This window comes from Phyllostomus hastatus, unplaced genomic scaffold, assembly GCF_019186645.2.
Source record: "Phyllostomus hastatus isolate PE091 unplaced genomic scaffold, TTU_PhHast_1.1 phas_scaffold_1674, whole genome shotgun sequence".
Lineage (NCBI taxonomy): Eukaryota > Metazoa > Chordata > Mammalia > Chiroptera > Phyllostomidae > Phyllostomus > Phyllostomus hastatus.
The window spans coordinates 141,051-253,956 of NW_025334011.1; the positions used below are offsets into that span (position 1 = coordinate 141,051).

At 34.9% G+C, this 112,906-nt stretch overlaps 2 protein-coding genes across 2 annotated transcripts in view; both read right to left on the minus strand.

The window, feature by feature from the left end:
- Positions 1-3,456: 3,456 nt before the first annotated feature.
- Positions 3,457-84,273, minus strand: LOC123831049 (beta-casein-like). The gene is made up of 4 exons (XM_045857697.1): positions 84,223-84,273; positions 83,377-83,403; positions 80,334-80,852; positions 3,457-3,693 (listed from the first exon to the last, which is right to left on the minus strand). The coding sequence occupies exons 1-4, from the start codon at positions 84,271-84,273 to the stop codon at positions 3,457-3,459; spliced, it is 834 nt and encodes a 277-aa protein (XP_045713653.1).
- A 22,145-nt stretch (positions 84,274-106,418) lies between these two features.
- The window catches only part of LOC123831050 (beta-casein-like), a 7,160-nt gene continuing 672 nt past the window's right edge, over positions 106,419-112,906 (minus strand). The window contains exons 2-7 of the mRNA XM_045857698.1: positions 112,534-112,560; positions 111,331-111,354; positions 110,933-110,974; positions 109,050-109,574; positions 106,970-107,055; positions 106,419-106,545 (exon numbers count right to left, since the gene is read on the minus strand). Of these exons, the coding sequence (XP_045713654.1) occupies positions 106,419-106,545; positions 106,970-107,055; positions 109,050-109,574; positions 110,933-110,974; positions 111,331-111,354; positions 112,534-112,560 (831 nt within the window). The remainder of the gene's footprint in view (positions 106,546-106,969; positions 107,056-109,049; positions 109,575-110,932; positions 110,975-111,330; positions 111,355-112,533; positions 112,561-112,906) is intronic.

A 112,906-nucleotide genomic window follows, 5' to 3' on the forward strand; every position in this document is an offset into this window, starting at 1 on the left:
TGTATTTTTCACCTTAAGAAATATTAAGAAAGAAAATTTTATATATGATTAAACTAAATAATAAATATAAATAAGTGAATTAATTTAAATATCAAAAGTAAGCTCTAGGAAAACCAGAATTTAGTTCTTTTTCAGTTTGTTAAAAGGAAAAAGTTTTTCTGTATTTTTCTCCAAATGAGGTATTATGAAAAATCATCTAGCCATAAAGCAAAGATTCTATGTTTTATTAAGATAATTCTGTCATATTTTCTTAATCAGATCCTTGACTACTTAAAAAAAAACCTTCTCAATCCTAAGAACAAAAGTTTTGCTAGTCTGTATTTGTTTGACAACTTTTATTGTCACTTTGTATAAATAAATAATTTAATATTGTTTTACAATGGGGTATGCTCTTTGGTCAAATAATTTGACAGACTTCTTAAGCTTTACATTTTAAAAGGAGACTTTTTTCTTAACCTGGAGATGGCATTAGGTTATTCCACAGGGCACTTGGAATACTTCAAAATTTTGGTGTTTTTTTCCTCCTCATAAAAGAAAAATTAACTAATTAGCATATTAAATATACTTGGATTAAATGAGTAGTTTTGTCAAATAAAAATATAGTAGCATGTTATATTTGTATACATATCTAGAGACTGTATAAAAATCTCCAATAGTCTACATAGTTCTGATATAATTTCATTTATAATTTAATTTTTATCTTAGCATGTTATGTTTCAGAAAAGCTAAGTTCTCTGTCAGTTAGAGATTTATATGCCTGTCACTTTAAGTTTTGTCATTTACAGAAAGTCACTATCTGACTGATGCCTTTACAAACATGTCTTCCTCTTCATAAGATTCGTGAAAAGGGCTCTGACTCACTCTCAGATAGAAGGTCTTGAGAATAGATGTTCACATTATACCTTTGAACTACACGAAAAATTTATAGCATTCTAAGAAATAACTGGATTCATGAAAATATTGGCAAATGATCAGTATAAACACACATCCATTAGATAAGACTGAGTGAACTGAGGGTATTTATCATTTTTAATATATTTGTTCAAAATATTGCTGATTCTCATTTTTTTTGTTTTCCAGATGTAAGAAATCTTTTTGTTTGTTTGTTTGTTTGTTTCTTAGAGCAGTTTGGTAAATTATACCTTTGTTACCAATAATGAAACATTGATATTTTTCTCTCTACTTTATCCATTCAGAATTTGGAAACTTAATAAATGATTATTATTATTTTATGGCAATAAAATTGTTCACATAAATTTAATAAGGATTAATTCTCTTTATAATAGCATACTATTGGTTTTATTAACCAAGACTTTGACTGGAATGGCAGGTTTAGGGAGATATGCATAGACTTTGGATATCACCAGAAAGATTTAAGGAATTAACACTTACTTTAAAGGCAGATAAAAGCCCCCTGGGAAGACAACCTGGTACCTTGCTTATATGGTTCACAGCAGCCTTTTTAGGTTATGAACAAAGGTTGCCATCCTGGTGTAACTGAGTACAGAGCGTGGGTCCCTTGAAAGTAAGGGAACTCCACCATCCCCCCTCAATCCTACAAAAACACATAGTGGGGAGTGCCCACAGAGTGATGAGTACAGCTTTTGAGGTACATTGCATAACAAAATCAGATTAACACCCTGTGCCTTCCTGATGGGAGGAGCTGCAGAAGGAGGATACTGCTGCATGGGGCAAATTGTGTATGTGACTATTGCACTGGCAGAGCGACTCATGACATAGCCAGAGTTGGGGAAGATCATATAGCACCTGTGTGAGCTGCAGGGGCTGATGCTCACCCTGTATGTCTGTCCATGGCAGGGAACTCTTGCCCTGACTAAATATGGCAGCCAAAAGAATGTCTAAGACTGGCAAACTGATAAAAATGGTGGACACTAACTCACCATAGGAAGAGCTGGATGTTCTGAGCCAAGCATTTAAAATTGGAGCAGACTGAGAGAAAAGAGAGGAGATTTGGATCTGCCTGGAGGTATGCCAGGAGGTTTGCCATGAGGTCTGGAGGTCAGCCTAGAGGTCTGCCTGGAGAAGACTGCAACAGAGCTGGCAGAGCTTCAGGGGACCCGCCTGGCTAAGCACAGACACACTAGTGAGCTGATGGTTGGGGTAAAGGCAGCTCCAGAGGAGGGAAATAGATATTGGGAGAAGGACTCAGGCTGGTACACCCAGACTTGTGAGAGATGCTTAGAGCTAAACTGGGACTAGGAATGAAGACAGTACTTCTGAGTGACATATTCTTAAACTGGTCTGGCTTAGCAGAGGGATGCAGGACTATTCATTTTTGGGTGTTTTTAAAGAGAGAAAGACTTAATAGAAGAAGGTTCACACCATCTCTGTCACACATACCTGGTATGGAGAAGTCACTCCTTTGGACAGGATCTCTTACAGCATGGAGGCTCTCTCTCTGGGTTTTTGACATTTGGACATTCTGGGCCTCTGGCCTTGCTTCCCACATGGACAGGAATGCTTGTGGGACCAGGACATGTGGGGCCCACCAGGGGTTTAGATCTTCATGGTTTTGGAGTTATGTAGCAAGAATTTCCTGCCAACTTGAGAAAGTTCAGATCTTTCTCAACTACCAGTAAATTACTCAATCTCACTTCTGAAATCTAATACCTCATCCTCTAACCCTTTCTCCTTTGTTCAAAATGTCTTATATACCCAATATTCCCTCATTGTCTTTGGAATTTTTATGAAATATCATGCCTATGTAAATAACCCATGTGGTTGTATTAAACTTTATTGTTCTCCTGTTAATCTGTATCTTTTAATTGTTTATTAGCTTAGCCCAGAAGAACTTAAAGGTGGGAGAAAAAGTATTAACATTTTCTTTAACCCCAACAATAACATTGATCATAAATAGTATAATAGGATTAATTTGGTTATGATTTAGGTATTGCTGTTTTTTAACTCTTAAGTCAAATTATTATCTATATTTCCCCCCAGCTTTTGATCTTAATTTATACCAAATTATTCTGAGCACTTCAGAAAGAAATGCTTTGGTCCCTTGCATGTATATTGTCCTTCCAATATAAACAGGATTTCAGAGTCTCTGAAGACCCAATACATGAAAAACCAGCATTTCTCAACAAATCAGCCTGCAAGGCCAAGGTTTTTTCATAGGGTAGCAGCACCGTTATGTAAATGGAAGTCTATCATACCCTGAAGTCTATCAGTGCATACCCTGAATGTACTGATCAATCAGTATTCCTAAATGTGATAGAACCAGGCAATGTTGGTATTCTGATGTGATACAACTTTGTATATAATTATTTATGGAGTGTTCTTAAAAATAATAATAAACTTTAATTTAACTTAATGTTTAGATCAGAATTCCAGTCATAAGAAGTATATGAGAAAAAAGAACAAGTTAACATCACAAGACAGCCACCTGAAAAAATTAGAATGCAGGACTTCTAAATTCAGACAGACCTGGTTTCTTCAGCAAGTTAAAGACACGGGAGAATAGCAAGGAGCATCATCAATAGGGGCTGCACCAGGTCCGAGGGTGTTAGGTGGTAGGTACTCTGTAACTTTGGCCATGGGCTGTACCTTGGCAATTGCTACTCCCTGTTGGCAGCAGCCCAGGAAGCTGCCAAACTCCTTCTGTGATGCCACAAGAAGTTGTACTCCTTGATGGCATGTTTTGCAACGTTCCTTAAAAGTTAGGACATAAGACTGTGTAAAGAAAATGATGCAATTATAATTCAAAATCTTTCCCTATATTTTCAATCCATTTTATGGAGTTTGAGCATTATAAAATGGTCATGTGTACAGATTAATAACTGGTTCCACCATAGATATTACAGGAGTTTTCTTCACTTAACTTACTGCTACAATTAAGTTACCTAGTAGTCCACGTAAAAGGTGAACACCCCCCTATAGAAATTGTTTACTGTAGTGTTGCTGAAACCATGGGAAAATACAATTAGAAACTGTTTTTGCACAATCTGAAATGGCTTATTATGATGGAAGCAAATGAACTATGTCTAGGACACCTTAGAATTCCAAAAAAAATTAATCCTGGTTTATCTCTTAATTACATGCACAACTTTCCCTCATAAGCCTATCTTTTACAACATATAAACTTATAAAGCAGTTTTTCACCATGACTGGAAAGAAAATCCTGCCCTCCCATCCACTCCCTTTAATAAGCTGTCAGAGAAAGAAGTAAGATGTTACTATAATATTTGGATGGAGCATTTTGTTGGATATTTACCAAGTCACAGAAACCACTGATATTCTAGTTCTTTCTTTTTCCTTCTTTCTTCCTTTTTCACCCTTCCATTCTTCCTTTTTTGATTACAGAAGTTATAGTTCAGAATATTGAGACTTCCGGCCAAGATGGAGGCCACACTGTGCCTTCTTGCACAACCAAAAGAAGGAAAACAAAAATTTAGAAACAAAAAAAAACAACCAGTACTGACAGAAAATTGGACTGTATGGAAGTCCAACAACCAAGGAGTTAAAATAGACATATCCATCCAGAGCAGTAGGAGGGGCAGAGTTGGGTGGCCGGGTGAAGAGGGGTTATGGCAAAAAAAGCGGTGGCTGGCGGACCCCAGCACAAGGTGGCAGCAGGTGAACCCAGCGAGGTAACGAATTATGGACAGGCACGGTGTGCAAGGCAGCTGGTAGAGCTGGTTGTCCCACATTCACACGCAGATAAACCAGGCGAAACTGGGGAGTGAGACAGACTGTATAACCCATGGTACCAGTGCAGGGAAATAAGGCCTGGAAACACCAATTGAAAACACCTGTGGGGGTTGAGGTGCCGGGAGAAACTCGCAGCCTCACAGGACAGTTCCTTGGAGAGACCCACAGGGTCCTAGAAGGTACACAAGCCCACCCACATGGAAATCAGCACCAGAAGGGCCCAGTTTGCTTGGGGAAAGTGGGGGAAGTGACTGAAATGAAGCAGAGAGTGGAGCAAGCACCATTGTTCCCTCTTGGACCCCTTCCCCACAAACAGCATCACAATGTAGTGACGTGGGTTGCCCCGCCCTGGTGAATATATAAAGCTCCTCCCCTCACTCCATAACAGGAGCATCAAGACAAAAAGACCCAAACAAAAGAACAGATCAAAGCACCAGAACAAATACAACTAAGTAACTAAGAGATAGCCAACCTATCAGATGCACAGTTCAAAGCACTGGTGATCCGGATGTTAACAGAATTGGTTGAATTTGGTTGCAAATTTGATGAAAAATGAAGGCTATGCTAAGTGAAATAAATGGAAATGCACAGGGAACCAGTGATGATGGGAAGGAAACTGGGACTCAAATCAATGGAGTGGACCAGAAGGAAGAAACAAACAACCAAACAGAAAAGAATGAAGAAACAAGAATTCAAAAAAATGAGGAGAGGCTTAGGAACCTCCAGGACATCTTTAAACGTCCCAACATCCAAATTATAGGGGTGCCAGAAGGAGAAGAGGAAGAGCAAAAAGTGGAAAACTTATTTGAATAAATAATAAAGGAGAACTTCCCCATTCTGGCTAAGGAAATCGACTTCCAGGAAGTCCAGGAAGTTCAGAGAGTCCCAAAGAAGTTGGACCCAAAGAGGAACACCAAGGTGCATCATAATTACATTACCCAAGATTAAGATGAAGTAGAGAATCCTAGAAGCAGCAAGAGATAAGGAGACAGTTACCTACAAAGGAGTTCCCATCAGACTGTCAGCTGATTTCTCAAAAGAGACCTTACAGGCAAGAAGGGGCTGGAAAGAAGTATTCCAAGTCATGAAAGGCAAGGACCTACATCCAAGATTGCTCTTTCCAGCAAAGCTTTCGTATAAAATAGAAGAGCAGATAAAATGCTTCTCAGATAAGGTCAAGTTAAAGGAGTTCATCATCACCAAGCCTTTATTATATGAAATGTGAAAGGGACTTATCTAAGAAAAAGAAGATAAAAAACATGTATAGTAAAATGACAGCAAACTCACAATTATTAACAACCACATCTAAAGCAAAAACAAACTAAGCAAACAACTAAAACAGGAACAGAACCACAGAAAGAGAGATCACATGGGGGGTTAGCAATAGGAGAGTGGGAGGAAGAGAGGGGAGAAAAATGTACAGAGAATAAGTAGCATAGATGGTAGGTAGAAAATAGAAAGGGGAAGGCAAGAATAGTATGAGAAATGTAGAAGCTAAAGAACTTATGACACATGGGCATGAACTAAAGGTGGGTAATGTGGGTGGGAGAGGGTGTGCAGGGTGGAGGGGCGTGAAGGGGGGAAATGGGACAACTTTAATAGCATAATCAATAAAATATATTTTAAAAAAGAATATTGAAAAAATTTTAAGCTGATTCCGGATAATTTGTGTGTTATTTTTTAAAAGAATTTTAGTGTTATTTGGAAATAGAATTAATTTCAAGGTGTTGACTTTAGCTTGATGGTGTTGTTCCAAGCTTTTCATTAAAGTCCTTACTAATATAAAGAAATCATTAAATAAATGATGAGTGAATGAATGGATGAATGCATGAATAAATAAATGGAGAAGAGAGAAACCTCCCATGCAAACAAATTTCAAGTAGTTGTGTAGTGCTTTGTCTTTAAGAAGACAGAGCATAACTCCCTTCTCCTTAAGTGTGGGTGCACATAATAGCTTCCTTCTGTAACTGGAGGTAGTAACTAGTTATTATAAGAAAGAGAACAAAGGTAATCAGACATTGTTGAGCCTAATGGGCTGGGGAGGATAGATTTGTTTGCTTCACCAGAAAGCTACAACCTCACACACTGCAGAGGATCAGAACAACTCCCTACAGCCCTCCCTTCTCCTCTGCAGTACTGGATTGTTGCAGGGAGCAGGACACGGTAAGCACATGTGCAATACAAGTGAAAATGGCACAGAGGATAGGTACTTGACCACAGAGACTATCAATCTAGCTTGGGGAAATAATACAGTTGTTAGGGAGATGGACCCCGTGCAAGACTGGGAAAGCTTGGGAAGTTGAATGATTACTTTGAAAATGCTCCTGATCTTTCCCAAGACAGATGATGTAATTCCAGGAGAACAAAGCCCACTCCCCACCTCCCTGGAAGTCATGCTTACCCCATGAACCTGTGTGTTCATTCTCTACAACCATGTGGCCCTAGCAGACTCCAAGCACAGCCCCCAGCTGGGAGCCTGGATATAATGGTATAGCCTGGAACACAAGCTAAGCCATGAGAATGGGGACTGACACTGCTACTAAGGACTGAGCTTTAATATGGCACAGAAACTCTGGACACTTTCTTTGTTTTTTGCCTTGCTGAAAACATGATTGAACTTTCTGCACAGCAGGACAGAGATGGGACACAGGGGCCACCTTCCACCTGAACAAACCTTACCACAAGACCACACCTCCCATACAGGTCCCTGGGGTGCTTTTCTTTCAATCCAGTGGAAGAGCCCACTTCCACTGGCAATACTTTTGTGGGAGATAAAAAACTATTACTATTTCCCTTCCACTTTCTAAGTTTTTTTCTGGCTGAGCTAATAATCAAATTAACAGAGACAAATTAAAAGGAGAAAATCTAAGGTTTTTAAAAAATATTTTATTTTTCTATTTTTTAGACAGAGGGGAAGGGAGGAAGAAAGAGAGGGAGAGCAACATCAATGTGAGATTGCCTCTTGCTCTCCCCCTACTGGGGACCTGGCCCTCAACGAGGCATGTGCCCTGACAGGGAATGGAATTGGCGACCCTTTGTTTTGCAGGCCAGCACTCAATCCACTGAGCCACACCAGACAGAGCAGGAAATGTAAGTTTTAATACATGCACATGGGGAATTCACATGGGCATAAAATTTCCAAAAGCCATGAGGCAACACTGGATATATAAAACATTTTGAACAAAGAAGAAAGAGGCTATAGTTCTCAGGAGCAAGTGTCCTTAAAATGTGCCACCCTGGCATGCAGATTATTTCCAACTAAAATCAATTAAAGCCTAACAAACTCAGTAATAATTTTGTACTTCCCCTTTTTCTTAAAAAAAAAAAACTCATATAGAAAATCCTGCTTCAGAGCAAGAGTTATAATTTAATCACCTTAAGAATTTTATATTCCACCGCTAGGAAGATTCCCAGTCTGTTGAGCTAGAATAATCTAGCTCCCCAATCTCACCCACCCCTTCCAATAGTGAGTTTCCCAGCTGCCTAGAAGAGTTTTCCTGCCATGTATATTCCTCTCTTTCTCAAATACCTGTAAGTCACTCATTTTCACTTTTAAAATCTGATACCATCTGCCCCTTTTATCTCCTTTGTCCAAATTGTCTTATATGCCCAATGTTGCCTCACTGTCTTTGAAATTTTTATACTTATGCAAATGCCCTGTGCATATGTATTAAGCCTTTGATTTTCTCCTGTTAATCTGCTGTGTAATGTTTGAATTATTCAGCCATCTAAAGAACCAAAAAGATAAGGGGACTGTTTTTCTCATCCCAAACAGGTAGAAATGGGGAATTAGGTTTCCAAAGTGAGAATGCACAATTTAAAGGTAGTTGGGGATGAAGGGAACAGACAAATTCTTGCTGGGCAACTCGGAAACATTGAGACCCATGGTCTATCTGGCTGAGAGACTTGGAGTCCTCCTGACCCAGTGCCCTTTTGTTTATCATACTTAATTCAAATTAGACTGAGGACACCATAAACTCTCATGCCTGAAGAAATTTTCTCTGTCTGAATCTCCTGGGCAAGAGAGAGGGGAGGGTCAAAATGTCTTTATGAGTTGTTGTTTCTTAATAAACAATTTAAAATCAATCCCAAAAAGCAGCTTTAGGGTGACAGATTTTTGGTTCCCTTCACTTCCAAAGAGTATGGTAGAAAAGGAGGGTAAGAAGACCAGTAGAGAAGAAAAAACTGAGAAACATTACTTCAGCCAGTGGTCAAAATCAAGGCAAACATCAACAATGATAAATCATGTTGATAGAATATACACTTACTATGCTGAAATGAAATGGCACTTTACATCTGCACTCTTCCTCCCCAAAACCATGATTTCAGTCTAATGATGAGAACATCAGACAAATCCCAGTTGAGAGACTTTTCACAAAATATTTAAGAATTACTGCTCAAAATTATCAAGATCACGAAAAACAAAACTACACACACACACACAGTCCTAAGAGTAGCCTAGGGCACAACAAGGACAAAATAGAGTAGCGTAGACAGAATTCTGGAACAGAAAGAGGACATTAAGTAAAATTAAGGAAATCTAATGGGAACAAAAAGGGGCTTCATACTAAACCCAACAAGCTCAGGGGAGGCCTATATAGGATGGTCTGAAATTAAAACTTTTTACTAAAAGCAGTTCACGGTGAGCAGTCACGTCTTAGGCTAGAATCTTCCCTGGAAGTCAATCTTATCTTAATTGGGCGTGTATATTGTCTTTTTGAATCTACAATAGCATTCCTTTGAAAGGTCAAAGTAACTTCCCTTTTTCCTTTTTTTTTTTTTTTTTTTTTATTAATCATTGGTCATATACAGTTTTCTCCTTTTTACTCCCAATCCAGTCCCCCCTCCCACCCTCCCCACTTTCCTCCCATTACCACCCTCCCCTTAGTCTATGACCATGTGTCTTTTAAGTTTGTTCCTGTGAACCCTTCCCACTGTCCCCTTAAATTCCCACTTCTCTCCCCTCCGGTCATCATCAGCCTGTCCTCTATTTCAGTGTCTTTGGTTACATTTTGCTTGTTTCTTTGTTTTGTTATTTAGGTTCCTGTTAAAGGTGAGATCATATGGTATTTGTCTTTCCCTGCCTGGCTTGTTTCGCTTAGCATAATGTTTTCCAGCTCCATCCACGCTGTTGCAAAGGGTAGGAGCTCCTTCTTTTTTTCTGCTGCATAGAATTCCATCGTGTAAATGTACCATAGTTTTTGATCCATTCATAAACTTCCCTTTTTCCAGACCCCTCTGGCAACAACCACCACACCCCAGAAGGGACCATAAATCCCCTCATTGTTATTGTTAACATGTTATTTGTTAATGGCTAACTATCCTGTACCCACCATGCAAAAGAAGTATGTGTCTATCATTTCACTTTTTATTCAGTCCCAGAGGTTTCCCTCCTTTCTTTTCTTCCACTCCCTAATCTACCACCAATGGATTTCATGTAACCCACTTACACCCATATTTTGATTGTAATGTATAAACTAAGGTATAAAACTAACATTCTCCAAAGTGTTTTCTCAACTCATTAAAATTTTGCTTCCTGGAAATTGTCATAACTTTGTCCCAAATAAACTCATAAAAATTCTCAATAGGTTTGAACATTTCTTATGTTTACATTAATTAAGTATGGACTTTAATTAGTAATATCCTCAGTACTCGTTCATTCACTGTGACAAACGCATGGAGCAAATATAAGATGTTAATACTAGAGAAAATTGGGTGTGTGGTATATGGAAACTCTACTCTTTATAATTTTTCTGTAAAAACAGAAATATGATAAAGTTATAGGAATTAAAATTAGCCCTGGCTGGTGTAGTTCAGTGGATTGAGTGCCAGCTTGCAAACCAAAGGGTTGCCAGTTCAATTCCCAGTCAGGATACAAGCCTGGATTGTAGGCCAGGTCCCCACTGGGGTCCACGTGAGAGGCAACAACACATTGATGTTTCTCTCCCTCTCTTTCTCCTTCCCTTCCCCTCTCTCTAAAAAATAAATAAATAAATCTTTAAAAAAAGAATTAAAATTAAAATAAACAATGAGATAATAATTCAACTTCCACTAGAAAAATATATCAGATTAAACTCAAAGTACACAGCATTCAATATCACAAATGCTACCAAACCAAAAAGAGAAATTGGTCTGCCTGCCACCACAAAAGCCAAACTTGTGAAGCGTGTGCTGAGAAAAGGAAAATTGGTTTTATTTGCACACTACATGATCTGGGAGAATGAGGGAGTGCCCAGCTCATAGTTCATCTCCTCTGCAAAACCCAGACAAAGCCCAGCTGTCCTCAGCAAGACCAGAACAAAAGGTAAGGCCCAGTGTTCCCACTGTATTTTAAAGTACCATCTTTGGGGCCTGCTGGTGACTGCTGAGTGGTCATTCAGTTAACCTAGCTTGTTCCCAGCTACTGTCTGGCTTCATGTTCATGCTCCCTCCTGAAGGCTGCATGTAGACCTGGCATGGCCATGGCCATGGCCATGGGGCTGGTAAGGCCACAGGTTTGCATGCTCCCAGATGACAGAACATGTGAATGCACTGACAAATGCTTCACCAGATCAGGGGAGGGGGGCGAGAGACAGACCCTCCTAGAGGCATGGGCTATACTGCTACTAAAGCCACAATGGCCCTGAAGAAGACAGGCCAGTGTACCATCTGAGTGCAGGTCCCAGGCTGTGAGTGATGAACAAGAGTTTCTTTTTCCCCCTAGGACTATATCGGTTTTGGGCGTGAAACAGGACAGGTGTTTTCCCAAGATGACCATAACTGGGAAACTTTCCCAAACTTTCGTGTGCTTCAGGTTGGGCCCATCTCCCAACTAATCCCTCCTTTCCCCAGGCCAGACTCACAGGCCTCTCTGGTCCAGCACCTCCCCCTGCCACCATCTTGACATCTATGGCACTGTGCTTGCCTTCCCCTGGTCCCACTGCCCAATCTGGTACCGGAGGAGCAGGGAAAAAGGACATTTTGCCTTGTCCAGTTATCTTGCTAGCCTTTTGCACACTAAGTGTATGAACCTAACCCTGCCACCATAGTGGCCAATGGGGGAGACTACTATGATGTTCAGTCAGCTCCATGCCAGGAGAGGAAGACCAGAAGGCATGTACTCAACTACCCAACAACATGGCCTCATAGTCCCTTGGTAGTGCAGCCTGGCACTCTACTGTGAAATTCAATGATCTTGCTGTGGTCCTTAGAAGAGACAGTTTACAAAGGTATTCTTTGGCTGCACACCATGCCTCTCAAACTTCTGACCTCCATCTCTGAGGAGTGTGGCTCAGTGGGTGCACAAGCGGCTCCCCACTCCTATTCCCATGGCCTACCTCTATCTCCCCTGGCAGCCCCTCTTGTTCCTGCCCTCAGGCCACTCCCAAGGGTCCAGAAAGGCTATCAGTATCACAAATAAGATCAGAAAAATGAAAGAATGCTTAGAGGAGAAAAACAAAGTCAAACAATTTTTGTAATTTTACATAAATAATAAAATAGAAACAATGCAGGCAAAACAGAGTAAGTGAAAATATCACACATATAAAAATAGTGGAAACAAGAACAAATGATTTATAAAATGAAAGTGATGACATCTATGAATACACTCACACTTATTTGCCAATAAATTACAGATGAAATGGGGACAGTCTTGATAACGTATGACTTTAATCAATAATAAATACAAAGAACAAATTAAAACATAATTTTGATTATATTTCTTTAGTTGTTATTGGAAACTATACTACTACAATCATGAATAAATTTAATAATTTAATAAACAGTTAAATAGTAGTATAGCCTTTAAAGAAATATAATAATCAATGGAATATTATACAGAAAACAAATATGAGAGTAGATAGTTTTACAGGAAAAGTCTGTTAAATATTTTTTAAAATGATGTTTTTAATTTGATGGTGTTAAAAGTGATATTCTTTTTCACTCCAGTAGGAGGAGGTAAAACCTAAGGAATTTTTTAAAGAGCAACAGAGAAGAAACATGGAAAGTTAAGCAGAAATCCAAAGTTTAAGATGGATTTTAACTTTAAACACCCTTGTGAGACATACTCAAAGTCTTGAAGAAGTCAGAAGTTTTATTTTCTAGGTTAGGTGTTTTCTGACCATTTCAAATGAAAATGGTTGAATTTTCTGTCCAGAAAAGAGTTGTGGAGGACATGCAATATTAAATAAATGGACTAAGAGAAACTACAAAGCGTGACTTCTTCCCCCCACCCCTCTGTTTCTCTCACACACATATATACACATGCACAACCTAGGGAGAATTACCCTGATTTGAAAAGGAACAGTAGATCTATTTTAATTTTGCTCCTTTTTTTTTTTTGAGAAATCAAGTACCACCGTTGGTCTTTAGGTGGCATCAAAGAGCAATATAATATACTCAGATGAAAAAAAATGCAAAAGTAGAGCAAACTAAATAGGTTCTGCAATAAATCATCTTTGTTTAATTAGGCAGGTGGACACTATGTATATGTATTGAAATAACCTTTAACAGAGTTTTAAATTTTTCCTGAAAGATGACCTGTTATTTAAAATCTTTAAAAAATACTTGTTATAAATTCTACGATTAAATGTATAGATTTATGATATGAATTCTTTTATCTTTGCTAAAAAACAAGCATTACCAATTTCATTTGTCTAGACATTTCTAATATTAATTTGTCAGGTCTTGGACATTGAATTCATTAATACATTTATGTGCTGGACATCAAAATGCACAAATTTGTTGTGTACTTCATGTCCTTATTTGTTCTATGTCAAGGCTATAAGGGTAGGGATGAATAAAAAATTCAATAAAAACTATCAATTTATGGCCAAGTTTATTTCAAGTGCTACAGGTTGTTGATGATACAGTGATGTCTTTCTTGCTCTCAAAGAATTCACAATTGAGAGAGGGATGACACAAAGGTACATAGACAATTAAAATACAGTGCTGATAAAATACAATGTTCATCATTGCAGTGCTTGTGTTCAAGTAACTTTCATTTTACTTAATGGCACCCAAGCAGAAGAGTAGTGATGCTGGTATTTCAGATGTGCCAAAAAGAAGCCATAAAGTGCTTCTATTAAATGAAAAAGGGAGTACAGCGCAATAAGATATTTTGAGAAAAGAGTGGGAGAGAGAGAAGGAGGGAGGGCACCCTCACTTAACTTTAATTACAGCATGTTGTTATAACTGTTCTATTTTATTTTTAGTTATTGTTGATATCTTCTTCATATCATAGTGTGCCTAATTTTTAAATTAAACTTTGTCATGGTTGTGTACGTATAGGAAGACGGACACTTGTTCTACTGAAAGGGGAGAGATAGAGCAATGGAAATTGTAGAGGAATGGATTTGCAGGTGTCACAAGTGTGTGTGAGTGATATAATCTTTCCTGTAAGTCAGCCAGGCAACTGCTGGCCTAGCTGCCTGCTGAGCAACCTGGCACCAAGGAACTGATAAGAGTCACACACAGTAACTATGCTATTCACTGAGCTTTTACTGAATGCAGGTTCAATCAACATAGAATGTCAACATACATTAATATTTTACTCACACTCTAACAGTTTAAGAGAATTATAACACATACACACAGAACAATCAATGGGTGATAACAAACCAAGTCCCAGAGTCTCAGTCTGTAAGCCTGGGAGGCAGACCGATGTGCAAGGGACTTGTCAGCACCTTGCTAGGAAGAATCTCTGGAGCCAGGTGGGCAGTGGGGCAGGCGAAGTCTTCAGTCCAGCAGGGCAGAGCCTCTGGTGGCCGATGCCAAGGGAGATCAGTGTGGCACAGAGCAGTGCTCTGGTGTGTGGAGCTCAGCTCTCTCAGCAGTGGTCTGGAACCTGCCTCAGTTATACTTTGAAACTGGTGTACTCCACTCTTCTAGGTCTTTTCGATAAATGTCTTGGCACCCTGATGCCAAGTGTGGAAATTTCCCGGGAGCCTATAGGTGGTACATGGCTGTTCTGCTTGATATCCCTGATGGCAAGTGTGGAATCTCCCCCAGAGCCTATCTATGTGTGGTCCCACTCTGCAGGCACAGCTATCCTGATCACATGTGCAGATATCTTAGGTCTGTCTCCTCACCGGGTGTGTCTGCTCTGACTTAGGTAGTTTTCTTCTTGAATCAAAGTGTCATGGCTGACTGACAGCAATCTTGGCTGACATGAGTGACTCCATTTTGTTTTATATACTTTGTGCTATCTTGACTGGATGAATGCCATTTTATTAACCTTGCTCTTCTCAGCAGGTTTTTTGTCAGGAAAAATGAATGCAGATTTGATGCAGTTAGGTTTATGTTGAGTAAAGTGCATTTGAAATAGCAGAGTCGAAAATAGGAAATATATTCATTTCTGTGAGAAGCATTCACAGTCCAGATAATTTCGTGATGAGGAAACTCAAGGATAGGAAAGTTTTAGCTTTATTAATTTTTATTCTTTAAAGATTTTATTTACTTATTTTTAGAGAGAGGGTAAGGGAGACAAAACGAAAGGGAAAGAAACATCAATGTGTGGTTGCCTCCCATGTACCCCCCCAACAGGAACCTAGCCCTCAACCCAGTCATGTGCCCTGATGGGGAATCGAACCAGTGACCCTTTGGTTCACAGGCCCGCATCCACTGAGCTACATGGCCAGGGCAGAAACTTTTCATTTTGAATAATAGCTAATAGCTTAGTAGTTAATGAATATAAAAAGCTATTGTTTCAGGAATTGATGATATGATCCACCCTGACTGCAAGGGACCACAAACAATTTCACCCTTTTGCTACAGGAAAAGGGCAAGCAATTGAGATGGTATCTGAGCCATTTGTTCCAGGGAGAGACATCTCACTGACCAAGACACAGAACACATGACAGAGATAAAGAACTACCAGTCAATGGATGAAAGGATGCTAGGGAAATTGGCAGGCTGTGCAGCTTTTTTTTAAACTTTTTTTTTAAATATTTTATTTATTTATTTTTAGAGAGGGAAGGGAGGGAGATAGAGAGAGAGAGAGAGACAGAGAAACTTCAATGTGCGGTTGCTGGGGGTTATGGCCTGCAACCCAGGGATGTACCCTGGCTGGGAATCGAACCTGGGACACTTTGGTTCCCAGCCCGTGCTCAATCCACTGAGCTATGCCAGCCAGGGCTAAAACTTTTTTTATTGTTCTTCAAGTACAGTTTTCTGCTTTCCCCCCCCACCCTTCCCACCACCCCAGCCTTTCCCACCTCCCTCACCTGTTTCCAACCCCTTTGTTATTGCCCATGTGTCCTTTATAATTGTTCTTGCACACCCTTCACACTTTTCTCCTACAATCGCCCCACTCCACTCTGGTCACTGTCAGTCTGTTCTCTATTTCAGTGTTTTTGGTTATATTTTGCTTGCTTGTTTGTTTTTTTTATTAGGTTCCTGTTAAAGGTGAGATCATATGGTATTTGTCTTTTACCACCTGGCTTATTTCACTTAGCATAATGCTTTCTAGTTCCATCCATGTTGTCACAAAGGGTAAGATCTCTTTCTTTCTTTTTGCTGCATAGAATTCCATTGTGTAAAGGAACCACAATTTTTTGATCCATTCATTTACTGATGGGCATTTAGGTTGCTTCCAGCACTTGGCTATTCATAGTAGCATGATGTGCAGCTTTTATCTGACTAACCTCTTTCTTGAATTCCAAATCCCTTACCTACACTCTTTTCACCCTGAATTCCAAATCCCTTGTCTACATTTTTACCCTCCATATTAAAAGCCTGGCTTGAGCCCTGGCTGGCGTAGCTCAGTGGATTGAGCGCGGGCTGGGAACCAAAGTGTCCCAGGTTCGATTCCCAGCCAGGGTACATTCCTGGGTTGCAGGCCAGAACCCCCAGCAACCGCACATTGATGTCTCTCTCTCTCTCTATCTCCCTCCCTTCCCTTTCTAAAAATAAACAAATAAAATCTTTGAAAAAAAAAAAAAGCCTGGCTTGAAAGGAAATATGAAACAGTCTTTTAGGGTACATAACACATTGTCTTCTCAGATTACAGGTCATCTGAATTAAGCACACATAGTCAATCCCTATCTCTGCTTATTGGATCTGGAGGTGACAGGCACCATGAACACCAACTTTTCCAGCTTTATTTGGAGCACAGAGATATACCATGGCATCGAAGTGCATGATTTTGGGGTTTTCTTCTGTAGGGTTCATTAGCACAGTGTTGGAATAGATAACTCAGGCCAGGGATGTCTAATAAAACATTTAACAATGATGAAAATGGTCTATTCTGTGCCATTCAATTCAGCAGCCATGAGTTACACATGGCTTTTAGCACTTGAAATGTAGCTAGTGTAACAGAGGAACCAAATTTTCTGTAGTAGACCGTTCTGCATGGGGTGGGCCCAGCTCCCACTCAGAGATGCACAGGACCCACACCCACAGATGCCATCTGTGGGTAAGGGGTAGACTTTCCCATTTCAAATGGGGTAAGTTTCAGAGGGTCAGACATTTTACACTGAATGGAGAATTCAAAGCTTGTAAAAAATTTAGAATATGAGGGAAGATGTATTTCTGGACTACATATGAAAAAATTAACTATACTCCCTTATGTGAGTTTCAGGGGAAACAAGTACCTCGGGGTAAAATCCTGATTTCATTTAAAATAGTTGAGTACATTAATTTAAGAGGCTGACAATAAAGAAAATTTAACATGAAATTATAATGCATTGAACAACATTCTTTACTCTTGTCTAAACTTTTGCACTCAGAACAGGTGGTAGAGGTACCACACGGGTCCTCTTTTCTCATCAACTCTTCCACATTAACCATCTCATCGCTTAAAGGAAAGTGAAGGCACACTCCACTCAATCTAAATCTAACCATGGTACATTTCCCTAAAATGGAAAAAAGCCCCCAAACTTTGGAGTGCTAAACAAAGGATTAACTCAAGCTATAGGTGTTAGCAAAACCTTCTTTAACCAAGGCACCATAAAACTTACCATCCTTATCATTGTTTTATCAATTATATAAAAATAACTCCAATTATAGTTATATTTTAATGCTTCAAAAAGCATTTATGGTCACAGAAAATTCTTTAAAAATGCTAAATTTCAATGTATAAATATAATTCTTTTGTATTCTAGAAAAGGTATGGAACAAACAGTTGTCCTCTTACACAGATGAAAGTATGTCATCAAGATAAAGATAGACCTGAAAATCCAGCACAAAACAGAAGAGGATTTTTTCTGAATTAATTAATCTTTCTTCAGAGAATTCCATAGACACTAGACAGAGAAAAGGAAAGAAACTTAAAAGTAATGAAAGATAACACCCTTTCTTTAGGTAAATTCTCATATTTACAGGAGATTAATTAAATAATGCATTATTTATTTTATTTTTATTGACTTTTGGGGTAATATTGGTCAATAAAATTATATAGGTTTCAGGCATACAATATTACAATGCATCAACTGTATGTTATGTCATGTGTTTACCAACCCTAGCTAATCCTCCTTCTCCTTCCACCACCATTTTTTGCCCCTTTACTTTCTCCCACCCTCCCACTCTCTTCACTCTGGGAATCACCATAATGTTGTCTGTGTTTATGAGTCTTTGTTGGTTTTTTTGTTTACTTTGTTTAATTCCATCATACTTCTCACCTAGCCCCAACCCTCTCCCCTCTGATAAGTATAGTTTGTTTTCTGTATCCATTAGTCTGCCTCCACTTTGTTAGTTAATTTTTTTCATTACATCCCACATGTAATATAAGACATGAAATCATATAGTACATGTCTTTCTCTAACTGGCTTTTTTCACTTATCATAATACTCTCAAGGTCCATGCATACTCTCCCAAAAAGTAAGATTTCCCTCTTTTTTCTTTTTAACATCACAGTAGTATTTCATAGTGTTAATGTACCATGCCATTTTTATTCATTCATCTACTGATGGGCCCTTGAATTGTTTCCAAATTGGCTCTTGTAAGTAATGCTGCAGTAAAAATAGGTATGAACATATTCTTTCAAATTAGTGTTTCAGATTTCTTTGGATATATTCCCAGGAGGGGAACTGTCGAGGCATAAGGCAGTTTCATTTTTAATTTTTTATAAGGAAACTCCATACTGCTTTCCACAGTGGCTGTACCAATCTGCATTTCCACCAACATTACAAAAGTGTTCCCTTTTCTCCATATCCTCGCCCACACTTATTTGTTGGTTTATTGATGACGGCCATTCTGACAGGTATGAGGTGATATCTCATTGTGGTCTTATTTTACATTTCTCTGATGATTAGCGATGTTGAGCATCTTTTCATATGTCTATTGGCCATCTGTATGTCCTTTTTGTAGAAGCATCTATTCAAACCCTTTGCCCATTTCTGAGTTGGATTGTTTATTCTTTCTCTGTTGAGTTTTATAAGTTCCTTATAAATTTTGGATATTAAGTCTTTAGAGATGAATCAAATAATTTAGAAACTCTCCCAAAATGAGATTCCATGGACTAATGAAAATGTAATTTTATAATTTTAATATTTAGAATTTCAATATTCTTCTTTGGAAACTCTTTCTTACAGATAATTCAATCCTGATTAATTAAATGTACATATTTTTCTGCCTTTGTCACTCTCCTTTATAACTAATTTGGTCTTCTGGAATCAATCTTTCCTAAATAAATACTTAAGGCAATAAATTATTCTGAGCTGTCTCAGAATTTGAATCCTCGGAGCTTTCAACAGAATGTGTCCTGCTCAGAAACACAGGACTCTTCCTCCATCAGATCTGTGGTTTCCCAAGGTTCATTTTCCGTCTGTCTATAGACATCCTTGTCAACAGATAATTTTCTTAGAGTAATTATTTGTTCTTTCCTATTTTACAGGACATATCACATATTAAACAGCACAGGTTTTGAATAAGTGAATTTTCTTTTACAGAAGAAATATACAAAATAGTGAATAATTTGATTATAACACTTTACATATCATTTAAACCTACATTTTTTATTCCATTTCATAATACAATAGCCTGATATAAGGCATATTGAGATCAGGAGCCATAAGACTACATCCCACACTGAGGTAAGTCACTTTAACTGTAAGGTTAATGGCAAAATAGGAAGAAGTATGAAAGTGATAATATTGTTGGGTCATATCTCCAAAGCCCTTAAATTTTTCTTTTTATAGACATATAATTAAATAGATACCAGGAAGGAAGTAATATTGTAATGTGGAAATTGTATGCATCTACATTACAATGTTTATTTGAAAGAAAATTATTCTGACCTACTGCACAATATGTAGGAATTTGCTGCAATACAGATGATTTGTAGAGAAATTGTCATATAGCCTTATTGAAGATGAAAATACACAAGCTGAATGACAAAGTATCATGCTCAGGAGGATATGTACAGGGCTTCTAGACCAATCTTTTGTATGCCTAGGATGCTTCCTCAACATCTCCTCTGAGAGAGGACTAATGTAGGTTTGAATACATCATTGGAGGGATCTTACCTAAACATAAAGTATTTCAAAATACCAGTGTCAAAAATAATTTATAAGCATTAAAATGTATTTAATTGAATCAAAATGAAATAAAATAATATGTATACTTTTATATACTTAAACATACTACATAATTATAGGGTGTTCATTTAAGTATGTTCTATTTTTTTAAAATTGAGCACTTAGTGTGATGTAAGGAAATCAAGGAATAAAAAACAGTTTGTGGATTTCGAGGTCAATTTTTAAAAAAATGAATCTCAAGTTACAATTAGATTCTAATCAGTTAAGATACTCTCTTTTATTAGGTATTACTTCATACTTTTCTTTAGAACTTGTTTACCCTTTTCCAACTGTGATACAATGAGAATTATAATGTATTACAAAGGAAACAAATTTCATTCCTTGGAGTCATATTTAGAGCATGTGATAAATGGAATTTTAAAAACTGAGTGAGATAACACATGTACTTTCTTATCTCTTTTAAAATTTTAACATAATGTTTTAAATGTCAGTTTTCAACTTTTACCTTTTATTTATGTATTTATTCAACAATTATTTACTGCTAATTATGTTAGGCAGGTACAGTTTCTCCCTATCAGAAATTTTAGGTCCAAGAAAAAACAAATAAAAGATCAACATAGCAAGATAAATGTTGAGATAAGATCAGGCATGAGGGGTTTAGAATCTAGAGGTGCAACACCTAACAAATCTTAGGGATGATGTAAGGTTTATCTGTTTAGGAGGGGGGTGACATTTTCATATTTAAACTTTAGAAACATCATTGAAACTGCACTATGTAAAAGTAAAATCTGATGAGAAGGTTACTCCAACAAATGGGGAGAGATGGAGAAGGGAATGGAGAAGTGGTTGATTTCAAATGACTAAAAGGGTAGATTTGATAGAACTTGCATTTAATCAAAGGTAGTGAATACTGAAAAGTGTCAAATCAAAGATGACACATTGGCTTAGACCCCTGATTGCTGGTGACACTTATTCTTAAGAATAGTTATAAAGGATACAGTTTTGTTAACCCAACTGATAAAAAAAAACATTTTCTTCCTAAAATTTCCATTTATTTAACAGGCCATATTGTGTTGTATTAAGATACAATTCCTCTTATTTAAAATAAGTAATTTAATACTTGATAGAATAGGTTCCAAAACACCTCAGTCTTTGTTGTATGTTTTTCTGCACAGTTACTAAGAATTCAGAAGGGGAAGGGCTGCTATTCATTTCTCAAAAGAAGATATAGAGAAATAAACAAACCAAATGACTAAAATATGTCTTTGCCCAGTGTAGTTATGATGACTCTGATTAAAAGAAAAAGTTGCTATAGCAAATGCACTCATTGTTTATCATAGTAATGCTAACTCTGAGGCTGTATATCTGGGTTCAAATCCTGGTTCTGAAAGTTTCTGTCTTGCCATGGACAAATTTTTAACCTACTCTAGGCTCAGACTCCATATCTGTAAACTAGAAATGACTTTACAGGGTGTTCGTAAAGATTAATAGGCATAATATATATAAAGTATTTAGAAGTTTATAATTATTTTAAAAAGTCATTATTATTATAATAAAAAATTTAATGTTGTTTGTGGGGGGTGCATGAAAGGGTACAAAACAATATAAAATCTTGGAGATTTTAAAAATAAAATTTCTGATGGAATTTATATATGCAAAAGGACAGTGATGAATATCAATATAATCTCTATGTTTGTATAAATCATAAAGATGTCATATAAATATAATATACACATGTACACTATATACATCTGCATATACATAGATATTATATACATTTAGGTACAAATAACCCTAAATTACACAAATCCAATGCCTAATACTGACAGTCTTATAGTGAGATAAGATTGACCTCCTCAGCATAACTCCATAAATATTTATCTACCTACCCAGGTAACTATCTACCAAGTTTCTGTTCTTAATTATACTCCATCTTTCAAGTTTCCTTGATATTCTAACTGGAGATATGTTCCCTGCTTCCTATACACTGATAACATCTCTTGGAATGCTAGTCCTTTTCTACTGTTATTACAGCTGATGTTGTGCTCATCCATCTGCCTTTCTATACTATATTCTCCCTAAAGTCAATGCCTATATTTTAAGTGTCTTTTTTTATAATCTGTATCATCCAGTACAATATTTTACACATTCTAGATTATTAACACATATTTTCAAATAGGAGAGTAAATACCCTGGGTTTAGTGCAGCCTCAAATTCCTATGGGGCCAGGCAATTAACAGCAAAACAAAGGAATGAAGTAGGCTAAGTGTACACTAAAAGAATCTTGTGGTAAGTGTTAAGTGAAGGTGTATACCTTGTCTAAAGCACATGCACCTCAATCCTGCCAGTATAGCCCTATAGTATTGAAATAGTAGTGCAGGACCAGTTTTGTTAAGTTATCTGATTTATCAAGAGAAGCTAGAATTCCTGACATAGATTAAACAATTTTAATGTTGCAAACATTGGACTGTTTCAGACCAAATAAAATATTCAGCTGTTGGGACACCATTTGGCCATTTTAGATACTCTAACGTGTGCCAAGTAAGACAGATACTCTGAAGTTTATTGTTCTTATTGCCCCTTCTTCACTTCTTCCATATGACTCCTACTCCTGATGATTTTTTCTTCAAAGTTCCTACATTCTCTCACTTATTTAATTCCCTCCTACTCCAATCTATCATATTTTGGGGTTTGGGCCCAAAGCATAGAAAACCTATTTAGGAATGTCATCACTATTCCTAATACCTGGTTTGCTAACTAGTGGTCACAGAGGGAACTTGAGAATGAGGGCTCAAGGGATCAAGGAGGAATAGGGATCATTGGTTGAAGTGGGAGACAAAGCATGGTACAGATTTCATCTGGTTAGTAAAGGGATAGGGTAGGTTTCAAGTCCATGGTCCCCATGATGAGATCAGGACAAAAATACATTTTAAGATGTAATAAATGAATCTAAAAACAAAGAGTTGGTGAAACTAATTTCTTTTTTTATAATTAAAAAAATATCTCAGCCCTGGCTGGCATAGCTCAGTGGATTGAGCGCAGGCTGCAAACCAAAGTATTGCAGGTTCGATTCCCAGTCAGGGCACATGCCAGGGTTGCAGGCCACGGCCCCCAGCAACCGCACATTGATGTTTCTCTCTGTCTCTCTTTTTCCCTGCCTTCCCTCTCTAAAAATAAATAAATAAAATCTTTTTAAAAACTTCCTTTAAAAATATCTCATTTATTTATTTTTAGATAGAGGGAAAGGGAAGGAGAAAAAGAGAGGAAAAAAATATAGATGTGCCAGGGAAATGTTGAAACGTTCTCTCACATGACCCAAGTGGGGGTGTGGTTCACAGCCCAGTCATGTGTCCTGACTGGGAATTGAACAACTGACCTTTGGATCACAGGCCTGCACTCAATCCAATTAGCCACACCAGCCAGAGCAGTGAAACTAATTTCTGAGTTAGATTGCCAGAGTCCTTAACAGCTGCTGGGTGTCTGTGTCAGACATTTAGTGGTTATTGGTTAGATATGATCTGTGGTTACCAGTTAAACATTTCCATCATATTTATCACTGTATTTGTTTTATCAATGTTACATTTGGATATCACTTTTAGAATTACATTTTTAAAATGCAAGTGTCTGTTTTTCTGCTCTTAAACAATTAGTTCATGTCATATAATGGGACATATTATCATTTTTCTTTATAATAATTATCTTTCTGTACCTCTGTATCTTTACCATATATTAAGGAATTAAATATAATTTCTTCCTTATCTTAGTTTGGCCTCAAGTCCTGAAAGGATAAGCATTGATGACATTTGCCAAATTATATTCTTAACTGTACGAGTTGGTTTAACAATATTAGATTAGTAGGAGAATTGAATTCTATTAAGACATACAACTTGATTAGATCATTTTCTAGTTCTTTTTTATCCAATATTTTGAGGTTTCAAATTTAAAGAGCACATGTGAACTAATAATTACAATTTGCATTTAGGTTAAAATATGGTTCAAGTATAAAATATTGGTTAAAAGAATACTTGATTCTTTTTCACGTAAACAGTTAATTTTGGCTAAGGAAAGATACAGGCACTGGAAACCTGTGTCACTAAAAAATGCTTATGAAAGAATTTCTTGGTTCCAAGTCTACCTTTAAATAATTGCCAGTGAGTTCAGAACATTTCTAGGAAGTGCATTGTATTTATTTTCTGAGCACTTTATCTGTGCATCTTTATTTCCCAATGCATCATTTTAACTGTTTTTATTATTTCAAGTTTATGAATGATCATGCCAAGAACATAAACCACTGAACCATTATTTATGTTTTAATATTTTAAAACCTACATAATTTTTAAAAAATATTCATAAACTTAACACATCTAGAGATCTTTAAGTAATCAATTTACTCCTGAACTGTGCACATCCAAAAACTAACTTTAAATAAGTCAAGGTAGCAAAAGTCAGGAAGACTTATTCAAATAAGATAGCTCCATAAAGTACAGCCTGTCAATGTAATACATAACTTTTATATTATTTAAGAATCTCCAAATTACTATTTGGTAACTATGTTTTATTTGAGTATTCAAAATCTATTTGTTGGTTAAATACTGTCCATCAGGCACTTTTTAAAAGTACTCAGGTTACATGAGTGAACAACACTGTCAAAGACACCTGTCCTGTGGTCCTTACATTCCACAGTAGGCTAAGATGGCCAAGGAAGGAGAGGGCTCTGAAAAGCCTCATTGTGAAGGTAAGGTGCATGCCACATAGTAGCCATTAATCAAATGGCACATAGAATTAGTTCTATTTTTTACCAATTTATTTATGATTTTAGTTAACAAATTATTTCTATAAAATTAGGCCTATTTACCCTAATGTAAACAGTGTTCTCTAAAAGAAAATATTTGGTCACTACAATGATTATCACATTTACTTATTTCCAAGTTCTGGAATAAAGTACATGCACATGAACTACTACTTGTTTGGTTTTAGATAAATGGAAAAGGGCTATTTCTGTGTCCATGCCACACTAAAATAGTTTAAAATTTGATCTTGAGTGGCAAAGTTTTTGGTAAAGAGCTCATTTTCAATTGTCATTTTTATAGCATCATTTGAGTCGATCTATGGAGTTCAACTTTTTATAACAGATTAGTCAAATGGTTTTCATACATAGCTGTCTGGAACTTTAAAAGTTACTGTTTTTCTGCTTTTACTTCACTGGCCAGCACACACACCAAGTTGCAGTTTGTTCATCTTTGAATGATTGAATCATTGAATGATTCTGGCTGTAGAAATGACATGCACTGAAACAATAAAAATATATGAATAGGTACTGTTTGCACAGAACTATCATATTTGCTTCCAGTTTATAAGTTCCATTTTTAAGGATAGTAGATTGCATCTCTGGTGCAGAAAATCATGGTATATCTAAATCCAAGAAATGTAATGCTTCCATGTTTTTAATGTATTTTTCCATATCTGTTTAAAAATATTGTATCTTTGCTAGATGCAACACAACTTCAGGATTATAATAATAAATAAAAATGTTTAGCCTATCAAGAGAACAAATGGGGAGAAAGGCAGGTAGGAATGAAGGGAAAGAGGGAGGGTGGGAGGAAGAAAGGATAAAGAGAGCTGGCCTACTCAAAATTCATCATTAATACATTAAATCCAATAATATTAAACATCCTCATAGAAGTCCAACTGAAGCAAGCATGGAGGGTTTTGTGGAAGAGGACACAGCTTTCTCCAAGGGGAGAGGAAGAGCAAAAAATAATTAATTTGAAGTTATTATATACCTTTATATTCCAGACATATTTCTAAGTCTTCTCAGAGTTTTCCTTTTACATTTATCATAACTGTAGGTGCCATCATTATTTTCATTTCCATATTTCAGGTAAAAGAAACAAAATTCATAAAATCTAACTCTCCTAAGTCATACAATGAGTTCTTTTTTCTACAGAGCCTATTATTTTCTGAGAATATCTTAATGAAAAACCACAAAATTATAGCCTGTGTGACCACAGAACATTGAGATCCCTCCAAAATATTGCTCATGGTTTTTCTAAAGATTGTTAATCCTGCCTCTGAACAGTTGGTCCTGGCATAAATCTTGGGATGGCATCAAAAGTTCATGTTGAATTCTTTCTTACTGTACTATTTTCTTCCAAGATGTTTTCTCTGCTCCCCACAATATCATTGACACTAGCCTGTTCAGTTTTTCATCTTTCCTTGTCCCTAATAATGTCAGATGAGGACAAAAGAATAAAAATAAAAAACACTGAATCCAAATTATTATGAGTCTTGAATGTTTATTAGCTAAAATCTAACAAAGGATCTTCCAGGAAACACAACTTTCTGTCATGTGCTGTAGTTTTTCTCTTTTAAAATCAGAATTACTCATGTATAGTCATCTCTAGCTAGATGCAAGACCCTGGTACTCTCATCTCAAAGTTCCTAATGGAAGCCAAAAATCAACTAGTGTGTTAGTTTCTTTTCACCCTTATCAGGTATACTTTTACATCATTTTGAAAAATAGTTCAACACCTCTTTAACCTAAACTTTACCAGTTGAGATTTTATAAAACTAAACACATTTTTAGCAGTGATAAAGAAAGAAGAAATGTCCCTATTTTATTTCATATTAAGGACAACTTTCCTGTCTTGGCTAAATATTGAACATGATGTGAACTGAGGTATATTTTATCTCAGATCTTATATTTTTATTATGTTATTTCTCTTACATGATGGTAAGCATATTCAATAGTTTAGGAAAGAGAACGTCAAAGGCAGAAGGGAGAGAAAATGAAGGTAAGTTTGAGAAATAGCAACAGGCAAATTGAATGAAGTAAAAGTTTTGTTAAGGGTGGTATTGTGAAAATTTGTTGGAAAGATAATTTTAGTTTTACTTTATAATATGACTAATTAATACTAAGATGTTTTGATATAATTCACCAGGTGCCATATAGCCAACAAAGTAGAAACTTAGGAAGATAAAAGAAGCAAAATGTAAAAGTTCCAGTGCCTAGTGGAACAGTTGAAGTTGTAGCAACCATGTCCAAACCATTAATCCAGAATAATTATCTGTTCATCTACAACATTCCATATAACAGTGCACTCATTCTATTCCCTCACTTCCAACTTTTAAATATTCTGTATATTGTCAAGACACTACTGCAATATTCTCTCTTTGTATTTAGTACCTTTTTATCTTAGTCCTAGTAGTTTGGAGGATTCAGACTGTCACTTGCTTTCCAATATTGCCAGCTACCCTAATTACCTTGGATAAAAAATGGAATAATGAATGAAACAGTATGCTTTAACTTCAGAAAAAATATTTGAAATTAGTGTGCTTACATGTATACTTAACGTGTTCTCTCTCACCACATGCTCTTTTTCCCCCCTCACAGATTTTCAGGAAGGCATCAAAGATGAGAGTGTTTTTGGTTTTTCTGTTACTGCTTCTCAGCATGGCTTCTAGTTTCCTTCAGAATGGTTCTGTGTGCCCTACTGACTCATTATATAGCGTACCCAGTTGTTTAACCTACTTTAACCACAGAGTGAACTGGTCGCAGGCACAGGTATATATCCATGTTTTCACTTAGAATTTTAAGTTTCCCCTCTCATTGCTCAGGTTCTTTAAGACCACTTAACTTATAACACTAAATTTTGGAAACAGATTTTTAAAAATTCTGCATGATGTGCATAATAATACAAAAAGTCAGGATTACTTTTCTTTCATTTCCTTTCCCAGGGTATGTGCCAACAACATGGACTCCATCTTCTCACCATCCAAAACTTGAATGAGGCCTCTGCCATTGCCACTTTGGTAAAAAAATACCAAAAGAGTGAAAACATCTGGATTAAATTAGAAAATCCTGGTCAGGTATTGCTAAAATTATTTTTCTAAAGTAGAGGATATATATATACATATACATATATGCTGGTATATATGCATATATATACATACATACATACATATATATATATGTGTGTGTGTGTGTGTGTGTGTGTGTGTGTGTGTGTGTGTATGCTGGTATTAGGGGCCTGCTAATCAATGTAGACACATATCCTCTTGGTCTCTTGGTTCTCACAAGATTGTTTAATTTCCAGAGGTTGAAAAATTATTAACTAAATTTCACATTTAAAAAATCAATGAAAGGAGATCCAAGATGGCAGAATAAGTGGAACCTACACTAACCTCCTCCCAGGACCAATATGAAATTACAACTAGATTGCAAAGAAAACATTCTGAATAACTAGAGAGAAGCCATATAACCACAGGCAGACAGAAGAAACCACTTCACCACAGTGACACTGGTAAGGAGTGTGGAGGCAGTGCAAGAGGTCTGCCTGGGCTCTAGAAGGAATGAACAGTAGGTTACATGAAGCGCAGGATCAAATCAAGACAAGGTAGAAAGGTAGACAAGGTAGAAAAAAGCACCCAGGCAGAGCAGCAAAAAGAATTTTTTAAAAATGAGGATAGCTTAAGAAATATTGTTGCAGTAAAACAATTTTACCATTTGTGACAGTATGGATGGACCTGGAGAACATTATGCTAAGTGAAATAAGCCAGGCTGTGAAGGACAAATACTATAAAATTTCACTCATACATGGAATCTAGTGAACAAACTGAACTAACAAGGAGAATGGGGACAGGTTCATAGATGAAGAGAAAGCTGACAGCTGGTGGGGGAGATTAGGGAGTGGAGGGATCAAGTAAAATGGTCAAAGGACTCATGGACATGGACAACAGTGTGGTGATTGCTGGAGAAAGTGGGGTAAAAGGGGGCTAAGTGGTAATGGAAAAAATACAATAAAAGTTAAATTTAAAAATTAATAGACTTATAATCTACGGAGTCTGAGTTTCCTAATGGTGTGAAACTTGGCATCTCAGGCGCATCTGGTAGGTCACAGAGTTTTTTCTAAGAAAGGTATGATCAATGTACAATGTTTTGTATTGTGTGAGTTTGTGGATACTACTTCTGTAAGGAGAATCAGTATCTTTTCTGCAATATTTGCCAGAAAACTTTGTTTTAAAAGTTAAAGAATACAGAGACAACTGTAATTGAACAATAAAAAAGAATATTCTATAAACTGCATTAATAAACTCTAATCTCCTTTTGCCTCTAAAACATATTTTTATTGTATATTATATAAATATAATATACAATAATTCTATTGCTCTGATATTATATAAAATTTTTGTTATTATAATATTATGGCCCGAATATTTTTCTGAATATTCAACTTCAGGGATCCAATATGAGTATTGGGACATTAAATCTCCATAAGCAGCCAATGTTATCATAAATACATTTTTTGACCATTTCTTTTTAGGGAGTATGATTTCAGTATTTTACCTGGTCTTCTAGTCACATGTCCATTCAAAAATAACATTTTAGTTGAATCAATCCACATAGTAGTAACTGACATCTATTGCCCAGTTACTATATTTTTTAAATAGACTTTTTAAAAAAGATTTTATTTATTCATTTTTAGAGAGGGGGAAGACAAGGAGAAATAGAGGGGAATATCAATGTGTGGTTGCCTCTCACATGCCCCGTACTGGGGACCTGACCTGCAACCCAGGCACGTGCCCTGACTGAGAACTGAACTGGCAAACCGTTGGTTCACAACCCACACTCAATCCACTGAACTATACCAGTTAGGGCCAGTTACTAATTTTTTTTTATTATCAGAATTAAATTTTCTCTAAGCTGTGAGTTAATATAATCTATGGACCACACTTCACCCTGGAAAGGTAAAGTTCCATATTATGACTTACAAATTCTAAAAACCCTTGCTCTGCAGTCTATACCACATTTGTATTATAACATAGCCAAGGAATACTCTATGTTTTGCTAACTCTTACCTTGTTAACTAAAGCTATTTTTCTACTTGGGATTCATCGTTTTATTTCAGAATAGCCAATGGAAAATAATTGATCAACTGCAAAATGGCCAGGATGGCCAGGAAGTCATTATAAAACAAAAAGTATGTGTGGAACTTATAGCAACAGAAGGTGAGAATATGTGATAATCAATGTAAATATATTTTTAAAAAATCTAAGATGAACCAATAAAGTCTCTTCCTAATTATTTTCACTGCTTTTTCTCAAACTTTCCAAGAAGATATAATGAGTAGGGCAAAAAAGAAGGGCTCCTTTATCAAATATGTTTTGAAAATACTATATTCTATAAACTTCCTCTTGGAAATATGTAAAAGAGATTACTGGATTAAAGGCTCTGAAAACTTTTTATTTTAAGAGGGAGAGAGGGTTTAGAAAGAGGGAAGAGAGGGAGAAAAAGAGGGAGAGAAACATGAATGTGAGAGTGAAAAGTCAATTGACTGCCTTTTGCACATGCCCCCACTAGGGACAGAACATGCATCCTAGGGTGGGAATTGAACTCATGACCCTTCAGTGTGCAGGACAATGCCTAGCCAACTGAGCCACAACAGCCAGGGTTAGGCTCTGAAAACTCTGGCATTAAAATAAAAAAAAGCTTTGAATAACACCAAATGTATTTGATCATAGATATATTTTTCCCTCGCCTGGTAACATTTTGCAAAGTGATATTTTGTTTGCAAAATGCAGATTCAGTTTTACCAATTTAGTGCATGAAAAATATAAATAACTTCCTCAAAATGGTTAAAAAATCACTGATTATCATACATCTTTAATCTATTTTATGCAGGATTCTTAAAGTGGAACAACACTGACTGTCAAGAAAGAAGGCCCTTCTTGTGTCAAGCCTTGTAAGGATTTCATTCAACCTTCTTGGAATTTGGAGAAAACTCCATCGTAAATTAATTATTCTCACAGTTATAAGAATAAGAATACCTTTCATGATGAATGCAGTATATAACATTGTTTCAGTCATTTCTTTTCATATATTTATGAGGCCACATTTTTCAAACCAAAGCATGTCCTAAGCAATGTTTCGTATGAGATTAAAAGCCAGACAATCAGAAAAGCAAGTGTGACACCAGCACACTTCAACTTTCACATTAAATGAGCTAATATAGTAAAATTACTATTGTATAATATAGAACCCAATAAATGAAATTCAAAGCACTTATTATTCTATTCCTGCATGTGTAAGAAGATACACAGACCTCTGTATCTGGCACATGTACTTCCAAGCATAGTGCTGGGCATATTAAATTAAGACAAAAATTATTCCAGCTCAGTCTAATGGAGAAACCAGAAAATGAACAAGTAAATTAATATACACTACAATTACCAGATTATAAATAGCATGTAATATGTATTATCTACATTAAAATTATGTCTGGGCTAATTACCCCCATTACCAATAAATGAAATTCTAGTCATAATGTATGCATCCTTGTTTGCTACAGTTCATCACATATAAATGAACTTTCAGATTATCCAGCTATTGATTATTTGATTTATCAGCACATTTCATTGAGACAATTTGCATCTGTGCTTGAGTAGGATTTACACTGTATAAATCCTCCAATGTCTACTTTTAAAAAGCTCTCTGAATTCCTGTTGAAAATATCCCTTTCCTCCATTGTGTGTGGTCTTAGTGTGATGGCCCATGTACATACCTGATTTCCCACTTTGGAAGCTCAAAGAACCAGATACAAATTCCCCGAGCTTTGTTGTAATCCACATGACCTGAGTTTGACAAATAGATGATCACTCCTGGAATTGTGAATCTCAATTAACACCAAAATGAAGACAAATTTAGATATTTTGGCCTACTTGCTGCAGGGGGTTCAGAGTATTTCAGCTACATGCCCTTGCTGTTCTGTCTTTGGCCCTTCAAAGCTACCTTGATTACATAATATTAATTATTCCTTTAATTCTGAATTGTCCTCTCTAGTAAGTTTTTCCTCAGGGTAGCCAGAGCTGATTTTAGGGGTATGCAACCAAGAACCAAAGTCCTCTGGTATTGAAAAATCCCTGATTCCCAAATCCTATAACAAATGTAGGGAAATTTATATGCAAAGAGAGAAATGATGACCTTGGATCTGTAACGAAATAAAATGATGAATTTGCAAGTTAGGTATTTATCTAGTTTTTCTCTGACTACACTGGTTGTATTAATTCACCAGTATCACCAAGTTCTAAATAACCTTATTTAGGATCTCCCGCAAATCCACACAATTTACAGATGTACATAATCCAGCCATTTTCCTCTGCTCCTAACCTTTCAGAATCTCCTCTTGTCCACCAAATTCTAGGTGTCCTATTTCTCTCTCCAGCAATATCCTAATCTCTTCTAGGTAACCTAATCTAAAAAACAAGAACAAAGCAAAGCTTGTTGAGTATAGAATATCAGTTTACATTTTGGTAAGGGATTAAAATTCTCTAGCAAAATTCAGGCTATAAAACAGGTAAATTGCAATTTTTGGTGAAGCCCATTATTATACCACATGAGCATAGCTACCTAAGGTTTGGTTACTTATATATCTCTTTTTCTTATATAATAAATTTGGGTGTTTTACATATTTTTAGTAGTAGTTCAAATATTTATATGTTTATAGGTCCTTTCATTCAGAATTGTCTACAAAAGAGAGTAAACTCAAAGAATTAAGCAAAGTAACTGAAAATGATGAAAAAAACAAGGACTATAAATTAACCAAATATGATGATGAAAGAAGAGAAAAATGCATAATTAAGGAAGATAAAAACACAAAGGAAAACTTTTTCACAAATGTAAGTTCATAGCCCATTTCATTAATTCTTTTATTCTCCTTTGTATATTTCTTTCTCTCTTTTCTCTCATTGCTTTTCCTGGCCTTCATTTTAGGATTTATTCTTTCTAATTTCTGTTAATAATGGTATACAAAATTATCAAACCCAAAGGGCATATGGTCCCCAAAACCTTAATTTCTGATTAAAATGTGGTGTAATTATAAATAAAACTGAAGTCTGGAATCACTACTTTTTGAAAGTTTTGATTATGTTTTTGATTACTATAAAGTGCTTTCATATTTTAAAATCTCTTTAAATTGTCATATTCACCATTTAGTTTTTAGATGCCAAGAGATTAGCAATTTCTTGTCATATTTATTTTGAAAATCCTTTTATGCAAATTTATGATTTGGTGGTGTAATGTCGATAACATTCAAACACACTTAAGGAATTTATTTCTTTGATAATTATTATTCTCCAAAGGAAAATTATTTTAGTCAATGAAAAAGAGCTTTGGCATTCTATTCAAATGGTGTCTTTAGTCATTTTACTATTTCTCTTATGTTTATTTTAATTTTTTTCCAGAGTCATTCATCAGAGAAAAGCTTGTCACCATTTCTGATGGTTTCCCTGGTATTCATCTCCTTCCTTATTTCCTTGTTTCCCAAAATCAAGAACCCCAAACAAGATCTGCAGTCTTAGTTCACTTAAAAAGATTCTTGGAAGCACTCTAAAATGTTTCAGGACCTTACTTTCAGAAACTTTAAAGAGTCTGTGATTTTATCCTACTTGTAAGATAATGAGATAGCCTCTGATAGCTTCAGGGGTAAGACAGAAGACAGGAGACTCCTGAACACAAGACAAAGGACTTTTATTTCCCACATCAGTCATAGCAAAGTATCGGTATTTGCATTGGTTGCCCAGTCTCAATCTTTACAAGGCTATGCAAAGGGGGCCAGGGGACATCTGCACATGCAGGAGGTGGTTTTACAGTGGAGGAACTCCAAATGTAGGGAACTCAATTTTTTATGATCAGGAAGTTAACTTAATCTTTACCCTGGAGAGAGCCAAAATCTTTATTATAACTGTATGGTAAACACGCTTGTCTTTATTCTGAAAGGAGATTACCTCTATCTTCCTAGAACATCCACTATAAAAAACACCTTTGAAAGGATAGTTCAGAACCAGGGGATCCAATTCCTCTACTTACAAGATCTCCAGGAAAGCAAGAGACCCATGAGGTGACTGTCTCTCAATATCTGGTGAAGACCCAGAGTGGGTGTTCAAGTGCTTCTGAAAACATTTCTAAACCAAACATTTCTCATTATTCCTCAATTTTAATTAGTCCTGATTTTTAACTTTATATTCCTCTGTCAAAATGAAATCTGGATTTTAATAGTGGTTGATAAAGATATTTAGAGATAGTTGTTTGTTAGACATATAGCACCGGTTCTCACCCCTTATTGATTTTTAAAAGCTTTATACAAATTTAAATGATTACTTAATCTAAACTTAATCTACAACTGTTCTGCAATAAGGAAAAGCTTGTGACTAAAACCCTATAACTCACTTTATAAGTTAAATATCAGAGACTAATAAAGCTGATTTCAATCCTTTAATAATCTACTTGATTATGAAAATATAATAATAAAACAGAAATGTAATAAAGCTATGTTTTGTATTTTATATAGGACATAGAAAGTCTTTTTGGGTATATTACAAAAAATAAAGCACAGTGATTAAGTGCTGGGTCTCTTGAATAAAACAGCCTGGTCAAATTCCAGCTTAGCTGACTTATGTACTAACCTGAGAAAATTGTTTAATTATTGTAAGTCTTAGTTTCTTCATCCTCAACATTGAAATAAAAATAATATTTACTTGGGTAGTCATGAGAAGAATCCTTATAATGAGAAAATCCTTAAAAAGTGCTAACATAGGGTTTGAGTATCCAGCTTATTTAAAGTCTTCAACAAATGGCAGCTCTTAGTACTCTTGGAAAAATCTGAAGGCCTTAGGTGTTTGACACAATAAACAGTGCGTTGTAGTGAATGCCCTTCCCTGTCTCCTCTGATGAGTGCATAGAAACAAGGGAACCTGGAGACCCAGAAGCATAGAAAGTGAACTGTCGAATCAGGGAAGGATCTAACTGCTGTATCCTCCTTGGAGAGCTTCTGGGCACAGGAGGAAGGTCCTGGAGGTACCTGAAATAATCTATGGCCATCTTGATTTGAATCAAGTGAAAGTCATAACATCCAGAAAGAGCTGGGTGGGAGAAAGCTGGGGCAGAGGTGAAGAGCACTGCAGAGCTTTACTTCAAGGCCCAAGGCAAAAGTATCAGCCCTTCAGGATTCTGCCTTCCTCAGAAGAATTTCCAACTCTGAAGTTCAAGTCCGAGTTCCTTTTTGTACTTCATGGTCTTCTGTGTTCTGCTTTCTACTTTCCTTTTCAATTACATCGCTTCCCATTCCCTTATTAGCACTATGGCATGGTCAATTCAAACCATTGACATTCAGGCACCCCAACACCTTGATGTGAACATCCACTCCTCTCTTTATACACTTGTTCAGCTCACACTTTTCTATTCATCTCGCAAAACTTCTTTTCTAATCTTTTCATGTTGAGAATAACATATTCTATTTTGTGCCTTCAAAATTCTTGTACTCCTCAACAACTGTAGCACATTTCAAAATATAAAATTTACTAACTTCCTGATTCATTTCCCAAACACAGTTACTTTGGAGTTTTAATTTCATGCCTACACATACTTGCCATTAGCACTTCTTTCATCTGTGAACCTCTCCTTTCTTTCTCAAGTTTTTAAAACCTACCCAAATATTAATAGTCATTTCAAATTCCTGGCCACCTCATCTCATCATATGCTGTCTTCTGGACATCATTTGTTCTTCAGTTATTATATTAATCATTTGGAAATTAAATCCTGAAATAACTTCTACTAGTTAATTTTTTATGTGACTTTTCATATGACTCTATGAAAACTTTTCTAATGTACTACATCCATCATTGCTTTTGATCACCAGCCACATTCAAAAGATTTCCAGCTACTATCTCCTCTTTGACATTTAGTTCAGTGCTGTCTTCTGAAACACTCTAGCTACACAGCTTCCTCATAGTCCCTTTTGCTATGTCTATAAACATTTAGTGATATTACAAATAACCTTTTCATCTCCTTTACTTCCAAGGATGTCAGAATTTGAAACTGAACCTCCACAGATAAAACTACCCTAGAAAAAGAAATTGTCATTCAACTTCTAGTTCCACTTCCACTTTAACCCGAATGCCTTCTTACCTTGAAGATTCTGTTATTCGAGAATCTGGCCCTCTTCTTTGTTGCACTGATATCTCTTGTCCAAACAGAATAGTTCATGATATAGCTTCTTCTTTAAGTCATCCCTCGACCCCCATTCAGTTCATCTGAAAATGTCAGACCACCTATACAGCCAGCAGCCCTGTAGGTAATGTCAACACCAAGGAATAACAGTGAGTTGACACAGGTGATTATGCTATTCATTCAGCTTTTATTAATGCAGATTCAACCCAAATCTGTAATAACTTAATGACAATAATAATCACTCAAACAATTAGCATTAACATCACACAAATGTTTTGGGGATAACAAACCTGAATTCCAAGAATAGTCAGGGTCTAAGAGGCAGCCAGTCAGTGTCTTGCAAGGGAGAATATGCAGTGCTTCAGGCTCAGCTAAAGCAGAGTTGAACAGAGCAGCCTGATGTTGCTCTTTCCCTCTCCGCTGGCTCAGCAGTATGTCCCAATGCCTCTTCTTTTATGCTCATTTCTGTTGCAAAGTCATGTTGTTTTTTAACAGTCTCTTTAAACATATTTTTCTCAGTCTCCATAACCACATGTTGTTTTCTTCAGTCCCCTGAGAAGCACATGTTGTTTACGTCAGCCCTGACAGATGCATGTTCTTTAAGTCCTTCTACTGTTTATATGCCCTGACCAGGAATCGAACCCACAACATTTTGGCTTAGGGGATGACACTCCAATCAACTGAGCCACACCAGCCAAGGCATGAAGTTTTTTGTTTGTTTGTTTTGTTTTAAATCATGTTCTTATAAGGGACAACCTTAAATGAGCATTTACTTTGTTTCAGGCACTCCTCTAAGTGTGCAATTTTATTTTTGCTTTCAATCACAAGGAAGTAGATGTTCCTGAACTGATGGAAACATAGAGGCATAGTGATTTACTCAAATAACAAAGTGGGCTACTGAGAGTCAGGATTTAAACTTATAATTTGACAACAAAGCCTTGATTTGAAATCACTACATTATATTGCCTTACTTATAATATGTTTCATTTTAGATCTCCAGTGACCTAAGGACAGACCAAAGAATTAAAAAGGACATTTAAAAAAATACAAACACAAAACTAAACATAGGTTCCATATTTCCAGGGTTATCATGCATTCACTCTAGGCACAACTTCCTGAAAAATAATTCTCTTTTAGTTCTGGATGCCAAGGGACATATTTCAAAGCAGTTACTAAGCATCCATTGTAAATGTTTTCATAGCTTTCAAATGATGTGTGGGTTTCTAGAGAAAAATAAAACAATCATTTACATTTATCAATGTTTCCTTCCAGAAGGTTAGCTGTTTCTTAAATAAATAAAGGACACTTTCCTGGAAGACTCAAAAGTCATAAACCCCAAAGTTCCTGGGAGAACTATGATAAACTAGCTTTGAATCTTCATTTTCAGAATTATTGACTGCCTCACACAAATACGTCTTCCAAAAAAGGTTTGAGTCTGGACCAAAATACGTAGCAACAATGAATATAACCTTGAAGAATAAAGTTTATCTTATAATTCAGTAATTTATCTTATAAATTTATAAGTTTTAAACTTATTTAAACTTATAAAGTTTATCTTATAATTCAGCAATTTTCAAAATCTATTGTGAATGATATTTCCTTTCATTTTTGTGCTAATTAATTATCTAACAAGTATAAATCCAATTTTTTCTAAATATTGGAAGTGCTGCAAAACAAGGAAGCTTTCTACTTAGTTTTTCTTTTTTTTTTTTTTTTTGGTCTCACCTATCTTCACTTTCATTTGTTTAGGAACTCTGTTGGATTTTAAAACTGTGATATCACTAGAGCAGCCATACCTTGGTGTACTTAAAAAATTATCCTGATTTATTTCCATTGTTATTTTATAATTATGAATAGCAGACCCTTTGATTACAATAAATGTCTATTGTTGGATGATCAATTATATGTGCATTATACATATGACTCTATTGCATCAGAAAATTGATATCAAGTAATAATCTTATTTTTTCAATACTCGTTGGGTAAAGACACATCTGACTATAAATGGTCTAAATATGTGTTTCTAATTTGATTTTTGTTTTAATGGTTAGAACTGATCAGGCTTTAACTGATAAAAGCTAATGAAAAATACCAAGGTAAAGCAAATACACTTAGGATAAAATTTTTCAGGACTTGTCATCGTACAAATCTACAAGGAACACATAGAACGTGTTTCTTAAATTATGGTGGACAGTTGTATTTTACAATGATAAAATTATGAATTAAAAAATACATACCTAATTATTTTCAATAACTAATTCATACAAAGTGAAGATAGATCCTTATCTATAGGGGATTATAGAAAGAAAAATATAGATTTTGAGTTTATGAGAATTGCCACACTAGATACAAATTCTTTAAGATGTAGTTTGTCTTATGATACAAAGTAGACACATTAAAATATTGTTTTCTTCCCCTTTTTAAAAAATCATATCTACCTAAGAAGACTTTTCTAGTATGGTCCCCAGTCTCAACTGTTCATAGGTACTCCAGAGCCCTAAATATTTGGACTATCAAAAATGTCAGAATTACCCTGGCTTGTGTATCTCAGTGGATTGAATGCTGGCCTGCAAAGCAAAAGGTCACAGGTTCAGTTCCCAGTCAGGGCACATGCCAGAGTTGCGGGCAAGGTCCCCAGCAATGGGTATTTGAGAGGCGACCACACATTGATGTTCCTCTCCCTCCATTCCCCTCTCTAAAAATAAAAAAATAAAACCTTTTTAAAAGAGTCAAAATTAAACATATTAAAATTATTTGTTTTTTGTGTGTTAATTGCCCACCATAGTATTAGGCTAGGGATTTGGCCTTGCTCTACAATTATTTATTGACTTATTGCTCTACTTTAATATCATCAGTACCTAGTTCAGTTACTTCTGTGAAAAAATAAGTAAATAAAAGAATGAGAAAAAAGCAACTTCTACTTTCCTCCTCCCAGGACCAAACTGGAAATACTAGTAAATTGGGGAACAATCATCCTGAATAACTAAAGATTAGCTGAAGATGTTTTATAACCAAGGATTTTCAGAAGAAGCCTCATCAAAACTGGTAAGAAAGGCAAAGATGCAAAAGGGGCTGTCCTTGCTCCCACAGACAATGGCTCAGGTTCCAGAGAGATATCTCAGGTGCAGGAAGTTCTCCCTGAGAGGCATGAGGCTTAACCTTAGGCAGGGCTCCCCAGCCCAAAGCACCAGACATGGAATGAGGTGCCCACAGAGCATCTGGCTTTGAAAAGCAGCTGTTTTTCTGTCCACCATGGAGACATGGAGTCCACTGAAGACACAGGCAACCTCTTAAAGAGACAACATACAAAATTTTGTTCATAGCCACTTATCCTGGGCCCCAGCAGAGGGACAGCAGTGTGTTTTGAAATCACCTGAGGAGAGTTTGGGTTTGAGGCTCTGGAAAGATAACTGGAAGGACAACCACCAGGATCCCAGTACTGAGACATTCTTGGATACCAGAGTAGTCATTTTCCCTGGGGAATCCCTTCTGAGCAACATCAGCCTGGAGGAAAGCAATTACCTCACCCTCTGGAATACCCCTTGCTTCATCTGGCAAATCTTAAGCCTGCCTGAGGAGTCAGCAGCACAGACCAGTGTGAGGAGGTCTGGGCAGACTCAGAGGGTATCAGTGACTGACTCTGGGGTAGGGCCATTGTCCCTACTTTCCCAGACATGACTGGCACTTCCCCCTCATAGAAGATCTGATAGAAACAACCTCCCAACTTCCAGCACACCCAACCTCTGGGCTGTGGAGGCCCCACCCACCTGACTACTAGGGGCTCTGTTATACTGAGGTCACCACAAAATCCAGGACAAATTCAGTCATGTAGTTCTGGGGCATCCAACACCTTCCCTGAAGTCTGAACAATAGCCCCCCCTCACAGAAGATTCTTTAGTCCCATCCCTCAGATTCTGCCAGAAGCTCTCTCAGTGATTGTGCTTGCCAGGCAGCTGGTGGGTGAAGGCAGGTACAGGTGGATACTGGGGTGCCTTGGAATGTTTGCTGGCCTACCCCTGGGCCCAGAGCTGGTCAATGCTGACCTTGGAGCACAGCTTGGCATTGGGCACAGCCATGTCCAACAGAGGCAACCACAAACTATGGATCATTTGTATCTTCAAGCAGGTTGCAAAATGCCAGGCACAGACAGCATCTGACATTGGTCTGCTCTGAAATCCTCCCAAGGGGCCCAGAACCAACACTGGAGCAGGATGCAACAAACTTCACAAACAACATATCCTATGGGAGACTGCAGGAGTGCCTGAATAGCAGTGTGTGCACCATTGTCAGAGGTGAGCCTCACCGTCAACCAGCCTGAGGGTTGATCCCACATATGAATGAGTCACCAGCAATCAAGACTCAATTACAACAGGATGGCCAGCATAAACCACAAAAAGGACATTCCTACACTACCCAGCTCAGGAGATCAAAGAGACTGTACCACTGGGTACCACTGGAAACCTACTACATAAGGCCACCCCACTGAAGCTGAGTCATAGCACAACTATCTAATACATAGAAACAAATACAAAGCAACAGCCAAAATGGAGAGACAAAGGTACAGGCCCCAAATAAAAGAATGAAAGTTTCTCCAGAAAAGAAGTTAAATAAAATAGAGGCAAGCAATCTATTAGATATAAAGTTCAAAATAATGCTTATAAGGGTGCTCAAGGAACTTATTGAGAACTACAACAGCATGAATAAGGACATAAAACCATGAAAAATAACTGATCAGAATTGAATAATACCATATATGACATCAAGAATACACTGGAAGGAAAAAAAGTAGGTTGGATGAAGCAGAGGATCAAGTCAACTTTTGGAAAACAAGATAGTAAAAAACACCCAATCAAAGCAAGAATAAGTAAAAAGAATAAAATAATTTTGAGAATAATTTAAAGAAACTTTGGGACCACATGAATTAACATAGTGTTCATAGTGGTACCAAAAGGAGAAGAGAGAGAACAAGGGATAAAAAACCAATTTGAAAAAGTAATGACTGAAAACTTCCCTACCCTGGTGAAGAAAAAAAGACATACAAGCCCAGGAAGCACACAGAGCCCCAAACAAGATGAGCCCAAAGAGACCCACATCAAGATATCATAATTAAAAGGGCAAAGCTTAGAGGCAAGAAGACAATCTTATGAATGACCCATGGACATGGAAAACAGAGTGGGGATGGACTGCAGGAGTCAGGGGTGGGCTGGGCAGATGAGGACAGAAGAGGAAAAAAATGGTACAATTGTAATAGAATAAGCAAACAAAACAAAAGCAGCAAGAGAAAAGCAGATAATTACCTACAGTGGAGTTTCCATAAAACTGTAAGCTGATTTCCAACAAAAACATTTCAGACAAGTGGGGATTTGCATGAAATATTCAAAGTAATGAAAAGCATGGACCTAACCAAAACTATTTTGCTCAGCACTATCATTTAAAATAAAGGAGAAACAAAGAGCTTCCCAAACTAGATAAAGCTAAAGAAGTTTGTTACCACCAAACCAGTGTTACAAGAAATGTTAAGTGGCCTGTTATAAGAAGTAGAATAAGAAACATAAACAAAACAAAAAAAGTTAAAAAGTAAAACAGCAATAAACACCTATCAAAAATCACTAAAAATGTAAATGGCTTAAATTCTCCAATGAAAAAAATAGAGGGTAACTAAATGGATAAGAAAGCAAGATACTATGTGTGTGTGTATATTTTACAAGAGACCCACCTCAGAATGAAAGATACACACAGACTAAAAGTAAAGGGATAAAGAAAGGTATTTCATGAAAATACAATGAAAAAGAAAAACTAGGGTTGCAATACTTATATCTAACAAAATAGACTTTAAAAGAAAGGCTATAATAAAAAACAAAGAAGGACACTACATAATAGTAATAGGACCAATCCAACAAGAAATAACTCTGATAAACATTTATGCACCCAGCATGGAAACAGCTAAATATGTAAGGCAAATCTTGATAGAGATAAAGAGAGAGATTGACAATAATAGTAATAGTAGGGGATTTTAACACCTCATTGACAGCAATGTATAGATCTTCAAAACAGAAAATCCACAAGGAAATAGTGGGCTTAAATGACACACTAGATCTGATGGATTTAATTAATGTCCCCAGAGCATTTATCCCAAAGCAACAGAATATACATTCTTTTTAAGCACACATAGAACATTTTCTAGGATAGACCATATGTTAGGATATGGGACAAGTTAATAAATTTAAGAAGACTGAAATAATATCAAGCATCTTCTATGACTAAAATTGTATGAAATTAAAAATCATCCACAGGGGGAAAAAACCTGAAAAACACACCAAGTCATAGAGGCTAAATAACATGTTACTAAACAATGAATGGGTTACAATGAGATCAAGGAAAAAGAAATCAAATGTTACCTTAAAACAAATAAAAATGAGAATTTGTACAACAACCCAAAATCTTTGAGACACAGCAAAAGCAGTACTAAGAAAGAAATTCATAGCATTACAGGCCTACCTCAAGAAACAAGAAAAAACTCAAATAAACAATCTAACTTTTCACTTGAAAAAAACAAACTGGAAAAATTAAAGCCCCAAGTGAGTAGGAGGTAGGAAAAAATAAAGATCAGAGCAGAAATAAACAAAATAGAGTCTAAAAAAGCAATACAAAAGATCAGTGAAACCAGGAGCTGGTTCTTTGGAAAGATAAACAAGATTGACAAACTTTTAACCAAACTCATTGAGAGAAAGAGAGATAGAGAGAGAACCCAAATAAATAAAATTAGAAATGAAAGAGAAGTAAAAACTGACACCAAGAAATTGAAATGATTGTAAGAAAATATTATAAGCAAACAAATATTAAATGCCAACAAATTGACAATCTGGAAGAAATGCAAAAATTCCTAAAAGTATACAAGCTTCCAAAAATGAATCAGGAAGAATCAGAGAATCTGAAAAGACAGATTACAGCTAGTGAAATTGCAGCAATAATAAAAAAAATAAAAATAAATAAAAGTCCTGGACCAGATGGCTTCACAGGTGAATTTTACCAAACATCCAAAAACTAACACTTATCCTTCTTAAGCTATTCCAAAAAAATTCAAAAGGAGGGAAAACTCCCAAGCTCATTTTATGAGGCCAGCATTATCCTAATTCCAAAACCAAATAAAGACACTATAAAGAATGAAAATTATAGGTTAATATCCCTGATGAATATAAGTGCTAAAATCCCTAACAAAATATTGGCAAACTGAATACAGCGATGTATCAAAAAGATCATACCCATGATTAGGTGGGATTTATTTCATGGATGCCCACAATACCCACAAATCAATAAACATGAAACAACACATAAACAAAATGAAGGGTGAAAACCACATGATCATACCAATAAATGTAGAAAAAGCATTTGACAAAATCCAGCACCATTTATGATAAAAACTCTCCGAAAAGTGGGATTAGAGGGAACATACCTCAATGTAAAAAATGCCATATATGACAAACCCACAGCCAGCATCATACTTAATAGGCAAAAACTAAAAGTGTTTTTTTTTTAATGATCAGGAACAAGATAGAGATGTCTGCTCTTACCACTGTTATTCAACATAATACTGGAAGTCTTAGCCACAGCAATTAGACAAGAAGAAGAAATGAAAGACATCCAAATTGAAACATAGTAAAACTATTATTATTCACAGATGACATAATATTGTACATAGAAAACCCTAAAGTCTTCATAAAAAATCTACTAGAACTAATACATAAATTTGGCAAAATAGTAGGATGCAATATTAATATTCAGAAATTGGCGGCATTCCTCTACACCAATAAATGCACTATCAGAAAAATAAATTAACAATTCTATTTTCTATTACAACAAAAAATAAGGTACCCTGGAATATATTTAACCAAGGATGTAAAAGATCTGTACTTGGAAAACTATAGGACATTGAAGAAACAAATTGACGAATTTACAAACAAGTGGAAGCATATACTGTGTTTATGAACTGGAAGAATTAACATCATAAAATGTCCATACTACACAAATCTACAGACTTAAAGGAATTTCTATTAAAACATCAATGGTATATTTCACAGATGTAGAACAAATATTCTGCAAATTTATATGGAGCCTAAAAGACTGCAAATAGAATCAGCAATCTTGAGAAAGAAAAGCAAAGATGAATTACAATGCCTGATATCAGACTACACTACAAGGCCACTGTAATCAAAGATGACTGGTACAGGCATATAGATCAATGGAACAGAAGAGAGGCCAGACAGAAATCAGCTCACACCTATATGATCAATTAATATTTGACAAAGGAGGCAAGAATATGCAATGAAATAAAGACAGTCTCATCAAATGATATTGATAAAATTGAACAAATAGATGCAAAAAAATGAAACTAGACAATCAATTTACACTATACAAAAGAAAATCTCAAAATGAATTAAAAGCTTAAGTGTAAATTGTGAAACCATAAAACTCCTAGAAGAAAACATAGGCAGTAAAATCTCAGGCATCTCTCATAGCAATATTGTTGCCAATATGTCTCCTAGGGCAAGGGAACTAAAGGAAAAAATAAACAAATGAGACTACATCAAACTAAAAAGCTTCTACACAGCAAAATAAACCATCAAAAAATAAAAAACTCACTGTACGGGAGAACATATTCACCAATGATACCACTGATAAGGAATGAATTTTCAAAATATATAAAGAACTTAAACAACTCAAAATCAGGAAACTAAACAATCCAATTTAAAAATAGGCAAAGGACCTAAATGGATACTTCTCTAAAGAAGACAGATATATGGCCATTGACATATGAAAACATGTTCAGTGTCATTCATTATCAATGAGGTGCAAATTAAAACAACAATGAGATATCACTTCACACTTTTGAGAATGGCTACCATCAATAAATTAACAAACAACAAGTGCCGCCGGCAAGGATATAGAGGAAAGGAAACCCTCATGCACTATTGGTGGGAATGCAGACTGGTGTAGCCACTGTGAAAAACAGTATGGAGTTTCCTCAAAAAATTTAAAATGGTACTGCCATTCAATCAGCAATTCCACTGCTGGGAATATACCTAAAGAATCCCAAAACACAAATTCAAAAGAATATATGCTCCCCTATTTCATAACAGTGTTATTTACAATAGCCAAGATCCAGAAACAGCCTAAGTGCCCATCAGTAGATTAGTGGATTTAAAAAAAAAGCTGAGGTACATTTACACAATGGAATACTACACAGCCATAAAAAGAAAAATCTTACCCTGGTTGGTGTAGCTCAGTGGATTGAGTGAGGGCTGTGAACCAAAGGGTCACCAGTTTGATTTCCAGTCAGGGCACATGCCTGGATTGTGGTCCAGGTCCCCAGTGGGTGGTGCAAGAGAGACAACCACACATTGATGTTTCTCTCCCCCTCTTTGTTTCCCTCCCCCGTTCTCTAAAAATAAATAACTAAATATCTTTTAAAAATTAAAAGAAAATCTTAATTTTGTGACAGCATGGATAGGCTTGGAGATTATTATGCTAAGTGAAATAAGCCAGTCAGAAAAAGACAAATACCATATCATCTTACTTGTACATGGAATCTAAGGAACAAAATAAACTGACAAACAAAATAGAAACAGAAGTATGGACACATGGAACAGACTACCAGCAGTCAGAAGGGAGGGAGAGAGAGAGCCTGGATGAAAGACATGAAGAGATTATTCAAAGAATATACATGCTCATATAACCATAACTCATAGACACTGACATCAATGTGGTGATGGCCAGAGAGAAGGGGAGGTGGAGGCTGGGTAGAGGCAGGAAAAAGGCTGGGAGGGGTGGAATGGAGACAATTGTAATTGTGTTAATAATAAAAAGGAAGGAAAAAATAAAAATTAAAAACCTTAACACTATATAAAATTAAAGAAACAAAAGAGCATACATAAGCTTTTCAAAAATTATGGAAATTTTTATATATAGTGTGATTCTTTTTTTTTTTTTTTAGTTTACTTGGGGTGACACAGGTTAACAAATTTATACAGATTTTAGTTGCACGATTCTACAACACATCGTCTGAACACTGTACTATGTATTCCCCACCTCTAGTCCAGCCTCTGTCCATCATATTTTATCTGTCTTACATCCTCCTCTGCCTCCCCTACCTGCCTCTCCCTAGCAATACCACACTGCTGCCCCTGTCCATGAGGTGTCTTTGTTTTTGCTTTCTTTTGTTTGGGGTTTTTTTTGGGGGGAGGGGGCAAGCTCCATCCTCCCACTCAACCCTTCCCCCAACCCTGACAGCTGTCAGCCTGACCTCTGAGAACTATCCTTGTTAGTTCATTAGATTCCACAAAGAAGTGAAATCATATGGTACTTGTCTTCTCTGACTGGCCTTATTTCACTTAGCATAATGTTCTCTGGTCCATACACACTGTCACAAAGCACAAGATTTCCTTCTTTTTTTACAGCCCAGTAGTACTTTATTATGTAAATGTGCCACAGCTTTCTTTCTACTAATTTACTGATGGACACTTGGGCTGATTCCAAATCTTGGCTGTCATAAATAATACTGCAATGAACATAAGGGTGCATGTATTCATTTGAATTCCTTTCTTATTAAAAAAAAGCAGTCACAATCAACAAAATTTTTTAAACTTCATATATAGATATTCTTTGGCATATATGAGGTTTTCTACAACATGTACAATGACATTTAATTCTAAGAGTAGAACTGCGAATGGGGAGAGGGATGTTTCTTTTTTCCTTTTATTTACTTTAAAAGGTAGAACATCAGAGAAAGGTATAGCTGATTTTTGTCACACTTTAAAATTGCAATTCTTGAATAATGATTACTTTTCATTAAACAATCTATAGCCATATCAATGAATGCTTTTACAACTAGTATACCCACAACAAAGCAAACAAAAAATAACCTGGTTTAGTTAAAATACTGCCAAAATTTATAGGAAACTACAAGATATTTCTTTTTTCAAACCAAGAGATCAGAGCACATATAACATGAGATATCATATAAAGTAAATAATTAAAATAAATAGTAGAAGACATATTAAGGTTAAGAAGTGAAATAAAAGATGAATTCTTCTTTTGGTCTTATGTGTTAATAAAAATTGAAACATTTTGAAGACCCCATTTTTTATCAAGAAATTCCTCCAAAGGTACTAAGTTTTTCAAAAGATATAAAAGGAATTTTATTGATATGTTAGTTTTTCCCACTGCTATTTAACATAAAATGATGTCCCCATAGTAACTATAAATCTAGAAAATTTTTAATTTTAAATATGCCATTTCATTTCCTGTATCATTTGTTTTAGTATGAATCACTCTTTCATTGAAAATTCTCCTCAGTAATTCCTGGGAGGCAATTGAAAAGAAAACTAATTTCCTCTTCTGGAAAGTTCTCAGAATTTAAATCAACCTATTGATCACACTGAAACCACAAAATCAGCATTGTACTAACCACTAGGTTTAAATAGCTGTGGAGCAAAGAGATCTGCCATCACTTTGATTGTCAACTGGGTTTGCTTCTTCCCAGTCTTGGGTTCAAGGTGCTGTATTTACATAAGGCAAAATTACTATAATTTCACGTTGTCTAATCTTTTTTACTCTTTACTAATATGTATTTGTAACTTTTCTATCTGTTTTTAAGTTGTGATATATTTTTATAATATACTGATAGCTTAAAAATTATTTGCAAAGTTTAATACCATATCAAAGCTTTAAGTGGAAAAGTAATATAGTTTTATAGAGACCAACTCATTTTTTGATAATTTGGCAACTGAAATCTACCTCATGCATTGGAAAAATCGGTATATAATTTCAGTAGAGACTTGTGCAAAAGTAATTTTAATTATTCTTGCCTAATTCTATGGAAAGATGTTATACAAATAATTTTCAATCTTTTTTCCCCCTTCTTTTTTTGTTTTTTTTTTCCTTTTTCTTTATTTCTTTATCTTCTTTCTCTATTTTTCTTTTTTCGTTTCTTTGTAATTTCCAATCTTTTTAATTACCATAGAAAGACCATTTCTGGTGGAATATTTTAAGGCCTTTTTTATTCCTTGTCATTTAGCCAAAAATTTAATTCCATAAAGGGTAAGTCAATGATAGACAATTATATATGATTACATTTGTGAAGATGGTTAAGTTTGGATATTTAGAAGGATACAAATAGATGGTAAATTCATTTTAGGTTTATAAGTAAACCTTTTCTACTACGGCATTAAGATTCTACAGTTTGTAAGTTGATTCAGTATCTATATAATATGTCAGTATTAGTTTGAGTAAAGTATGGACAAATTGCATGTATAAACTGATTGTTTTCTAATTGTTTTGGAAACCAATTTATTTATATATATAAACCAGTATGTATGTATGTATGTATATGTGTGTGTATATATATATATACATATACATATATATATACATATACATACATACTAGTATTTCTAGGTTCTCGCAAATTGATGCAACTCTAGGAATCCAACATGATAAGACATTTGAATTTTATGATTCTGTCTGATTTAATCATCTTCATAAAGTCATGTCATAGATATATCAAATGTAACAAAAAAATTGAGCTACATTCTTTTAAAAATTAATTCATGGAGGTTAAAAGTTTCTACATAATGTACCAACAGCATTTTTCATGAAGACTCTGAAAAAGCAGGATGTTTTCAAATGGATTTACAGGAGGAAGACAATTTCAAATAAAAATAAATGCCAGTTCTCAGTGGATTTTATTTTATTACTTCCTTTTAAAAATATGATCAACCAAGAGAAAATTTGTTTTTTAATTATATTTGAATATTGATGTTTCTCTGTCTCACTGACAGAACCATATTAAATCATATTACTATTTCAAGGATCAACTGTCTTATTTTAGCATGTTGGTGACTGAAAATATTGGTAAGAAACTGGTATTTCTAAATACTATAAACATTAAGCAAGATAACTAGAATGATAAGCACTTATATTGAGTAGCAAAATAGAAAGTCATAGTTTAATAAAAATACTACATCTCAAATAAAGCTATTTTATCAAATATTGCTTATTTGTTGGAAAATCAATTATTTTTTATAATACAAATTTTATTATAAAACCTAACTTCTTTTATTTTGTCCTCTTACCTAGGCCTTGACAACCATGAAGCTTCTCATCTTTACCTGCCTCATGGCAGTTGCTCTTGCCAGGCCTGTGAGTACCGTAAACATTTCAAAGGTTCTAGATTCTTTTTAAAAATGACCTGATATCCCATCAAACACAAGCTGCTGAGAATATAATAATCTTAAAGCAGTGTGTGATCCCTGATATATTGAAGTCTTGATATTAAAAGTATGGTAATATTTCACATTTTTAACATACATAGTCCACAGTCTTAATTCCAATTAAAATATCTGTCTTGAAATATAAACATCTTGTAATAAGAATTTAAAAAAAGAAGTAAGAAAAGGAGAAATAAGGTAGTATACAATATGGTAAATAGCATATAAGATTCTATTTGAGTTTTTCCCTATATCCATTATAGAAGAGCATGTCTGTAGACATAGAACAGGTGTCTGATATTTTCTTACCAAATACAACTTTAAAGCACATGTTCCAGTGTGTCCTGCTTTTGGAACCAAAGTCAAATTCATGTCACTTGAGATAGCTTGTGTCAACCAATTTTTTCCCAAAGTAGAGAAAACAGGGCTGATTCTGCTGATTCAGAGATCAAGTCATTGTAGTCACTACAGAATGCTACCAGATAATGAAAATTAAATAACCTTTACTCTCCAAACAAACAAACAAACAAACATTGAGACAATCATATGAAGCACAAAAGTTAATCTGTTCCCTTGTGTGTGTGGTTAATGAAGGTGAGAGGAATATATAAACAGGGACCACCTGACTAGAAAGCAATTCAGGTAAAATAATGATCTGAGATATTTGGATATTGAAACCGCCTCATACAGAAACAAAGTTTTCTGAAATGCTGATATTCTATATTCTATTCTAGATTCAATTCTGGATAATACAGAATCACAGATAACTCAATTTCTTACCCAATAGCATTTAGTTTATGCTACACCCTAACTACCAATAGAAAGAAATCTCTTACTTCAAGTTACAAAAAAATGATTCAGGTTCCTCAGAAATGTGGCATTGGAGTCATTCTTATCTTGTCCTTTTACAAATGAAATAGATAAAGTCTCCCCAGAAAACAGATTCTGCACCTCTATCCTAAATGAAATATCAGTTTCTTTAATGACATTGTTTAACAAATCTATGTCTTGTCTTTAAAGTCACAATTCAGACTGAGATAAATTAATTGATGATAAAAATAAAATCTGAACATTTAATTAGGAAAGTATAATTGACTCCAAAAATGTATAATAGTTTAAAGTTGCCATTGGAACTATCACATAATATAAATAGTTCAGAATACCAGATAATTTCTTTGTCATTCTGTATTAAATTAAAGTAACTAAAAAATGTTTAGTCTTTTTACAATTTTCTCAATTCTCAACCATATTCTAAAAAGAGGACATATTTAATCTATTTTCCTTTGATATTTGTGAATAGAACAAATCTCTCTCTCTTTCATTCTTTTGTTTTTGTTCCCAAAGAAACTTGGTATCAAATATAGCTATTAAGATACATATATTTTTCTTAAATATTAATGTTAAAATTCATAGGTTATATGTGTATTGTGGTATTATTATTGTATTTTATTTTATTTTAAAAATAATTTTTGCATTGTTTTTCACAGAAATTTTCTCCAAGATACCCAGAACTCATTCAAGTGAGTATTTTATTCTATGTTCCAAAAAGTGGCTCTCTGTGCATCTTGAGTGATGATGTATTAATGACACAGATGCTACACCTTTTCAGCCCTTTTCTGTAAAATAGCCAGTTTCACATTCACTGAGGTATAATTTCTTCAGTTCAGGTACTGACAGATATTAATTTGTTCTCACAAACCTTCTTAGGAGGGCACATACATTTCCATAAATATGGTTAATCAAAACCATATAATTCAAGATAAATAGTTAATAAAACAATATAACCTGGTTTATTTGAATGCATTCTTTTTTCTCTCTTTTACTTACATTTGAATGCCTGATTTACAATTTGATCTCATTTTACACACTTAAACTTGAATTAGATAACTTTACCCCATCTTTCTTCAACAGCCTTAATCCTCTAGTCTGTTCAGTAATTAAACTAATACCTCTTTTTTAAAAAAATTGTTCTTTGCAGAATGAGCCAGACAGCACTGAGGTAAGGTTCCTTCTTACCTCCCGTCACCCTCAACTAAAATTACCCTTTCTTTTCACTTATTGTGAATGCTGAAAGTATTTTATATTCCAATTTTTATTTACCTTTACTTGGATTACTATTTCAATTACCTGTTTTTTATTAAATCTCTATTCAATTCCCCCTTTGTCTTGGTATACTTAAAGTTCTAGAACTGGTTAGAAAGAAGCCAAATAGGGTGTCTTCTTGAGATTTTAGATCACAAAGCTAAAACTAATTATATTTTATTTTACTTAACAAATATGCTGGTTTACCTAATTAAATGAAGAACTTGCATGTAAGTGGAAAATGTGCTCAATTTGGGGGTATGCTTTTCATGTTTATAATTTACAATTTAATTTCTACAGGAAGTCCTCAATGAAAGAAAGTTTTTCAAGTTTGCTCTAGTAAGTGCAATCCACTCACTCTTTTTGTCTGGGAAAATTAATTAAATTTTAATTTACAAATATGTTTTTATTTGACTTAATCAAATCTTTTCTTCAGTCACCAAGTAACCATAAAGAATACTAAAACCAGATATGCAAATATTAAAGAGCTGCTTTAAATTTTAATTTGTACCTGCACATTTGCCTCTTTGCAAAACAGTTATGATTTCCTTTGTGTAACCTGTGTAAAACTTTACAAGTTCCATGCTAATAATCATGATGGAATGTTTTCTTTCTTTAAATAATCCCCTGCATATATTGTATTTTCTATAATCTTGTGACTTAATTGTCAAACAGAACACAAATAGAAACTTTACTTTAAGACCACCATTTAAAAAGTTTAATTGACAAACCAATTTTATCTTAATAATTTTTAATATAACTTTTTTTTGTAGCCTCTACCAAGGGAGTTAAGGAAGGTAAGAAAGTCTTCACAAGATATACTGTAGAATTAATAGAGAGAAGAACATTTTGTTCTGTCTAGTAAGTGTTGTGCTAATTCTTTATTGCCTTTTTATGGAAATAAACATTAGATTTATTGAACCAGACAGGTGGTTTCAACTAAAACAAGCTGAAAGATAGTAACAACAAATTCAGTAAAACAAAATTGTAAAATATTTTAAAGTGAACATTTATATACTGACAGCTTAGGCAAAGAAAGTCTAGCAAAGAGACAATGTTAGAAATTATACAACAAGAAATGTTAATTCATTCATGAAAAGTATATTTATTTTTTAATAATTTATAGCAGCACAAGGTAAGGTATACTTTCTCATAGATTTTCATTCATTTGTGCCTCTCTCCACTGATGTTTTTGCTTTCTTTTCTACTTCTAAGGAATACATCAACGAACTGAACAGGGTAAGAAACATTGATGATATTTAAACTTTTAAAAAAGTTTGTCCATTTACAGATATATTTTACAGACTATACTTTATTGGTTTCAATAGAGAGAACTTCTGAGAGAAAAACAGAGTGATGACATTAAGGTACCAATTTTTTTCTTAAAATAGCAAAAAAAATGTATTTTTACAGTAGGAAAAGTGCTTTAATTTAGAACAAAATATTTTCCCATGGCATTTATACCTTCCTTGAACTTTCCAGTCACATATTCAAAATGTCTAATGAATTATGTTGATAATTCTAAAGAATGCTGATTTTATTGATGTAACTATGAAGAGACAAAACATTAGGATGGGTGGATGGGTGGGTGGGTGGACGGATGGATGGGTGAATGAATGAGTCAATGCATAAATACATGCAGTTATGCACTGGTTAGTCATTTGCCCTTATCACCAAGCTGAAAAATACTTAATAAGAGCATAAATAAAGCAACGTATCTGCTCTAATAATGTTTTACATAGACACAGTTGACTATTCACTTTATTAAACATAACTTTTTGGATCAGATTTGCCTATTACATTTTTAATAGTTTTGGTATTAAGGAACTACACGGGTACTCAAAATTCATGAGATAAAATTATATATCCTTAACTGTCCTTATTTCCTAAATAGTCCTTTTCTTAACAGGATATTAAGAATTAATAAACTGAAGTAAGATACTTGTTTTAAAATGAGTAAATCCAGGATAATAAAAAGAAAGAACTAAAGGCATTTTCTTTAAATAGCCTCCCCAAACTGAAAAAAATAATTTTCTTAAAGATAAAACATAGCATATGTCGGCCAGAATTAGTTGAATAATCAACATTAATATTTTAAGCTTAAATTTTATGGTCATAAAAACTCAACACCACATACTAGACAAAGAAAATCCATTTTGCTTAAATATTTATATGCCATTGAATCAATGCTTTGAATATTTTTATTTACCACTGGATTGATTTTTAACCCAATATCTTGTTTAATATTTAAAAGTCAGATTAAAGATAAAAAGAAGTCAGGATAGTTAAAGAAAAATTTAAGAGGATTTACACTGACTTAACACAATGTATAGGAATAAAAATGGTTTTTATTAAACTCTGAGTTGCAGATTAAGGAAGTAGACCCTTAGGCTAGCTCAGGCCAAAGGAGTCAGGCTTTTGGTTTTTCTTACCACTTTGCCTCAATATTTGGCATCTATTTTATTTGTTATTTATTATTTTGTATTTGGATATTTGTTGTGAAAAATAAAATCAATTGTCTTTTCTCTCCCTAAGGAATATGTCATGAATGACTCTGAGGTAAGATAACTTTACTTTAATACACTCTACGTTTATGTATCATACATGGTATAAGTTGCACACTTTATTTTAAGGAAGCTACCTTCTCAAGTTGAGCTTTTATTTTACACAAGAAATGTACAGTGTTGTGCCAGAAATGTAAAAATTACAGAAGGAAATTTGTTATTTAAAAATGATAATTAATGAAAACATTATTTATTAAAATAAAGAGTAAATAAATGTGCATGAATATTTGAAACTCCAACAATACCTAGCTTTTGCCATCCCAGGGTACGAGGTCACTTTCTTCCATGTTCAGGACAGACCCTGGTCAGAAAAGAGTCTATTCCAGCAATTACCTAAGATCAGTGGGCTGCGGCATCTAATCTAAAAATGTGAAAAAAAATCTGTTAACCCATAATATCTGTTTAGTCAACTCTCCCAAGAGATGAATAGTCTGTTGAATATTACAATCAGCCTTTTCAAATATATACTTGGGAACAAAAATTGTATTAATATATAATTATAAGCATACCTGATTTGGAAAGAAAATGGAATATTTCAAAGGGTAGCTGGTTTAAAAGCAATGTAATTTTAGTTTCATACTGAAATTAGTTGTTGTATTTTATGTGTGTCCAGTTTATTCACATCAAGTGGTAGATGAAAATAAACACTTAACCCAGGTTTCTGGGTAGCCCAGTTCAATAGGGCTCTTCCTTAGAGATTTCATTTTTGTTACAAAAAATCCATAGACACTCTGTATTCTACTCAATCGTATATCTGTGTTCCTTTAATAAAAATGTTTTTGTAAGTTATAACTCCCCCTTTAATATATTTTAAATAAAATTGACATTGCAAGAAAATACATTATATTGGCTCTGAATCTTCTCATACCACTTCTTTTGATCCTGAATCCAAGAGCCAGCAAACCAGTATGAAAAGTGTGAAACCAGTTTACTTCAATCCTAAAAGTCCCAGTGTCAGTAACAATGTTGTTTTGTTTGGTTTTGGTTTTGGTTTGTCTTGTTTTCCTTTTAGCAAAATATACCTGGGAGCGGTTCATCAAGTGAGGTAAATAATTTTTATGTTAATTCAATGTTCCAATGACTTAGAAAATATTTATGGAAGCTTGTTCTACCATTATATAAGATACAATGTATGTAGTTCTATCTCAGTTTTAACACACATGAATATTGAATCAGTAGATACAAAAAAGCAACTATTCATCAGAGACAAAAATTATGGAATTGTTTCTGGGAACACCATCCTATCTGGTCTCTGGGAATATCATCTTATGAGGCCATATTTGTTATGACCAACCATTTGGTTCTTCCTAATTATTTTGCTCTTCCCAGATTATGGTGGAATTCAATCTTGTCATTAAAATTATAATAATGTCTCTGTTTCTAAATCATTGATGTAAATATATTACATACTGTGCAGAAATCAGTCAGTTCTGGGTTAATCAGACTCTGGAATCCTTTGCACTTACCAACTTAAAGGAAAAAGAAAGAGAAAATGAGTTTAGAAGGTGATGGGGTCCTTCCTAACTTTGGGAGTGACTCTCATCCAAGTTACAAAGTCAAATCATATCAATTGTGTGGAATTTCTATGAATTAAGTAGAAGTGAATATTTTACATCCACTTCTAATATTCTAAATAACTTCCCTGATGAAAGCATTGAGAAGAAAAAAGGCAACCTTAAATACAGCATGTATCTCAAATTATTCACCTTGTCTCAAGTATCTAAGAATTTGTTGCTAAAATCAGTTTCTCACAGTTATTTAGCAATAGAGTTTGCTTATCTAATATTCTTACATTAATGTACATTAAAAAGTCATAACATTAAAATTGTGCATTTTTAAATTTTTAAGGAAATTGTTCACAGCAGCACTGAGGTAAGATATATTTGCCAAATTTAAAATATATTAATGATATCCAGGATATGTTGTTATAATTTACTTAAATATATATATATGTAAATATATGTATATATTTTCTTTTTAGCAGAAGCATATTCCAAAGGAAGATGTGCTCAACCAACGCTCTCTGGTAAAATTTCATTAAGACTTTATCAAAGGCAAATGTACCAATAAATAAATTAAAATGTTGTATTAATATATTATTTCTTTCTTTCAATATCTATTAAACTTTAATCCATAGTAAGCAGCCTAGTAGATTCTAGCTGTTTAGTGATTCTCCTCTGAAAATAAAAGTAATACTTTTTATTACAAGCATTTAATTTATGCTTTCAGTTGAATATTTGTATTTTATAATCTGCTTTTGGATCTGAATAGCATTGTATTTAAATGTCAGTCTACAGATTTCAGCAGATTTGAATTTGACTCTAAGTTCTACCTTTTAGCAGAATTTGGTGGTAGACCATTTACTTATCTACTATGTCAATTACTTAAATTCTAAAATTACAATATAATAAATATTAAGTGATTTAAAAATAATTAATATAATTCATAGCACAAATTATAATCTCAATAAATATGGCTAGTAGCAGAATTCACTATTTTTTGTTGAATTCATCTAACATTCTGATTTAATTTGACCAAAGTTAAGTCTTCATAGTTAGAAACCAAAACCTATTTTTCACTTTCTCAGTAATTTTGACATAAGATACACTGTAAGTAAAATTACCTGAATATTCATTTGTACCTGCATTTCAAGTTTAAAAAGTTATTTTTCCAGTATTTTGAAAAATAATTGAATCATTCCAAATTATCTGTAGTGTTAATAACACTGAAGTAATATTGATAGTTTCTAATTCTTTACTCTCAAGAAATGACATTGTAGGATTCTAGCATCAACACCTGAACATGATGAGGTTGGGCTGGCTGGTTCCAAGCAATTGAGAATATTTTTCCTTTTTAATAGGAACAGCTGAACAAATACAAGCAACTCCAGCTGGTAATATTTTATTTATTATAATACAACATCATATTCTGCAGAATTAAAATACATTGTTTTAAATTGGGTTCACTTCTAAGTATGTTTTCACTTTTCGCAAGAAAAATGCCTTGACCATTAACAATAATTGAAAATTATTTATATGATTGCCTACCTATATCTTCTGTCAGAGCTATGTCTAGTCATGGGTAGACTACTACTGTGAAATAAAAATATCATTATACTCACTTCCTGGTGTTATTTTGAATACTGAATAAGGAATCTGCTACTCAGCTAGCCCTAAATCTGGCTAGTTACAAATCCAATAAAATGTTCTTTCTTCCTTTTACTTTCCCCACTTACCTGTCTCTATAAAATTTGCTATGTTCATGAGACTTCTAACAACATTTTGAAGGTCCTTCAACAGTATATGCATCTAAAATATTTAAATTCTTAAGATGTTGAGGATATAAATAGAACAAAAACATACCAATCAGCACAATCTTATCACTAGTTTTGATCCTTTTGAGTCTCATAAAGTGTTTCACTTCAGAGAATGAAACTAAACTTTTTTTTTGTTATAGTAAATAAACTTGACTTAATTAGAACTTTAAGGACAAGGCCTGTCCTAATTTAGCAAAATTACATTTTCACATTTTCTTTGGTTAGCAATGTGGGAAGAGTAAAGTCAATAATTTAATTTGGATCTCAATTGTTACTCTTGTTTTTGTTTCTAAGTTGCATGTGGTTAAAGTCCAAATAAATTTGAATATATCAGTAAATGCATCATTACTCATCTGGAAGTTACCTGAATAATATATTTTATTACCTTAGCAAGTGTCAGAATGGTGTTGGTCTTGCTCACAGTGTTCATCATATTTCACAGTTGTGTTCCCAGGATGTAGCATAGACGTGAATGGATGAAAGCACTTAGTAAAGGTTTGTTATTCATAAGTGAATAAAATCAATATACTAAAGCTAAATGTTTTCCTTAGGAAGCTGTCCAGAGTCCAGTAAGATTCAATTAAATAATGTTGAATATTTTATTATTTTCTATATGTTATGTGTTTATAACATGTTTTCCTCTTCTTTTTTATACAGAAACGTATTCCAACACAGAAATTGTTGTACTACCCATATCTGGTAATATTTCATTTAAAAGTTACCCAAGATAAAAGTTAAATAAATAATTAATTAATAGCCATAAACAAAAAATACATAGTCCTAGAGAATTGGTAGTTGTTATTTTCCCTCAGAGCATGAAACTTACAAAATCTTTTTCCCCAAAATTATGCTAAGTTTAGCCTTTAGTTGAATATTTTTTCTAAAGTTAGAATATAGAAAAGTTTTTGGATATTTCTCCATAATTTGGCATAGAATACAGTTTATTCTAAACCTCATGGATGGTGATACACTCTTTGTCCTTCTCAAATGAATTTGCTACACCAGAAGGTAAATAATTAAGGATGTTTTTCCTTTTGTACAGGAACAGCTTCCCAGAATTAATGAAAACAACCGTATTCAGTTGGTAATATTTTGCTTAATAAATTACACAATGATACTATACTTGAAGTTTAAATATATTTGTTTTTAAATAGCCTCACTCATTTGAAGAGATTTCTTTCTCTCAAGGGGCTATTTCTCCTCCCAACTCTCTGAAATGATTTCTGTTCATCCATCAGTCTGAAAGATGAGAACTACTTGTCACTATTCTTTGGAATTGATGTTTTTCTATTCTGTCTGCTTCAACTGATGTGGGCATCACATTTATAATCATAAGCACTAATGATGTGTTAATATCTCTGGTTACATTAATTTCTCTTTTAACATTTTCTTAATTTTATATATTTATATGCAAGATTTGATTCTCAGATTCTATTTATATTTAGGCACCTCAAAATTTCTACAGGTATACTCCCTTAATCAAGGCATGTTAGAGATTTGATACAGTTTTATTTTCAAGAAACCATTTGGAAAGTTACTAAATGTCTTTGTCAAAACATTCTTTTGGTCTTCTGTGATCCTCTCACCTGTAAGATGAGTTTTTCAGTAATACAAGACAGGTACTGCCCCACATTTTATTGATTTTGTATTATTTCTGAGGCTTTGATATTTTAAGGCAATCAAGTTACTATGAAAGGTATGCTGCCAAAAGAATTCTGGTTATTTTGAATAGTGAGGCCAATTCTGTACCAGTCATGGAGCCCTACAACCACTACTAGTGAACCATTCATTTAGGGAATCTTGTAAAGATTGTTGAGATTGCTCTATATGTCTTAGAAGAAATTGTCTCTAGGTAATACAGTGGGCTAAAGTAGTGTCAGTTCCCAAGTCTCTAACATGAAAAGTAATTTAAATAGGTTGCCTCTTCTGTCCTTGAAGTTTTAAAAGGTAATTCTGATTCTCCTTTTCTTTCCAGAGAGAGCCTACAATGAATCAGGTAAATCTGTGTGTGCATGCATGTGAGTATGTGCATGCATGTATGTATCTGTGTTTTAATACTGCTCCAAAATAGCAGTAATTTTTGAGGGGGGAGCTATTGTATTAGTTGCATGCTGTGCTAGTGCTGTGCTGATATTTCTTAGCTGTTGCCAAGTATTGGGCTCTGCAGTGCTAATTAAAATGCTGCTGTGAAAGATCAAATCTAAGTTGCCAAAAGAAAATGAAAGAAGAATTCTTGCCTATCCCTGAGAAAAGATAGTTTCAGGTCAACTTTTGAAATGAGACCATCCAAACTGTCTACTCTATTGTCCAAATTTGACCTTTTATTATTCTGTAGTACTGTGTAGTGGAAATAATCTGAGTTTTAAATTGAAGCCTGACAACTTCTAATCATATGACCTTAAGCAATTTGTGTATTATCTTTGAGCTATGCTTTCTAATTTGTGAAAAATTAATATGTACCTATCAATTTATTTTCTCCCCATACTTCCATATCCTGATTTTTGCAATACTTTTTTGTGTATTTTTTTAAAGTTTTTTTATTTATTTATTTTTAGAGAGGGAAGGGAGGGAGGGAGAGAGAGAGAAACATCACTGTGTGGTTGCTGGGGGTTATGGCCTGCAACCCAGGAATGTACCCTGGCTGGGAATCGAACCTGGGACACTTTGGTTCCCAGCCCGCACTCAATCCACTGAGCTATGCCAGCCAGGGCGTGTATTTATTTTTAAAGGCAGTGACTGTGCATTCAATTCTGTGGCTTTTGTCCAATGATAGTTCCACTCATATATGACTCAATAATTTTTTTTAAATCATTAATGAAGTCCATGACATTTTCTTTGTAAGAATGTAGCTAGAGAAAGAAATTTTTCCTTAAGATATAAAACACTGAACTTATTGACTTTATTATAATGGTTCTTCACTGTGCAGCAGATTTTACTCTTGATTTCATTTGAAATTTTCTAATTACTCATTGGCCAGGTAAGAGGAAAATGAAGGCAATTATGCTTTTCATTTGAGTTCCAAATAGTACATGGCCTCAACTTTCACGTAATTATTAAATAAGAGGATGGTAACTGTATACATATTTTTTCTTAGTGACAGTGTTTGGTAGTAATAATATATGCTATCATGCTATTCAGCTAGACTTAAGTCACAAAACTAATATTTTCCCTTCTTTATTGAGGAACAGGCCTACATCTACATTGAGGTAAGTTCATTTTATTACACTTATTTTGTTATCTAATGATTTAATAAAAAGAAAACATCAGATATCATATTACTTTTATTTAGCATTTATATGGTCAGATCACTACAGCAAATCTTGAAGTGCTTTTATTATTTTTCTAATTTCAGCAGAGTATGTATATCTTTCACATATAGAGAATTATGTTAATATATAGAAACAAGTAAATGTTAGGTAAACAGAGGTACCTTTTCCAAAATTTCAAAAAGAAAAATAATATTTTGGCTCCAAAATCCTAGTGTTTAGAAGAAGCACTGGGCTAGGAATCAGGGAATTATTTTCTCCCTGTTTCTAGCATTTCCGAAAGCCAGCTGTTTTGACCCTGGGTGAGGGACCCTTCTTTGAATTCAGTATCTTCAAGGAAAATTAAATTATAAAGCCAAATGACAAAAATTATTCTTTCTAGTCTATATGCCCATGAGTTTATACATTATGTAATAATTTAATTAAATTCACACTACTGCTTTTTTTCTGGTGGGGGGCAGGGCTTTGGTAATTGGACCTGTGTTAGTAATGCAGATTCCTGGAGTTCAATACCAAAAAGTGACCTAAAAGAACTGCTTTACAAATTGCTCTTCAAGGAACCCTAAAAAACTCTTTCTGAACATGTCTTTATTATAATCCACCCTACCGAAGAGTTTGAATTCTCATTTTTCCGCCCAGAGTAATCATGTCACGTGGTGTGTCAGAAATAAATTAAATGATTCATTTTTAAAGATTCAAAGGAGCTATTGCTGATGCACTGCTGAATTTCAATTGTCTTTTCCTCTAGCCTTTCCAACAGCCCGATGCCTACCCTTATGATGCTTGGTATTATCCCCCACACGTCATGCAGTATAGTCCTTACACGCCATTCTTCGGCATCACTCAACCCATCGTCTCTGAGGACATTGAATAAGCTGACATTACCCCAGAATGGTGGTAAGTTTATCTAAATTATTGCGTATTAATGTTTTACTAGAAGAAATTAAAGAAAATCACTTACAGAGCATACCATAAAAACAGATTTAGAATAAACATAACAAATCAATGCTAGTGTCTCATATTAGAATTTTCTGAAATGGAATTTGGTAGTACTTCCTGACATCCATGGCTAATATTAATCCATCATGCAGGAACATGTGGAAGAATTTTCTGAAATGGAATTTGGTAGTACTTCCTGACATCCATGGCTAATATTAATCCATCATGCAGGAACATGTGGACCATATATTCTATAAATAAAATTTATTGTGAAAGAGAAAGGGAAACACTTCTTCTCAATTAAAAATATAAATGGTTCTGATATATAATTCAACTTTCTGGTCCTTGCACTTGTACTGATCTTTAAATGCTTTCTTTGTGGTTCTAACAGTGACATACATAAAAATGGAGTGTGGGAAATAGAGCAAAATATTTTAGCATGTAGAAATCCTAAATTCAAATCCTGGCCTTTTTTTACTTGTAATAATATAATGATGTTTACGTTTTATAACACTGAAGGTGAGTAAATATAATAATCTTTGTTAAGTATATTATTGGGAAAATAGAAACAATATGTAGTAGTGAATTTTTCTTGATTAAGTAAAATTTTTTTCTTGACTGCCTTTATCACATTATTTTAATAATTTTTATACTTTCAGAAAAATTAAGTAAATTTTCAAAATTTCTACAATTCTGGAAATTACCTAACCATTGATCCTATTTTCTTACGAGAAAGAAGTGCAAATATTATCATAGACTGTAAAATTTTTGCTCTGTTTTGTTTTCTGAAGTCTAGCTACTTGTGAACACATTAGCACTTAGAAAATAATTAAATTGGCTTACACATTTGCAAATTTTTATTTCATATTCTTATTATATTTAAATAACCACTTAAAATTACTTAATTTTAACTAATAAAATTTAAAATATGGAAACTCCTGTACAAGTACAGGAATGTGGATGTTACTTATTTTCCATGAAGATGTGACTTTGAGATTTGATGAACCCAACTGTGGGTTCTGTTTGTGATCACTACAATAAAATCCTTAGCTAGTCACAAAGTGAAACCAGGGGTTTGTCTGTCAAGGCAAATAGACTAAAATGCCTACATATTTGTTTTAATCACCTGCATCTCCTTCACCGGATCTTCTACTTGTTTATGTTAGTGTTTTCCTATCCAATGGTGAAGACTGCCTTTTGGACAGATCAAAATAAAGAAATGATAAAACTTGGAACTATTATGTGTGGAAGCTTTTTCTCCCAATTACCATAGTGTAAAATAAAAATACTTACCTAGCAAAAAAGTCTTTAAAACTGAAAAATCAGGAACAGTGGATAGTTAACAGAAAAAGCAGAGATATAACATTGTGAACGCCATCTTGAGACAAAGAGAAAATGACTATTAAATATATCATATAATAGTGTCTCTTCCCTCAAAATATGTACTATAACTAACCACATATTTTTTTTTGTTTACAGATGTGACTGAAATTTCATTCTCTAAACTTTTCCTGTCTGCTATATAAAACCTCCCGACCAAAAGGCTTTGACTGTTATTTTAGAATAGGACACTTCCAAATGGAGGATAATTTTTCTTCTTGAGTTCTGTACTGTATATTAGATAATGTTGCATTATTTTTCTTAAGCTAAACTTTCACAAAAATTAACTGTCTAAATTCCAGTTCTATCATGCCAGCATGAAGGCCACTGAAACAGAGGGTATTTAAAGTCTCCACTAAGTTTCTGCTATAGAAATTTTGTTTAAAGAGTCTTTGAATTGCTTCTTCTGTAAGTGCCATCATTTCAAGTAATTGTGTGCAATGACTAAGATCTTTTCTTTTTAATAAATTACATTTTAAGGCATAATCCACAATTTCTGTCATTATTCCATTTCGCAGTGCTTATATAATCCTTTAAAAAGTCTTTATATATGTAACATTTTGTTTTCATTAAATTATTTATGATACTTTCAAATACATGTTAATGATAAAATGTCAAAATGTCATTTATGCCTGATGCTGGAAAATTATAAACTGTGCCCAAGATCTTGCATTTGAAGTCAGCTATTCATAGAATATTTTCTATAAGAAAGAGAGAATATTTCCCAGGGAGAAAGAAAAGTGCGGCAGTTGTGCATGCACTGAAAATTTGAACAACCTGATGATGCAATTTACTTATGTCATCAGGTCCTGCTTGGGACCAATCCACTTGATTATTTATACCTGGGTTTACAGCTAGGTAAATTATATAACTATCATTTAAATGGTCGTCTCAGAACACAGGCTCATGTAGTAACTATGGTAGGCTGTTTATTGTCCTCCAGAGCAAAGCAAAGAGCTATGTTTCAAATAGTTCCTTGTTCTTATAGTTTCAAAGTCTCAAATGAGAGTTACTTTTCAACCCAAACTTTCATGATTCTTTAAGAACTATTGTATATTCCAGGCCATAACGAACAATTGACAAGACTTTCTGTACTATAGCCTAAACCATCTAATTGGTCATCAGTTGTTCAATATCCTACCAAATATACATATATACAATATGCGTAATACACAAACATGAATTTTTGCCTTTAAAATAAAAGAAACTCATGTAACAATAGGTCTTCTGCTTTCTCTCAGTGTTAAGTAGTACAAGGTGAAACAATTTGTTTTTGCAAACTATAGAAGGTTTCTCAACATGCTCAGATGACTAGATCTGCAGAAATTTAATGAAGATGCAGGGCCCTGTGTCTTCATAAAATAGCTTCAGTCATCATGTTATTTCCCAAGGCATCAAGGGTACTTGATACTGCGAGCTTTATGAATCCTATATAAATAAAGTTATCAATTAAATGGATGCATGATGAACCAGAGGATAAGTTAGTCATGTTTCCAGTAAACTGAACTGTGATGCAAGACTAGAGTAGACCTGTCCTTAAAACTGTCCCATGAGATTATGAGGTGGAATCTCTAATTTATAAGATGAAAGCAAACTAATCTTGGTATTTTTTCTACCTCTTTTAAGTCTGAATAAAGAAAGAGGCATTTATCAAATTGGTAGCTGTAGAGCAAGCATTACAAGTTTTTCTGATACATACCTCATTTAAAACACCTCCTGTTACAGGTACTACTGCCTCATTGAATATTTAGTAATCCATTGTTATTCTCCAAGAAGCTATTGCAAAAGCCAAACTGGGAAACAGTATAATGATGTAATTCACTGATCTTGCATCTTTGGGTCTTTAATAGTCACTGAAAATTCCCCAGCTTTGCAAAATTATAGGAGACAGGTTTTTACTTAGTATTTTTGACTTCCTTACTATATCATGGAGGGAATATGGAGATTTGACCAGTTTCTAAGTATATCCATTTAAATATACATGCTGAACTAAAACCTACCGTGAATGGTTTTAGATTATCACTAGGCTTAAAAGGAGACAAACTCTAATTGCAACACCAATTATTATTTAACTAAAAATATCTCAGTATGAATAACAGGTCATCATGACACTCTCCACTCCAAGTAACAAGTAGTAAGACAGTAGTAGATCCAAGTAATGGATCACAGAGTCTGTAAAAAGATCAGATAAATTCCTTCTCTAGGTAAATGCTCCAAAAGGCAAGGCCAGGGTTGGTAATATGATGTTATGGTAGAATCCCTACAACAGAGTTTAAACTTTCTCTCCATACAAAGCATCTGGATTTATAAATGGATTTTTATTCAGAAACTGAGGTGGAGTGGGTCGTCACTCTTTCTCTCTGGTAGTCTATATCAAAGCTAAGTCCTGGTTATAGTGAAGCAAAAGTAAGGAGAAGGAAATTAAGGCAACTATTTTCTACAGAAAACAAAGAAATCATGATTTCATCATAAAAAAGAGACAAAGAGTTTCAGTAGCATTTATGAGTTGGGGGTTCTCTAAATATTCCATATCTTCCCATGTATGTTTATTTTTCCCAGTAATTGGGACTTTCCTAAATTCTAGGAGATCTGTGAAATTTCTGAATTTGTGTCATTTTAATTGCTTTAGATTAAATGTTGTGCTACCCCTAATTCATAGATTAAATACTTGATGGCATTCAGAAGAGGAGGTCTTTGGAGACAATTCAGTTATAAATGTGGAGCTCTCATGAGTGGGACTTTTGTCCTTATAGGAAAAGACATGAGAGACATATCTCTCCTCCCCCCTCTCTATCTCTCTGTCTCTCTGCTATGTTAGGATATAGCAAGGAGACTGCCATGTTCCTATCTGCAAGACAGAAAAAGAGCCTGCACCAGACATAGAAACTGTTCACACCTTGATCTTAGATTCCCAGCTAACGGAACTGTGATAAATAGATATTTTTAAAGTCAAAGAAGTTATTATGGAAGCCTCAACCAAGACATTAATTGTATAATTAAAAAAACTCAATCTTGGGGTTTTTCCCAAAAAGTAAAATTAGTATCATAAAAATGTGCACTTAAAATGTATGTAATTTTATTAACCAATATTACCCCAATAAATTTAATTTAGAAAGTGAAGACTTATGACCATAAGCAATGAAAAGATCCACTAGGATAGAATAATAACATACAAGAATTGATTCTATTTTAAGGAATCTCATGGTGCCAAGTGACATAAGTACACCTTATATAAGGTGTGCAAATAAGAAAAGAAAGTAATAGTTTGTGTAATTAAGCATTCCAAGAATAAATAAAGCACAGTTGGATAAAGGAACTTAAAGGTGGCTAATAAATCCTTGGTTCATGTTCACCATCACTCCTCTTTGGACTAACTTAATTTGGAGTTAATAGAAAAGCTTGCCCAGATCTCAGGGCTTATGGTCATTCGGGACCTAGTCCCAGAGGAAGTGACTGCAGGGCAGCTTCCTTGAGTGTCGGTGCATCAACGGAAGAATGCTAATCGGCTGTGCTTGGATTACTTTGGATAAGAGATTGTGGAAACGATATTCCTGGACTGTAACAAGCACCCAATTCTTTATCCAAGTCATTAAACTTTTCTCACTACATATTAAGATATATCAAATAATTATAGAAGATCAAAATTAAATCTTGTTCATTTCCTCCTCATGTCTGTGATAAATCTGTTCCGTCAGTGTAAACTGAGTCCTCCGAATCCTTTCAGCAATCAAAAACTTAAGGCAATGATTGTGTAACTAACACAAGCTGCACAGACCTGCACCTCTGAGTAATACACAGAGAAGAGAAGGAAACAGCCATTAAAAGGCAAGTTTTCTCCCATACCCCGCATCTCATTTTTCAAATTTCACCCCAATAAGGCTAAATTCATGCAGCTCACAATAGTATTATCCAGCCACGCCACAGCTACTGAGGAAACCAGGTCCTATGTGCTAATATTGAATGTCATTGAAATCCAAAAACAAAGAGGTTATTCTGCATTGGTGAAGCTCCTCACACAGGGAAGCAAAAGCAGGTGGGCAAGACACTGGAGAAAAAACACATGATTTTAAATTTAATGTACATTTAATTTTTTAAAGCCACAAGCATGCACTCAGGAAAATTCACATATCAAAATGAATCATTACAAAGCATCCATCATCCAGGTTAATGGAAAGAAATATCACTAGCACCTAAAGGTAGTCTCACATTCACTATCAAGACCTATCTCCCCTCAGATAACTACTAGTCTAACTGATTGCACTAGAAATTATTTTTTAATTATGTCCCATTATAGTTGCCCCAGTTTTCTCCCATTGCTCTTCCCTTCCCCACACACCTCCAGCTCCCACAGTCAATTCTCACCCTGTTATTCCCACTTTATTATCCATGGAAGATATATATATATAGAGATAGATAGATAGATACACACACACACATACATATATGTGTGTGTGTATACATACACATACACACACACACACACACACATATATATATATATAAATATTCCTTGACTAGACCCTTCCCCTTCTTTTGCCCCTTATCCACTTCCCCCTTTCCCTCTGGTTGCTGTCAGCCTGTTCCTTGCTTCCATGGTTCTATTTTGCTCATTTGTGTGTTTTGTTCATTAGGTTGCACTTATAGGTGAGATCATATGGTATTTGTCTTTCACTGCCTGGCTTATTTTATTTAGCATAATGCTCTTCATTTCCATCCATACTATCACAAGGAGTAGGAGTTCCTTCTTTCTTTGTGCTGCATAGTATTCCATTGTGTAAATGTACCATAGTTTTTTAATCTACTCTTTTACTGATGGGCACTCAGGCTATTTTCACCACTTGGCTATTGTAAATAATGCTGTTTTGAACATTGTGGTGTATAGGCTCTTTTGAATTGGTGCTCCTGATTCTTGGGATATAATCCCAGCAGTGGAATCACTGGATCAAAAGGCAGTTCCTTTTTTAATTTTTTGAGGAAATTCTATACCGTTTTCCACAGTGGCTGCACCAGTCTGCATTCCCACCAATAGTCCAACAAAGTTCTCTTTTTTCTACATTCCCACCAGCACTTGTTTGTTGATTTGTTAATGATGGTCATTCTGACCTGAGTGAGGTGGGTATCGCATTGTGATTGTAATTTGCATCTCTCTGATAGCTAGTGATGTTAAGCATCTTTTCACATGTCTATGGGCCCTTTATATGTCCTCCTTGGAGAAGTGTCTCTTCAGGGCCTTTGCTGATTCTTTAATTGGATTGTTGGTCTTCCTGATGTTGATTTGAATGAGTTCTTTATGTATCTTGGAGGTCAAACCCAAGTCCAAGGTATCATTGGCAAAAAGGTTTTCATACCACTGGATCCCTTTTCATTTTGGTGATGTTTCTTTAGCCATGCAGAAGTTTTTAATTTGATGTAGAACCATTTGTTAATTCTTTCCTTTATTTCCTTTGCCCTAGAGGATATATCAGTGAAAATATGCTGCATGGGATATCTGAAATTTTACTGCCTATTTTTTCCTCTAGGACGTTTATGGTGTCACAGCTTATGTTTAAGCCTTTACCCATTTTAGTTCACTTTTGTGCATGGTGTAAGTTGGTGATCTAGTTTCATTTTTTTTCCATGTACCCTTCCACATGTCTTAACACCATTTGTTGAAGAGGCTATTTTTATTCCATTTTATGCTCCTGCTCCTTTTGTGGAGTATTAATTGACCTCAGAGACATGCATTTATTTCTGGGTTCTCTGTTGTGTTCCATTGATCTATGTATCTGTTCTTGTACCAGTACCAGATTGTTTTGACTGCAGTGGCCTTGTACATAGTTCGATAGCAGGTATTGTGATCCCCCCTACTTTGTTCTTTTTTCTCAACATTCCTGAGGCTATAGAGGGTTGTTTTTGGTTGAATATAAATTTTTAGAATATTTGTTCTAAATCTATGAAATATGTCATTGGTATTTTAATAGGGATTACACTGAATCTGTAGATTGCTTTGGGTAGTATGGACATTTTAAGGATCTTAACTCTTCCAATATATAAACATGGTAAAATCCTTCGTTTTATTTGTATCTTCCTTAATTTCTTTCTTCAGTGTTCTATAGTTTCTCAGTACAGATCTTTTACCTCCTGGGATAAGTTTATCCCTAGGTACTTTATTTTTCTTGTTGCTATATTAAATGGAATTTTGTCCAATGATATTTTATTGTTGTTGTACAAAAATGTCTTCAAATTCTGAATATTGCCTTTGTATTCTGCCATTTTCCAAAATTCACTTATTGGGTCGAGTAGTTTTGGGTGGAGCCTATCGGGTTTTCTATGTATACTACCATGTAATTTTCAAATAATGACAGATTTACTTCCTCCTATCCAATTTGGATGCTTTTTTTCCCCTTGTCTGATCACTGTGCATAGAACTTCCAATACTATATTGAATAAAAATGGTGAAAGTTGACATCCCTATGTTGTTCCTGATCTTAGGGGGAGAGCTTTTGGTTTTTGCTCATTGAATATGATGTTGGCTGTAGGTTTCTTGTATGTGACTTTTATTATGTTGAGGTATGTTCTCTCTATTCCTATTTTGCTGAAGGCTTTTATCATACTGGGTACTGTACTTTATCAAATGCTTTCTTCTGCATTTATTAGTACGACCATGTGATTTTTGCTTTTCCTTTTGTTTATGTAATATATTATGTTTATTGATTTGTGGATATTATACCATCCTTGCATCCCTAGGACGAATCTCACTTGATCATGCTGTATGATCTTATTAATGTATTGCTGGACCCAGTTTGCCATATTTTGTTGAGAATTTTAGCATCTATGTTTGATGTGGACACCGGCTTGCAGTGTCTGCAGTGTTATGGATAAGATATGAGATAAATTCACATGGACTACCCAGTTCTGTGTAGGAAAAGGGATGGTACAGCCACTCTCTCAAGAGGAGAATGCCCCAGTCCTTGCCTTGACAGGTTTTTATTGGCTTTCAATTTGCACAGGAATACAGGTAAAGTTCATTAATCATTGTCAGGCAGTAAGGATCAAACAATAGATAGCATACAAAGAACTATGAGGGCTTATTCTGAGTCAGGATCTGTTAGCTAAAGGGATACAAAACTTTGGGAAACAAACTGTAGGAGACCATTCTGCGTGATGTGGGCCTAACTCCCACTGGGAGGTGCACAGGACCTGCACCCATGGATAGGTTCTCCCATGGGGAATCAGGCCTGCAATGTACCTAGGCCATTTTGAGTCTTGTTCTTGCTAAAAAATTCCTTCACCCTGAATTGAGGACATTTACTGCAAAGTAACTTCCTAAAAACCATGCTAAACCTTCCAAGGATAAGTGTAACTGGTTCAACCACTTTTGCCTTTTCATTTGCAAATATCCCTCTTCTGTGATGTGATTAGCAGCATTGACTCCTTTGTTTTCTGTAAAAGGTAGCCACCTAAAGCGAACCTGTTCATAGTAAATGAGAACCATCATGTAATGTGCTGAGAAACCTAATAATGTCTGGTCACGGCAAGGGCCAAGGCTTTTGCTCCCCTTGAGAGAAAAGACATGCTGTCCATTTTCCTCCACCAGACTCAGTAGTCCGTGTGAATGTCTCATTTCATCCACTGCAGGTCTCATTTCAGACACTGTGGGCCGGTGTCTGCATCAAAAAACTCATTTCCTGCTCAGACCCTTATCATTTAATTGAGAACATTCTTAGCAAAGCAGGTTTCACAGGATTTTAGGTATTCTTTCTCAGGCCTGATCACCTGTCTTAGGTCATTCCCCCCTTGGGGAATCTTACCCGTCATTGGCTAACCGATCAAGCATTGGGGGCCAGTTATAGATGAAGTAAAAGGAGCAGAAGCTGCACTCCTGCCAGGGAGATAAGCTTTATTTCCTTAGTGGCTTATGGTCCAAAGGTTGCCCACTCAGCCTTAGCCATGTGGGAGTTACAGCTTCTGAAACCAGGCAGGGCTGTTCCTAACATATGTTCATCAGCAATATTGGCCCAAAGTTTTCTTTATTTGTTGTGTGTTTACCTGGTTTTGGAATTAGGATAAAACTGGCCTCATAAAAAGTGTTTGGTAGTCTTCTCTCTTCTTGAATTTTTTGGAATACTTTGAGAAGCATAGGGGTTAGCTCTTCCCTAAATGTTTGGTAATATTTACCTGTGAAGTTGTCCAAATCAGGGCTTTTGTGTGCCAGGAGTTGTTTTTTTACTACTGCTTCCAGTTCATTAGTTGTTATCAGTCTATTTAGGCTTTCTGTTTCTTCTTGATTCAGTCAGATTATATGTTTCTAGAAATTTTTCCATTTCACCCAGTTGTCAAGTTTCTTGGCATACAGTTGTTTGTAGTAATTTCTTCCAATCATTTGTATCTCTGTGGTATCTGTTATAATTACTCCTCTTTCATTTATAACTTTATTTGCTTGGGACCTCTCTTTTTTTCTTTATAAGTCCAGTTAAAGCCTTGTCAATTTTGTTTATCTTCAAAGAACTGGCTTCTGGATTTATTCTTTCAGTCTCTATGTCATTTAATTCTGCTCTGATCTTGATTATTTCCTTGCTTCAGTTCACTCTAGGCTTTGTTTTCTGTTGTCCATCTAGTTCTTGTAGATGCAGGGTTAGGTTGTTTGAGATTTTTCTATTGTTTTTAGGTAGGCCTGTATTGCTATGAACTTCTCTCTCAGGACTGCCTTCACTGTATCCCTTAGGCTTTGGGCTGTTGTGTGTTCATTTTCATTTGTTCCCAGAAACCTTTTGATTTCTTCTTTGATCTTGTTGTTAACCCATTTATTATTTATTATCATGTTATTTAGTCTCTATGAATTTGGATATTTTGAGGTTTTTCCTTGAGGTTGGCTTCGTTTCAAGCCACTGTGATCTGAGAAGATGCTTGACATGATTTCAATTTTCTTGAATTTCTTGAGACTTGTTTTATGTCCTACCACATGGTCTGTCTTTCAAAATGTTGCATGTGCATTTGAAAAGAGTATATATTTTGTCTCTTTGGGGTAAAAGTTTCTATATATCAATTACATCCACTTTATCTAGATATTATTCAATGCCTCAATATCCCTATTGATTATTTGCTTGGAAGATCTATCCCATTGTTGACAATGGGGTGTTATAAGCCCCTACTATGATTGTGTTGCTGTTGATATCTTTATTGAAGTCCTTCAGGATTTTCCTTATATTACTGAGTGTTCTTATGTTGGGTTCATATATGTTTGCAAGGGTTATGTATTCTTGATGGGTTATTCCCTTAAATATTATGAAGAGTCCTTCTTTGTCTATATTATAGCTTTTGTTTCAAAATCTATTTTGTTTGATATAAGTATTGCTACTCCAGCTTTTTTTTTCATGTCTGTTTGTTTAGAATATTTTTTTCCAGCCCTTCACTCTCAGTCAGTGAAGATCATTGTTCTGAGGTGGGTCTCTTGTAGACAGCATATGTGTGGGTCATATTTTCTTATCCATTCACCTACCCTATATCTTTTGATTGGAGCTTTTTAACCATTCATATTTATAGTTATTATTGATATGTACTTATTCCTTGTCATTTTCCCCCTTTGGAAAGACGTACCTGTGTTCCTCTCTCTATTTTTCTTCTTCTTACAGCAGTCCCTTTAGCATCTCTTGCATTGCTGTTTTAGCAGAGATATATTCCTTTAGCCATATTTTGTCTGAGAACATCCTTATTTTGCCTTCTTTTTAAATGAGAGTCTTTCTGGGTAGAGTAGTCTTGGTTGCAGGCCTTTGCTTTTCATTACTTGGCATATTTCTTGTCATTCCCTTCTGGCTTATAATGTTTCTGCTTAGTAATCAGCTGCTAGCCTTATCAGAGCTCCCTTCTATGTTACTGTCTGTTTCTTCCTTGCTGCCTTTAATATTCTCTCTTTGTCTTTAAGTTTTATCATTTTAATTATCATGTGTCTTAGAGTGTGCCTCTTTGGATTTATCTCAATTAGGACCCTCTGTGCTTTCTGGAGTTGCATGACTTTTTTTTTAATCAAGTTTGGGAAGTTTTCTCTCTTTAATTTTTCAAACAGGTTTTGTACCCCTTACTCCTCTTCTTCTCCTTCTGGCATTCCTATGATATGGATATTATTATGTTTCATGTTGTTCTTCAGCTCCTTTAAGCCTTCTTCTTTTTTTCGAGTATTTTTTATTTTTGTTACTATGTCTGGGAATTTTTTAATATCCTGTTCTGCAGCTCTCTGATTTGATTCCATCCTCTGCTTCATCTAACTTGCTTTTAATTCATTAACTGTGTTATTCAATTCAGACATTATGTTCTTCATTTCTTCCTAGCTCTTATTTATAGTTTCTATAACCTTTTTCTTACTGTTGTCTTTCTCAATAAGTTCCTTGTATCTTCCCTGGAGTTCTTTGTAGTTCTCGCTGAGCTCATTGATCATCCTTATAACACTTATTTTAAACTCAATGTCTCATAGTTTGCTTGCCTCTATTTCATTTAGCACTCTTTCTAGGGATTCCTCCTTTCCTTTTGGTTGGTAGTTGTTTCTTTGTCTCTCCATTTTAGATGACACTTCTTGTTTATTTCTGATATTAGATTGATCTGCTTTGACTCCATGGCTTCATGGTGTGAACTTCTGCGGTAGCAGAACTGTGGGATTCAGTGGTGCCATCTCCTTGATTTCCTGAACTTGATGCTCTTGGGATGCCCTTTATGTTGTTTAGGTTAGCCCTTCAGTCATAATTGGGTTTTGATTATTGTTGGGTCATCCTTTGGTTATTCCATCACTCTGTCTGCTTACTGAGAGTCATTCAATCCACCAGTCTTGTATATGCTGTACAGATGCTTCCAAAAGAATATCAAACTTCCCAGGAAACAAAACCACACTGGCAAAATTAATTTCCAACCACAATCATACTACCAAAAACAAATCAGTTTTCCTTTCTTAATATAAGAAAGGAAAAACAAATATGAGATGACTACTATAAGAAAAATGCTTTTAACAAGGTGGAAGGAAGAGCAGAAATAAGAGTAAGTAATAAGGACAAGGTGAAGAAAGAAAGTAAAATTACATTGTAAATTAAAAAAAGAAGGAAGGAGACAGAATAGATTAAAAGAAGGGAAGTGTGCAGTATTATGTTAAAACAGATTTAAAAGAAAAAATATATTATGTGACAGGAAAAAAAAGAAGAGAGGAAGAAAAAAATAAGAACTAAATTTGAGAAAAGGACCCACCACAGCACTATCAATAACAAATGAGCAAAGATTAATATAGGTGGGATGAGAATAAGATGGGAAAAAGAATGAAAGAAAAGCTTATTAAGAGATGTCTAGAGGAAAAAGAAGTGATTTTGAGATGAAAGAGAGAGAAAGAATACTAAGAGTAAATGAAAACTAGGCTAAAAGAGGGAAAGATTAAAATTTAAAACAATAAAAAGGCAGAAGGAAGGCAAAATGGAGTTGAACTAGGGAATTGTAAAATTTGTGGTTTAAAATACAAAATAATGAGGATCTAGAAATAAAATTGAAGAAATGCAACAACAACCAGCATATCCATAACCAATGAGCAAAGACTGATAAAAGTGGGGAGAGAATAAGAGTATTTTAAGAATGTGAAAAAGAATGTGAGATAACTAATGACAAAAATGGTTTTGAGAGGTTGAAGAGGGGAAAATAGTAAGAGTGTGGAATGGAAACAAGACATAGCAAGAGAGAAAATAGAATTTAAAACAAAAATAAGAAAAGGAAATAAGAAGGTAAAATGTAGTAAGGGAAGGGAGGAGCAAAATATGAGATTTGAAATAAACTATAATACAAACAAACTTGAAGGATAAAAAAAGGAATGTTAAAAAGCTATGCAGGAGAGAGAATAATTCAGATCGTGCAGAAGACCACAGTGGAATTTGTCTCAGTAGTACTTAGTGTTTATCACTATTTTCTCTTTCTGGATCTGCTCCTGGTGACATCAGATCATGTCCCAGTCTGGCCATAGTCAGCCTGTTCAAGACTACTAGTGATCCACAGTCTGTACCTATTTCCTTCAGTTATTAATCTAGTCAATCTGTAATCAGCAGCAAGCTTAAGTTACCACAGGGTGGGGCAGAGTAATTCCTGTGGGCAGGGCTATTGCTTCCCCTCAGGTTGATGCCACTTGGAAGAGACTGCTTTGCCTGAGCAAGATGGCTCCTACATCATGAGGTATGACTCAGCACAGGGATTCTGGTGGCTGTTCCCTCAGTTCTTTCCCCAATGTCACCATCCTCAAACTTTCTAAAGTGGCTCAAGTCTGCTCTGCTCCCCCTTTGCTGAAGCCTAGGGTAAGTGGCTGAAAACGAAATTTTATGTTATTAACCCTTTAAGAGGTTTTCTGTGGCTCTAGCTGTCTCTCCATGGCAGACAGAAACCCTGCCACTTTTCACAGCTTGATGTTATCTGGATTTCTTTCTAGCTCTGGTGCTATAGACTGGGAAGCTCAGGCTGGGATTTAGTCCCCACACTTCTCAGGGGGAAACTTCTGATCACTGGTGTTGGGAACCGCCCTGACTGGTATCAGAGGCTGAAATCCCCGCCTAGCTAAGGCTAAGGGAACGCCCTTGGAACCGTGAGCCAGCAAGGAGACAAAAGCTTATCTTCCTGGCAGGAATGCTGCTTCTGCTGCTTTATTCATAACTGAACCCCCAAAAAGCTTGGTCGGTTAGCCAAAGACGGGTAAGATTCCCCACGGGGGAACGACCTAAGCCAGGCACAATCACTTTTGGGAGGCCCCCCAAAAGAAGGACTTGGGGGGCTGCAGCAAAAGGGGGTGATGGACCCTCGCTCCTCGGCTTTGACAAAGTCTGAGTTCTCAGCGTCTGGAAGAAAATCTCCTTATCTCTTGGTTGCCTTAGTTCCCTTGCTCCACCTAAGCCTGAAACAATGACAGGGTGGTACAGCTCGGTACTGAGAAGTGCGGATTTCCCGGGGTGATCAGGCCTAAGAAAGAACATGTAAATTACTGTGAAACCTCCTTTGTTTAGAATGCTCTCAGTTGAATGAGAAGGGTCTTAGGAGGAAGTTAGTTTGTTCCTCAGTCTTACAGCTCTTTGACCCCCAACTCAATAGACCGGCAGAGTTCTTTGTTTTCTATAGTTCCTTACTTCCCCTAATGAATACTGTACTTTACCTGAATTATTATGCAAAATGAGCCTAATAAAAGCAGGTACAGAAGGTAAATCAGCGGGCTCCCCACTAGGGGGGGTGGCCATTTCGTCCCTACTTCCCCACAGAAACTAGTTTGTCTCTGTGCATGTTTTTTCTCGCGTGTTTATCGTCGAGCCATCCACAGCATTCCGTGGTCACTGCTGGCCGGTGACCCACGCGCAACACACTGGTATTTACCTCTGTCCTTTCAGCTACCACCAGTGGGAGCCCAGCCAGCCTGCTCACATCTCCTCTACACTCCATACAGTCACACTGTGGTGAAACAGTGTCTTCTGTCTGTCCATGGTTATAAGACTTCTCTCTAGCTATCATTTCATGGTTATTCCAGATGATTTCTCCACATTTTAGTTGTCATTCCAGATTGGTCTTGGGAGGAGGTTTGTGTAGCCCCCACATACTCCTGCCATCTTTGACTGAAAAATTATTTTTTTATAGATTCTAGTAGCATCTATTTATTGGGTTGAAAACTGTTAAATTTTATGTCTAGTTACTGTACTCCATAGTAGTTATATTGAATCCATCCAAGTTGGTTTCATTCACATCAACCATAGTATAATATTCCATTCCATTATATATCACAATTTATTTATACAAAATACTATTGATTCACATTAGTGTTGATTTAGTTTAAGATCTTCAGAATATTATCACTAATAACATCAGATACATCTGTTTAGTACATTATATATATTATTTCTGTTTGCTACATAGTTGAGTGAAACTCTGAGTCATGAGATATGCAAATGCTTATCTTTGACAGAGAGTCAGTCTCTGTCAATTGGAAACCAATGTCAATTGGTTTCCAAGGTGCTTGTGCCAGTTTACATTTACATCAGCATTGTTTAGCATTTCTTTCTTTCTTTCTCTCTTTCTTTCTCTCTCTCTTTCTTTCTTTCTTTTTGCCATAATCTTGGTATGGCAATTATTTTTCCATTTTAATCATTATGATAGTTGTTTCATGATATTATATGATAGCTTTAATTTGCATTTTTCTGAGGACTAATGATGTTGAGTAACTTTTCATGTGTTTATTGGTGATTAAGATATCCTCTTTTGGTGAAATGCCTATTCAAGTCTATTACCAACATAGTATTGTATCAGTTGCCTTTCTTACTGATATACGCTTAATTAAATTTAAGCAAGTTAGAAACTGGATCTGGTTGAAGAGTTATGCTTGGCTAAGCCTGGTTTGAGATATTAGGTAATCAGGTATGAAGGACAAGAAGGCAAGTAGAATATATGAGTTTGGAGATGAGGATAGAAATAAGTTTGAGGATATACATTTAGGTGCTCATAGACTATTGATGGACTTAAATCCATTGAACTAAACAATATCAGCTAGAGTAAGGCTAACTCCTAGGGTACTCCAACTCTAAAAGTCTTGGAAAGGGACATGGCAGAAGGATGCTGCAAAGAATTGGCTAGTGAGTTACGAGAGAAACCAAAATTTTAACAGATTCAGGATTTCCAATGAAGAGAAGTGTATTTCAAACTGGAAGGGATGATCAACTCTATAAAATAGCACTAGACAAAAGGTAACATAAACACAATTTAGAAAGGTGAAAGTTGTTGGTGATATTGTAAAAATAAGTGGTTTCAGTAGAAACAAAAGCTTCATGGGAGCAGGTTGATGAGAGAATAACATGTGAGGCAATTGAAGAAGCTGTAAGGATACTTCCATGATAATTGCCATAGAGTAACCTGAAGAACTGGGAGAGATTTGGAGTCTACCATTAAAGATGAAAATTTTTTCATTAAAGATGGAAGATAGGATAGCATAAGTTTGGTTTGCACTTGATCCTGACTTAAGGAAATCATTGAGGATAGGAAAGGTGGAATAATTCTTAGAGATGAATCACTGTGTAAATTTAGGTGGATGAAATTGAGTATATAGTGCAGGAGTCAGTAGAGGGATAATTCAACATAATGCAACAATTACTCCACAGTTAGAGATGGTGAATGTCAGAGCTTCCTGTAAATTTTCTGTTATTGGGAATTACTGGCTAAAACCATACAACTAAGTTCTTGCAGCTCTAAGTCAGTAATGTGAATCAACAGGGACCACTTATCATGCACTGTGCAGTGCACTAATCACACTAAAACTTGAATAAAACTCTATGGATTGGCTGTATGCACTTGTGGAAACTGAAGCTTCAAAAAAAAATCCAATAACTTTCAAAGCACCACTTCACTACTGTGTTGAAAAGCTGTAAATCAGATTTCACATTTGAAACTTTTTTCTAAGGTGACTGTAAAATCTGACATCTGATGCTGAGTACTTTTGAGGGTGAAAGGCACAGAAGTAATGGTTTAACTGGGACTGTGTGTATAAATCAAGACTTTCTAGGGCAAACACAGCATATGATTATCATTTCCCTCTACTTTTTGATATCTTTTAATATTCAATTCAAAGCATTCCATTTAATTTCAATTCTTCCATGACTATTTTTAACCACAGTAATAAACTAAAATTAGCATTAAAGAGTCTAATTAGGTTTTAAAAATTAAAATGAAGACAGGAAAACTTTAATATGCATAAAGGATGAATTTATTGAAATGACTGGTTAGGAAATATTAATAATAAGCACAATTACAGAAATTATTTTTATACATATATTTGATAAGTTTGTGGGACTTCCAATTCAAAATCAATATTTTGTGGTACTTTTGAATTAAAATTTTGAAAATAGATGTTATGAGTAGAACTCTAATTAAAATAAATGTCATATAATATATAAAATAAAAAAATACATATTCAATTTTTCCATGTAGAATAATTTAAAATGGTTAACTTTGATAGCATGATACAAATATTAAAAAGATGCCATACTTCCAGTTGCAGTCAATTCTATAGAATAGAGAACAAATATAGAATTAGTTATGTTATATGATAAAACCATATATCTTTCTCCATTTGTAATTTTGGTGTGACTCATGCACTAGAGAAATTTTATTACAAATTCACCATATTCCCTTTCATGCAAATAAAAGTCCCCAAAGACCAAATAGCATATCAGTTGGAGTTGTTTTAGAGAAATATGTAGTCTACCATGATCACTAAAAATTTGTATCTAAAGAATCTCTCTCACTTTTTATCCTTACCATGGGACTAATTAATTTTATTATGATCCATGAATTAAAAAACAATTAAATTTTTTGGAACCTAACATTTGGAGCCAAAGATAGAAATTAGAATGCAAGTTGACTTTTAAAAAGAGCTCAAACATATTTGCAAAATAGAAAAACTGCCTTCAATTTTTTTCTAGAAAATGATGATAATCATTAAAATAAAAAATAAAATAAAATAAAAAAGAAAATGATAATAATCAAGGATTAGGACATAGACACTTGTAAACAAATCATTTAAATTTGTCAGTAACACATAACTGAAATTAAAAAAGATTTGAAATAAAAAAATATATCATTTAATGTGAGTACATAATAGCCAACTATTTACATGTCCCTGACATATTGATAATTAAGAAATAAGTTCATGTATTGGTGGACTCTCTCATTATTTTGTGTTTATTCAGGCTAATGAAATGCTGAAATATATTAAGTATAATATATAGTCTAATATTTAGTCTAATCTCCAAACTCCCAAAACTTACCAAAGTGAGAGACAAACATTAACTTTGAAATCATTTAAACCTTAAAAATAAATAAAATAAATAAAAAATAAATCAATATGTAATTCACTTTTTGCCAGGAACACTTCTAAAAATTCTATGAGCAATGAAATAAGAATCTAAATTGTTTACCCTCCTATTTACATATGTCAGAAACAAGTGTGAATTAATGCATTTGGAGACTAGTTGCACATAAGGAAAACTTAAAAACTGTAGAAAATAATAAAACTTTTTTTATTTCACACCCAGCTTACCAAATTTAATTCTGTTTTTAGTACATTTTAATTTTCTTTATCTATATTCTCAACTGATTGGTTACATCAGAATCTCTGAAATAATTTCTTTCCAATGCTCAGTATCTTCTACACAGAAAATCAGAACAATTGTATCTAAATCCTAGACATTAGAATTTTAGGGGGGAATGTTTCCTAAGTTATTCAACTGTGTAACTAGTGTTGAGAAACCCTTATCTAAGCTACTTGCATCTTGGATCCATTCATTATTGATTTATCCTTTTATTCTGGATTTCTCACTTCTAATATCATATACAATACACATCATGAATTAAACAGTAGAGATATAAAATTAGGACTTACTTGTTGTAAGTTGTAGATTGTAGCAATAGGTTCAGTCACAGGGTAAAACACCTGAGTAGGCTCAAGCAGAGGCTTTTGGTTGAGCGTATCTCTCTGCCAGTAAGGGATCACTTGCTGGGAAAGAGGCAGGGCTTTGGGCTGAGAAAGGGACAGGAGGGCCTGAGTAGGAAGCATGGGAGTCTGAATAAGAGGCTGGGGCACCTGGTGCATCAAGGGCTGGAGCAGAGGCAGAGAAAGCTGTGGGAGATTTTGGATTTGGCGTTGAAAAAATGGCACTACTGGAGATTTAAGAAATGGCATCATGTGGCGATTAGGAAAGATGGTTGCCTTAGAATTGGAACCTTGAATCACTTCAGGCTGAAGGACAGGCAGCACCATAGCAGGCTGAGCAAGAGGCAGGACATTTTGTGGAAGGACAGTGTAGGGGATGGGCTCAGCAAAAGGATAGACAAGAGCCTGTGGCTGGATAGGGGACTGGATTTTCTCCTGGTGTTTATCCTGGAGAGAAAGAGACAGAATCTTTGAGTCCATGATTCAGTTATCATTCCCATTCTTGATGATTTAAACTCCTCTCTTTTGAACCACCATAACTGACTAAAAGGAAAGTAAGAAAATCTTTTATTGAGACTGGCTAAGACATTATTTGGGGTTGCATTAACACTAATGAGTTAAATTCTCATTGAGGGATTTCTCATTAACCTTCTTTTACAGGTGAACACAGATCAAACTGAAATCAATGTTTGGGGATTTCAGACTTGTTTCTCCTTTTCCAAGTTGCCTTCAATAGCTGTGGCCAGCTGTACAGTTTGGTATTGAGAGGGCATGGGGTTTTCAACATAATGTGAGGATAATTGACCAAATTGTTTTCATAAAGAAAATTTATTTTAAAAATAATTAGAGAAATGACTTCAAGTTTGCTTTTATGTGTTTTAATGAAAAGTAAATCTTAATTTGTGGTTTAATTGAAGGATTTACTCTACACCAGCTAACTTCCAGCAATACTTCCCTTGGTAGATGGTAGTTATCATAAGTCTTTAAAAGAGACATCAATTTTTAAATTTATTTTGATTTAGAAAAATATTTGTTTTAAGTTCCAAACAAACCCACTGCTCTGTTAGAACAAGAGACTGAAATATTACAGTTAGATCAATATGTTATTACATGTGTCATTTAATGAAATAAATAATTTTATGTAGTCTAAGAAAATATTTTTCAGTGAGCTCTGCTAATAAATAACTGTGATAAAGTCACATTATTGTGTACTCAATTGTCTTACACTTTACTTCTCTCATCTGTGTAATGGAAATCCTTTTATTAACTGCATGTGTTAATATTGTTAATATAAAACATAAATGTTTAATGTAAATCATTGAATATGTATTGTGTCATAGCATCAACCATAGTGGCTTATGAGTATTTTCAGTTTACACACGAAGAATTTGAAGTACAGAGAAACTTGGGGCCAAAGTTACAGAGCTAATCAATAATCAAATTAAAATTTGTGCCATATTGCCTTCTTATTTTTTTCATCAGCTTTTCTATCTGGAGAATAAGGGGAACCTAGTTCCCAATGTGGAAATATATCTACTAGTGTGCATTTATGCCACTAGAAAACTGAGCAAATCAATAATTAGTATTTATTCTATATTTTGCAAGTCAATTATACATTTTAAAATGCATCCATGTCCTAAAAATACATTGACTTAAAGTTTCATTTCTTGTATTTGCATGTGTTTTCTTACCATACTTTGGAGTGAACGTGCACATATGAGTATTTCATATGTTATATATTTGATAAAAAATTTAGATATATTCTTCTCATGTTCAAATTACCTCTTTTTCCTGCTGTTTGTCATGTTCAAACTTCTTAGGTTTTTGCTAAAAAAACAAATCATATAAAATTGTTATCATTTATAAAAATTAAATGGAGGAAATTTTGAAAATATTTACATTTAAACATGAGGGTTTTACCTCGTTGACCTGTGCAATGAAATCCTTCAGAAAAATAAAAATAAAATTAGGTTAAGTTTTTATGAACAATTTTTATTTGACAATATAAATCAGAAAATGAAGGCATGACTTATCATTAACTTAATGATAAGTTAAGGTGGACACTATGCTTGGTAACATCAAAAACACAGGATAATACTGAAACTTGTATGTTTCACTGCTTTGTATAAGCCTGCTGTAGCAGAGATGGACAGATACAATCAAGAACAGAAAATTAATGAACATAGTACAATAAGAAGAATTTAATGAGTGCTAATTTTCTATATCACTATATACCCTTCATATTACAACAAATAATGTATAATACCTCATCTGATTCTAAAAGAATTCTATATTAATAATAAATTATAATAACCATAGATATATTCTCTTCATCATTCTTAATGTCTTTATGTTTAGGCTTCAAATGAACTATAAGAAATAATTACTTTCCCTAAGGATCTGAAAACCTTTGTGAAGAGGTAAAGTATACACATGATGGACTTAACAGGTAATGACAGACCCTTAAAAGTGATTCAAGTATAAATATCTACTTGACTCTCACAGGCAGATTTACAACTAAGTCTCACTGCTTATTCAGTAAAGTAAGTACTGTAATTACAAAAGTATGTCCATTTGCAAGTCTGCCCACCTCCCATATTACTATTCTTTCTTATGGGCAACCTCTTTTCAGTTTATAGCATAGCTCTTAGTCAATGTCTGATTCACAGAAGGCGACCAATAAATGTCAAAATGGTGAATTTTGTCACCATGGAGAGAGCTCAAGGCAGATAAAAAGACTGCACATTTCATGTAAAGAAGGTGTTGGGGCACAGTGACACAATTTTAAGTAGAAAGCTAGTTTAGGAAGTGCTTGAACAGTGAAAGCTGTATTCATTCTGCCCTTAAAGATACATACTGGAAATTTACATCAGAATTGATATGTCATAACTAGGTGCATTGGATAAAGCCCAACAATAACCCTGTAGAAAGAGAATACAGTGTTTTACTGTTCCAAACATGGAAAATTGCCTCAGAATGAACACTATCTTACCTCACTGCTTGAAAGTCTTTGTACAGTCTGTAAAGGAAAAAAATCAGAACTGGATTATTGGAGAATGTTATTATTATATGGTTGAAAAATTTTTCCTGAATAAAAAAATCTTACCTCAGTGGTTATGCTGAGTTCTTCCTTCTGTAAGTAAAAGACTCCATTTAGTTTCCTTAGCTAACTCATCTTTCCTATTTACTTTTTATTTTCTTCATGAAGTGATATTCCCTTCACAAATTTAAGAAATATAAAATGTAGTGCACCTTTTGAAGCCTTGAAAGGTAATTGCTTTTATGTCTTTTACATTTGGTAACTCTAATGGTATATTTTTATTTTACCTTAAGAAAGAACATATTTGATGGGTAACAGAGAGGGAGGTATTTTAATATGTATCAAACACTTTTTACTATGATTACACATATGTTTATAGTTTTAATTATTGCTTGATACTTCATCCTCTGGATATCTTTGGATAGACACAGTTGGATTTGGCCTAATGCCCCAGGGTAAGAGGTGCATGAATTTCATCACTGGATATGGTATATTTATATAGGTTGTACATGCATGCCATTATACTTGTGCAGTATCATTCTTTTTAATGTTTATTGCTTTTCTTGTCCCATGCCCATTTGCTTATTTGGTTTTTCTTTGGGGACTGGTAGCATTTTACCCAGATTTCTGGCCCCATTAGACAGTATTGAAATAGTGAATATATGTGATTATCTTAAAAGTATAAAAAAAAATCTGCTAAAAGTCTGCATTATTTGTACATTTAAAATATTGGTGATGTGGTTCTCTTCCTGTGGGAAGACATTTCATGTTCATTTAGCTATTTAGAGATGTTCTTACCTCCATTGCAAGGGCAAGGGCCACCAGGCAGGCAAGGATGAGGACCCTCATGGTGCTCAAGGCCTGTGAGAGGGAAAAAAGCACTATGGCTGTCAATGTGATATATTCCCTTAATTACATAGGCTTATCTCTCTTTGAAAAAAACAAAGTGACTATACTTTAGAAAAATTACTAATAGAAGTTGTATTATATAACCAAAGTCAAAAACTTCTATGGCTCCTTAGGCTTCCTTATCAACTTTTATACTTCAATGAAAGCCATTCAGAGTTTTCAGATCTCAGCTCTACCCCACCTCACTCTTCTTTTATCTCATTTACACTACATTGTGTATTTTTGAAAGACAGAAAAAAATTGTAAATAAAGCTTTATTAATTGATTTACTTATTCAAAATTTATAATATTTACTAGTCATATTGTCTAGCCTCTGGGTTTAAAGCAGTGAACAAAATATTAAGGTTTCAGCTCTGATGAATCCTCATATCCAATGGGAATAGACTAATTAAAAAATGTACACATAGAAGATCATAGTTTATTGTACCTTTTCTTTATTAAATAAAAGAATTTTATTTTATTTGGCTTAATCATATGTCTTTATTTCTAATAAGACTGGGGTTTTATTTGAGCATTTCACTTGCTCCATTTATCCAGATGTTTTTTGTAGGACTGTTCCATTTGTTTGTTCTCTACCTGTAGCCACTCCACAGTCTTCATCCCTGCACACCTAATGACGTATCTTTTCCTTTGTGCCATATAGCTTTAGACATCATACACCACACTTCTGTTTTCTCTGATTTCTTAATAATTTACCAAAGGATCAGGTTCTCTTTCTTAGTCCCCATAGCAGACTACTTATTATTGTAGCATAATATAAAATATATGTTAACACTTTTGACCAAAAGGTACTAAATACTTCATTTTGTTCCATCTCTATAATTCTAATAAAAAATAGATTTGTGCCACCAATATACTTCAACATACAATCTTTATCCCCAGACATGTAAACTAAATTTCTGCTACAAGGGACAAGTCAAGAAACATATATTGAAGACACATAGGCACAGAGCAGAGTGGGGATTGATTGTTGGAGTGGGGGGTGTGGAGGTGGAGGTGGGTAGGGCAAGGGAGAGTAACGGGAAATATGTGGGAAAATTGCAACTGAATGATAAACAAAAGAAATAAAGATCCTTGAACTTTTTATTAAAAGTCCCTAATTCATGTGCAAAATATACTTTGCAATATTTAAGGCTGAAATATTTCTCTTTATTAGGCGAATGTGTTTTCTAGATTTTTCTCATGGGTGTTATGTAATTCCCACTAATTTTATTTTGCTTAAGACTTCTATAAGTTTCCAATTAATTTTTCATTGTCAGTTCTCAAATATATGTTATTATATTAAGATTGTTATGACTAGGGAAGATCTCATTGTGTTTTCTATATTTTATAGGTAACATTTTATACACCAATTTTAAGCCAAACTTTAATATTAATACATAGTCTAATGTATTTTTTCTTTAAAATCTTTTTTGTTTTCCTTTTCAAGTTACTTCTACCTCTTCTACAATTTTTCTTACAAAATAAAATTTAATTTTTTTAACTGAATTCTGTTTTTTGTGTCTATTTTAATATAATTTTTACAATCTTATAAACTGAACAATAAGTGGAATTGTAAACAACTTCAATGAACACACTCTTGTAAAAGAAATTATTTATAAGCATTTCAAGTACTGCATGCTCCCAAAAAACCTCTCATGATATCCTTATTCAATATGCTACCTTTATAACTACCTATTGAATAAAGCTTTCCCAATAAGTTTTTATAATATGTTAAATATATTTGATGTTATGATTATGATAAGTTTAATCAGTCTGGATGATATGTAACTCATGAATTAGATCTTTTAATGTAGCCTGTTAACTTCCCTGTACTAAAAAATATTAACCACTATTACTACATTTTCTTTGACTCATAAACTTTATTTGGCATTTTCATTTTTACCACATTTTCATACACATTTCTTCTTTTTTTAACCTAATAGTACTATCAGAGAACACTATTGAGAATAATGTCATTATTATTTTATATACCTTTCTTTCAAAGACTATATTTTACAAATATTTTCTTCATATATCACAAACTAGTTGAAATAAATCTAAGGAGAAGAAGGTACATCAAATTTATACATGAAATTCTTACCTTTTTCCAAGGTGGAGGACAGGAGGTGAAGGAGGAGCTAAGTGACTGATGGCGCATCTGCTTTTGTGGCTGTTTATATACTGTGTTTGATGGCATGTTAATTATGTGGTTTGAAATAAAGTCAATAGTAGGTTTCAATTCCAAGAAGTCTACATTAGTAGAAAATGATTTCTGCCTAATATCTTTCCCCAGAAATGCTGGGGAACATTTTAACAAGGAAGCAATTCACATCTGACAAAGGAAATCTGTCCAGGAAATGCAATTGTCTAATAACTAAAGACAATCTTTGGAGGATAGTAACCCTCTGGCTCAGTCCCCAAGTCATCTAAGACAATTAGGTCTCTAGCACTTGGTGGGTCCTCAAGATCTCACGTGGGGGGATGCTATATGAGCACTGAACATGCGCAGGGGTTTACAAAGGTCACAACTGCACACTAACCTGAGCAGCTGTTAGTGTTTTATGCCACCATGGAGAAAAATGACAGATAACAAGTCCATGATGGTAGCTTAGTCATGTAAGTCAAATTGCAAAGCTTCCAGGGCCACTTGATTTGAGTACAATAAATCCTTAACTTAAATTCATTATCTTGTATACAGAGGAATAATGTTTTCTGTAATAGAGCATCTCAAAAACGGGATCTGGATGCCTCAAGGCAAAATCCTTGGTAATTCTGTTGTGAAAATTTTGTAAAATATCATGGAGACTTATTTACCTGATAAATATAAACTACCTTTTTTTCAAGCACTATAATGTAATTATTCTATTGTTTTACTGAGTACTAACTTTATGCCAGAAATCATGTCCTTTACAGGCTTATTGTGTATGATTGTAACAAAAACACCACAAGAGCTTTCCTCTCCATATTTTTGATGAAGAAACTCAGACACCAATACATTAAATAACTTACAAAATCTATATTATTTGTTAATTTCAAAAAATTCCATTTAAAACCAGATCTTTCTGAGTACATGTATTTGTAGTTGATTATATGAAATGCCCTTGTATTAATCCTCTGAAACATTGTTATAAAATTTAACTATCAATGTAGCATTTGGGCTTAAATGTGCATCATTTGTTATGCCTGATTGAAGGAATGGGCACTTTTGCTGAGTGTGAGCAGGGTTGCTAGTCTTCAAGGAGCTCTTATTCTAGTTGAAACTAAAAATGGAACTGGCTTTGACCCAGCAATTCTACTTCTAGGATTATACCCTAAAATTATAAAACACCAATTCAAAAGACTTATGTACCCCAATGTCTACAGCAGCACAATTTATAATAGCCAAGTGCTGGAAGTGACCTAAATTCCATCAGTAAATGAGTGGATCAGAAAACTATGGTACAAACACACAATGGAATACTAAGCAGAGGAAAGAAAGAAGGAACTCCTGCCCTTCAGAGACACCATTGGGTGGAACTGGAGAGCATTATACTAAGTGAAATAAGTCAGGCAGTGAAAGAAAAATACCATAGGATCTCACCTATAAGTGGAACCTAATCAGCAAAACAAACAAGCAAGCAATTTATAACCAGTGGCATTGAAATAAAGAACAAACTGACAGTAACCAGAAGGGAGAGGGGAGAGGGGTAATGGGGGAAAAAAGAGGAACCATCATCAAGGAACATGTATAAATAACCCATGGACAAAGCCAAAGGGGGATAGGATCAAGGGTCAAGGTGGAAGTGCTTGGGTTGGGGGAGAATAGTGGGGGAAAATGGTAAAAAGAAACAAAAGAATTATGAATGTTTTGAGACATAATTAAATGTGGATAAAGTATTTGGTTGAAAGAAACATGGGTGCTTATACAGCAATACACCACATTTGATAGATTCTGTATTTTAGGAAACATAAAGGATACAGAATATATTACTATTACAGGTGTTTTTTGGAGTCCTATCATGGATGACTTGAATTTCAGAATGCATTGTGAATAATTCACTGAAAATAATACTTTTAGAGATGTGAAAGAAAATGGATTTAAAAAATTTTGGATTATATGTTTTTATGAAAATATCTCAGGCAACCAATTAAGAGAGATTGTTATGATATGTTACTATAGTAGTCTAGAATAAGCATCATGATGACTTCAACTATGGAAATGGTATTGAACATCTTAGACAAGGGAAAGAAAACTTATTATTAATATAAGAGAAATGAGAGACATCTAGGAATTGATTGAATAGAATATGCCAGGATAATTGAAAGTTTACCCACGTCATAAGCCAAGTTGAAAACCAAGCTGAAATCAGAAAAGAAATAACTTAGTTAAGTCTTATATGTGGTAAGTTTGAAGGTGTCTAAGACATGTTGTTGTTAAATATAATGCTCAATGGCATCATATGTACAACTGTAGGGATGATTTTTTTCTGGTAAAGAAGTAAATGAACTTCTCCAGGAAAGAAGTGGCAGGTGAAAAGAGAAATTGTCTAAGAAAAAGCTCAAGTCTACCCTGTTATTCAGAGTCTGGTATAGCAGAAGGAAATAGGAAATAATATAGAATATCATGGAGCAGAAAGTAGAGAGTCATTGGAAGAGCCACGGGAAGAAATAGCTGGAAAATAATCAATGAAGGCAAGGGTGAAAACGCTGCACAGGTGTGGAATAAGGTGGAAACAGAAGAGATTTTTGGGCATATGGAGTCATTACCATTGTAACCATTGAGATACACTCTAAGTGGTTAAAAGTATTTCTGAGGAATTAAAAGCAACACTGCTCTTCAGAGATTTTAGAAGTAGAACTAAGGGCACCTATGGAATGTTATCTTTGACTATAGGAACAACCAGAACCACATGAAAGTAATTTTAGGACAGAGATTCTTAGCTTAACAGAAAGAGGCCAATGGTGAGAAATGGCTGAAACACACCAAAGGGGCGGGGATTAAACTGATAAAGGAAGACCCAGTAGGATAAGAGTTGCAGCCAAAAGAAATAGACCTATACAGAATGTACCGGTTTTCTGAAAATAAAGGAAGGAGAAAATAAATAAATATAATACATACTTTGAAACACAGGTTAAAAATGGGGAAAAATGGTCCTACTTTTCCAGTTGGGTGCAGGATGGAGTTTTCAACTGTCAGTGAGGGAAGAGGATATGACTTTGGGAACATATTAGGTTAATATGAAAATCAAAATGAATACAAATATCCACAGCATTTAATGCCCAAATGAAAGTAGCAATCAGCTTGTTTTCTTTATCTAAATAGATTTATTTTAAGATGGCTGCAGTATAATATGAATAGATAAGGGAATTGTTGGGGTGGGGACAGGGATTAGAATGTGTTTACGCTAAGTGCTGGTTGTTCTAGGGAGGAGGAGGTGGCAGCAGTTAAATAGTAAAGCTGAACCCCCAGAAGGGCTGGAATGACTAGAAACAGGAAAAAAGGCAAAAATCAGGCCTGATTAGAGTGAGCAATATCAAGAAGTACACATTAGAGCTTTTTTTTTTATCAGAGGGGAATTAGAACATAAGAAGAGACTTTTTGAATAATGACTAGATACAAAAAATAGTCATACATGCAGTACTGTATATTGAAGATAGGTGGACTAGGAGGTTGTTAAGATAACGAGTGAAATGTATCCCATATTAAATGTCTATGTTTTTCAGACATTTTACTAGTTGCCAGTAATGCAACAGTAAACAAAAATGCAAAATTCTTGTACCTAAAGAAATAAAAAGCCTTTAGGATTAACTAACATGAAACCTTATCATGAAATGTAAAAAGCATTTTAATGAAGGTGTAAAAATGTACAATAGACGCAAATGAAATATCTAGTTTATTTTAGCTGACGGAAGAGAGGCAAAGAGGAATTACATGAACACATGATCCTGAGCAGGATTATGAAGCCAAATGAAGGGTTTGACCTAAGGAGGGGAATTATGGGCTACAGAAAAAAAGGAAGAATAGGGTCTTGGATATCAGAACCAAGTAACTGCATCTAAATCAAGTAGTGAATGGGGTCATGAAGCATAACAAAGGGAGTAGATGGAGGTGAGAACAAAGAAAAAGCAGTCAGATAATTATGAGCAAAGCATGCTGTGTTCATAAAGAACATGAATTTTATTCTGTAGATAGTGGAGATTTGATGAAGTGTTTTAGGACAAAGGGTAACATTTAGAAAATAAATACTTGTTGGGAACTGCCCTGACTGGTATCAGAAGCCGAAACCCCCGCCTAGGCTAAGGCTAAGGGAACGCCCTTGGAACTGTAAGCCAGCAAGGAGACAAAAGCTTATCTTCCTGGCAGGAATGCTGCTTCTGCTGCTTTATTCATAACTGAACCCCAAAAAGCTTGGTCAGTTAGCCAAAGACGGGTAAGATTCCCCACGGGGGGAATGACCTAAGACAGGCACAATCACTTTGGGAGGCCCCCCAAAAGAAGGACTTGGGGGGCTGCAGCAAAAGGGGATGATGGACCCTCGCTCCTCGGCTTTGACATAGCCTGAGTTCTCAGCGTCTGGGAAAAAACCTCCTTGTCTCCCAGTTGCCTTAGTTCCCTTGCTCCACCTAAGCCTGAAACAATGACAGGGTGGTGCAGCTTGGTACTGAGAAGTGCGGATTCCCTGGGTGATCAGGCCTAAGAAAGAACATGTAAATTACTGTGAAACCTTCTTTGTTTAGAATGCTCTCAGTTGAATGAGAAGGGTCTTAGGAGGAAGTTATTTTGTTCCTCAGTCTTTCAGCTCTTTGATCCCTGACTCAATAGACTGGCAGAGTTCTTTGTTTTCTATGGTTCCTTACTTCCCTCTAATGAGTACTGTACTTTACCTGAATTATTATGCAGAATGAGCCCAATAAAAGCAGGTATGGACGGTAAATCGGTGAGCTCCCCACTAGGTGGGGTGGCCATTTCGTCCCTACTTCCCCACAGAAACTAGTTTGTCTCTGTGCATGTTGTTTTTTCTCACCTGTTTATCGTCGAGCCATCCACAGCCTTCCGTGGTCACTGCTGGCCGGTGACCCACACGCAACAATTACTTGTAGAAAATAATTTATAACAATACAAATGTTTGAAAACGAATCTCAGTCTTTATCTTACGTATTTTGCAGTATGTGAATGTTTATCAGCTAAGGTTCAAGGAAGGACAGAAGATAGAAAAAGAAAGGAAATTGAAACTTAGGTAGGAGAAGGGTTTTAGCCAAAGTACGCAGTAAAATCTAAAGTCAGCCTCTAAAGTACTTAATATGTTACTATTTACAAAAGTAGTCTTCAGGTTTCTGTCTCTTCAGTGATTGATGTTCATAAATGTAATTGTCAGTTGTGTTTAACACTGCTCAATTTTACAGTGTTGTTTTCTTCTGTTCACTGCATGTTATAGATCCATTCAGGACTTCAGCACAGTTAGATACCTTTCAAAATGAATAAATAAAATATTGACATGATTAGTCATTTTCCTTTATAATGTAACTTCTATTCATATTATGGAAGATGAATGAGGGAAGGTAATACTTCTAATAGTCATTTAAGTTTTGTGTTGCTTAGAAAACCTAAGTCAATGCCTATTGTCTACTTGAGCTATTCAGCTAATTCTAAAACTATGTTCATATTGATCCCATATGAAGTCAAGAAAGAAATGATGAAATAATCCCAATGTCACAGGTCCAACAAGTAAAGCCCTGGCTGTCCTGTGTGCCATAAGTATTAGGTCCCTGTTGCCAAGTCATAGGCAAAAAAAAAAAGTGCAATTTCTAAGAAATAAATTACAAAAGCATGTCCTACCCATTCAACATTTCCTTTTTATTTTCTCAGCAAATGATTTGCATATTGTGCAATAAATACAGCATTTTCTTGTTACTCACTTTATTTTGAATTGCATTAATCAGTATAGTTAAAAACTCAATTGGGTCAGAAATGTATGCAAAACCTTGATCAAAGAAATCATGAACCATACTTAGCAAAAAGGTTTGCCCCCCCCAAAAATATTGAAAAGTTAGAGATTTAAGAAAACATGGAGTGCCACTGGCTAAGTAAGTATCAGAACACAATGATAAGTAAGAAGCAAAGTGCCATGTGAACAACCCGAGATTTGCCAGGGTATAACTTTGGTTGCCATTATATAACATAAAATATGAATATTATACATTGAAACTTTATAAGACAACCCTGTGTCAGGAGCAAGATATCATCAAAGCAAGTAGCTCTAGGACTATTTGTCATACACAGAATTTGATCATCCAAAGCTTATTTCCATATTGGATGATGGATTGGAAAGATTCAGACATGAAATTAGGGCGCAACAAAAAGGTAAGAATGGAAACCATATAAATAACACCTTCAAGAAAAAAAGCAGATAGAAAAGCAAGTTAAGAGTGCAATAAAGGAAGCAAAAATGTTCAAAAAATAAAGGAATGGTAAGACACCCTAAATATCATCCGTATGGTATGTTAAAGATTATTTAGAGACAAAAAAAACTGAGGTTGTGAGAATTGTGCATTATTCTCTCAGGGTACTACAGCTATTTAGAGATAGAGCTGGTAACAAAATCCTCAGTTTTTTAAATAATATTAGAGGAATTGTTTAATAATTTCTAAAACATGGGGGGTATGGGAAGAAACATAAAATAATCACATAGCATGTGGACTTGTATAATGATCCAGGTTTATGAGCAATATAACTTATAATTGATTAACTCTGACCAACTAGGTAAAGGTAGATACCTTAACATTATTTATATAGATGGATTATTTTAATTCTTTTCATGAAACTATTCAAATATAATAAAATAATCTTGAATAAAAATATAGCTATTAAAATTAATTTATAAAGTTAATTAAAGATTACAGAATAAGAAAAATGTTCTCTGAGCAGGTAGACACTATTAAAATATAAGACCCAATCCCAATTATTCTTACTTTACATATATAACTATGTTCTGCTTAACAATGAAGACACATTCTGAAAAATGCATAGTTAGGTGATTTTGTCATTGTGTGGATGTCATAGAGTACACTTACAGTAACCTGGGTGGTGTAGCCTGCTACACACCTGGGCTGTATGATACAGCCTAGTGCTACAAGGCTACAAGCCTGTATTGCATGTTACTATACAAAACAACATGAGATTAAATTAAGAAAAGAGAAAGTGATACAGCCAAGAGATAAACCAGTAACTTAGTTGTTTATTATCATCAAGTATTATGTACTATATATGACAGTGCCATACCTTTACACAACTTGCAGCACAGTAGGTTTGTTTACACCACATGCACACAAACATGTGAGTAATGCATTGTTCTGCCACATTATGATGGCTATGATGTCACCAGGCAATAGGAATTTTTATGCTCGATTATAACTTTACAGGACTGCTGTCATATATGCCATCTGTTGTTGAACAAAAAGTCTTCGTGGGTTGCATGACTGCTATAAAATTTACCTTAGGTTCATGATGCATTTGTTAAGCACACATGATATGCTACACCAAGGATTCTCAACTGTACTTTTGACATTTGGGGGGACAGAACAATTCTTTGTTGTAAGGGCTGCCTTGTGCATTGTAGGATGTTTAGCAGCACCACTGGCCTTCACTTATGATATACCACTAATAGAACCAAAAACGTTCTCAAAAAAATTTCCAAATGTCTTCTGGGGTGGCAAAATCATCCTCACTTTAGAACTACTGTGTGGATGATGCAAAAGATCACCCAGTGATACAAAAATAAAGACAACATTGTCCTGCTAACAAGATGATCATAAATGTGGAAGGACAGATAATTATACTCGGACATGTAAAAAACTTCATCACTCCATAATCTTAATTTCACCCTTCCTCCTCTCCTATACCATTTCCTACCTACTGAATAAATCCCTCTTACTATTTGAGAAAGAGCTATTGGGTTCCACCAGAACCTAAGACCTTAAAATGATCTTGTTAATTTTTCTATGCTCTTTAAACTCCTTATGTCTATGTATCTCTCTTCACTTCCAAGTGAAGTCCAGCTGTCACACTATATATTTACTCTCACTTTCCTAGATAATCACTGAATACTCAACATAACAATGCCTCTTCCCCATTTGCACACTAAACAGCAGATGCTTTTCTTCCTATGTTACTGAGAAAACAGAGTCAGAAATGGGCTCTTCAAAACTGTGTTAACATGTAATTGCCCCATCTATTTATTTTTCCATATTCTTTGCCAGTTACTTTCAAAGAGTTTATCTTGCTTCTATCAATACTAAACACTACACTATGAACAAGAAACCATACCTTCCTTTTGACTCAGGGAAATTTTATAGCATTACTATTTTCCTCTCTTTACATTTTTTCTCTTAACATTCTGTAATTCTTCTGACCTTAAAAAACATACTCTTTTATTTCCCTTGCCTTTGATGTTAAATGCATAAAGTCGTCTCTAAGACCAACATTTATATGTTTACTACTTGTGTTTTATTTCATTTATTTTATTGTTTTGGGTCTTATTTTTAAGTCTTTGGTCCATTAGGAGTTAAATTTTATGTATGATGACAAATAACAATCTACTTTCATTCTTTTGCATGTGGTTTTCAATTTTCTCAGCATCATTTATTGAAGAAGCTTTCTTTTTTCCATCCTATGTATTGGGCTCCTATGTCAAAAATTATTTGCTTATATATATATACAGATTTATTTCTCAGCTCTCAATTCTATTCCATTGGTTTATGTGTCTGTTTGCCCACAACATGCTCTGTTGGTAATTGTCGCTCTGTAGCATAATTTGAAGGAAGTCAGAGAGTATGATCTCTGGTTTTGTTCTTTTTTCTCATATTGCTTTGGCTTTCTGGATTTCTGTGGTTCCATACAAATATTTTATTTTTAAATGCCACTGGATTCTAATGCAGATTGCATTAATTCTGTATGTTGCTTTGAGTAATATGGTCATTTTAACTATGTTGATTCTTCCAATCCACAGTTGTGAAGTATCTTTCCATTTCTTTGTGTTTCTTTGGCTTCTTTTAATAATGTTATATAGGCTTCAGTATATAGATTCAAGACAACATGAAAGGAACTTGAGAATATCATGTTATGTGAGATAAGTCATACAGAAAATGTTAAGAAACACATGATTTCACTCATACATGGGATATAAAATTGAAAGCAAAAAAATGAACAAACAAGAAAAACAAACAAAAATTCATAGACACAGACATGTTGGTTACCAGAGGGAAGGGGGTGGGTAGAGGTAGAAAAGGGGTCCAGAAAAATGGTGACAGAAGGAAATTTGACTTTGAATGGTGAACTTGTAGTGCAATATACAGATGATGTATTATAGAATCATATTCTTGAGGCCTATATACTTTTATTAACCAATATCACCACAATAAATTTAGTAAAATTTTAAAAAATCCTTCTCTGGACCCCATTCCTATTCTCTTAGTTACACTACCCCATTTCTTTCTTATTCTTTGCAGGAGTAAGAAGAATAACTTTTTCAAAAATTATCCATACTTGGTATCTCATTTCTCTGTTCTCATTTCTTTATAATCAGACTTTCATATCTACTATCCACAAAAATTTTTAGCAAGATCAAAACTGACATTAGTTTTCTTAAATCCAATGGTTATTTCTAGATCTTCCTCTTATTTATGCTTTTAGCAGCATTTGACATTTGTGACAGTTTCTTCATTTAGATTCAGGTTATTCTACCTTTTTGGCCACTCTGTCTCTGATGCACTGAAATTTTCTCATTCATAGGACATGTGATTAGGTCTTGGACTTCTCCTTTCTGCCTGTACTCACTTCTCTATTAAATTAATGCAGGTTTGTGTTTTTAATTACAATCAGTTTATATCTCTCAAATTATCTTCCTGGCACTGGAACCCTGTTATGAGTGGTCTGGTGTGGTGCTAGGATCCCTTGACCTGAAGTAACCCTTCTGGTATTTATCAACCACACATGGGTGTGGGACCACGTGTTCCTCATCTCTGCCTCTCTGCCCCTCTTATCTATCTGAATGGATGTGATTTCCAATTCCTTAGTTATTGGGCATTCATACAGCTCAATTTTCTCAATTCTGGGTGATAGTTGGTTTTTTTTGTTGTTTAGTTGTAATTTGTGCTGTGGTTGTGTGAAGAGGCAAGTCAGGAGGTAAGCCATGTTTTCCTAGGCCTCCGTATTGTGATTTTCTGAGTCCTGTGATTTTCTGGATAATGTAATTTTCTGTGTCAGTACAAAATTAAGGAAGGAAACACATCATGACATAGCTAGATGACTTTTCAAGGGTCAGCATAATCTTCTATGCAATCTCATTTCAATTGAGAAGTATTCTGTACTAAATAAATCCCAATCCATGCAGTTTACATAAAATCAATAGAATAATAAGCAAAATATTGTCTTTAATCATATTTATTTTAAAAGCTAATATACTTTTAGTGCATGGGAAAAAGAAAATCTCAGCTACACGATGATTTAAATATTGGCAGCTAAAATCTATAAATTACAATGTACTACAATTTTTATGAGATTGAAACATACATTACCTAAAAGTCATGGATACAAGACTTCTGTTTCTTAGAAAAGCAATCAACACTAAAGGCCAGTCTCCATCCCTCAAGGGTTGCACAGAAGGGTTGCACATCAAAAGAAAGCAAGTTTTAGAACCACAGAAATTGGAAGAGAACAGCAGGAGAGTAGTAAGGGTCTGATGCTGAGGCAAGAATCTGAGAGTTAAGGAAAGTTGATAGACTTGCAGCAGGTTGAAACGTTCTTTTTTGGGATCGCAAGGAAACCTTTCCATGGTCTCACACACAGGATATTGTGATGTGGTAAGATTTACTTCGGTGAAATTAAACCGCTTGCCCTGGGTTTTTAATATCTTTCTCTTTTTGTCCTTCCAAAGAAAAATTACAAATGTGTCTTCAGCAAGGCCAAAACAAAGGCCAGTGTCTAGAGTTTCTGTTTCATGGTAAAGCCCAGTCTTTGGACCCCATAGTCACCTGCCAAGTGATCTCACTCCCCATTCAGTTAATTTAGCACAGTTCAAGATTGTGCTGTTGTACCCAGCCCCCACTTGGAGTCTGCATTTCAAGTACATAGGGCTACTAGACCCTCACAGTCACTTTGGAGAGAACAAGTGAGTGAATGGGGCAAGTGAGTAATCTCAGGCCTGGAGACCGGGCCATTTTTGAAATAACCAATAAACTTCTGAAGCTTTTAAGGGCTTCAAATGGGTCTACCTCTCATCCAATGCCTTCTTTTTCCAGGGTACACTGAAATGCCTTTATGGTCTCCATTTGGGTTCTTAGCTTGCATGCCTCATAGAGGCACTTCAGGCTATACCATTCTGCACTTGCTTGTACTTTGCATGTGCTTATTCCACCCATAGTCTAGGGGAGTGGAATCATAATATTGTAAAGCTTGTCCTTCTTCCCAGTATGGTGGAGGAAGGGTTGTTAATCCCCATTGAGGGGCAATGCTGAGATCATCTGGAATGTTTTAAGGCATATGTTCCTGGCTAAGCAAGTAGGCTTATGCTCCCAGTTTGATTATGCTCAACAAGGTCTGATTCCTTTGCTTCCTTCCTTTATTAGTAACTAATTACTTTCAGTAGCAGAATGTCCAGTTATATATACTGTGTCCTTTCTCCTGAATTGCTTTTAGGCCCTCCAGTTTACATACTTTGACTGATGTGTAAAAGTAGGCTGAAACTGATCAAATAAAAAATGAAACTCTTTGTGGTGCCTCTCCTCCATTCTTAGTTAATTTTTGCCTTATACTTGCTCAGATTCAAAACCTAAGAATAAGCATTTGTTTTCTCCTCTGCTCTTTAATAGCCTCTGCTTCTACAATGAATAAATATATACGGTTAAGTATATATATAAAATTAACCCATCAACTCACTATTTGTGACCATAGTGAGTTTTATTTATAACATTTAAGTACAGCATGGCTTCAAAACGTGTATGGCTTTAAATGGCAGATGTCATGCCAACATCGTGTTAATTAGTCATTGTTAATGAAATTAAGCACTGACAAATAACTCTGCTTTGTGGTTTTCTTTTAGAAGATGCTAAATTCAAGTATTAGCCTTTAGATAACCAATCAATGCCCTACCACTTAAAAAGATATACTTACACTTACATATTTTTTTTCAGATGTTTCAACAGACTCTTTTACGTGGTTCTGGCCAAGTAACAACTGATATGATACCCATTATATCTTATGTGGTGACACCCTACAGGAGGTGCTGGAGAATGAATGCAATAATATATATAAGGCACCCATGCAATCAATACTCAACATACAGCAAATACTTAAAAGTGGCAACCAGATTGACTATCACTTTTTATACTTAGGGGCTAAAGGCTTCCTCACAACTAATTATTAAATCTTTACACAGTTCTGTCGAATTGAGTATTATTGCATTCATGTAAAAAAATATGACATCAAACAGAATTAAGTTACTTACTCCAAATTACACAGTAGTAAATCGTAAGTGAAAATAATTAACATGCAGCTTATCAGATTCCATGCTATTATAAAACAAAAATTCTACATAGCCTGTGTTAGTTACCTATTGGTGCTATAACAAATTACCAGAAACCTAGTAGCCTAAAGCAATGCAAACATTTTAATACAAACTTAAAAATACAGTATTGAGGTAAGAGTTAGGTGGTAAGTATACACCCAGGAAGCTATCACCACCATCAAGGACACAGACCTATTCATCTACTCTCAAAGTTTACTCTTGCCCCTGTGATTATTGTTATTATTTTATGAGAATGTGTGTGGTAAGAACACATAACATAAAATCTACCCTCTTAGCAAATTTTAGTACATAATATTGTTAGCTATAGGAACTATGTTGTGCAGTAAGTAGGTCTCTACAACTTTCTTATCAGGCACAATTGAAACTTTGTACCCTCTGAACATCACAACCCTGTTTCCAGCCCCCTCCCTGAAAGCTTCCATTATATTCTATGCTTCTATGAGTTGACAGTTTTAGAGTTTACATATAAATGAGATCATACAATATTTTTCTTCTTGTATCTGGCATATTTATATTAGCATAATATCATCAGGTCTATCCATTTTGCTCTAAATGGCAGACTTCCTTTTCTTAAACCTGAATAATATATTAGTTATGTACATATCATGTTTTCTTTATCTTTTCATCCATTGGTGCACTTTTAAGTTATTACTACATCTTGGCTAGTGTGACAAAACTGCATCAGCAAAAAAGTGAAGGTAGGTGTCATTCTGAACTCTGATTTTAATTGCTTTGGGTAAATACCCAGAACTGAGATTGCTGGATCAGCTGGTAGTTCTATTTTTATTTTTTGAGGGACCTCAATAACATTTTCCATCATGGCTGTGTCAATTTACTTCTCACAGGGCTCCAGCATTTGCTTCTCTCCACAGCCTCATCAATACTTATCATTTGTTTTTCTTTTTGGCTTTTCTTTTCATTCTTTCTTATTTTCTCCTTCCTTCCTTCCTTCCTTCCTTCCTTCCTTCCTTCCTTCCTTCCTTCCTTCCATCTTTCCTTCCTTCCTTCCTTCATTATTAGCCATCCTTATAGGGAATCTTACAACAGTAACTTTCATATGCTTCCCTCCCTTGGTGTTGTCACTGTCAAATATTTGTTAACTTTTTGATACACTAAAACTCATACCACATGGTTATTATTTTTGTTTTAAAATGTATAAATTTTTAAAGTTTTAAAACATAAGTAATTGAGATCTTTCATATTTGTCCCATATTTTCATTTTCTTTTTTAATATATATTCTTTATTATATTTTTTGTATTCCCATTTTTAATGGAACATGACTCAGCCATAAAAAATATGTGGAATCTAACCATCTGTAACAACATGGTTGGAACTAGAGAGTTGTATTCTGAGTCACATAAGACAGACAGAGGAGGACAAATGCCATATGATTTCACTGATATGTGGATTCTGAAAAACAAAATAAATGACAGAAGCAGGTTCACAGATACAGAGAATATTTTGAAGGTTGCAAGATATGAGAGAAGTTGGGGAGACAGGTGAATAAGGTGAAAGGATTAAGAAGTACAAATTGGCAGTTACAGAATAGTTATGAGTTGTAAAGTACAACATAGGAAATATAGTCAATAATACTGTACTATTGATTTATGGTTTGAGATGGGTACTAGATTTATCAAAGTTATCATTTAGTAAGTTATATAACGTCTAATCACTTCATTGTACACCATAAACTAACGTCATATGTCTTCTGTAATTAAAAAACAAAAACGATTAAAATATCATACTTCTAAATAAAATGGATAAAAAAGAAAAATTAAAACAGAAAAAGGTACCCTTTTCATCTTACTGCTCTTTTCTTTAGCTGTGCAGAAGCTTTTTATTTTCATAAGGTCCTATTTGTTTATTCTGTCCTGATGCAGACTCTGGCCCGTGGGGTCCATGTGTTGTGGCTGCAATGAACAAATTTGCATGGACTACAGAAGTCCTGTGGAGGAAAACCATCAGCATGGCTGCTCTCTAAGTGAGAGAGAGAGCCCCACCCCCTGCCTGGACAGGCTTTTATTGTTTTTCTGGGTACATTATATCGAGGATGATCCTCATTTACTATGCATAGATTTGCTGTAGGTGATTACCTTTTGCAGATAACAAAGGAAAGAATGTTGCTAATTACTTCAAAGGAAAGAATGTTACAGATCAAGGGGAAAAGTGGCTGAACTGGTTACACTCCATACTTGGGAGGTTTAGCACAGATTTTAGGAAGTTACTTTAGAGATATGCAGTAAACATTTTCTGCCTCAATTCAAGGTGAGGGAGTTTTAGCAAAAGCAAGCCTCATAGCAGCCTAGGTACAATACAGGCCTGATTCCCCATGGGAAAACCTATCCATGGGCATGGGTCGTGTGTGCCTACCTCATTCCCCATCACTTTTCTGAATGAGGGGCTGCACTACATTCCCCATGCCATGCAGAATGGTTCCTATACCTGTCCTTATGTCCCCTATTCTAAGGGACATATCAGTGAAAATATTGCTGCATGGAATGTCTGAGATTTTCCTACCTATGTTCTCCTCTAGGACTTTTATGGTGTCATGATTTATATTTAAGTCTTTTATCCACCTTGAATTTATTTTTGTGTATGGTGTAAGTTGGTGATCAAGTTTAATTTTTTTGTGTGTAGCTGTCCAGATCTCCCAACATTTGTTGAAGATGCTATTTTTATCCCATTTTATACTCCTGCCCTCTTTGTTGAATATTAATTGACCATAGAGACGGGTTAATTTCTGGGCACTCTCTTCTATTCCATTTGTCTATGTGTCTATTCTTATGCCAATACAAGACTGTTTAGATTACAGTGGCCTTGTTGTGTAGTTTGATATCAGGAACTGTGATCTCTTCTATTTTGTTCTTCTTTCTCAAAATTGCTCAGGCTATTCAGAATCATTCATATGAATTTTTGAAATGTTTTTTTCTATATCTGTGAAATATGTCATTGGTATTTTAATAAGAATTGTATTGAATCTATAAATTATTTTGGGGAGTATGGATATTTTGATGATGTTAATTCTTCCAATACATGAACACAGTATATGCTTCCATTTATTTGTGTCTTCCTTAATTTCTTCCTTCAGAATTTAGTAGTTTTCTGAGTCTCTTACTGCCTTGGTTAGGTTTCTTCCTAGGTACTTTATTTTTCTTGTTGTTATAGCAAATGGAATTTTTTCCCTGAATTCTGTTTCTGATATTTTACTGTTGGTGTACAGGAATGCCTTTGATTTCTGAATATTGATGTTGTATCCTGCTACTTTGCAAAATTCACTAATCAGATTGAGTAGATTTTTTGGTGTAGTCTATAGGGTTTTCTGTGTACACTATCATGCCATCTGAAAACAAGGAGAGTTTTACTTCCTCCTTTCCAATTTGGATGCCTTTTATTTCTTTTTCTTCTCTGATTGCTATGGCTAGGACTTCCAGTATATGTTGAATAGAAGTGGTAAAAGCAGACATTCTTGTCTTGTTACTGATTTTAGTGAGAAAGTTTTTAGTTTTTTCCCATTGAATATGATTCTGGATGTAGGTTTATCATATATGCCCTTTATTATATTGAGGTATACTCCCTCTACTCCCATTTTGCTGAGTGTTTTTATCATAAATGTGTAAGCATTATCAAATGCTTTTTCTGCATCTATTGATATGACTGTGATTTTTGTCTTTCCATTTGTTTATGTGATGTATTACATTGATTGATTTGCAAATATTGTACCACCCTTGCCCCCTGGGATGAATCTCCCTTGATCATGGTATTTGACCTTTTTATGTATTTCTGGATGTGATTTGCCAATATTTTTGAGGATTTTACCATCTATGTTGATCAGCAATATTGGCCTGTAGTTTTCATTCTTTCTTGTGTCTTTGTCTGGTTTGGAGATTAGGATGATGCTGGCTTAAAAAAAAAAATTAGGAGTGTTCCCTCTTCTTGGATTTTTTGGTATAGTCTGAGAAGAATAGGGATTAGCTCTTCATAAAATGCTTTGTAAAATTCTGTTGTGAAACCATCCTGTCCAGGGCTTTTGGGTGTGGGAGTTTTTGATTACTGCTTCAATTTCATCAGCTGTTATTGTTCTCTTCAGGCTTGCTGCTTCTTCTTGATTCAGTTTTGAAAGATTATATTTTTGTAAAATTTTGTCCATTTCATCCAAATTTTCAAATTTCTTGGCATATAGTTGTTCATAGTAATTTTTTACAATCCTTTGTATACCTGTAATATTACTTGTAATTTCTCCTCTTTGACCTGATTTTATTTATTTGTGTCCTCTCCCCTTTTTTCCTGGTGAATCTGGTGAAAGCCTTGTCAATTTTATCCTTTCAAAGAACCAGCTCCTGGATTTATTGGTCCTTTGAAAGATAAATACTACTCTTCAAGCATATGTCTATGAGTTGCTTAGGGAAGGATATTATCAGTCTTTCAGAATTATTTAGTAATAACTGCATATGGTTTGCACCAGGCTCAGTAGAATCCAGGAGTAGGGGACTGAAATGAGGGTGGTTTTCAATAATCATTAGGGCTGCTCATATGGATAAAATATGCCTGGAAGACTATTGTAAGAGATCCTCACAATAAGCAGTTTTAAGCTTTCTGGAAGGAGGTGCTTTGCAGGCCCTCTATTCATGGTTTAAGACATGGGGATAAAGCTTACCCTGTGCTACCAAGCAGTGCAAGGACAAATAAGTTTGCTCCTGAGCTCTCAACACCTCTTTTAACACATATACCTGTCCTGATGTTGCTGGGCCTCATTCATTGTTCATAATAGAGCTGTTCTGTAAGTATAAATGGTTCAAACCCTGTGAATCCTTTCAGCAATCAAACACTTAAGGCAATGATTGTATAACTAACACAGGCTGCACAAAACTGTACCTCTGAATAATATACAGAGAAGAGAAGAAAACAGGAATTAAGCTGCAAGTTTTCTCCCATATCTTGCTTCTTATTTTTCATATTTCACCCCAACAAGACTAAATTCATGCAGCTCACAATAGTATTATCCAGCCACGCCACAGCTACTGAGGAATCCAGGTCCTATGCCTTATTACTGAAAGACATTCAAGTCCAAAGGTGAAGAGGTTATGCTGCTTTGGTGAGGCCCCTCCATAGGGAAGAAAAAGCAGGTGGGCTAGATACTGGAGAAAAAACACATGATTTTAAATTTAATATACTTTAGGTGGCTCCATCCTGCAGAGACCCTCCTGGCAGCCACAGATGATCGAGACATGATCTTTTTGGGGAGGAAAGGTGGCTAAACTCTCAGAGGAGAAGGGCCTTGAGTCTGTTTCTCAATGGTCTTTTATTGGGTTTAATTTGCATAGGAATACAGGGTGTATTCATACAGTTCATCAATCATTGCCAGGCAGTAATGATCAAACAAAAGATAACACTCAAACAACTATGAGGGCTTATTCTGAGTCAGGGTCAAATAGATAGAGTGAAGCCAAAGGGCCCTAAAACATTGGGGAACAAACTCATTTTATGCTTGGACCCTTATCATTTAAACTGAGGGTATTCTTAGCAAAGCAAATTTTACAGGATTTTATGCATTCTTTCTTAGACCTGATTGCCCCTGGAGACCACCAGTTCCAGCACAATGCCACACCTGCCTCCTGCATTGTTTCAGGCTTAAAATCAGGTGGGAAATGCAGGCAGCCAAGAGATTAGGACATTTTTTACAGATAGAATGAGGACTCAGGCTGTGACAAAGCCAAAGGGTGAAGGTCCATCAACCCTTTTCTATAGTCCCCAAAGTCCTTCCCTGATGGCCCTGCCCAACCTTGCCTGTCTTAGGTGGTCCTTCCCTTGAGGAATCTTACCCATCATTGGCTAACTAGTTATCTGCCTGAGCTCAAGCAGGGTGAAGTAAAAGGGGTAGAGGCTGCACCCCTGTTGGGAGGATAAGCTTTGTGTCCTTTGTGGTTTACTCAGGCTTAACCATGTGGGGTTACAGCTTTTGAAACCAGGCAGGGCGGTTCCCAACAATATACATTAAAATGTTTAAAGCCACAAACATGCACTTAGTAAAACTCACATATCAAAGTGAATCATTACAAAGCATCCATCATCCAGGTTAATGGAAAATAATATCACTAGTACCTGAGGGCACCCTGATGTTCCCTAGCAAGATCCATCTCCCCTCAGATAACTACTAGTCTAACTTGTTTCACCATAAATTATTTTTATAGATTCTAAAAGTTATTTATTGGGTTGTAAGCCCTGTTCTATTTTGTTTCTGGCTACTGCCACTCAATAGTATTTATATGGAATCATCCACGTTGGTTTGTGTGGCAGTCACTCATTCACATCAATGACAGTATAATATTCCATTTGATTGTATATTACAATTTATGTATAAAAATACCGTTGATTCATGTTACTATTGATTTCATATAAGATCTTCAGAATAATGCCACTAATAACATTGGGTACATTTGTATAGTGCATCTATATTCCTCTTTGCCACATACTTGAGTGAAACCCCTAGTCATGAGATATGCTCTATCTTTGACAGAGACGACACTTATTTCCAAGGTGCTTGTATCAGTTTGTATTGCTTAACATTTCTTTTGCTTGTTTTTGCAAACACTTGGTATGGAATATTTTTTTTATTTTAGTCATTCTGATGGTTGTTTCATGATATTATATGGCAGCTTTCATTTGTATTATTCTGAGGACTAATGTTGTTGAGTAACTTTTCACATGATTATTGGCCATTAAGATATCCTCTTTTAGTGAAATGCCCATTCAAGTCTATTGCGTACATAGTATTGTACCAGTTACCTTTCTCACTGAAGTATGCTCAGTTAAATTTTAGGAAGTTAGAGACTGGATCCAGATGAAGAGTTATGCTTGGCCAGGCCAGATTTGAGATATTAAATAGGTACTCAGGTATGAAGGCTAAAAAGGCAAATGGAACATATGACTTTGGAGATGAAACTAGAAATAAATTTGAAGATTTACATTTAGATGCTCATAGACTGTGGATGAACTTAAAGCCATTGAATAAATTAACAACAAACTGAGTAAAGCTGACCCCTAGGGTACTACAACTCTGAAAGTCTTGGAAAAGGAAATATCAGAAGGAGACTCACAAAGATGTCACTAGTGGGTAAAGAGAGAAACCAAGGGCATAACAGGTTTAGGGTTTCAAATGAAGAGATGTATGTTTCAAACTGGAAAGATGATCAACTCTCCCAGATAGCACTGAGAGGAAGGGTAACATGAACACAATATAGCAAGGTGAAAGTTGTTGGTGACCTTGAAAAAAGTGGTTTATTTATTCAAGGAACAAAAGCTTCCTGGAGACAGGTTGATGAGAGAACAACATGTAAGATAATTGAAGAGGATGTAAGGATACTTCCATGACAATTGCCATAGATTAACCTGAACAACAGAGAGGAATTTGGAGTCTACTATTAAGACCAAATTTTTTTCATTAAAGATAGAAGATATGATAGCATAAGTTTGATTTGCACTTGATCCTGATGTGAGGAAAACATTGAGGTTTCAGGAAAGATGGAATAATTGCTAGAGATGAATCATTGTGTAAACTCAGGTGGATCAACTTCAATGCTGTTAGCCTTTGGTTTGGGAGCATTACTGGCTAAAGGCAAGGATCCCAGCTCATTCTGACTGTGGTACTGGCTCTTGATGCTCTGATAGAAGCTATCAGTAATACAGAGCAACAGAACACTTACCATTCACTGTGCAGTGCACGAATCACATTAAAACTTCAATAAACTGTGTGCATTGGCTGTCGTATGGATGTGCACATTGAAACTCCAAAAATCAAGTACCTTTTAAAGCACATCTTAGCTGATATGATACAGAACTGTGAATCAGATTTCACAATTGAAACATGTTTTTTTCAGGGTGACCATAAAACCTGACATCTGATGCTGGGTACTTTTGAAGGTGTAATGGCTTAAGTGAAACTGTGGGTATAAACCAAGACTTTCTAGAGCAAAAGCAGCATATGACAATCTTTTCTCTCCACTCTTTGATATCTTTTAATATTCACTTTGAAGCATCCTACTTTAGTTCAAGTCTCTCATGAATATTTTGTGTATTTATTTATATTTTCCCTCACCATTTATGCCCCCTACATCTTCTTCCACCTCCAACCATGCCCCCCTGCCCATCAGTCACTACGCTGTTGTCTGTGTTTTTCCACAGCTACTTTTAACAACAGTGATAATCTCAAGTTAACATTAAACAGCCCAATTAGGTTTCACAAATTGTAATAAGCACAGGAAAATGTAAATATGCATAAAGGATGAATTTATTGAAATGACTGGCTAGGAAATAGTGATAACAAGTAGAATTCCAGAAACTATTTTAGGAGATACTTTTCATATGGTTATGGAACTTCCAACTCAAAAGTGACATTCTGCAGTACTTTTTGAATTAAAATTCAGAAAATAGAGGTTAAGAGTTGAATACAAATTCAGATGAATGTTATATAATACAATAAAGTAAATAAAGAAATACATCTTCATTTTATCCATGTAGAATCATAAGAATTGTTAATTTTCTGATGGAGTGATATGAACATTGAAAACATGTCACAATTCCAGTTGCAGTCAATTCTGGAGAATAAAGAACAAATATAGAATTAGTTGTTCTATTATATAACCATACATCTCTTTACATTTGTAATTTTAGTATGACTAACCAGCTAGAAACATTTTATTACTATGGTACCAACTTGTGCACCATATTACATGGAAAAGTCTCCAAAGACCAAATAACCTCTCACTTGAAACTGTTTTAGTGAAATATCTATTCTACTACAATCACTAAAAATTTTATAGCTTAAGAATCTCAAAGCTATATTCTCTACCCTTTTTAATCCTCACAGTGTAATTCATTTTATTTTGACCCATGAATTAAAAGACAACATGCAAATTTTAAATTCAATAAAAACAATTAAATGCTATGGACTTTAAGGTAGAAATGAGAATGCAAGTTGATTTTTTTAAAAGCTCACACATATTTACATAAAGTAGAAGAAACTGCTTTTAGTTTTTTTCCCTAAAAATGATGATAATCAAGCATAAGGACACAGACACTTAAAGGCAAACCACAAATTTATCAGTAACACTATAAAATTAAAATTATTTAAAATACAAATACATAATTTCAGTTAGTACATAATAGTCAACTAATCAGAGAAATTGATAATTAATAAATAAGTTCATATATTGGTGGAGTTACTTACTACCTGGGCATATTCAGGTCAATGAGATGTAAAAATGTATTACCTATAAACATAATTATTCTAATCTTTAAACTCTCAAAGCTTACCTAAAGTGAGGGGCAAACAACTTTAAAATCCTCTTAAATCTTAAAAAATAAATATATGAACAAACAAACATGAAAATAAACAAGTGATTCCCTTTTTGGCAAAAATACTTTTAAAAATTCTGTGAGCCATGACCATTGTGACTCAGTTCATTGGGTGCCATCCCACAAAGCAAAGGTTCTCTGATCCACTTTCCCATCAGGGCATATGCCTCAGTTGCGGGTTCAGTCCCTAGTAGGAGCATTTACAAGAGGCAACATATTGATGTTTCTCACATCTGTTTCTGTTTCTTTCTTTCTCCCTCTCTTACCCTCTCTCTAAAAAATACAAGTAAAAATAAAATAAAAATTATAAAACTTCTATGAGTGTTGAAATAAGCATCTCAATCATTTGCCTTCCCATGTGGATATAACAAAAATAAGATGTGAGTTAAAGTATATGAAGAATAGATGTGAAAAAAGAGAAATCTTCAAAACTGTAGAAATAATAAGATTTCTTTATTTAACATACAGATTACCAATTTAATTCTGCCTTTAGAAAGTTTCAATCTTCTTTATCTATATTCTCCACAGATCAATAGAATCAGAATCTCTGAAACAACACCTTTCCAATGCTCAGTGTCTTCTATATAGAACCAGAAAAATTGTATTTAAATCTCTGTAAGTAGTCGTAGACATTGGGATTTTGTGGGGAAAAATTTCCTAGGTTATATCTTTGTGTAACTAGTGTTGAGAATCCCTGATTTAAATTTTGTGCATTTAGCTCCATGCATTCTTCACTCGTTCATTTATTGTGTGTTTCTGACTCCTCTAATATCATGTAAACACCATGAATAAGACAGCAGAGTTGGTAAGTTAGGGCTTACTTGTTGCAAGCTGTAAACTGTGGCAATAGGTTGAGTCACAGGGTAGGACCCCTGGGTAGGGTCAATCAGAGGCTCTTGGTAAAGCAGAAGGGCTTGGATGGGCATATCTCTCTGAGGGTAGGTGATCACTTGCTGGGAAAGAGGCAGGGCTTTGGGTTGAGGAAGGGAAAGCAGGGGCTGAGTAGGAAGCATGGGAGTCTGGATAAGAGGCTGGGGCACCTGGTGCATCAAGGGCTGGAGCAGAGGAAGCTGTGGATTTTTGAGATCAGTGAGATTTGGGATTTGGCGTTGAAAAATTGGAACTGCTGGAGATTTAAGAAATGGCATCACATGGCGCTTAGGAAAGATGGTTGCCTTAGAATTGGAACCTTGAATCACTTCAGGCTGAAAGACAGGCAGCACCATAGCAGGCTGAGCAAGAGGCAGGATATTTTGTGGAAGGACAGTGTAGGGGATGGGCTCAGCAAAAGGATAGACAAGAGCCTGTGTCTGGACAGGGGACTGGATTTTCTCCTGGTGTTCATCCTGGAGAAAAGGAGAAAGAATCTTTGAGTCCATGATTCAGCTATCATTCCCATTCTTGATGAATTAAACTCCTCTCTTTTGAACCACCATAACTGACTAAAAGGAAAGTAAGAAAATCTTTTATTTATGCTGGCTAAGACATTATTTGGGGTCACATGAAATACATTCTCATTGAGAGATTTCTCATTAACCTACTTCCTTTACAGGTGAACACAGATCAAACTGAAATCAATGTTTGAGGATTTCAGACTTGTTTCTCCTTTTCCAAGTTGCCTTCAGTAGCTAGGCAACTATTGGCTAGCTGTACAGTTTGGTGTTGAGAGGGCATGGGATTTTCAACATAATGTGATGATAATGGACCAAATCGATTTCATAAGGAAGATTTATTTTAAAAATAATTAGAGAAATGACTTTTAGGTTGCTTTTGTGTGTTTTAATGAAAAGTAAATCTTAATTTGTGGTTTAATTGAAGGATTTACTCTACACCAGCTAACTTTCAGCAATACTTCCCTTGGTAGATGGTAGTTACCATAAGTCTTTAAGAAGCATCAATTGTTACATTTATTTTTATTTAGAAAAATACTTGTTGTAAATTCTAAACAAATCCACTCTACTGATAGGAGAGGGCACTAAAATATTACAATTGGAGAAATATGTTAGCACACGTGTAATTTACTTAAATGAAGAACTTCATGTGGTCTAAGAAAATCTTTCATTTTAGACAAGCTCTGCTACTAAACTCCTGTGTGATGTTGGCACACAATTGTGCACTCAATTGCCCTGTATCTCACTCACTGCTCTCATCTGCATAATGGAAAGTCTTTTAACTGCATGTATTCATACATGTTGCTATAAAACATGTACAATTTTAATGTAAACCATTGAATATTTATTGTGTCAGCTCATCAACCCTAGGGGATTAGGAATATTTTCAGGTTTCAAATGAAGTGATTGAAGTCCAGAGAAACTTGGGGCCAAAGTTACAGAGCTAGTCAGTGATCAAATTAAGATTTGTGCCATATTGCTTTCTTATTCCTTTCATTAGCCTATCTATTTTAGAATAAGGGGAATTAGTTCCCATCCTGGAAATATATATACTCATGCATGTTTATGAAAAACTGATATATCATTAGTAAAGTTAGCAAATTAATCATTACTCTTAAGTGTGTCTATTTTCTGTAAACAGAGCCTAAAATGCATTTATGTCTTCAAAATATATTGACAAATTTCATTTCTTTCACTGATATTTCTTTTATTACAATTCTTTAGACTACCCATGAACACCTCTTAAATATTTAGAATATAAGAATATTGTATCCTATTTTATTAAAATTTTAGAAATGTTATGAACAAATTACCTGTCTTTGCTGCTCTTTGTCATTTTCAGACTTCTCAGATTTCTGCTAGAAAACAAACCACATGAAAAGAAATGGTATAATCTGTAAAAACTGAATGTAGGAAATTATGAAAATAGGTACTTTGAAATAGAAGGATTTAACCCCCTAATGTGGGATATCAAACTAAAACTTACAGACCCATAACAGAATGGCCATTCCCAGAGGGCAGGGCATTGATGGGATAGTAGAAAGTACAGGGGGCCAAGTATATGGTGGTGGAAAAAAATTTGAATTTGGGTGATGGGCACACAATGCAATGTACCGATCATGTATCACAAAAATGTACACGTGAAACCCATATGATCTTATTAACCAATATCACCTCAATGAATTTACTATAAATAAATAAATAGGTCTACTTTGTTGATGTGTGTAATGGATTCCTTCAGGAAGATAAAAATAAAATTAGGTTACATTTTTACAAATTTTTAATTGCCCATATAAATCAGAAAATAAGGTGTTTAATAGGTTAATGTGGACTCCTTGCTAGACAACATCATTAAAAACTCAGGATACTTACTAAACTTATATGTTTATTTTTCTACAGAAGACAGTTGTATAAAAGACAAATGCAGTAGAGAAAAATCAAGTATTGGTTTGCAAACCAATGTCACCACAATAAATTCAATTATTTAAAAAAAATACAGAAAAGGAACATAGAATTGTGATCATAGAATCATAGAACATGGAAAAGAACAAATAACATAGAAAAGAATTAGTGAACATAGTACAAAAAGAGGCATTTAATAGGTGAATTAGTGAACATAGTACAAAAAGAGGCATTTAATAGGTGCTGCTTTTCTCTTGCACTATGTTCCCACCTGTGACAACAAATAATCTCTAATATACTGTCGCATTCTACAAGAATGTAATTCATTAATCAACAATTATAATAACCCTTGATACATTCTGTGAATCATTCTTAGTTTATTTGTTATGTAAGAACTGAATACTTTGCCCAAGAATCTGATAACGTTTGTGGTCAAGTTTACCCATGTACCCTTTAGCAGGTGTTGACAGACCCCAAAAGTGGTGCAAGCATGAATACCTACCTGACTCTCACAGGCACATTTTAAGACTGAAACCAAGACTCACTGCCTCTTATTCACTAAAGTGACTACTGAAATTACAAAAATGTCCATTTGCATGTCCACCCACCTCCTATAATGCCATTCTTTCCCATGGGCAGCCTCTTTTCAGTTTGTACCTTGGCTCCTTGTCAACATTTGATCCACAGAAGGTGACCCATAAATGTCAACACAGTGAGTGAGGTCACCATGGAGAGAGCTCAAGAAAGATAAAAAGACTGTACAGTCCATTTAAGGAAGGGGGTGCGCCACAGTGATGCAATTTCAATTAGCAAGCCAGCACAGAAAATGCTTGAATACTGAATTCTGCTGACATTTATTTTGCCCTTAAACATATATAATGGAAATTTACATCAGAACTTATATATCAGAACTAGTGCATTGATTAAATGCCCTAAGTATCACAATATAAAGAGTCCACAGCATTTTACTGTGCCAAAACTGGGAATTGCCTCAGAGTGAACATTATCTTACCTCTGTGTTTGAAAGGCTTTCTACAGTCTATAAAGAAAAACAAAAGCAAAATCAACAACGGGATCACCAAAGAAAGTTACAGTTTCTTTGGTGCAATTTTTTATGGTGCAATTTTATGGTGCAATTTTTCTCTGAATAAAAGATATCTTACCACACTGGATACACGGAGTTCTTCCTTGTGGGGGAAAAAAGAAAAGGAAACACCATTTACTTTCCATAACTAACTCATTTTTCCTACTTACTTTTCACCTTCATTATGAAGAACTACCTCTTTCACAAATTTAAGAAATAAAAATATTGTTGGTCTTCTGGGAACATTGAAAGGTAATTGTGGTTTATGTCTTTTATATTTGGTTATTCTCAATGGTATATT

What these genes read in the sequence shown, in the direction of transcription:
- LOC123831049 (XM_045857697.1), bottom strand. Translation starts at nt 84,273, where the DNA reads ATGAGGGTCCTCATCCTTGCCTGCCTGGTGGCCCTTGCCCTTGCAATG. An exon ending in CCCTTGCCCTTGCAATGGAG is followed by an intron (nt 83,404 to 84,222) that starts GTAAGAACATCT and finishes TTTCCTTTACAG; the next exon opens with ACTGTACAAAGACTTTCAAG. An exon ending in AAAGACTTTCAAGCAGTGAG is followed by an intron (nt 80,853 to 83,376) that starts GTAAGATAGTGT and finishes ATGGACTCAAAG; the next exon opens with ATTCTGTCTCTTTCTCTCCA.